We start from the raw sequence: 144,179 nt of genomic DNA, 5'->3' as shown, positions 1-144,179 counted from the left end.
CACAAGCCCGTGAAGTCGGTCTTTAACATGCAGCATTTACGCTCCCTTGCCGCGAGCGCCGGTAGAGGCTTCCCTGGGTGTACTGAGCTCAGGGATGGGAGTTTCTAGCCATGGGGCGGCATTCTCCCTGTTTCCTATAGCCTAAGCACAGTAGTGGATTCATCTGAAGTTTTCTGGGCTAGCAGAGCATCAACTTGCACATGCTGCACTGGTGGCAAATCCTCCCCATAGGGATCCTGTGACGTCAGCCTGACCCCGGGGGAGTGGCTGCAGTGCGTCACGATGGAGCAGAGCGCGAGCTGGCTCTGAAGTCACCCCGTCAGCGCGGATACCGAGTCTGCGGCCGCACCTTGCGTTGCGTTGAGTCCCTCTGGGTGTCTGTCGCTTGGTGTTGGGCTTGCAGCGGCTGCGTGCCAGCTTTGGTGTGGTGTATTCTGTCATCCTCTGTGGGAAGGAGCTGGTAAAACCCAGACCTGGGGTTACTGGTGGTCACTTGGACCACGGCTGTCTGCCAGGGACAGATGCTCTTCTTTCCTAAAGGATCTACCGTGACGTTATGGTACCCAGAAGCAAAGCCAGAGTGGTGCTGGGGTTTGTACGTGCAGCAGTATTACCCAGAGCAAAACTCCTGTCGCCTTTCACGGGTGTCACATTGCCCATCACGCTGTTGAACAGGGTTTTTCTTTCCCCCTTTAAGAAGACAGCAGATGAAGAGTTTCGTTGGCTTTTTAATAAGCCTTCTCCTTGGTGAGGATTCATTGTGTTAGTGCACGTTCCCTTGTTAAAACCAGCTAGCCTGAGCATCTGCCAGATGTTATTGTGTCCACCTCCAGAGGGCTCTGCCCTGCCTTTGCTGCTTCCACCCCACTGCTACCGGGAAGCCAAGGCAGCTGGTGAGACACAGCTCTTCCCTCCAGCTCCTTCTTCCTGGCAGCTCTGGGCAAGCATCAGTAAGACCTCAGCTCTCCCTACCTCCCTCCTCCCGGAGCGATGAAACATCTATCATCACACAGCTTCAGCTTCCTATTTTTGAGGTACCAGCCTTGGTACGTGGCTTGTTGGGGGTTTTTTGGCTCTTGCACAGTGCGCTGTCAAGAGACGAGCGTTTACAGACGCTGCTCCTTCTGCCTGAACTGGACTAGTGATTCTGACAGCTGTCAGTGCCTTTTCCTCGAGTGGGCCATCGTTAAAGGTTTTCCATCACAGAGGCTGGTTTGTCCTGAGGTTAAATCCCACTCCGTGTCCTCCGGTGAATCGCACAGAGATTGTCAGTGCTGGGAGTTCTGTGTGTTCGGGTTCTGTTGAAAGGTTGAAGTGTTCTTAGGAGCTGGGCTTGTTCAGCCTGGAGAAGAGAAGGCTTTGAGGGGACCTCATTGCAGCCTTCCTGTCCCTGAAGGGAGCAGAGGAACAGGAGGGAATCAGCTGTTCCAAAGGGCAGACACTGGCAGGACAAGGGGGATGGAGTGAAACTGAATGAGGGAAGGGTTAGATGAGATATCGGGGGAAGTTCTTTCCAGAGAGAGTGGTGAGGGCCTGGAAGGAGCTGCCCAGAGAAGGGGTGGGTGCCCCATCCTTGGGAGTGTTCAAGGGAGTGTTGGATGGGGCCCTGGGCAACCTTGTGTAGCTCCAGGCATGGAGGTTGTTGGCCCTGCCTGTGGCAGGGTGTTGGAGCTCTCTGGTCCTTGAGGTCCCTTCCAAGCCAGACCGTTCTATGATTCGGAACTGGTGAAGTCCAACCAGAGCAGATGAAGTTCCCTGGTTTTTAGCGCTGTGAGAAGGTGGCTCAGCACAGGAACCCGTCTTCCTCCTCCTACCATGGCCTTTACAAGAAGAAAACTTGGAGGGTCTCAGGCTCTGGAGAGAAAAGCAATCCTGCTTGAGGGACAGAATGAATAATGAATCTCTTGTTCCTGTAGTACTGGGAGTGCCCAGAGGCAGCACCGAGAGGCAGCCAACGGACGTGATCTCTGCTGCCAAGAGCCTGCTTTGCTGGGGGCTCGCGCTGGTTTTCAGGGGGCAGCTTTGTGGGGGATGCGGAAGAAGTTACCGGCCAAGTGTGGCTGTCTGGAAGTCCTAGAGGACAGTTTGGGGCAAGATCCAGCGGGAAAAGGAGCGGGAGCAAGAAAAGGGGCAGGAGCAGGCATGGGGTAGAGGAAGGAGAGCTGAGCAAGGGGGAAAATACAAGTGTGGGGAGCTGGTTTTCTTTATCCCCCAGTAACAGGGGCCTGTGGCTTCCTGATGGGATCACTGTAGATCCCACACTTGCTCCAGGCCTTCTGCATCAGTGTTACAACACCTCAAACGACCGACAGCCGTAATCACCCTCCAGTCTAGGGGTGCCCTGAGAGCCATCTCTTCTTTAAACTTTCCCTTGCCTTTGTTTTTTTAATCTTCCCTACCTGGACAGGACATCAGCTTGAAGGCCGTTGGAGAGGGACCAGTTGTCCACGTGTATCCCAGCAAGATCGATTTTGGCGATATCCAAGTTCTGGCGGACGCTTCTCGCACTCTCTACCTCTCCAACCAGAGTGTTATCCCTGCGTCCTTCCGGGCAGAGGTGGTAAGTATCTGTGGGGATATTTCCCAACAGAAATGATGGCTCCATAGCAGCCTGGGACTTGATTTTTGCACGTGATGTTTCCATGTCGCTATCTGAGAGAGCAGCAAGGTATTCCACCGCAGCGCAGCAAGAGAAGCCCAGCACTGGGGGACCCCTCAGGGAGGCAGGGAGTTTTCCTGGATGGTTGAGCAGAAATTGATGCCAGGTCCTTTTCACAAGTTCTGGCTTTACATTGTGGGAGGTGTTTTGCTCTGAGCTGTGTATTTGGAGCTCTGAGATGAAGAGAAGCCCGTAGCCTTTTTCTCCTGAAAGGAGCACGGTTTTCCTGATCATCTCCCTGCTCTCTCTGCGTCTGTTTCAAGCTCCTCCTGGTGATGGAGACCATTGCTCTGCTGCCAGCTTGCTCCCTGTGAATGTGACTTTAGAAGGACTGGGGGGTCCAGTGCCCTGATCGCCCCATCTGTAAAGGGCAATCTGGAAAAAACAAGAGGAAGAGAGAGGAAGCTGGGGCCGTGCCCACAGGGCACAGCTGGCAGGTTTCTTCCTGCTTGTTTCTTCACTGCCCCTCTGTAAACATTCAGAGCTGGATTTCCCGAAGCAGAGAGTGCCAGGGCACCTCACTGCGGCTGATGATCAGTGGGAACGGAGTGCTTCAGTCCTGGGGGGGCTGTTGGGAAGCACTGCCCAACTCTTGGGGAAAGAAGACTTTGGGCATCAGGATTTTGCTCAACCCGTTTGGCAGAGTTTATCCTTCAGGCTCTCGGCCATATCCCCCGGCTGCATGGCTGCTGCAGTGGGGTTTGAGCAGTCCTGGCCTTGAGCCTTTGTGCAAACCCATCTGTGGGGAAGCCAGGAGAGATGCAGCTTGCCTTGGTGTGCTCTCCCTAGGGGAGGAGGGGAATAAAGCTTCTCCCAAGGATGAGCATCCCTTGGGCTGGGCAAAACAGGGTTAAAGAAGTGGGTCTGTTAAAGGAGGGTGCAATACAAGCTCCAGCATAGTTGCTGTTTCCAGACGCTTGGATTTAGGGAAACGAAGCCTTTATGGATTTACCCTCATGTCTTTAGTCCTTTCTCCTGCACCCCAGAAGAGAGCAGGGTCCGTGGTGTCCGTGCTCACTTAGCGTCTGCCGTGTCTTACAGGCTGGCAAACGCTCGCGCTGCAGGATTGAGCCCAGTAAAGGAGTGATCCCCCCCGAGACCAAGGTGGCTGTGACTGTCATAGCAAACTTGGATGACATTGAACAATTCAAGGACAAGGTGATCGTGTCCATAGAGAACAGCCACAGCTACAACGTCCTGATCCGGGCTTTCGGCATTGGCACCACCATCGTCACGGACAAACCACTTGCTCCGGAGCTCAACTTGGGCCCCCACTTCAGGTAAGTTATCTGTCTGCTCCGGGCTCTACTGTGGGCCCAGCAAGGAGGAGTTCTGCTGAAATCCTTGGGGCCGGTTCTCCTCCAGCACTCCAAGTTCTGGCTCGGTGCCACTGAAGCCCCAGGAACTCCTTTAGAAATGTTTTCTGGGCGGTTTTCAAGTTGTTAGATTCCCTCAGAAAGCCACTGAGCCAGACACCAGTTGGGAAATGTTTCCCGACTTGCCCTGGGTCAGAATCCATGTATTTTCTGGCTTGATGGAGTTAAGATTTGGAAGAAAACAGCAGGTTCCAGAAGCCTCCAGCAGGGAAACGTGACATTACAAGTAGAAACACAGTACACAGTACTTTTTGCAGTAGCCTTGCTGGCTTCTTCACTGGCTGTGGAGTATCGTCTGGCAGCGGCAGAGAACCTTGGCAGTAGCTTGTTAGCAACTCCTTGGCTAAGTTACCAGCGCTGTTCGGTTTCCCTTCTGCCCCAGGGAGTCCGGGAGGAGCAGCAGAATTTGTCTTTGCCCTGTATCATCTCTGAGCTTGCTGTCTCTCTCCTGTCCCCTGCCAGGCTGCTCTCTATCAGATGTAGATACTCTTGCCTCCCTTCTCCTGCCTGTTTTCCTTGCTGTCTCTTCTGCCAGCTGCCACAGCACGGAGCAGCCATGGTGGCTGCAGGACCGGCCCTGAATGGAGGAGAAGTCTCCTGAGGTTGGGTGGGTTGGTCTGCGCAAACAGACCGGCTGCTGGATGCTGATAAACTTAGGGGCAACCAGGGTCTGGCTCTTGGTGTAACTTTGAGCTGGGTCAGTGGTTTTGGAGGTGGATTTGTTGCTGGGTGAGTGGTCAGATAAGGCCAGCGGGGCACTGAAGCCAGGTGGGTGCTGGGAAGAGGCAGTTCCTGAGCCATTTTCCATCTCTGCTTCTCTTCTAGCCTACGTCCCTGTTGTTACCGCTTCAAGATAACGAACGCAGGACGACGCATCCATCAGCTCTATTGGAGAATGGAAGGTTCCCCCCCATCTCCCCGTCGTGATTGTCTCCCTGCCACCCAAACCAAGGGCAAAGGTTCCTCCAAGACCTCCAGACCTGCCAGTCCCGTGTTTAAGCTTCAACCCCTGACAGTGGAGCTGATGCCAGGCCAGACTATGGAGATGACTCTGGAAGGCTCCTCCAGCACTCCTCAGGTGAGGTTCCCCCCCGGGTGCTGAGCTTTCCCCATCGCATCACCTCCACTGGGGCTTCTCCTGCAGCCCCTTGACTTCTCCCTGGGAATATGAACAAGTGCTTTCAAGAAAATATCTCAACGCCCCGAGTGACCATGTCAGCACCAGTTGCACTCCTTGCTGGCCACCATCAGTTCCCAAGGGGTTTTTTTGGGGTGTTTCTATAGCTACCATCAAGGCAACTTGCCCATACCAAAATAGGGGCTGAAGGAACAGGGGCAAACAGTGGGTTACAGGGAAGGAAGGGCAGAGAAAATAAGTTAGGCTTAGCCTAGGAGCAGAGGCAGGGAGTGGATTGAGAAACCGCGAGGTAATTTCTCTGGGGGAAGCAGGGAGTAAAACAAAGGCCCTGGGAAGGGAGGGGAGCGTCTGGGAGCAGCGTTATTTTCCCTCTGCAGACAAACATGGGCAGAGGGCTTGCTTAGAGCCCAGTCCTGGAGGAGAAAAACGAGCCCAGCGCAGCAGCCAGAATGGTGGGAGTGATGTTCTCCATGGGGGAAGCTGCTCCCAGGGATCATTAGAAGTGACAGTTCCACTTGTATCAGTATTCCCAGAACAGCTCACCCCAGGCTCTCGGCCGGCCCCGTGTCCCAAGGGCGGTCAGGTCCGGCAGCGCCCTTGGATGGCAGCTCAGAGCGGGGGTAGCTCAGCGGGATCGCTGTGTCGTCTTCTTCCTGGCCCCTTCTTTCCAGGGGAAGCTCTGCAGAGGAGCTGCCAGCTAAGCCTGGGGCGCATTCCCTTGCTCCAGGCTCACTGGGCACAGATGTTTAGGCGAAGGTGGAATAAATCTGCATGAAGCTCCTGCTGTGTTTTGAAAGGTGTTTTGAAAGGGTTGCCTCGGCGGAGGCTCCAAGATGTGATTCCCGGCTCAGTTGGTTGCGGTGGGACTGTCCCCGTGCAGTTGTGAGTCCCGAGGTTTTGCTGAGGTGGAGAAAAAGGTCCAAGAAAGAAACTAAAATGCTTAGGGCATTGGAGAGGGTGTCTTGCTTGGAAATCTTGAGAAGGGCACTGGGAAGCCCTGTGAAGGGCACCTGTGAGGCAAGAGCATGGGGAGCAGATGTAGCTTTGGGTCTTGAGAAGTTGGTACTCTTGAGGTTGGTCAGAAGCCCAACTCCCTGCGGTGCACGTACAACCCAAGAGTTGTGAAGGCTGTAGGCTCCTGGGAGGAGCTGGCTTGTGGAGCTGTACCAGAGGGGGAAGAGTGCAGAGAAGGGCAACCAGGCTGGTGAAGGGGCTGGAGGGCAAATCCTACGAGGAACGGCTGAGGGAGCTGGGGATGTTTAGCCTGGAGAAGAGGAGGCTGAGGGGAGACCTTATCACCACCTACAACTACCTGAAGGGAGGTTGTAGAGAGGTGTGCAATGGTCTCTTCAGCCAGGTGACAGAAGATAGAACAAGGGGAAATGACATGAAGCTGTGCCAGGGCAGGTTTAGATTGGATATTAGAAAAAAATTTTTTACTGAAAGAGTTGTCAGGGCCTGCAACAGGCTGCCCAGGGAGGTGGTTGAGTCACCATCCCTGGATGTGTTCAAAAAAAGGGTAGATGAGGTACTTAGGGATATGGTTTAGCATAGGATGGGAATGGTTGGACTCGATGATCTTCAAAGGTCTCTTCCAACCTTGAGATTCTTGTGATTCTTGTGAAGAGTGGAGGGGGAGGAACCTGGGGAAGTAGAACCATGAGAAATCAAGGGAATGGGTTACCCAGCAAGGCTGTGTAAGCCCCTGGATCCCTGGCAGGGTTCAAGGCCAGGTTGGATGGGGCTTTGGCCTGCCTGGTCTAGGGAGGGTGTCCCTGCCCATGGCAGCGGCTTGGACCTAGATGATGTTTTTCAGCATGATGATCATGCTGAGCAGCAGGGCACATCGTGGCGATAACAGTTTGCGGGAGGGGGGGGATTATTCCAGTTCCACCTGACTTTGTGGGTGCCTTTTGTGGACGTTGGGGTGTAGCACTAAGGATTTTGGGAGAGCAGAATAAGTAGGATGGAGCATGAAGAGAGGACTAGCAAGGAGACCAGTGACTGTAGCTTTATGGCAGTGTAATAGTTGTGGAGGGTTGATGGCCAAGATCCCATGGCATGGGTTTATCCAGGCTATCAAATTCCTTCTGTGTCCACGGCTTGCAAATTCCATGGTGTTTTCTGGGCTCGCTGCTGGCACTTGGTGGGTGACGTGTGACTCTTGCCCACAGGTAGTGAAGGAGCGGCTGGTGTGTCATGCCATCGTGGGGAACCAGTTTGGGAAGAGACGGATAATGCAAGTGGCTGTCACGTGCGAGTTCATTGCTCCCACCCTGCAAGTGTCGCCCAGAGCAATGTCCTTCCGGGTGGAGAAGGTAGGTCTCTGGGTTGGGTCCTGGTGTTTAGTAGCATGGCTGAGGACTGAAAGCCCACGGAGGGGTGTGATGGCCTTCAGGGAAGGAAGTTAAACATCTTCTCCAAGTCCTCAGGGCTTTGCCATTGGTTTGAGCAGGACCAAGCTATTGCCATCAACACTGAGATCATCATTTCTCCCCTGTGGGGTTGGGTCCATCTCTCCAGCTCTATTTTGCCTGTGTTGAGCTGGAGGCAGAATCGAGCTGCTGAGCCCATGGCCAGGTGTGTGGGACCCACAAGAACAGCATGGGCCTCTCACAGCCATCCTCCTGTGTTGGGACTGGGGCGGGAGAGCAGGTCGCTGTGGCCGATGGATGCCAAGCGCCCTCCTCACCCCCCAACCCCCCCGTGAGGTGGTCTGTGAGCAAAGCAACCATGTTTTTAGAGGTGGGACTGCTTAACTTCACCGAAGGGCGGTGAGTCACCCCCCTCCCTGTTTTTTCCCCTTGTCTTTAGCAACCAAGCGATGTCCTGAGCCTTCAGTACAAGCCTCTCTCTTTAAAAAACACCTCCTCCCTGCCGCTCAGCATCGTCCTGATGGTAGAGCAACCCTTCTGGGTCTGCAGTGCGTCCCAGCAGCCCCTGCCAGACCAGGTGAGCAGCCCCAGACCTTCCAGCTGGTGGGGTTTGAAGAAGGAGGGGGATGGGGATGCGTTTCCGTTGGGAAGCCCTCCAGGAGAGGTGGTTATTCCTTTGAATTGGCAGTCAGTTGGCATGAACAGCATCAGGTTTGAAAAGGAGAGAAAAGACCACCTCAGTTGGGGAAATACCTCCTGGCTCTAAGACAACTCGGAGCAGGAACCTAGGTGTGGGCCAACCGTGAGGTGAAGGTGTCTCTTGGAAGCCCTCCTTGGGTGACCTGAAGAGCTGCTTGCTCTCTTTGGGGGCAGCTCTGCCCTTGGGAAGGCCGAGGCGCTTGTCACCTGCGCTGCTGGCGGTGGGAGGTGTGAGACATGGGCTCTGCTAGAGACATGTTGGAAGCACGGCCACCGTTGCCATGCAGGTGATGAGCCCTCTCCAGGCTGAGGGCACAGTGCCCTAGGGCTCATGTTGAGTGTGAAGACAAAGGGGTTCCTCTAGAGTCAGGGCACGCCAGGATTTATTTCCCTCTTGCATTATGGGTGCAGAGCACAAGGGGGTGAGCCTGAGAGTCTCAGAGAAGAAAGTTGTGCTGCATGGTCAGGGGCACGTTATAAAGAAAATGAAGGCTGAAGCAAGAAGCCCACGTTGGGGTTGCACTTTGAACACTGAGGCGTTTTGTGCCACCAGACCTCGGAACTTCATCACACCAGTGGTTAATACTCGTCATCTTCTTGCAGCCCATAAAGCTGGGGACCGGGAAGGAACTTAATCTCTCCATCGGGTTTAACCCTGCTTTTGAAGAGGGTTGGAATAGTTGGGAAGCAGAGAAAACTCTGAAGATACAGTTTCCTGAGCACCCTCATGAGGAGCAAGTCACCATTCGGGGAGAAGTCTTCTTCCCAAATCTCCATATCCAGACCACAACCTTGGACTTTGGCTGCGTCTTGAGTGACCCTGAACACCAGCGCCACATCCAGATGACCAACTGCAGCCCGCTGCCCGTCCAGTACCACTGGCTGTTCCTGATGGACGACTCCACAAGGCACCTGAGGTACGTGTACCTCTCCTTGAAGCTCTTCGTCCGCTGTCCCGTTTGTCCTTTGCAAAGCCTGAGATGGTTTGTGTAGCATCCGACAAATCCCTTTCACTTTCCCTTGTGGAAAAAGCACCTCCCAGCTTCAGGCAGGGAAGGTGCCCAGGGAGTGGGGCTTTTCCACAGCTTGAGGTGGGGATTTCCACGGCTCGAGGCAAGCGCCACCTTGAACTGAGTTCTCATGTGTTCAGCTGCCCATGGCATTCACACAGCGGCTGTTGTGTGTGTTCCGGCGCTCGTTGTGTGTTGTGTGTTCTGGCGGGTTCTGCTGCGGCTTTGGGTGCAGCAGTAGGTGTCAGTAGGAGGACTTGTCCCCACGTCCCTTGGCACCAGGGCCACCCAGTACTGGCCTGTGCTTTCCAAGCCCAAGAGCAATCTCTCAGTTGTGCTGTAGCGCATCTCTAAAGGCGTTTTCGAGCGGTTCTTCCCGCTGTGGCCTCTCTTGCATAGGTCAGAAGTTGACTCTGGGCAGTTTAATTGCAGCAGCCAATGGTTTTTCCATACAGCCCCGGGAAACGGAGCGAAGTTACCCATTGAGGGGCAGCTCTTCCGAGTCCTAGAACAATTGGCTCTGCTGGACGCAAGCCCGCAGGTGCTGGTTCTTCCAGCAGATGCCGAGTCACCCAGCTCTGTTGCCTTGAGGGTCGTGAGTGTCCTTCTGGCAGGATCCTCTGCTCCAAAGGGTTTGGCATTGCCCCTTTGCTGGCTCGTTAGCGCTGCGGCCATTTAGGACAGCTCCCTCTTCTGCTCCGCATGTTAATTAAGCGGTAATGTGCTCTCTCAGGGTCCCTCAGGAGACACCATGTGATCCTTGTGGCAGAGCTGGAAATGAAGACGGTCTCCAAGCTATTAACACCTCACATTGCTCACTAAGAGCCCGGCAGAAGGGCAGCATGTCAGATCTATTTTTCTGGTCCACGTTAAGCACTGTTGGTATTGTAAATTATCAGATGAAACTAACTGGGTGTGACATGGAGGGAATCAACCGTCAGGGCTGGTGACGGTGAGATGGACAGAATGGTGGTCAGACCGGTGTGTGGCTGGAGAGTTTCCAGGCACTCCCGGTGCGTGTGTCCCATTGGCACAGGCACCTCCCTTCTCACCCAGAAGAAGTCAGGCTGCCCGAAGGCAGCTGAGGTACCTGGGTGTCCCGTGCAGTGCTGGGCTCTGTCCAGTTGAGGCACAGCAGGCTGGAGGCTCCAACCCACCCCAGCCCCGGCTCCATTCCAGCTCTGGCTCCATCCTGCCTTGTTACACGTACAAAAAGCCACCAGCGTCGCTGCTTGCTCGTACCGACCCGCGGCTGTGGGTCACTCTTGGGGAGATGTTCTTCATCTATGTCTGGCTGAGCCACAGAACTTCTTGCCGTGGCTCTGCAGGTGGGGAAGGCATGGTCTGGGGTGGCAGGTGCTTTTGGGAGGGTGCTGCTGGGTCTGTACCAGCCCATGGCTGCCTGGCTCTGTCCCTTTGCCCTCCAGTCTGGGCTTGTTGCAGGGTTCGTGTGTGTCTCCCTTTGCTGCCACGCTCCCCACCCTGGTGAGGTGTTCACCCCTGTCCCCATCTGCTGCTCCTTGCACCCGGCTGCCGGCACTGCCGCTATACCGGCATCGTTCCCAAGCACTGACCTGCTCTGACCCACTTATGGAGCTGCTGAGCTCCCACCTTGGTGCCGGATCCTGCCAAGGAGCTGCTCCTGCTGCCCTCCCTCCTTCCCACTGCAGCTCCACCATCAAAGCTTTGTTATTTTCCAGGTTAACTCCTCCAACACCAAATTCTTTCACAAAAGCCAAACCACCAAAGGAGGAGGGAGCTCAGCTGGAGTGCCCAGCACCTTCAGAGAGCATCCTCGGGAATGGGAGTGTGGAGGAACCACTTGAAGCCCTGGCAGGGGTGGGGGATTCTGTCCCACAGCCACCAGATGCAGATGACACCCTGGAAACAGAGGTAGGTGATTTTCTACACCTCCCACCAGCGTTGCCTCCCCCAGCTTACGCATTCATTACTGAGTATGGGAGAAGATTTTCCCCATGGTCTTTCCACTTTTAGGCAGGGTGGCTGCAGGATGAGACTGGGTTTGAGGAAGAGGCCCTCCAGCCACGTCTGTCCTTTGCTGCAAGCAGTGGCTCCCTCCTCTCCTGCACCCATTTCCACACCTGATGTCTCAGTGTCTCTTCCCCTTCCTCCAGGTTTTCCACATCCTGCCGCTGTACGGCGTGCTGCAGCCGGGCGAGAGCGAGCGGGTCAGGGTCACCTTCTCTGGCCATGCAGACATCATTGCCCGCGTCACGGCGCTGTGCCGCGTGGAGGGAGGCCCGACCTATGAGGTTGCGCTGCGTGGGGAGGCCTCGCTCATCCACTACCTCCTGGACAGCACGGAGATGGACTGCGGGCTGCAGGTACCAGGCACTTCTCTTGGCAGGAATCCTTGAGACCATCCCTGGCAGGTGGCTGCCCACCGAGGTCCAGGACTCTCACTGGCTTCTTTGGTTGTTTGGCTTGGAGGTGCAGCTTTGGGGCGACAGGTCCTGTGTCCAAGCTGGTTTTAATGGTCATCTCCATTGCCCTTCCTGAAGCTGGGAATCCCTCCTCTTCAATGAACTCTGGCTCCCAGGGCAGGCGGTGATCTCCAGGGAGTTGTGCCCTGAGACATCCATCTGCAGATCCGCTCCCGGATCCTGGGGTCCAAGGAGATGGTCTCTTTCAGTGCTCTCCATAGACCAACAAAAGGAACCAGGAACAATGTTACTGTGGGCTTCAGTCACCGTGTGAGAGAATGTCCCAGAACAATCCCCATTTTACCTCTTTTCAGTCAGCCCCCCCAACATTGCCAGCTGTTGGCCCTGTACGTCTTGCCCCGTGTCCTTGGTTTGCTGTCCCTGGAAGCTCTGCAAATCCCTTTCCTTCTGAAATGCCTCCTTAGTGCCTCTCTGTCAGTGCCAGCAGAATCCAGGCATCCCAGCAAGTACGTGGCTGCCTCGTAAAGACAAGTGATGCCCTACAAGTGGGTCAAGGGATGGTGACTGAGAGCACGGTGGGCTGGCCATGCTGGATGGGGCAGTTGCCTTGATCTGTCCTGAATTTCCTTGGAGCCTTTGCAGAGGCTCTGCTCCATCCAGGGCTCCATCCAGGGCTCCATCAATCCGAGAAGCGGGGGAAGTCCGAGGGAACTAAGCTCACTGGAGATGGATTAGAGACTGAATAGGGGCTCGGCCAAGAAGGTCCTTGGCACTAGTTAAGGGTTGCTGTCCAGACCACTGAGCACCCCCAGCTCAAGGGGGCTGGTAACAGAAGAAGCTTCCTGGTGGGAGCCATGGTCCTCCTTTGTGTTTCAGCTGGCTGTCAGATGACGCCTTAAAGTGCTGAGGACTTGTATCTTAAAATCCTAGAACAGTTTGGGTTGGAAGGGACCTTAGAGGTCATCTTGTCCACCTTCACTGAGCAGGGACATCTTCCACTAGGTCAGGCTGCTCAGAGCCTCATCCAGCCTGACCAGATGTTTCCAGCAGTGGGGCATCCCCCAGTTTATTACTGAGCTTTTTGTGGTGGTTGCTGCACCTCTGCGCGCTGCCATAAATACCTGCGTGGGTTCCTCAGGTTGGCCTGGGAGAGTCAGGTGCCCGTCCCTCTTCCTCTGCCTCTCTCTTGTGTTGTGTCCATCGGCTCTCATCCCAGTGTCAGCAGGAGGAGATTGCCAACATCCAGATGTGTGTCCTCAGTTTCCCGCCCCTCTGTCTTCTCTCCAGCTGTTTACCGAAGTCACCAAATCAGAGGTCACCCTGCGGAACAGCGGGAAGATGGGATTCACCTACGTGGTGCTGAGCCCCAGCACGGCCACCACGGACAGTCCTCAGCCTGGCGTGCCCCTGGTCCTGCCCAGCACCGTGAGTAGCACGAGGGGTTGACGCTGGCTCCACATCAGGCTGCCCAGGAGGGGGTTATAGGGGAGGAACAAAAGGTTGGGCAAGCAGAGTCCTAGTTGTACCAGGTGAAGTTGTGCTGGTAGCGGCACTGGAGCAGGATGGTGCAAGGTCTCCTGAGCGTCTCCTTCCCCTCAGGGTTGGGTGGTGGGACAGGACTTCCTCCAGGTCCCTGCCTGCCTCCTGTCAGCACTAAGGATGTAAATAGTCCCTCTCTTGGGCACGCAGCTCCTGTGTCGGAACTCGCGCCGGCCCCTCGCTCCTCCAGCTCGTAGCATCCCCTGTCCCAGTGCCTGGGTTCTGCCTGGATCCCTCAGCTGAAGCAGCATTCCTATCCGTGTCCCTCCTGGCAATGGGAAGAGGAGGCCAAATGGCTTTCATATGTCCTCGTGCCAGTCTCCAGGGGTTTCACTGCTCCAGAGGACACGGCTCTGCTTGGCCCTGGGCAGTTGCTGCTGTGCAAGCAGCTTGGCAGGACTTGCTTTTGCAGATGCCGTGTTGGGAGCTGGAGTCCGGGGCTCCGGGGACCAAGAGGCAGGATGTGTCCTGCTCAGCAGCTTCTCCCTGCAGCGTGGGGGGGCGAGCAGGGAGCTGAAGGTCCAGCCCAGTGAGCTGAGAAGAGCTGTGTCTGTGCCCTGTCCCCTGAGCAGTGTTGCCACCTGTTTGTATTGGCTCTCAACCTGCTTGGCATGAGCCCAACTCCAGGCTCAGACAGCTCTTCTCTAGGAGCCCAGTGAGGAGGGGATTTGTGGGGAACCCCTTCATCCCTGGAGCTCGTCCGAGCCTCTGCCTCTGCTTTTCCAGGGGTGTAAGTTTGCAGGTCACTGTGAGTCTAGATCGTGCCATGTACCCTCGGTGTAACCACCCAGGCAGGAGCTGTTGGTTGGGCTCATGAGTAAGAAGTCAGGCTCTTGGACACCAGCCTGGGAGCCACTGCAGTGCCGTGACAGGAGCTGCTGGCCCTGCTGAGAGTTTGGGCACGCCGCTCCTCCTCCACAGCAGCTGGCAGAAGGGCTTTTCTTTGCTGCTTGGGTCTGGCAGAGGGTGGGCAGTGTTGGCAGGAGGACAAACCACAGCCCTGTGTAGGAGACTTGAGCTTTTGGATGCAGGGAAGCTGGAAGGCGATGTGTTGTGTGAGAACCTGCAAGGTGCCTTCTCATCTCAGCTTACCGGTGGTCTGAGCCACCCCTCCGCCAAGCCCTCTGGTTGAATTCCCCTCCTCTTCTTCCACACCTCCAGGGTTACATTGGACCTGGCAGAGAGCAAGTGCTCACTGTCTATCACCTGCCGGGAGTGCCTGGAGTCTTCTGCCGGACCTTCCAGATCCAAGTGGGTCACCTGGAGCCAGAAGAGATCAGGCTGAAAGGAGAGGGGAATTTTCCCAGGATTTATTTGGACCTTCCGAGGAGAATCAAAGGTGAGCACTGTCTGACTGCTCCTCGGGGAGGTCCCCTGGGGGTCTTTTTCTGTCCCCCTGTGTCGTCATGCTCATAGGGCAGCTCACACCCACCTCCACCAAGCCTGGAGGTTTCAGGGCTGTTGTTCTTCTGGTTGCTTTCTAGAAGCACATGGGCTTTGCTCCAGAGAGCCATCCTGGCCAGTGTCATCTGTTGGTGGCCTGGATAAAGAGGACAGCTAGAAAGCAGTGTTGGGGAAAGCTGTAATGTGGGCTGGCAGGGATTTGGGCAGGGGTGGGGGGGATGAGATGCTCCCTTGTGTGGAGGAAGATGGGTGGGAGAGAACATAGAAGAAAAGCAGCATCCTCTTTCCATGCGTTGCTGGAGGAATGTGTTTGTGGGAAGGGCCAACACTGGGGGTGTGGAGCTTCCCAGCTTTAACGGGGACGCCGCTGCGCCCACACTTCTATTTGTGGCTGTTTTCTTCCTTCAGGAAATGAGAACTATGAGCACATCCTCAAAGAGGCAAAAGAAAAGCTTGGAGGAGGCAGCCAGAGAGACGACGCGGTGGTTGTCGGGGAGGCCACGGCCAGCGAGCCACCCATGGACGACTCTGGCACTGTGGTGAGACCAGCTGCTGCCCTGTTTGGCAGGGGCCACCCTCTCCCTGTGTCACTTGTCCCCCTTGCAGCTGGCTCCCCTGGGCTGGCCACAAACATGGGGCTCCTCTGGTAGTAGTCCTTCCCGTGGGTGCCTGAGCTTCCTGAGTGCCCGAGTGGGAGGTCCTGAAGACTGTGCTCAAGCAACTGAGATGTGTCTCCAAGAGCTGTCAGCGCTGATGTGGTTCCCTCATGGAGAGAGCTTTTGTCTGAGCTGCCCTGGCAGCAGCTGGGGACAGGCAGCTAGTTGGAGCTCTGGCAGGTCCTTGACTTGTTTGGTCAGATCAGCTTGCATAAGGGTGGCTGAGCAGGCGAAGGTGCTGGAGTTCATCTCCCTTCAGATATGGTCCTGGCAGATTCTGAGCAGCTGGACAGAAGGACCCCATCATAGACTGTATTGGCAGGGACATGCAGAGGCCATCTACCCCCTGCAGCGAGTAGGGACACCTTTAAGTAAATCAGGTTGCTCAAAGCTTCATCCTTGAATGTCTTCAGGCATGAAGCCTCCACCACCTCCTTGGGCAAGCTGTGCCAGGGTCTCACCACCCTCAGAGTGAAGGACTTGTTCCTGCTTCTTACCAAGAGCAGGGTGGGATTAACTTCCCTTTGCTAACCAGCCACTGTCTTTGTTTTCCTCAGCTGGACGTTGGGCTGCAGATGGAGATGGAGAACATGCTGATAGAGCAGCACGCCCTGGAGCAGCAGAAAGCTCTCTCCTCCGGTTCCCCAGAGGACGCTGCCTTTGACCAGTGTGCTCGTCGGAGGCTTCTCAAGTTAGTAGGGCCCCTGTGCTCTGATGGTAGCGCACAGTGGTGCGCCCCTGCTCCTGGGAGCTCCTTGTCTCTGGGAATAGCTGGGGACTTGAGAAGGGGGTTGGTCCTGACAGTTTGGACGTGCTACCATTGAGCAGCCTGAGGACTTTTTTCCAGTGGCTTTTCACAGCAGAGGAGTTGTGCCCAGTGTCTGTTTAAACTCATTTTATTCTAAGAACCTGTTAGTAGCTGATAAAAGCTTGGACCTGGGTGCCCCGTGACGTACCAAAGTCTTCTTAGCAGAAGATCAGACCTTGGGCTTCATGGGCTGGAGTTTCTCCAGCAGTGACTACAGAAGCACCTGCTTTGTTTGCATCCTCCTCCACCTTAAGGACTCTCCTTGCTTCTCCTTCCAGAGTGGAGCTGCCCGAGTACATCCTGGACTTTGGCCACGTCGTTCTTGGTGACATCCACACGCACGTCGTGAAGATCACCAACCCCGGGCAGCTCCCCACGTCCTTCTGCGCCGACGGACGGGCTCTGTGTGGCACCGGTAACCCATGCTGGAGAGACTTCCCGCGGGCTTGAAGGACCTGTCTCTGACAGATGAGCTGGGGCCACGGGGAAGGGTTTTGAGTGCTCTTTTGCATCGTTTTCTCTTCCTTCCTCCCCCTGCTCGGTGCTCTGCAGCCAGAACTCTCCTGGCCCGCAGTGTGCAGCCACCTGGGCTGCCCTGACGCTTCATTGCGGGGGCTCCGTGGGCTGATCACCTTGGTCACCTCTCAGCATCTTCTGCTCTTGGCTACCAGGAGCATCTCCTGAGTGTCTTTGTGCGCTCCATGAGCTTGTGTTGGGAGCAGATGGGACCCTTGGTGCTTTGGAAGTGCTTTGTTTAGAGTTCGTAATGGCACAGTGCTGCTTTAGCCTCTCTTGAGACAACAGCCTGTGAGGTCAAAACAGGCTTTCAAAACAGGTCCTTGAGGACCATCAGATGGTGACTTGCTGCGTCTGAAGGGTGGTCAGGTGTCTCCTCTAAATTGTCTTCCAAGCAGCACCACAGCACAGGGGAATCTTCCCTGGAAGTTCTTTGGAGAGATCTGCGCATCCTTCCTGGGGGCCTGGTGAAGGAATTGCTGGTGCTCCTCAGCTGATGGGTTTCCGTTTTACCCTGCGGGTCTTGAATTCAGGCTGTGAAATTCCTTTCTCTTTGAGCGGTGACAAGAGAGAAGGAGTGGCTGTCTTCTCTGGAGACACAAAGGGTCCTTCTGCCTGACAGTCCTGTGGACACCCATACGGTCTGAACATACTTGTGACCAATTTCACGATGCTGGTGTATCTCAGCTGCTTTATTTTCACCCATTCAAGGTTTTAGTGTGGATCTGGGCTGCGTGAAGAACCTGCCCTTCTGTGAGACAGAGACCTTTCAAGTGAGCTTTGACCCGCAGAGTGCCAACCTGCCGGTGGGAGAAGTGAATGTTGTCCTGCCCATCAAGGTACTGCATCCTTCCTCACCTCCCTGTGCCAGCACGGCCTTTTGAGGCAGCTGTCAGGTTGGGGGCAGCAGCAGATGTTGCCTGGACCTTCAGCTGGATGCTCTGCCCCTCACTAGGCAGAAGAAGGCCCCACATTTCCCATCCGTCTGCGTGCCAGTGTGGCTGAGCCATCCGTCTGCGTGTCCAGGGACAGACTGGAGTTTGCTGCTGTCCAGTGTGGACAGAGTCAGGAAGCAACCATCCAGCTCCACAACCAACTCCAGGTCCCCTGTTCCATCACCGTGAATGAGCCCATTGTGAAAAGGAGGAAGAGACGACGCGGGACACGTAACTTCTCGGTTGGGTTTTCTGTGCCTCTCGTGCCTTTTCTGCCGCTGTGGGTGCCTCACCGTGTGGGGACGGCTCGTGGGAGGGAGATTGGAGGGTATGGAGCAAGGCTGGTTCACCTGGACTTGTGGAGCAGCTGATGCTTCACTTCTCTGCCACCTTCACCCATTCGTCCTCCTCCAAGTATGGTGCCTGCCCGTGTGCCTGCCCTGCCCACAGGTTTTCCCTCCAGTTCTAGGCTGTAGTGGCCACATCTGGTCTGGATGTGGGTGCTCTTGGCACTGTGACGGTGTCTCAGAGCCCTGTGGGAACTTGAGAGTCTGTCCTCACAGCCCAAAGAGACCTCACAAGGTTCCTTCCTGTGCCCAGGTGGACAAGTATTTGCCACTTTACATTAAACAAAAGCTGCTGAGGCAGTGGAAGAACAAGCGCTGTGTCTTCCAGGTGCTGCCCTCGGCCGGGACCCTGACTCCGGGACAGCGCTACAACGTGCGAGTCAGGTTTACACCCCGGAAAGAGGTGAGATTGACGTGCGGAAAATAGACTCTATAACTTGCTGAGAAGTATAAGCTGCATCCGAGTCCTCATCCTGTTCCTGCAGCCAAGGGGGAGGCTTAAAAATATCGTTCAGATCCTGTTCTGGTACCTGGTAAATTTTATCGGGTCTGGTACACCTCTGCCCTATACTGCACGTCGAGCAACACCCCCTCAGTTTACCTTTGTGTTTTTTATTCTCCCTCTCGAGTGCTAGTACCATAGGATCTTGTGGTGGGACTAATCCACACTCCCTTTGCCACTCTGGATGGTTTTGGAGGGTGTAAAACATATCCAGATATGTAACTTCATCCCATTTTCCTTCTCTTCTTAGAAATAACATCAATTGTAATAAGGTGTTATAATCTAATGTTCCATTGAGCCCCATCTTCTAATTTATCCCAAGGCCACTACTGATTACAGTATTTCATAAGTGTTTTCTTCTTTTCAGTGCCTCCTGATCCCACCAATTCCTTCCAATGGGCTAGCACACACCCTAGGGGATTCTTCTTAGAGGCTCCACTTTGATTGTTACCCATCATTTTAGGCTTAGACTGCGACGGTTACAGTTTGAACCTTCCCTTTCTAGTACTTTCTGTGGGGACGTAGGGGGAAAACTGCGCCTGCGCGTGTCCAAAAACACAGTTAGGTGAACACGCAGTCAAGCAGCAGAGCAGTACAAAGTGGCCGGCGCTGGTGAGGGTGAGACCCCAATTCCCTTGCCTGAATCACAGGATGCGCCTACAACTCCACGAGTGGTAAATGTTCCTTTCTACAGCACTATAGCCAGGCAGTAGGGACAACGTCCTTGCTATGGCTGTGGTGGTATATTGTTCCCTTGCCCTTAGACTTTCAGGTTGTCATCGCCTTCCGAACGAGTGCGGCTTTACCCACCGGAACAACCAGACAGGTGGGTGTTACTGAGACTAAAAGGTCTCTTCAAGCTCAGATAATTTAGAAAAAATCTAAATTTTCCTTTTCTGTTGTTTTAATTCTAGGCAGAGGACCCAGGCTTCTGCTCCAGCTGATGCGGATATGTGGGAGCGACGCTTTAAAATGGAATGTTTTGTATTGTCAGCACTTATTATTATTTTTATTATTTTTCTTATTGTGTCTTTTTTATTGTTGTTATAGTTGTGCATAGTAATAAAGTTTTGGTTTTGTTCAGTTATACAGTTCTGTGCACTGAAAAAGATTAGTTTCGTTTAGTTAATCAAGAGTTTCTATCTGTATCTCTATTGGACATCAGGGGGAGAAAGTTGCTACACCACGTGACTCATAACTTTATAGGAGACAAAGAAGGGATATGGTTCACAGGAACTGTTTGCATGCGATTCACCACGTCTTGGATCAATTAGATTAGACACGGTGGAAATATTTAATTTCCCACATATTCCTTTCTCTTAGTTTTATTGCTCTTGGAGATCTGTATGAAGTTTTTGATCTGAACCTTCATCTAATATCTACCACAAGTTCCAACCAATCTCTTCACAGGGATTCGGGACTACAAATTGGGGCCCTTTCCTTAGTTTACAGTAACTTGATTTCACAGTCACTCACTCATGCACACCACAGCAAACACCAAGATTTACGCCAGACAGCAAGTTTTACGACAAACAGTTGACATTCTATTAATTAATTGTCTGTTAAACTCTATCTATATCCATCCCCTCAGCATTACTGCATGTCACTGAATCACTGGTACCAGCAAGCAGTCCCAGCCCAGGCCCCTTCCCGGGCTCAGCGGGGCTGTCGCCCATCGTGGTTCACCGCCCGTGGTCCCTGCGGTGCCGGCACGTTCCGGGCAAACTGGGAATCCGCTTCAATGGTGGAGCATTCCCAAAGGTGGTTTGAACGTGGCCACTGGGACTTGGAAACTGGTGGCTTGTGGACACAAGAGCTCTGGCTCCCAGTCCCGGGGTGTTGCTGTTGCTGGCCAAAGGCGGAGTGGAGATGACACCCCTGATTGCGAGCGGTCGGGAGCTCCTCGCCCCTCTGATGGAGCGATACAGAGCGGATGTTTGCCCGAGGTGGCAGTGCCAGGACTGTCTGGGCAGTGTAACCCTGAAGGAGGAGGAGAAGCAGCCCCTGAGCCCACCCATGGGGACCTGCACTCCCCCAGGGCGAGCTGAAACCCCTGTCAGTCCATTTAAATCCATGGGATACCCAGTTCCACCTGATGCCAGGAACCATCCCAGCCCCTGCTGCACATCAATAGCCGTGGGTGGGACCCCACAGTGCAGCAGTGGGAGGGTGTGGAATAAATGCCGTGGGGTCCCACCCACAGCAGACAGTCCTCCACAAAGTTCTCCAATGTGAGTCCTTTCCCACAGGGCTTTACCTGTTCAGCAGCTGCCCCGCCGTGGATCACAGCTATGGCAGGCAGTAATAAATCCCAATGTCTCTCCAGTCCTCCATGGGGTCACCAGCCTCCCCCCAGCAAATCTCTCTCTCGCTCATCTCTGTGGGCTGCAAGTACTGGCAGAGGCTTGCTCCAACGTAGGGTCACAGCATCTTCTTCTATGCGTCTCCACCTGTTCCATCCAGCGTGGAGCCTCTCCACTGGCCACAGGTGGGGTCTTGGCCTTTTCCATGGACTCTGTGGGGAGGGGGGGAGGGGAAACACCCTCTCCACAGTGGGTTTCTCCACAGGGTGCAGGGGCATCTTTCTCCAACACCCGGGGTGCCTCCTCCCCAACCCTCCCCAGCCTGCGTGTCTACGCAGCTCGTTACATCTCCTCACTCCCTTCTCTGGTGGCAAAATGCAGCTGCCAGCAGGGTTTTTTTTCTCCTATATGTGATTCACAGAGGCGCTTTGGCCCAATATTTACACTTTGGGGCCACAGAGAATTCCAGCAGCTCCTCACAACAACCATTTTCTACAGCCCCTAGCACCCAGCTACACAAAACTGTGACACCGGGGGAGCGGCGCGCTAATGACCCGGGGTTCATTAAAGTTGTTTTCATTAGGCGCTGGGGTGTGGTGGTGACAGCAGCGACCTCCGCGCCACTGACGCCTGGCGTGGTGCGGGCGCAGCATGACAAGGGGCCATTGTCAGGGCACCGGCACGGCCCTGGTGCAGGCATTGCCCAGGGTGACCTTGTCAGGCCGGGGAGGGGCACAGTGCCCGGGCATGAGGGGCCCCCGGGTGCCACCCACGTCCCTGTCCCACCGGTGACCGGAGCGCCTCTCCGAAGCCGGGGCTGCCCTGGGCCAGCAATGGTGCCAGGAGCCCCTTGCAGAGCCCAGCCTGCCCGCGGGCACACGCTGGGTGCAATAAATCCCTGGCAGGCGTTAATTGGAGAGCACCTAATTGGGAGTGGCATCCTCTCTTGCAATGCTCTTGGGGCCAGACTGCTCCATGCCAGGCCCTGACCATGGTAATGGACATGAGGGCAGCACCCATGCCCATCGTTGGAGAGAAGCTGCAAAAGCAAGAGAAAAAGTAGAAAAGAGGGTCGTGTAGAGATGTGATTTGTGCGTCACGGTAAGGAAGGTGCAGACAGGAGGACGCCCCTGGGACAACCTTTTGTATAGGAATGTTGTGGTTCTTGTAGTAATGAAAAGTCCAGAAACCTGACTGGAGGCTGCTGCCTCAGCCAGGAGAGGGGATAAAAGCTTGCTCAGTTGTTATTAAAGGTGTCTTCGATCCACCGTGATCGCAGTCCGGGCCTTTCAATACGCCACCAATGGCGCCCAGTGCGGGGCACTGACACGACTCGCTGCGATCCGGTGCCGCGGCTCAGCTGAACTCAGGGCAGAACGCTGACAGGAAGCGCTACCGGCGCCCCAGTGCCTCTCGCAGGAGGAAGGTGAGCGGCTGAGAACTGTGGGGATGAATGTGATCAACAAGATTGTGAAGGAATATGGGAAGAAAAGGGATAGTGGAGAGTTACAGCAAATTTTTCTTTGGCCTTTTAAAAGTGATCCTTCCACAAACAGTCACAATATTTCTCCTGCAGAAATCTGGGATGAAGTTGGGGTCAGATTTGGGACGGTGCCACTAAAATGGCTTTGCCAAAAACGTTATCATTTCCTCCAAGTGGAATTGAGCCATGAAGGTGAATTCATGTTTTAAGGAAATGTGGGTGGAACAGGAGGCTGAAGAACAAGCAAAAAATGTGTGTAGAAGAGTAAAACCTATTACCAGGTTTATTTTTTTTTTCTTCTCCATCCAAAATACTCTGAGGTAGGATGGTCCAGGTGAAAATGAAGCTCTTTTGATTTCAGCAATGCCTCTCTGGAACCATCACAGCTGTGTACATCTAACTTTCCCTGAGGGGTTGATACCCATTTCAAGGAAATCCCTTTGTGCTAGGATGCAGCTAGGCTGGCTTGGGTTATCAGTTTCCAGCAGGTGTGCTGCTATGTTCTGAGGGACATGATCTGCTTCAGCTGGGTAATACTACTTAAGCTTATCCAAGTGTGGCTGGTGAGGAAATAAGCGCACCTTTGTTCCCTTCTAGCTGCAACAGCAGCATGTACTAACTGTACCTGTTTCTAAACCAGAGTACCTCTTCCTATATTCAAGTGAGAATCAATTGTCTTGTCTGCCAAAGCCAATCACCCCTGCAATATTTCCAGGGCACAGGGGAGCTGCCTCAGTCCCCCTGTCTCCTGTGGTGTTTGATTGATGTGCAAGAGCCAGGTGCCCCAAGCAGCCCATCCTCCCTGAAAGGGCAGCTGTGGAGCCCCTGCAGCCCCCTCACTCGCCCAGCCCTCACCGCTTTGGTGACAGAGATGAGCTGGTTGAAGCTGATAAGAACGATGTTGAAGACAGAGGCAGTGCACACCAAGTAGTCCACCACCAGCCACAGCTTGCACAAGCCCCAGCCAAGTCTCCTCCACTCACTGGGCACCACGAGGTCCACTACTTGAACCAGCATTACATTCTCCACTTGGATCTGAAGGTCAGTAGCTCATACTCTCTGCTGGTTAGCGATGGTGGTTTGGACCACCACAGAGTCTCTAATTACAAGAGTTACTTCTCATTAACATGGCCTCAGGTCATAAGGAAATAGACTTATTTAGTTGGGCAGCCGCAATGAGTGGGGAACTCCAGAGGAGAGATCTCTATCCCTCTGGGTCAGTTCTCTCTCTTGACAGTGGATTGAAAAGAAAACAGCACAGATTCTGTAGGAAGACAAAGAGTACTATCAGGATTGTGTATAGGCTGATAAATAAAGCATATGCTTAGGTCATGGATGAATTATGTTATGCCTCTGAGTTAGCTAGACCACAGTAGGACTTTATACACAACAAAATTGAAACTACCCATGGCGTATCACAATGTCATGGTCTCTTACTCCTGATTATAGTATGCCACAGTTCTTATCCTGCCATGGACACTGAGGATGAATAATACTTCTTTACTTTGCCCCTCAAGTATTCTGAACACATTACAGTGCAAACATGAACGTGAGAGTTTGGAAGTGATACATGGCCCATTAATTAAAAAAATAACATTATTTTTTGAGCAAGATTTTATATCCTTTCTCCTTCTTCTTCCCTTCTCTGCTGTTCTTTTTCTCTCCTTCTTGCTAGAATTCTCTACTTATGTTCAGCTTTTCCTCAAACAGCCTTTTACCCCTGAGGCACTAGTAGATTTCAAACCAGGAAGCCAGAGTCATTTATTTCTGTTCACTGTCTCCTGGACATTGCAGTGATTACTAATCAGGTGTGGTGTCAATCTATTTTCTAAATAGGTGCCTTCCTTCATAAAGAACCATCATAATCAACACTATTGGCCACAATACAGATAAGAAAGTTCTGAGTACTAGAATTATCTTTCTCAACTGCAGCTTGAACTGTGTCAGCAGTACCAGCCCTATTCTTGATTAGGATAATTAGAATCCATGAAACCACTAAAAAAAGCAAGGTGGCTTATTAAAATTGGCGTTTCAAATTTGAGATCTGTGTCTTATGATCGCTCCAACGTAGAGAGAACTTCATCTTCTTATAGTTGAGCATGTATGGAGAATGACTGTAAATCATCAAGTGTTGAAACCTGGGGCATACCCTTGATTAATGAAGTGGATGGCATGATGCCTCTTAAGCCATGGAAAAGCGTGCTATAGTTTATGTGCTTATACATTTTTATGTTCTATAGTTGACTCACTCTTTAACTTTTCACATGCCAATTAATTGTGTGGTTTAAACATCTTAAATAGATGTCTTCATCTGCAACCCATTAATTTATCTTCTACTGATGAACAGAGATTTTTAGCAAGAATGCTAGAAAAATCAAAGTTTCAGAATTCACAAAGTAACTTGCATTTGCTTATGGAGCTACTTAATTGGGTAAAATTAATCTTTTGCCCTACCTGCAATGAAATATGTTGGACCTTCAGAGAATACTATTCTTCTGTAGAATGTCCAAAGCAAAACCCAACCACCTGTTCAGAAAAGCTTTAACGTTACAAAGCTCTATTTTTTTCTATTGGTCAGTTACCTTAAGGTGACCTAAACTCTTATTCCAATGAAAAAGGAAACTAGCTGAAAATACTTTGTGTAAGAATACCCAGCTTTCTGGCTTCTGGGTCTTGTGCTAAAACATGCCTGAGCATCCTAGTAGAACTGATTTTACTAAGGGCAAAGAAATTTGATAAATAGGTGCATCTTGTAGATGGGCATCTCATTGGCAAACCTCCAGTTGTCTGGGATTTCACCTGTTAACCAGGACTGTTGATAAATGATAGAGCTTGGCAAGTTCCTCCGCCAGCTCCCTCAGTACTCGGGTGTATCCCATCCATCCCCATGGATTTGTGAGTATCCCGGTGGCATAGTAGGCTGTAGACTGCTTCCTCCTGGATTATGGTAGTTTCATTCTGCTCTCCATCCCTGTCTTTCAGCTTAGGGGGCTGAATGCCCTGTGGACAACTGGTCTGGCTAATAAAGACTGAGGCAAAGAAGGTATTAAGTACCTTAGCCTTTTCCTCATTCTTGGTGGCCATGGTCCCCTTCACATCCTGTAAGGGACGGAGATTCTCTTTAGCTCACTTTTTGTTGCTAATGTATTTATAAAAACACTTTGTGTTATCTCTTACAACAGTGGACAGACTGATTTCTAGCTGGGCTTTGCTTTTCTAATTTTCTATCTGCATGACCTAACAAGATCCCTGTATTCTTCTTGTTTTGCCAGCTCTTTCCTTTTCTTTTCCTGAGTTCCATCAAAAGCTCCCTCTTTATCCAGGTCAGTCATCTTCCCCAAAGGTTCGTCTCATGGGGACAGCATAACATTATTTATGATTTATGCTATACTGTAGATCTCTTTTATGAACTGTATTTAGTCAACAGGGGTACAATTTGGTAACTTTCTGACTTATTCTTTCCAGCTAAAGGAAATACGAATTGTTAGAGGGTTTTTTATCAATAATATATGAAAATATACTTTTATCACCTAGTTAGTAGCAATAACTTTTTTACCAACTTTTGTGGGGTGTCTTAAATTCCTCAAAGGATCTCCATTTCTTCTGCTCTTCTTAAATGAGAATCGCTTTGAAATGGATGGAAGTAGAATATATTATCCATTAAATTTATGTTTTCACTGTCAAGTATTGCTTCATACTTCTGTCTTTAACATGTTAGGGGTTTTTTTAACTTTATATGTAATAACTGACATAGCAGATTAGCAGTTCATCTGGTGTAAAAGCCTTTCTCCATCAGTGACTGATAGAAGATGTTTTAAAAGAAACTTCAAAAAAACATATAAGACACAATTGTAGAATTGCATACAACTGAAAGTTGGAGCTTCTTTCTGGTTTATGCCTTGAGGCACACCTTTCTATTTGTTTCTTTCTGCAGATGCTCTTCTAACATTGAAAGAAGGCTGTACAGAACTTACTTTCAAAGAGTCAAAATTTAACAGCAGAAATATCCTTTGTCCTCTGAATTTATCTAAGAATTTTCTGAAGAAGGTTGTTTTTCAAATCTCCTGTGTATCAGAGACTAAAAAATACCTGCTGTGTAATGGAAGCTGGTAGAAGGCTCATCTATCTCTTCATACAAAATTCAATGGTCAGGAGATGTCATTACAGTGCAACACAGTGTGTAGTGTGTTGTTTCTTCAAACAGTTAGTTGTATAAAACTGTCTCCTTAGCCATCTTATCTTTTCTGTCTCTTTACCCTTGTGTTGTTGCTTTCATTTATCATCACTTTCTTCATTCCCTGAGACTTCAGGATTTTTCTTTTCACTCACAAATGTCTTCATCATTTCTGTGTTAGTCTTTAACATCTAGCAATTGTTTTCTTACCCTCAGTCATTCTAATGAACAGAAACATACTTTAGCTGCACAAAGATCAAATATATTAGAGGCTTGTTTTGAAAGCATTTTGAAAGCCACTACAGAAAGGCTACTAAATGTTGAGAATAAAAATTTCTTAACCTTCACAGAGCCTACCACGTGTACAACTTTCACACCCTGCTCTCTTCACTGCCTAACAAAATTGTACCCTTGTTACATGTTTTCCTTTATTGTCTTTAAGGGGAAAGAATCCATCAACATAAATCTTAAATATCTCCAAAAGTACAAGTAAAAATACATAAATATATGTAACAGATGCAGAATTGCCTCCTGGGATGCATGTATTATGCATACAGAACTGTCATAACATCCTTCAGACAATCACATTTTTTCCTTTGCTCATGGTCTTTACACCTGTCTCGTTTTGACAACGCACCCGGATGTAATGCGGATACTAAAATGTAACTAACACTATAAAAACATATTTTCCACTTTTTGGAACGTACTTATTCATACAAATATAGGATCAAATTAATCCACCTAGACTAGAAAAAGCAGTAACCACGCAAAAGCAATTTCCTTTACATTTTAACCAATATTCTGAAAATAGAACTATGATTCTTGAGAAACAATTGTCTTCTGGGCAAATCAATGGTCTAAGTCTAATCCAAAATTTTACAATATTGTTAATATCATAGCTTTCACATTGAAGGACAGAAAAAAGAAAGCAGCTTTTATTTTCATCACAATAAATCTAATTGAAATATTATGAATATTGAATGAACAATGAACAATCCTATTTAGATGTTGATTAATTTCAAAATCTTTTTAGCAGAAAACATGTAGATTTTCTTTCAATTTAAGACCTGTTCTTTTCATTGCATTTTTTTTCTAATTCAAGATTAAATTATTTTTGATATTTCCTCTACATTCGTCTTCCAACATCTGTTTGTCTTTGGTTCTGCGATGTATAGAAGCAGTGGGGAAATGGAGTTTCTCTGTTAAGGAAGAAGGGTGAAGCTGTTCTAGAGCACCTCTAGAACCACTTAAAAATGCTGCCTGTCTGACCTTCGATGTAAATATCATCTTTAAGTTACAAATCTGCTTTTCAGTTGCCTGTTGGCAGTTGATTTATGTGATAAAACCAAATAATCATCTACCTTTCCCTTGACATTATACGTTCATATGTAAATAAGTGGAGTGGAAGTTTCCATTGGATAGTCAAGGGGTCAAAACCGTATTTGAATGTAGAACTAAGATGTTTGGAGTATGAATGCTGACAAATAAGAATTGGTAAAATGCAATCTCTGCAAACATGCAAGGAGTTACATATTCCATGACAATACAGAACCAAAGCAAGAGCAACACACTTGTACACAGGGGTGGAGTTGGAAAATTTAAGAGATCTTAGATTATTAAAGATTTGTCAGGTCTCTTATGAAGCATGCTCTTGGATAAAGTTTCTGGAATTCTGCTATACTTTTAAGGTTATGTGTTTGGTTATGATACCAAGATCCTTCAGATGGCAGTGATTTCCCACTGATGCTCCAAGTGCAGTATCTACTCTATAACCTAGAAGGTAATTCTTTTAGTTTCTTCTGAGAAACCTTTATATAAGGCTAACCAAGAAATATTGTTGTTAATATTATTGTTGTTATTTAATCTTGAACGTACTCAATACAGCCTGAGCATTGCAAAAGTATACAGCAGTTACAGGTTGTTCTTCATTCCCTGCACTAGGTATGGATCTTTGAAAGTGATCTTTTGAAACCCTACAAACATTTGGAGCTCAATTTAGATCAAACAAACTTTACAAAAGTTGTGCTGAAGTCCTCGCTGCTGGTCTTGGATGTGCCCAGTCAAAGGTCAGAGACAATACATAGAACCAGACAACAGTGTCAAAGCAAGTAAGCAGATAACATCTGATACTATTGCTTTATTGAAATTTAATACACTGGGAGTGTCTTTGAGAATGGTTCTGGTTTTATTTAACAGAAATGACCACAAAGTTAATGACTTACCTTTAAAACAAAAATAAAATGCATTGATTTGGTGATCTTGCATAGAACCTGATGAATAAAAGAGGTTGTTTTGGGCTTTGGCAGACTCTGAGCTGGTCAAAGATTTTTAATGTCTTATCAGTTAAATGCTTCAGTTACATTAGGTAGGATATTGCACATTGCTGAGTAGTAGATGAGCAATAACTAAAATTATTCCATAATTTCAGGAGGTAAATGCATCACTTTTTCATGATTTTATTTCATTTCACTGTGGCAGAAAAAATGACTAAACATCACTGCCTCTGTCTTGGCAGATTCGTAATGTGTATCAGGAAAGGCACAGATACTGTCCTCAATATGTTTATTTTTAATTGTAATTGATTTCTAAAGATATACATGAGTAAAAACATTGTGAGGACAGTTCTGTTAATAAGTATACATATACACTGCAACCCTTCATATCAACAGCATTAATAAAATGTTAACAAAAATTTATGGAGAAATTACAACAATTTTAACAAACCATTTCTAACTAATGTTTCAAATTTTTATTATATTGCATATATAATAATGTGTAGTGCATTCAGATTAACTATGCTTAATATTGCAACTCTTCTCCTGCCATACCTTTCTTCCTAAGTATGTGATATGAACCATGACATTACAATCTTAAAGCTGTAACAAGAATCAGTTATGTTTGTACTATTTCCCATTCTCATTATATTCTTTGTCACACAATGAATGAATGTTGTGCCATTCTCTGTTCTCCTTACAATCTTTTCCTTATGAATGGGGTATCAGAATTTTAATGTCTTTTGTAATCTCTGAGTTATAGGAGTGTCTTACACTACCATGACCTTGTTAATATTCTGCATTGTGATTGGCTGGTTGCACACTGCTGTGTACGAGGGTACACTGAGCAGCCAGTCAAGTGGTTTTGACAGTGGCTAATTCAAAGTGTTCCACTAAGCTGAAGTAAAGCCCACAGACCTCAGTGTGTTATTACTGCTAAACCCAGCTAAACACAAGAAAGTGTTCATTCCCTTCCCAGGCATGAATCAAACATCAGTATTTCAGCCACTGCAAGTTATGAAGCACTCAAGAGAATGATAGTATGCAAGTGCATACACTTTCTGCAAGTCCTTTTGTTCTTCCTTTGCTTTTATGGTTTCCTCAGTTTTAAAACCTGTTGTGTATTTCTCCACATTAAAGAAAAAATAAAATTTAAAAAGAGACCTCTAAATTTCTATTCTTAAATCAAAAGAAATTGGCAGTTAGGTTTTGGCTGTAACTGCTTGCTGGGTCTGGTGTACTGAGTGTGTGATTTTGACAGGTTAGAAAGGTTGATATATGAGTGCACGTACAATCCTTTTTTCCACTGCTGAAACTCAGAAATAGAGTATATCTGCTTTGGATTCTCTGTGCTTACAGCTACGATTCTGCACATTTTCCAGTTATATATTTAATTGTCCTCTTGTCTTTTTAGGATCTTTTAGATCTCCCTTTGTGTAGTATTTATGATTAATTTTTAAAAAAATCTTTATATTTAAATCATAATGTACCCTGATATAAGTCAGAACATATTGCAGAAACCTGGAAAAACAGAATATAAATTATAAAAAAGATTCATGTTTATCAAATATGCTTTTCATGTTAGTTGATTCTTGAAAGCATTTTCCAGTTTACCCAACATAAATTATATATACGATAATGAATAAATGTGGATTTTCTTTTATTTTTTCAACCTATCACATAGTAAATACATGTTCATAACCCTAAGGAGGTGCTATTAAAATTTGGTATGTGAGAAAAACTCTAAATCAGTTAGGAAAATGTTAATACTGGCATGCTGAATATGGTGACAAGTAAATTGGCATTTGTCAGTCAGTACCATGTTGGAATAATGCCAATAACTTAGTCTTTTTTTGGAGAGTGTAATTTTCCATTTAACAGAAAAGCAACTATAAACAACAAACAGTGTTTTACTTAGGTGCTGCTGAAACCCATAACTACTAAATCACAACCCACCCATCATTCTGGGATAGACAAGCAGGTTGCATTGGTTAGGAAACTGTTATTAAGAATTGTGCAAAACCATTTTGACCGTATGGAGACTGTGGGAATGAGAACACTTGCTTAAGAGTTTTAATGTAAAGCGCAGCAAAGGGTATATAGCACATGTAATTCTTTGCCTGTTGTCCAGTTGTATTTTCTGTCCGGGGGCAGTAGTGGAGTGGTGTAAGAAACACTGGTCAGCGGTGGTTTACACACTCAGCTGCTTTATTTAATTGTTTTCTCTTTGGAACTCATTGCTGTGCATTCTCAGCATCTCCAGATTTTAAATTAATTTATCCTTATAATATTCCCAGTAAGGTAAAGAAATATGTTACAGCTGGCGAGCTGAATGTAGATAAAATTATTCGCCTGACTTGGCCTAGTAGCAATATCGTTAACTTTGTCTCTTTACACACAGTCAGGTGTGTGAAGGAAAAGTCAGAGTCTGGAACCTAACCAATGACCAGATAGGAATATTGGGACTAGCAGGGAGGGTTATTTTTGTTATTTTTAAAGGATTTGAGGAACAAAACTCCGCTGTAGAAATTTACACTTTGGTCAGAAAATGTACAAAAGACCTTTAGTACTGGAAAAACAAATAGGTCAATTCAGATTGTGAACAATCTCAGTAGGCATGTATTTTGGAAAGACATTTTGCTTTCTCTCTTCTGTATTAGCCTTTAAGAATAAACTACATATAGACAAGAAGTTCCTTTCCATGGTTGCATTGCCATGTCATCTGTGGAGATAGGACCAGGGGCAATGGCTGCAAATTGGAGCACAGGAAGTTCCGCACCAACATGCGGAAAAACTTTTTCACAGTGAGGGTGACAGAGCCCTGGGACAGGCTGCCCAGGGAGGTGGTGGAGTCTCCTGCTCTGGAGGTATTCAAGTCTCGTCTGGATGCCTATCTGAGTGATATGAGATAGGGAACCTGCTTTGGCAGGGGGGTTGGACCCGGTGATCTCTCAAGGTCCCTTCCAACCCCTACAATTCTACGATTCTATGATCTCAGGGAGAAGTGTCCTGGAAACTAAACCTACCACTCGCAGTTGGCTTTTTTCGGTAGAAACAAGGGGGCTTGTGATATGAGATCACAAAACATCATTAAAGGTTTATTAATTTATGCAAGAGTCAAAGGGCTATGGCCTTCATAGATTAGCTCATTTGTTACTACATTGATGTATAAAAATTTATCCAAATAGTATTTTCCCCCCTTTGTTTTCCTCTTTTTGCATATTCAGTAGTTACTTACACTCTGGTCCTTTGCATTTCAATTGGATGTTCCTGTCAGCATTTAATTACTAACAAACTCAACTGTGTAACAAAGTCAAGTGAGGAATATGTGTAAAATTTTAAATTTGTCTTTGGGGACTTGACTTAATTTGATTTGGGTAATGTACTTAAGCTAAATGAAGTTCACATAACATAAATTCTGTCCCAGAACAGTGGTGTCCACAACTTATGTGAGGATGAAAGTTCATGTGTTTTGAACTCTGAAGCAGTCCTTTTACAGGTTAAGCTCATAGTTCTGGGAGTTGTTCCTATTGTGTTAAAATGACTAAAGTTATCTGTTTTATAATTAGTACCTTCTAGCAGATAGAACATGACTTTAATTTCCGGAATTTTTGGTGCCTAGATCTGGACTACTTGCCTTAAATGAAAGCCTAGGTGGTGGTTTTATGCTTTTTTCCCCCCTTTTTCATTTACATGAGTTGTTGAGCTGAAAACTGTACTCTCTAGAACATTCTTGGTGCTATGTCCCACCTGTTCTTATGCTTTAAATGTTGTGCTTGATACTAAAATCAGTTCAATAGCTGGTTGTATTAAAATGGTTAAGAGCTAGGACTCTAGACAGCAATAGTTCAAAAATATGTGAAAGCAGTGGCTAAAACCAAAGTAGAGCACTGAAATGCCAAGGCAAAGGCTACTTCTGCATCCTTAAGCCCACCCTTTTCCATAAGGATTTTCATTTACATGATTGATGGCCTTTTTTACCCTACATCTTTTTCATCTGTTAACCTCTGGTCTTTCTGAACTGGAACAGGAAAACTAACTGTGAATTTGTAAGATAGGGGATAAAGCACAGAAGTATGTATAAATGGGAATTTATTGCCAGATATCAGAAGACCAGGCCGACTGAAAAAGACGTAACACGGGGTACATGATGTGACTAGAAAAAATAAGGTTGCTTACTATCTGATTTTGTTTCTCATTTTTCCTTTTTTTTTTCCTAATGAGAGTAAAATAATTGCATTCAGAAATCAACTTTCTCATTTGCCTGAAGGATTTATGCTTACATTTACTGAAGTGGTGACCACAAATGGAGCTTCTGTGAAGTATATTTTCTCTTTAAAAAATAAAGGTGAAGGAAAACAAACGTGTCTCAGTAGCCTTGGCATTCAAGTTAATAAACATAAATGTCTGCTGAGTTTAGGAAGTTCTAGATTAAGCCCAACAGTATATAAGCTTTAATTGACATGACTGCTGATGAAGCATAGGTCTTGCCTGTTTTGTCTGTTCAGCTCTGATTTAGCCAATTGTATAGCAGCAGAAGGCTCTGAAGGCTTTGCAAATTATTCAAACATAAACTGTAAATATGGAGAGAGGGAGAAATCATGGACATTTCTTTCATACTTTTTACTCTGCTTCAGAAAAGAAGATTTTTTAATAAGATCAATTCTGAGTGTGTATGGAATATATGCTGATATATATTACATTAATTATGACTTAGATGTGTGTGTGCATGTAATTCTTTTTTCTTGAGTGACATCAAACCTTTTAGGCTTTCTACCTAATAGTGGCTTCCTTTAGCTACAAGTCTTCCCATTTCTGATGTTAGAAAAAAATTCTAGGACAAGTTTCTATGCAATGACAATTTGCCCAACATTCTGAAAGTGAAAATTCTTACAAAAGTAATGACCAAAATGCAGCCCTCTCTGGTTAGAAGTACAGTAATGCTGCACTTCAGCATTTTAGGGTGTGAACTAAAACAATAGATCTTATTCAGTTGAAATTGTGAGGGGAATTTAGATAAGCACAAGGTAATTATCCAGGTTAGAATTTGGCCGTAACACAGGAGCTGACACCTCCTATCAAGAGGTATGTAATCACATTGTGTGATTTTCTGCAAGAAATACTATACAGAGCAGCACTGATTTTCAATGCCCTTGTGAACAGTGTTTCACAATATATGTTATTTTCAAGACTCTGAGAAAATTCTCCACAACTGCTTTTAAGATATTTCCCCTAGTGCAGAGATTTTATTTTTTTTTAAGCACATGTTCTGAAAAGCACTGACAGCCTCTTCAGCAAAGGAGCCAGGATTGTCAGCCATTGATGAAAAAAAAAAAAGAATCTGCTTTGACACCCCAGAATGAGCTTCTGGCAAAGTTATGTCTTTCTTTTAGATGTTTGGATAAATCACACGGCTCAGAAACTGCATCATACATTATGCCTGAGTTATAAACAAATGCTGCTGAGGTAAGGATATTTCTCAGTCCAATGTACTGAATCTCTAGATGTCACTTGCCTGCATCAGGGTAATGTTTGCTCAAGGCTTGGCTGTGCGTTCCAAGCAGCTTATATGGATCTTCATGAGACCCAACCAAACAGATGTCTGCATTACCGTGCAGTCCTTTCTTAAACACCTGCATTGCTCCACCAGTGGCACCATGTTTAGTGCTCTAGAGGAGATCCACTGTAAAAGAGAAAGAGCGAAGAATTTGTGTCCATATCTGGTGCTGTTCATTCTGTAACCTCTGTAAGGCCTGTGATCATGACAAGTGAGGACTTTCTTTCCAATGTCTGTGACGCTTGATCACTGTGAGTTTTTTCCTTTATGTGGTTCATGGTTGCTGGTAGGGTCTAACTCCCAGACGGTTATACACATTGAAAAGCACCTATGGACAACTGAATTGCAATTTTCATTTAAAAACTGTTACCCACATATAAGCAGACTGTTAAAACAGTTGTTCAGAATGTAGAGTGCTTTAAGACCTCTCTGTTCCAAGATGCTGAAACTCATTTCTCCCACTCAGGTAAATTACACCATTGCTGTCCATATCTAATCCATCACAGCTAGCATCTAAGAGCAATCAAACCCCAAACTGCCAGGAACTGTGGCTCCACATGCTGTCTAAAGCCGTTGTTTTTTCAAGTCTACATAATATTACCATAACCACAAATGATGCAAAACTCAGTAACTGTGATTTATCCCTAACAAAAGAAAGCAGAATGTGTATTATGTACCTTTCTGTTCCATACTTTGGTTCACCCACTATGTTATTTCATGACTTCTTCAAGATTTCATGTTTGCACTCTGTTGCCAGATACCCTGTTTTCAAGAGACAGGCGAGGGAGGTTGGAAGTGAGCAAAAGAATGAGAACTCCAAAGGTGAATTAATGAATGGTGATGTTCAGCTGGCAGACGGCATCACAAACATCTACCTTTTTTAAAAACCTTTGTCAAACAACAGGCAGTAGATTTCAAATGCATGAAAGAACGTATTTGTGTCTTGTTATATAGGGTGAGTTTTGTTGAGTGTCAGATTTTAGGGAAAATGGGAAGCATAAGTGTTGCCTCTTCTAAATTCAGATATCTGTATGGGAGGCATCTAGTTAAAGTCAGTATCCATTCTCTCACAAGAATAAAGGAAAGAGCTGAAGATCTCCAGAGAAAATCTCCTCAGAATCTGATTTATTCTACCTAGGTTAGAAACTTGTGTAGATTATATTACAGGCTGGAAGTGTCATTCTCTTTGTGTTAATGACAGAGGTAGGTAAGACAGTTTAGTTAGGCTAAATATCTAACTTTTTCCTGAGATGAAGTTAAATGGCATGGATATTAACCTCACCTCTATCTGTTGTTCAGTTTCCTTTGAGAGTAGAGTGATTCAGACCTGTAAGACAGTTGAAGTATGAAGGAAAGACAAAGGAAGCCAAACCAGGCAAATGTCATGATGATGACCAAGAGGCACAGGTAGTGAGTCAAGAACTAAAGAGATGTAAAAAAGGGAAAATTAAGGTATCACATATAGAACATTTTAAAATTGGTAACTCCAATAAGCATTTTGTCACTGAAAATGTAATTATACTGACATAATCTTGTGAGACAATAGAAGTCCAAAGAATAATTTAAGGCCAAATGCAGAAAGAGAACAGAGACATCTAATCCTTTTGTTGGCCCTTTAGAAAATAAATTGATTTGGAGTTCATACAGGAAAGGGTAGCACAATCTACCTCTACATACCCAACTAAAGATGGTATAATAAAAATATGAGGTTTCCTAAATAATATCAGGGGCTTTCCAGAACAACTCAGACACACATGTGGAGTATAACCTGAATAAGTTCAAGACCTTAAGGAGAGCTCTGAGAATAGACCAATAGTAATGATTGCAAGCTTGCCTTCCAGTATTAGGAGCTGGTAAGAAAAGGGGGAGAGGAGCGCTGAACAAAGTAGGCAACAAATCTATGGATGAGTAAGAAACCGTTTGCTTTATTTAGGCTTCAACTTCAGCAAATGATAAGAAAAGAAACTGGTGCTAGTTTGAGGTTTCTAATAATGTTCTTTGGTTTGGTTTCATTTGGTTTGTTTTTGTGTGGTTAAAAATATATAGGAATAAAGTGGGGCGGTAGTCCTAAAATCAGATCTGACATTTGCAGGGAATCATATTGCATCCAGTTGAAGATTCTCACAAAAGAAAGTATGGAGGAAGATGAAATTACACAGAAACATGTAAAATGTTTATAAATTCTGTAAGAAACAGATGAGACAAATGAAGTGCGTTTATTAATTCTGAAATGGTTGGCACAGATGAAACAGACTGGAGTGAATCTTGTAAGTGAAATAAAAATCCAAGGTGTCCTTTCAAGTGTAGAGGTGAAAAAAGAAGATGCCATCCAGATGGATCTTGACAGGCTTGAAAGTTGGGCCCAGGTGAACCTAATGAGGTTCAACACTGCAAAGTGTAAGGTGTTGCACTTGGGCCAGAGGAAGCCCAGACATAGATACAGACTGGGAGAAGAGGTCCTTGAGACTAGCCCTGCTGAGAAGGACCTGGATGTTCTGGTGGGTGAGAAACTTAACATGAGCCAGCAGTGTGCTCTTGCAGCTCAGAAGGCCAATGGTATCCTGGGCTCCAGCAGAAGAGGGGTGGCCAGCAGGGACGGGGAAGTCATTGTCCCTCTCTGCCCTCGTGAGGCCCCATCTGGAGTACTGTGTCCAGATCTGGGACCCGCAATACAAGAAAGTTGTGGAACTGTTGGAGAGGGTTCAGAGGAGGCCACAAAGATGATTAGAGGTCTGGAGCATCTCCCCTACAAAGAGAAGCTGAGGGAGATGGGCTTGTTCAGCCTGGAGAACAAGGAAAGGCTGCGGGGGGACCTCATTGCAGCCTTTCAGTACCTGAAGGGAGCATACAGACAGGAGGGGAATCAAATTTTTAAAAGGGTAGACAATGGCAGGACAAGGGGGAATGGTTTAAAGCTAAGGGAGGGAAGCTTTATCTTAGATATTAGGGAGAAGTTCTTGACAGAGAGAGTGGTAAGGTGCTGGAACAGGCTGCCCAGAGAGGTGGTGGATGCCCCATCCCTGGAGGTATTCAAGGCCAGGTTGGATGGGGCCCTGGGCAGCCTTGTGTAGATCCAGGCCTGGAGACTGTGGAAGGGGGGTTGGAACTCCATGATCCTTGGGGTCCCTTCCAACCCAGACCATTCCATGACTATGATTCTATGATATTGCAGAGTAACATTATATGTCAAAACAAAGTGCCAGTGCCACAGTTTTAGACGGGAAGACTGCTGTGACAGTAAGGGTTTTTTTCATAAAGTTATTTGCAAATAATGGATAAATACAATAATGATAATTATTCACTGCAGACTACCACACAGGAGGAGACAAAGAACTTAAAACTGCTAGCTTAGCTCTTCGAGACAGTCCATGACACTTAGAAGAACATAAAAAGGAGAGGTGAAAACAAATAAACACAATATGTTCATACAAGTCAGGGAATTTCAAAGGCAATAAAAAGGGTTTATAAAGTACATTACAAAGAGAGACACTATAGATATCGTAGGGGGATACCTGAGGGGAAGATACTTATATCCAAACAGCATCCTGACCGATTCGTGAGCATAAAATACTGTAACCAAATGACATTAAATATTTGTACAGACAGCTGTTCCTGTTAGCACTGACACTAGGAGTAGAGGCAACTTGCTGAAGTTTATAGATTCTGAAGATTGTTAGGCCACTGGTACTGCATAAGTCTGTATTTGTGTATATGAGCAACAAGGACAGTCCTAAATCCTGGGAATAATCTTCCTTTCCTAGGATCCTGAGTGCTCTTGGGTCCCCACATTCAAAAGATCTCTATCATGTGAAAATGAGCTGAATTGTATATTGGTATTTATTTAGTATGAATAGGATTATAAAACATGCTGCTGTTATTTCCACTTCCCCCAGATGAGATCACTGCTGGCTGCTCAAACATCTCTGCTTCAACATAAAATCAGGCAGGTGAGCAGACGTGGAGCCCTCACATAACTGCACAGCAGGCTCGGCTAGCATGTGGCCACCAAAAGCACAGCCATGCAACTGAGACTGTGCCTCCCTGCCCAAAAATCTTCTCTGGAACAAAACAAAAACATCTTGGCTGGAGCCATTCTCACCTGGGAGGTAGGAGCTACCAGCTGAGAGGCAGATCCAGAGCCTGCTGCCTTACTCTGAGACATGTGCCTACGTGTATCCTAATCTGGAAACAACAGTAGTAGGTTGCTTGAGGTTACACATGCGGAGTGATCACAGAGATATATTGTGGTGCTATGGAAATAGTCCAAAGGAAAGAAAAGAGAACAGTAGATGAAACATACGCAAATTTTGGTTTCATATACAAAAAACAGCATAGAAAAGTTTTTCAGCCAGGGCCATTATCATGTGAATTACAAGCTGCATGAAAATTATGCATGTGACAATTAATTTATGTCATTTTTTCCAGATATGGAGAAATATCGTAGAATATTGGTGTGTTTTAGGTTCAGCCTTCTATCTAACCTCTACATTAATAATTTGGAAGAGACGGTAAATTCATTGAGAGGATTAATGACAAGGACAGAAGAGTAATAAAAGGCATCCCAGAGAGATTAGGGTAGAAAACAGCAAAATCAGTTACATGCTGAGCTGGTGTGAATTAACAAAAGCAGAATAATCTGAAATACCAACACCATACAGAGGACAGAAACCAAAAGGATGTTATGTGGGTCGAAGACGGGCATTAAATGTGATATCAAACCATGATATGATGCGATAGCCAAAAAATGCCATTCATTTTGGAAAGAACCACCTCACTACAGAGTATGAAGAGTGTACTCCTTTTGGCTAGGAGTCTGGTGTGATCCCAACCACAGTACTGCATTCCTTCCTGGGTATCTCATTACCAGAATTACAGTTTGGGAAAAGCCAAAGTAATTAGGAAACAAGAAATTGTTGACACAGGGTGGCGGGGGTGGCAATTAGTAAGCTAAATTTGGAGACTTAGGTAGCAATGTTTAAAGGAAGAACATAACACATTAAAAATGTCCTGGAACTGCCAGAGATGGAAAAGAATTGGCTGATACAAATCCTGGCGCAACTGAGCTAAGGCTGAGAGAGGGGGAGAAAAAACAAGAGATAAATGCAGACGAAACAACCGGTTATATTTCCTGCCAATTGTCTCTATTAGGCTATCTTCCAAGGGAAGCTTTTTTCTCTTGGGATGTTAAAATGTGGATTGGACAGAATTCTGTGAGATGTATTGTTTTATATAGCTTAATAAGTGGTTTCTGTCACTAATATGGGCCAAATATATCAAGACAGCATACAGTTCCTGCTGTTATTAGGAGCAGGTATTCAAGCACAGAATGTGTCTCTCTCATTCTTCTATGATGTTCTACAGTGAGGTGCCCTTGCATTTACCATTTCCTAGAGATCTTTGATCTTTTGAATGGCATGTAACTGGCTGTAGGGATCAGCGAACGCAACATTTCCAACTGACTTGTATTTAACGTGAGATTTCTAGCTGAGAGAGTGGGACCATGTTTGAGTATGTGCTGTTTCCAATTCACTGAACTTATTAGCAGTTTATACCCTGTGTTTGGTTAAGAATGTTCTCAGATACGATTCTAAAATGTTATTAATCCTTTTCATTATTGTTTTTAATCATTGTGGGTACATACTATGTGCCAAGAATAGGCTGTGAGGTTTAGTTTTCTTGCCTGATAGTTTAATAATTCTCTCTTGAATAGAAGAACTTGCTTTCAGAAAGATTTATCAGGTTAAAAAAAGGTTTTGATTTAATATTTGAAGATGGAGTTAGTCTCCTGCTGTGCTTTAAGCATTTGAAAACCTGCTGCAAAGTGGCATTTCAAAGACAGCTTAATATTAAATTCAGTTTGCATTATTCATATCTAATTGTTGTAAGACCCATTGTTCTGTTAATAAGTGGCAGAATAACAATGTTACTATGTTTGGCTTTCACGTGCATTTTTAGACCTTTGTTAAAGGACATTGTTCTTGCAAAGGCTTTCCTCAAAGCAAAGAAAAACATTTACATATACAGTAGATAAACTCCTACAGCTTCAGAGCAGTCTGTGTGTTTATCATCTTCTGCAGGACTGATTTGAGTGTTATTCTGCTCAGCTATTCTCAGAGTACACATTGTATTCTCATTTAAGCATTGGCTAGTTGTGTTATCCAAATCACTGCATTATGAAAATAAAATATCCAAGAATATGAAATGATATGAATAGGAAAATATGCCATTTTTTACGAACAGCATGCAATCTAGTCCTCTGTGTTTTCTTCTACAGCAGAGGCAATATAATAAAGAGTTTTATATGACTTCAGCACTGATGTTATTGAGTGATTTAAAGCCATTTTCCCATTGTAACTCAGCTGTTCTGCGTTTTTAGAGATTGTTTTTACCAATATTACTGAAAATATCAAGAGAGCAGTTGCAGAAGTGACACTGGCTACTCGCTTCTGTTGGACGGCTTTTATCTGGCATAAAACTATTAAGCATACAGTCATTATGAATCATTAATAGCCTGACAGCAAAGTTGACTGCAGTGGGAAAATCAAGTCAGTTTTATTATTCATTAAGACATTCCTGAAGGAGCTAACTCTTCACAGAAAGAATAGACAATAGAATTATAATATTTCATACTTAGGAATGTGGTCATGTGTTAAACTACTTTGCTTTCTTATAATCAGATTTTTTCAGTTACTTATGCTAATCATTTTGGTAACATTTTTATTGCATGCATTCCACTTAATTCAAAACCTGTCTTCTAGGATATCGAAGTAATGTCTGAATTTCTTTGTAATAGTTACCTTGTACACACCTTCCTGTATTAAATTTTAGTTTCTCAAAGGATTTTTATAAGCTAAAATTAGGCCAACTATGAATTTAAACCTCGTCTGAAGACAGCGCCTCACATTCCTCTTCACACAGGTTTTGCTGTTTTCCAAACAGAAAAAAAACCCCACAGGTTTTGAAAAGATGTGTAGAGTTGTGATGCAGAATGAGGTCAGGGAAAGGAACATACACTGGTGGCTTGATGCACACATTCCAGTAATAACAAGAGCACTGAGACATTTGACCTCTTGGGTTATTTCTTTCATTTTGTCCTCTTTTGATGTGGGATAACAGCTCTCAAGTTAGAGCCAGAGAATTAACCTTGGGGTAGGGTGCTGTAGAGAGATACTAGATTCCAGCTGTTCTTAGAATAAAATTTGCAAACGTTTCCCTGAGATTTGTGAACTCAGCCTAACTTTTAGAGATACATTGGGTATGGGTCCATGAACACTGTCTGTGGGGTTGGCTCAAAATGTATTTGCCTATATGAGAGAGTGAACCCCTCCCAGACTTGTGTCTACTTAAGACATGCACTTATTCGGCATGCCAATCTCTTAATTTTTCTGTCTTCAGAATGAGAATCCCAATACCTCACAAGAAATACTAGAAGTCTAATGTATAAAGTGTTTCGATATTTCTGGTCATAGATATAAAAGTGGATGTTCCATGCTCACAACATTGTAGATTCCCCGTATCCATGCACATGGAACAGTGTTTTACTCCCAGCTTTTCATTTGGTCCAGTATCTGAACTTGGCTGGGAAGATGATCTTATATGACTGTGTAGAAAAATTTATTTTAAAAGAATAAGCAAATTCAGAGGTGCTCTGTTTTAGGTACTGGGCAGCTCGGGGACATTCAGCGTTATCATCAAACTCCTTAGCTTGTTCAAGACTGGCATTTTAGGATGAGACTTCTATGAAAACAGCATGATTCAAAACATCATCTGGTATCAGATGCATTCAGATCCATCAGGACTAATGTATCTAGAGTCATAAGTGCAGAATATCTGCTTGCAAACCGCTGCAAAACTATTAATGAATCTAGGTAATCTGGTCCACATCATGCTTCCTTCAGAGGCATAAAGATAGTGCTATTTATAGGCCAAAAAGAAAGCACCAAAATTAGAGAAGTGTTACTAAAAGAGCACTATAGAAAAGCTAGCACATTCTGAGAACAATCTGTCTTCAAGTAGGTTCTGGCTTCTACCATATATTCTGCTACCTCAGCTCTTAAAATCTGATGTAGAAAACGAAATCTTGCAGATGACACCCTTTATTGCTAAAGGGTGTTTGGTATGTGGGGAACCTCTAAAGGCAACATCTTCTATTTATCCACCTTAAGCCAGGATGCCCACATACACAATTCGATTCCTTCCCTCATCTCAGATTTCTTTTAATCTCCATCTCCAGAGTGCCTCTGACCACTGACAGCTCCTCCTGCAGATTTTCCCCTTCCTGCTTTCGTTTTCCTGCTTTGGTGTTACGCCGGTGAGCTCAATGTTGTTATACCGTGGTACTGTATGATACTCTGTTTTACCGTATGGATATTATAATTATAGTAACATGCTGATTAAGAACTTCAGACACAGATGGGCACTGCCAAGTACTAAACACTATGTATAAAAATGGAAGAAAAATCCTAGACCCATCAAATAATGTTTACAAGATACAGATGGATCAGACAGATACTAACGGATCGGGGAATGCAAAGAAACAGCAAACCTACCATATTTGTAAGTATGATAAGCTATTCTCTTGAAAACATAACACAATGCAAGCTAACACCTTTGGTCAATCTCTAAGAATTAAATGAAACAGAAGATTGCGCAGGTTTTTGGAGATTAAAAGAAATTAAAAGAAACTTTCATTGGAGACGGATGAGGGAACACTGAGGAAATCCAAGAGCCAGACAAAATGATAAACTGGGTAAATGCCGCACTTTTTGAAGGGGTACAAACAGGCCAAGGAAGCATTTGTCAAGATCAAAGTAAAGGACTTTGTGAGATTTAAGACAATGAGCACCACCAAAAAATATCTGGCTACGTGAGAGAATGGAAAAGGTGTATGTTAAAGGTATTACCCAACAGGAAACTGCTAGACTTGTTGAAGACATTGCTAGAAGGTTAATCATACCTTAGTCATCAGTAGCATTGGGATTATGGGCCTGAATAAGAGGTAGGATGCTCGTAATCACAGTGATTAGAAAGCAGATAAAAAGGGAGAGATTGCACTGGAAGAGTATCAGTGCTACTTTAAGCACGGTCTGTCATTGGTCCCTACATTTAAGTGAAGGCGTCTCTCACTGTTCACAGTGTACCTCTGACAGCTCATCCAGGTCTTTCCATTTAATCGTTGGCTTTATTCTTTTCATCTGCATTTTTAAGCAGTGGCCTGTTCCTATCACTCTTTCCCCACATCCCCCTCAGAAAGCTGTTTGGGTTCCTGACCTCTCAGTTTCTCCATCGGCACTTCAGGTCCATTTGCTCTTCTCTCACTGTCTCCTCTCATAAGATCGTAAAAACCATTTTTTCTCAGTTTGGACTCATGGTTGCACAGCTCCGGGCATGAGCAGAGCCCTTGGGAGACCCATTGTTCCTGTCCTCTTCCAGCTTGCAGGCTCCCTGTTTGACTCCCCATCGAGGTTTGAATGTCTGTGGTGGTTTAGGCCTGGCTGGAGGCCAGACGCCCACCAAAGTTGGTCTATGACCCCCCTTTGTAGTTGGACAGGGGAGAAAATGTCTATTGAGAGGTTTAGGAATCAGTGTAAGGACAGAGAGATCATCCTGTCAACAACAACATGGGCAAATCACACTCAGCACAGAGTGAAGGACAGAAAACTCTCTAATTTATTACGCTACAGAAACAGCGAAACTGGAGTGGGGAGCGACCAGATCTTAAAGCAACGTGAGCAGATCTTAAAACACTTTCCCCCCCACCACTCCCTTCTTAGCAGACTTTAGTCAGGATTATGCTCCCTTCTTCCCTCCCATTGTGGCACGGGGAGGGCAGGGACTGGGGAAGATGGGGTTCTCGGTAGCACCTTCCCCCTCCCCGCCATTCTAAGCAGACTTCCCTTTAGCCATGATTTTGCTCCCTTCTTCGCCCCAGTGGGGGTACAGGGGTGCAGGGACTGGGAAAATGGGGTTCTCGGTCACTTCTTCATGAGCTGTTTTCCTTTTCCAGATCTTATAACACCTCTACCTCCCCTCCCACCCTTCCCTTCTTAGCAGACTTCACCCTAATCATGATTTCACTCCCTTCTTCCCCCCCACATCGTAGCGTGGGGAGGGGCAGGGACTGGGAGGTGGGGGCTTTGGTCAGTTCCTTGCAAGTTGGTTTCCTTCTCGGCCGGGGGGCGGGGACGACATTCATTCCACACCCTCCCCCTGCTGCACTGTAGGGTCTCACCCACAGCAGACAGTCCTCCAGGAACTACTCCAATGTGAGTCCTTCCCCACAGGGCTTTATCTGTTCATCAGCTGCCCCACCGTGGATCACTGCTGTGGCGGGCAGTCATAAATCCCAATGTCTCTCCAGTCCTTTGTGGGGTCACCAGCCTCCCCCCACCAAATCTCTCTCTCGCTCATCTCTGTGTTTCTGCTTCTCTTCATGGGCTGCAAGTGCTGGCAGGGGCTTGATCCAACACTGGTCATAGGATCTTCTCTATGTCTCCACCTGCTCCATCCAGCATGGAGCCTCTCCACTGGCCACGGTCATGGGCTTCCTTCTTCTCTCACAGGACCTGAAGACAATGATGAGATGCCACATAAATGGCTAAAGACTGAAACAGAGCAAGACTATGAAGAGTGGAAAAAGAAGATCCTGGAAAATGCTGCTAAGGCACAAGAGACAAGTAGGAGTCTCTGCGGTGCCACCTAGGAGTACAACAGCTGCTTGCTCATCATTTTAACTCTCCCTCTGCTCTAAGAAGAGTTCCTGTAGCATAGGAGGGACAGCTACCTGGTAGCCAGCTGGTTTTATTTATTAGCTGTTTAAGGATTTCAGAAGTTACTTGAAGTAAATTACACCGTAATTGAGGTGATTTTACAAAAGCTTGTCTGACCGTTCCCCAGGCTGGTACCTGAGCAGCTGGGGCATGACACAGAATAGCTTCATTCTCTTGCTGCAAGAAGAATAATGTGTTAAGAGTAAAGAAACTGTAATCTTTATGCTCTTGGGCCCCTGGCTAGGAGTAGTCTGTGAAAAAAAAGAGGGGGAGGACTAACGGTCCCTCATTGAACTGCAAAACCAGCAGAGGAATTAAGACTGATTTTTGTAATTTTTTTTTTTTTTTTTTTTTTTTTTAGCAGTACAACACTGCTGTACAGTTACACTGTAGTGTAACCACATGTCTCTTATGTCTTCTGCTCTGGATGTGCAAAAGAAGTTAACTTTTATGACCCCTCATTTCAAAACAAGCCAGAAAGCCCCAAGTGTCCCTATGAACCAAAAGTAAGGTATCTGACATCTGAGCATTTCGATTGGAAACGCTGTCCCTGGCTGAGCTTCTCAGCAGTACATTAAGGGCTTGCCAAATGCCTCACTGCTGTGCATGCTCCCTGCTTACCACGGTGACACCAACGGCACCAGGATCACAGTAGTCGACACCATTACCGGCTTTAGATGCCAGCGTGTGGCGCTGGGTCTTTCTGTCACACTTACTGACTTGCAGGTCGCCCAAGGTTTGGCCTTTCAGCACTTTGCAGAGCTGAAAACAAACTTCACAGGACACAGTGAAACACCCTGTAAGGCTGCAGAGGTCAGCTTCACTGGACCCCAGAGCTGCGTGATGGCTGCCAAAGGGGAAGGGACTCTATTAGGAGCAAAATAGCAATCCTGCTGGCCAGATGCACCTTCTCCTTGGAGAAGATGGAGAGGAAACATGTCCAAGACACCAGTGAGCATCCATGTGTCAGCCTCTTACAAAACCAGAAGAGGGAATAGCACCCGTTAGCTGGAAAATTAAACCTTCTGGCCATTTTCCTGTCACTTCTCCTCCCAAAACATAAAAAAGGAAATCATTTGAAGCCAACTTAATTAGCAGGAGCTAATCTCATTGCAGATGCAAGTTCTGAAACGGAGCTGTAACTGTGGAGTGGACTTGAACACTAACGCTTGATGCGCAGAGAAAGTGCTGGATAATGAACCCATGCAGAGTAAGAGCTGCAACAAGTGCCTGCCCTTTAAAGCCCAGTCCAATACATAGCAGAGGGCTCTCAGGGTGGGAGAGGATCCAGCCTCCTACATTAGCATTATGTTGTTAAGACCTACTCAGAGATGCTTTGAGGTGGGTTGGTGCAGGGATTTAAACCAGAGCTGAGAAATAGGCTTATTCCATTTTAATGGAATCTATTAGTATTCATTCAGAAATAGGCAGACCCATTAATAAAATACCATTTAGCAGGCAGAACCACTGTGCAAGGAAAACATGAACAAAAGTGGGCCTTCACAAGAGGTGAGAAGTTGTCAAGATTATTACACTTGATTTTAATTCTTCTTCTCCCTGTCGATTCTGGAAATGCTGTGGAAGTCCAGAATTCAGGACTATGGAAAGGGAGAAGCATAACTGGAAAAGATGACTAGACTAGTGTAAGCCAGGCTTACAATCTCTTTATTAGCAGCCAACACTGTTGCTAAATCAAGGGAAGTGAAAGTCCATAAAGTCAAAGACAGCTTTGCCGTGGTTTGATGCCTTTGCTGCCAAGCTAGTGAGAGTAGTGCTGGATTCTGTGTTTCCTGAGAGTCTATCCAGCTCATGCTGAGTTTTGCAGAATCTAGAAGAGGAAGACAGGAAACCACAGCTTTAATAAATAATGTTCTGCTTTTAGCTGAGAGATTGTAAGTGGCTCCAAACTCTTTCTACGTCAGGGAAAAGTTTTAACTACAAAATAAGCCAGTATCATGAAGAAAATGTAGAATGTTAAAGAGCAAAGTGAGGGGAAAAAAGGGCTTCCACCTCCTAACTGGGTTAAAGGCAGTCTGGCAACACACCGCCTCCCTGCTACTGAACAGCATCAACACCTATTTTGCATGTCACACCATATCAACTTCTCAGCCTTCAGGAAAGTTGTCAGGAGGAATAAAAAAGCCCTCAACCTATAACTTACAAAATTAAGGGCTGCAGTCACAGACCATGAGAAGAACTTACAAGTTTTAAATAAAGTAGGGAAACTTAGTGTTTCCTTTAGGAAAACACTGTCATTTTACTGCAGTTCAGCTCCAGGTAGGAAGTAACAAGTACAAAGAATAGAAAGGTGACTGAATAGGGATTGGAACACAGCTGCCAGGGGCAGGGGGAAGTGGAGGGAAGACTGCAGGCATTTCTCGCCAAAGAGGGGTTTGGGGATGGGTTTCCCACTGCCACCCAAAGGACACTGCTTAGTACCACAGAGGCTGAGAAGTTTCTGGTTTGAGAAGCAAAAGCCCAGAATCCTGTTCGCTGTTCTGAGCAAACGACCAAATAGACACTGAAAAAAGTGTAACGAATCTCTGGAGTTCCCCACTCATTGCGGCTGCCCAACTAAATAAGTCTATTTCCTTATGACCTAAGGCCATGTTAATGAGAAGTAACTCTTGTAATTAGAGACTCTGTGGTGGTCCAAACCACCATCGCTAACCAGCAGAGAGTATGAGCTACTGACCTTCAGATCCAAGGGGAGAATGTAATGCTGGTTCGAGTAGTGGACCTCCTGGTGCCCAGTGAGTGGAGACTTGGCCGGGGCTTGTGCAAGCTGTGGCTGGTGGTGGACTACTTGGTGTGCACTGCCTCTGTCTTCAACATCGTTCTTATCAGCTTCAACCAGCTCATCTCTGACACCAAAGCGGTAAGGGCTGGGCGAGTGAGGGTGCTGCAGGGGCTCCACAGCTGCCCTTTCAGGGAGGATGGGCTGCTTGGGGCACCTGGCTCTTGCACATCAATCAAACACCACAGGAGACAGGGGACTAAGGCAGCTCCCCTGTGCCCTGGAAATATTGCTGGGGTGATTGGCTTTGGCATACAAGACAACTGATTCTCACTTGAATATGGGAAGAGGTACTCTGGTTTAGAAACAGGTACAGTTTGTCCATGCTGCTGTTGCAGCTAGAAGGGAACAAGGTGAGCTTATTTCCTCACCAGCCACACTTGGATAAGCTTAAGTAGTATTACCCAGCTGAAGCAGATCATGTCCCTCAGAACATAGCAGCACACCTGCTGAAAACTGATAACCCAAGCCAGCCTAGCTGCATCCTAGCACAAAGGGATTTCCTTGCAATGGGTATCAACCCCTCAGGGAAAGGTAGATGTATACAGCTGTGATGGTTCCAGAGAGGCATTGCTGAAATCAAATGAGCTTCATTTTCACCTGGACCATCCTACCTCAGAGTATTTTGGATGGAGAAGAAAAAAAAATAAACCTGGTAACAGGTTTTACTCTTCTACACACATTTTTTGCTTGTTCTTCAGCCTCCTGTTCCACCCACATTTCCTTAAAACATGAATTCACCTTCATGGCTCAATTCCACTTGGAGGAAATGATAACGTTTTTGGCAAAGCCATTTTAGTGGCACCGTCCCAAATCTGACCCCAACTTCATCCCAGATTTCTGCAGGAGAAATATTGTGACTGTTTGTGGAAGGATCACTTTTAAAAGGCCAAAGAAAAATTTGCTGTAACTCTCCACTATCCCTTTTCTTCCCATGTTCCTTCACAATCTTGTTGATCACATTCATCCCCACAGTTCTCAGCCGCTCACCTTCCTCCTGCGAGAGGCACTGGGGCGCCGGTAGCGCTTCCTGTCAGCGTTCTGCCCTGAGTTCAGCTGAGCCGCGGCACCGGATCGCAGCGAGTCGTGTCAGTGCCCCGCACTGGGCGCCACTGGTGGCGCATTGAAAGGCCCGGACTGCGATCGCGGTGGATCGAAGACACCTTTAGTAACAACTGAGCAAGCTTTTATCCCCTCTCCTGGCTGAGGCAGCAGCCTCCAGTCAGGTTTCTGGACTTTTCATTACTACAAGAACCACAACATTCCTATACAAAAGGTTGTCCCAGGGGCGTCCTTCTGTCTGCACCTTCCTTACCGTGACGCACAAATCACATCTCTACACGACCCTCTTTTCTACTTTTTCTCTTGCTTTTGCAGCTTCTCTCCAACGATGGGCATGGGTGCTGCCCTGACTGTGGTCCAGCAGGACCCTCATGTCCATTACCATGGTCAGGGCCAGGCATGGAGCAGTCTGGCCCCAAGAGCATTGCAAGAGAGGATGCCACTCCCAATTAGGTGCTCTCCAGTTAACGCCTGCCAGGGATTTATTGCACCCAGCGTGTGCCCGCGGGCAGGCTGGGCTCTGCAAGGGGCTCCCGGCACCATTGCTGGCCCAGGGCAGCCCCTGCTTCGGAGAGGCGAAGGGTGGGACAGGGACGTGGGTGGCACCCGGGGGCCCCTCATGCCCGGGCACCGTCCCCCTCCCCGGCCTGACAAGGTCAGCCTGGGCAATGCCTGCGCCAGGGCCGTGCCGGTGCCCTGACAATGGCCCCTTCCCCCGGTGCCCTGGGAATGCCCCGTTCCCCTGGACCCTCCGCTGAAGAAGCAGCAGATGTCGCTGGGGAGCCAGGTTGGACCCACAGTCTCTGGACCTCCCCCCCAGTCTCCAGAACCAGCTCCCGCCGCCCCAGCCCCGCCCGGGACCCACCCCCCACCCCGGCCCCGGTGCGTCTCCGATTCCCAGGCAGCCTCCCGCCGCCCCCCTCCCACCGCTCACTTCATCTCGAGCGCTGCCGCCTTCCTCTTCTCATAGAGCTTGTCATTCTGCGCCCGCACACCAGGCGTCAGTGGCGCGGAGGTCGCTGCTGTCACCACCACACCCCAGCGTCTAATGAAAACAACTTTAATGAACCCGGGTCATTAGCGCGCCGCTCCCCCGGTGTCACAGTTTTGTGTAGCTGGGTGCTGGGAGAGACATGGGGCTGTAGAAAATGGTTGTTGTGAGGAGCTGCTGGAATTCTTTGTGGCCCCAAAGTGTAAATATTGGGCCAAAGCGCCTCTGTGAATCACATATAGGAGAAAAAAAACCCTGCTGGCAGCTGCATTTTGCCACCAGAGAAGGGAGTGAGGAGGTGTAACGAGCTGTGCAGACACGCAGGCTGGGGAGGGTTGGGGAGGAGGCGCCCCAGGTGTTGGAGAGAGAAAGATGCCCCTGCAGCCTGTGGAGAAACCCACGGTGGAGAGGGTGTTCTCCGCACCCCCCACCCCCGCCCCCCCTGCCCCCCGAGTCCATGGAAAAGGCCAAAACCCCACCTTTGGCCAGTGGAGAGGCTCCACGCTGGATGGAGCAGGTGGAGACACAGAGAAGATGCTGTGACCCTACGTTGGAGCAAGCCTCTGCCAGCACTTGCAGCCCACAGAGATGAGCGAGAGAGAGATTTGCTGGGGGGAGGCTGGTGACCCCATGGAGGACTGGAGAGACATTGGGATTTATTACTGCCTGCCATAGCAGTGATCCACGGCGGGGCAGCTGATGAACAGATAAAGCCCCGTGGGAAAGGACTCACATTGGAGAACTTTGTGGAGGACTGTCTGCTGTGGGTGGGACCCCACGGCATTTATTCCACACCCTCCCACTGCTGCACTGTGGGGGTCCCACCCACAGATATTGATGTGCAGCAGGGGCTGGGGCCCTGGCACGCTGGCTCCCAGGAACCGGGATGGTTCCTGGCATCAGGTGGAAGTGGGTATCCCATGGATTTAAATGGACTGACAGGGGTTTCAGCTCGCCCTGGGGGAGTGCAGGTCCGCAATGGGTGGGCTCAGGGGCTGCTTCTCCTCCTCCTTCAGGGTTACACTGCCCGGGCAGTCCTGGCACTGCCACCGCGGGCAAACATCCGCTCTGTATCGCTCCATCAGAGGGGCGAGGAGCTCCCGACCGCTCGCACTAAGGGGTGTCATCTCCACTCGGCCTTTGGCCAGCAACAGCAACACCCCGGGACTGGGAGCCAGAGCTCTTGTGTCCACAAGCCACCAGTTTCCAAGTCCCAGTGGCCACGTTCAAACCACCTTTGGGAATGCTCCACCATTGAAGCGGATTCCCAGTTTGCCCGGAACGTGCCGGCACCACAGGGACCATGGGCAGTGAACCACGACGGGCGACAGCCCCGCTGAGCCCGGGAAGGGGCCTGGGCTGGGGCTGCTTGCTGGTACCAGTGATTCAGTGACATGCAATAATGCTGAGGGGATGGATATAGATAGAGTTTAACAGACAATTAATTAATAGAATGTCAACTGTTTGTCGTAAAACTTGCTGTCTGGCGTAAATCTTGGTGTTTGCTGTGGTGTGCATGAGTGAGTGATTGTGAAATCAAGTTACTGTAAACTAAGTAAAGGGCCCCAATTTGTAGTCCTGAATCCCTGTGAAGAGATTGGTTGGAACTTGTGGTAGATATTAGATGAAGGTTCAGATCAAAAACTTCATACAGATCTCGAAGAGCAATAAAACTAAGAGAAAGGAATATGTGGGAAATTAAATATTTCCACCGTGTCTAATCTAATTGATCCAAGACGTGGTGAATCGCATGCAAACAGTTCCTGTGAACCATATCCCTTCTTTGTCTCCTATAAAGTTATGAGTCACGTGGTGTAGCAACTTTCTCCCCCTGATGTCCAATAGAGATATAGATAGAAACTCTTGATTAACTGAACAAAACTAAACTGTATTAGTGCACATAACTGTATAACTGAACAAAAACTAAACTTTATTACTATACACAACTACAACAACAAAAAAAAACCAGTAACAATAAAAAAAATAATCAAAATAATAATAAGTGCTGACAAGACAAAACATTCCATTTTAAAGCGTCGCTCCCACATATGCGCATCAGCTGGAGCAGAAGCCTGGGTCCTCTGCCTAGAATTAAAACAACAGAAAAGGAAAATTTTGATTCTTTCTAAATTATCTGAGCTTGAAGAGACCTTTTAGTCTCAGTAACACCCACCTGTCTGGTTGTTCCGGTGGGTAAAGCCGCACTCGTTCGGAAGGCGATGACAACCTGAAAGTCTAATGGCAAGGGAACAATATACCACTACAGCCATAGCAAGGACGTTGTCCCTACTGCCTGGCTATAGTGCTGTAGAAGGGAAAATTTACCACTCGTGGAGTTGTAGGCGCATCCTGTGATTCAGGCAAGGGAACTGGGGTCTCACCCTCACCAGTGCCGGCCACTTTGTACTGCTCTGCTGCTTGACTGCGTGTTCACCTAACTGTGTTTTTGGAAACGCGCAGGCGCAGTTTTCCCCCTACGTCCCCACAGAAAGTACTAGAAAGGGAAGGTTCAAACTGTAACCGTCGCAGTCTAAGCCTAAAATGATGGGTAACAATCAAAGTGGAGCCTCTAAGAAGAATCCCCTAGGGTGTGTGCTAGCCCATTGGAAGGAATTGGTGGGATCAGGAGGCACTGAAAAGAAGAAAACACTTATGAAACATTGTAATCAGTGGTGGCCTTGGGATAAATTAGAAGATGGGGCTAAATGGCCACTAAACGCAACATTAGATTACAACACCTTATTACAATTGATGTTATTTCTAAGAAGAGAAGGAAAATGGGATGAAGTTACACCCTCCAAAACCATCCAGAGTGGCAAAGGGAGTGTGGATTAGTCCCACCACAAGATCCTATGGTACTAGCACTCGAGAGGGAGAATAAAAAACACAAAGGTAAACTGAGGGGGTGTTGCTCGACGTGCAGTATAGGGCAGAGGTGTACCAGACCCGATAAAATTTACCAGGTACCAGAACAGGATCTGAACGATATTTTTAAGCCTCCCCCTCGGCTGCAGGAACAGGATGAGGACTCGGATGCAGCTTATACTTCTCAGCAAGTTATAGAGTCTATTTTCCACACGTCAATCTCACCTCTTTCCTGGGTGTAAACCTGACTCGCACCTTGTAGCGCTGTCCTGGAGTCAGGGTCCCGGCCGAGGGCAGCACCTGGAAGACACAGTGCTTGTTCTTCCACTGCCTCAGTAGCTTTTGTTTAAGGTACAGTGGGAAATACTTGTCCACCTGGGCACAGGAAGGAACCTTGTGAGGTCTCTTTGGTCTGTGAGGACAGACCCTCAAGTTCCCACAGTGCTCTGAGACACCGTCACGGCGCCAAGAGCACCCACATCCAGACCAGATGTGGCCACTACAGCCTAGAACTGGAGGGAAAACCTGTGGGCAGGGCAGGCAGACGGGCAGGCACCGTCCCTGGAGGAGGACGAATGGGTGAAGGTGGCAGAGAAGCAAAGCATCAGCTGCTCAACAAGTCCAGGTGAACCAGGTTGAGGGCCAATACAAACAGGTGGCAACACTGCTCAGGGGACAGGGCACAGCCACAGCTCTTCTCAGCTCACTGGGCTGGACCTTCAGCTCCCTGCTCCCCCCCACGCTGCAGGGAGAAGCTGCTGAGCAGGACACATCCTGCCTCTTGGTCCCCAGAGCCCTGGACTCCAGCTCCCAACACGGCGTCTGCAAAAGCAAGTCCTGCCAAGCTGCTTGCACAGCAGCAACTGCCCAGGGCCAAGCAGAGCCGTGTCCTCTGGAGCAGTGTCACCCCTTGCAGCAGACTGGCACATTTGAGGGCATGTGAAAGCCATTTGGCCTCCTCTGCCCATCGCCAGGAGGGACACAGATAGGAATGCTGCTTCAGCTGAGGGATCCAGGCAGAACCCAGGCACTGGGACAGGGGATGCTACGAGTTGCAGGAGCGAGGGGCCGGTGCGAGTTCCGACACAGGAGCTGCGTGCCCAAGAGAGGGACTATTTACGTCCTTAGTGCTGACAGGAGGCAGGCAGGGACCTGGAGGAAGTCCTGTCCCACAACCCAACCCTGAGAGGAAGGAGACGCTCAGGAGACCTTGCACCATCCCGCTCCAGTGCCGCTACCAGCACAACTTCACCTGGTACAACTAGGACTCTGCTTGCCCAACCTTTTGTTCCTCCCCTATAACCCCCTCCTGGGCAGCCTGATGTGGAGCCAGCGTCAACCCCTCGTGCTACTCACGGTGCTGGGCAGGACCAGGGGCACGCCAGGCTGAGGACTGTCCGCGGTGGCTGTGCTGGGGCTCAGCACCACGTAGGTGAATCCCATCTTCCCGCTGTTCCGCAGGGTGACCTCTGATTTGGTGACTTCGGTAAACAGCTGGAGAGAAGACAGAGGGGCGGGAAACTGAGGACACACATCTGGATGTTGGCAATCTCCTCCTGCTGACACTGGGATGAGAGCCGATGGACACAACGCAGGAGAGAGGCAGAGGAAGAGGAGGGACGGGCACCTGACTCTCCCAGGCCAACCTGAGGAACCCACGCAGGGATTTATGGCAGCGCGCAGAGGTGCAGCAACCACCACAAAAAGCTCAGTAATAAACTGGGGGATGCCCCACTGCTGGAAACGTCTGGTCAGGCTGGATGAGGCTCTGAGCAACCTGACCTTGTGGAAGATGTCCCTGCTCAGTGAAGGTGGACAAGATGACCTCTAAGGTCCCTTCCAAACCAAACTGTTCTAGGATTTTAAGATACAAGTCCTCAGCACTTTAAGGCGTCATCTGACAGCCAGCTGAAACACAAAGGAGGACCATGGCTCCCACCAGGAAGCTTCTTCTGTAACCAGCCCCCTTGAGGTGGGGATGCTTAGTGGTCTGGACAGCAACCCTTAACTAGTGCCAAGGACCTTCTTGGCCGAGCCCCTATTCAGTCTCTGATCCATCTCCAGTGAGCTTAGTTCCCTCGCACTTCCCCCGCTTCTCGGATTGATGGAGCCCTGGATGGAGCCCTGGATGGAGCAGAGCCTCTGCAAAGGCTCCAAGGAAATTCAGGACAGATCAAGGCAACCGCCCCATCCAGCATGGCCAGCCCACCGTGCTCTCAGTCACCATCCCTTGACCCACTGGTAGGGCATCACTTGTCTTTACGAGGCAGCCACGTACGTGCTGGGATGCCTGGATTCTGCTGGCACTGACAGAGAGGCACTAAGGAGGCATTTCAGAAGGAAAGGGATTTGCAGAGCTTCCAGGGACAGCAAACCAAGGACACGGGGCAAGACGTACAGGGCCAACAGCTGGCAATGTTGGGGGGGGCTGACTGCAAAGAGGTAAAATGGGCATTGTTCTGGGACATTCTCTCACACGGTGACTGAAGCCCACGGTAACGTTGTTCCTGGTTCCTTTTGTTGGTCTATGGAGAGCACTGAAAGAGACCATCTCCTTGGACCCCAGGATCCGGGAGCGGATCTGCAGATGGATGTCTCAGGGCACATCTCCCTGGAGATCACCGTCTGCCCTGGGAGCCAGAGTTCATTGAAGAGAAGGGATTCCCAGCTTCAGGAGGGGAATAGAGATGACCGTTAAAACCAGCTTGGACACAGGACCTGTCACCCCAAAACTGCACCTCCAAGCCAAACAACCAAAGAAGCCAGTGAGAGTCCTGGACCTCGGTGGGCAGCCACCTGCCAGGGATGGTCTCAAGGATTCCTGCCAAGAGAAGCGCCTGGTACCTGCAGCCCGCAGTCCATCTCCGTGCTGTCCAGGAGGTAGTGGATGATCGAGGCCTCCCCACGCAGCGCAACCTCATAGGTCGGGCCTCCCTCCACGCGGCACAGCGCCGTGACGCGGGCAATGATGTCTGCATGGCCAGAGAAGGTGACCCTGACCCGCTCGCTCTCGCCCGGCTGCAGCACGCCGTACAGCGGCAGGATGTGGAAAACCTGGAGGAAGGGGAAGAGACACTGAGACATCAGCTGTGGAAATGGGTGCAGGAGAGGAGGGAGCCACTGCCTGGAGCAAAGGACAGACATGGCTGGAGGGCCTCTTCCTCAAACCCAGTCTCATCCTGCAGCCACCCTGCTTAAAAGTGGAAAGACCATGGGGAAAATCTTTTCCCATACTCAGTAATGAATGTGTTAATTAATACTCCACGTTAAGAGTAATTTGGGAGGTCTCTTGGCAGCCAGAAGCTCTCTCTGCTGCAGAACGGGCCTCTCACTGCCTCCAGAGGAACACCAGCACACGTCCTTAGGGCCACCAGTGTGACCACGGAAGAGAGACAGGTTCCCACTCACCTGGAAAACAAGTGCCATGGGCTGCAGTAAGCAGCTGGTGGGGCTGAGCCAGACCACTCCGCTCGTGGCTCGACCACCTCATCAAGCCAGGAAGCAGCTGAGATGGGACCTGGGCGCAAGCCAAGTACAGGTATGTCCCTGCCAATGCTTGAGCATGGGTCCAAGCCCACCCACAGATGAGACACGGGCTCCAACTGTACATCCTACATGCCAGCTTGCAGGAGGAAGCGGGGTACACCAGGCGCTCAGGGCTGGCAGAGACCCCAAGGGTTCCATTGTGCAGCCTGGTGCCAGCCTGGGCCTGTTCGCTGCTGCCCGAGGAACGTGCCAGAAGCCTGATGCCTGGGACAGGGCAGCTTCTCTGTGACAAACCAGGAGTACAGCTGCAAGCAAAACTCCACCAACAGGAAAATAAGGACTTGGGAAGCACTCGGGGCAACTCTCCTGTTCTGGGTGGTGCTTTGTTTCCTCTCCTGCACTCATCAGCTGAGGAGCTCAGCTGGGGGACTCTTCTCCACAGGCACCTTCCTGAAGAAGGCAGCCGAGATGGGTTCCTGTCTTCCAGCAGTGAGGAGCTGGTGTTTAAGCTCAGAGGTGCCACCGTCCAAAAGGAACCTTGGCCCTGGGCTTCTGACCCCCTGCTTATAGATGAGGGCTTTGTGGTTGCTCTGGAAGTTTAAGAGGTGAAGACATGCTTTGTGCTACGGCCTTGGCCTCAGCAGAATCTACTACAAAGATTTATGGGGCATCTCCCCAGGAGATAAGGTACTGGGGAGGGCAGAGTCTTCTCATCTTTCCATGCTTTTTGTGGTTTCTATGTTTCTAAACCCAGAAAAGCTTCACCAAGCACGTGTTCCCAAAGATGCTGACAGCACTTTCCTAGGACTGTGGTGTCCCACAGAGGTTACATGTGCGTGCATTATTCTGAGGGTGGGGAGGCCCTGGCACAGGGTGCCCAAGGGGCTGTGGAAGCCCCATCCCTGGCAGGGTTCAAGGCCAGGTTGGATGGGGCTTTGGGCAGCCTGGGCCAGCAAGGGTGTCCCTGCCCATGACAGGAGGTGGGATTTGATCTTTACAGACGCTTCCAACCCAAAGGCTTCTGGGATTCCAACTTCTCCCTCCCCACAGGCCTGCATCCAGCCCCTGGCCCTGCTGCCAAGCCCACTCTCCGGGCAGCAGAAGGAAGGCTGGCACAGGCACGGGCCCTCTGCAGTAAGCTGGGGGAGGCAACGCTGGTGGGAGGTGTAGGAAAACACCTACCTCTGTTTCCAGGGAGTCTTCTGCATCTGGTGGCTGTGGGACAGAATCCCCCACCCCTGCCAGGGCTTCAAATAGTTCCTCCACACTCCCATTCCCGAGGATGCTCTCTGAAGGCGCTGGGCACTCCAGCTGAGCTCCCTCCTCCTTTGGTGGTTTGGCTTCTGTGAAACATTTCGGCAAACCCTACCAGCGGGAAGGTCTGGGGCTGCTCACCTGGTCTGGCAGGGGCTGCTGGGACGCACTGCAGACCCAGAAGGGTTGCTCTACCATCAGGACGATGCTGAGCGGCAGGGAGGAGGTGTTTTTTAAAGAGAGAGGCTTGTACTGAAGGCTCAGGACATCGCTGGGTTGCTAAAGAGAAGGGGAAAAAACAGAGAGGGGGGTGAGTTACCACCCTTCGGTGAAGTTAAGCAGTCCCACCTCTAAAAACACGGTCGCTTTGCTCACAGACCACCTCACGGGGGGTTTGGGGGGTGAGGAGGGCGTTTGGCATCCATCGGCCACAGCGACCTGCTCTCCTGCCCCAGTCCCAACACAGGAGCATGGCTGTGAGAGGCCCATGCTGTTCTTGTGGGTCCCACACACCTGGCCATGGGCTCAGCAGCTCGATTCAGCCTCCAGCTCAAGAAAGGCAAAATAGAGCTGGAGAGATGGTCCCCAACCCCACAGGGGAGAAATAATCATCTCAGTGTTGATGGCAATAGCTTGGTCCTGCTCAAACCAATGGCAAAGCCCTGAGGACTTGGAGAAGATGTTTAACTTCCTTCCCTGAAGGCCATCACACCCCTCCGTGGGCTTTCAGTCCTCAGCCATGCTACTAAACACCAGGACCCAACCCAGAGACCTACCTTCTCCACCCGGGAGGACATTGCTCTGGGCGACACTTGCAGGGTGGGAGCAATGAACTCACACATGACATCCACTTGCATTATCTGTCTCTTCCTAAACTGGTTCCCCACGATGGCATGACACAGCAGCCGCTCCTTCACTACCTGTGGGCAAGAGTCACACGTCACCCACCAAGTGCCAGCAGCGAGCCCAGAAAACACAATGGAATTTGCAAGCTGCGGACACAGAAGGAATTTGATAGCCTGGATAAACCCGTGCCATGGGATCTTGGCCATCAACCCTCCACAACTATTACACTGCCATAAAGCTACAGTCAGTGGTCTCCTTGGTAGTCCTCTCTTCATGCTCCATCCTACTTATTCAGAAAAACCTCGGGACTCACAACTGCACGGGGACAGTCCCACCGCAACCAACTGAGCCGGGAATCACATCTTGGAGCCTCCGCCGAGGCAACCCTTTCAAAACACCTTTCAAAACACAGCAGGAGCTTAATGTAGATTTATTCCACCTTCACCTAAACATCTGTGCCCAGTGGCCCTGGAGTGAGGGAATGTGCCCCAGGCTTAGCTGGCAGCTCCTCTGCAGAGCTTCCCCTGGAAAGAAGGGGCCAGGAAGAAGATGACACAGTGATCCCGCTGAGCTACCCCCGCTCTGAGCTGCCATCCAAGGGCGCTGCCGGAACTGACCGCCCTTGGGACACGGGGCCGGCCGAGAGCCTGGGGTGAGCTGTTATGGGAATACTGATACAAGTGGAACTGTCAATTCTAATGATCCCTGGGAGCAGCTTCCCCCATGGAGAACATCACTCCCACCATTCTGGCTGCTGTGCCGGGCTCGTTTTTCTCCTCCAGGACTGGGCTCTAAGCAAGCCCTCTGCCCATGTTTGTCTGCAGAGGGAAAAAAAACGCTGCTCCCCTCCCTTCCCAGGGCCTTTGTTTTACTCCCTGCTTTCCCCAGAGAAATTACCTCGCCGTTTCTCAATCCACTCCCTGCCTCTGCTCCTAGGCTAAGCCTAACTTATTTTCTCTGCCCTTCCTTCCCTGTAACCCATCGTTTGCCCCTGTTCCTTCAGCCCCTATTTTGGTATGGGCAAGTTGCCTTGATGGTAGCTATAGAAACACCCCAAAAAAACCCCTTTGGGAAGTGATGGTGGCCAGCAAGGAGCGCAACTGGTGCTGACATGGTCACTCGGGGTGTTGAGATATTTTCTCGAAAGCACTTGTTCATCTTCTCAAGGAGAAGTCAAGGGGCTGCTGGAGAAGCCCCAGTGAAGGTGATGTGATGGGGAAAGCTCAGCACCCGTGGGGGACCTCACCTGAGGAGTGCTGGAGGAGCCTTCCAGAGTCATCTCCATAGTCTGGCCTGGCATCAGCTCCATTGTCAGGGGTTGAATCTTAAACACAGAACTGGCAGGTCTGGGGTTCTTGGAGGAACCTTCGCCCTTGGTTTGGGTGGCAGGATGGGGAAACGGGGGGGAACCTTCCGTTCTCCAATAGAGCCGATGGATGCGTCGTCCTGCGTTCGTTATCTTGAAGTGGTAACAACAGGGATCCAGGCTAGAAGAGAAGCAGAGATGGAAAATGGCTCAGGAACTGCCTCTTCCCAGCACCCACCTGGCTTCAGTGCCTCGCTGGCCTTATCTGACCACTCACCCAGCAACAAATCCACCTCCAAAACCACTGACCCAGCTCAAAGTTACACCAAGAGCCAGACCCTGGTTGCCCCGAAGTTTATCAGCATCCAGCAGCCAGCCTGTTTGCGCAGAGCAAGGAAAAGCTTCACCAAGGACATCAGCATCTCAGTTATTCCCCCTCGTCTCTCCCATCCCTTCAGGAGCACCCGACTCCTCATCCCCAACGTGTCATCCTTGGGCTGAACACTGAAGCTGGTTTTGTATTGTGGGAAGCCAGATGTGCTGGGAGAACGTGGGATCAAGCGATGTTTCCCCGACACGAGCACAGTACCAAGACCAGATGGAGCGGCTGAAGGACCAGAGCAACAACAAGAGATGAAGAACTCGAGCTCGATAGAAAGCCAGATTAATATTCCATGGAGACTGATTCCTTCACATCAAGGAACGCTGACTGCAGGCCAGGCTGGAGGAATTATTTTACCCCCTTTAAATCTGAGCACGGCCAGGAAACAAGAAGCTCCTGCAACAGTTGGTGTCTGTCCAAGGGATGGAGGATGAGCTTGCAAACCTCGTGTCTGCTGCACGTAGCGAAAGGCAAACGCAGCAGCGACAGCAGAGAACAAACCAGCCCTGGCCACAGGCTGCTCAACAACAACGGGCCCGAGCTGGGCAGGAAACGGTTTATGCTGCCGACAGCAGCGGGGGAAAGCTTGGAGCAGAACCTGCAGCTCTGGGAAAGCCCAACTCATCTGCCATGCTCCCTGCTCCCACCTCAGCTCACCCGGTTGCAGCCCGGCAGCTCCACAACCCGCAGGCCAGGAGGTGAAGGGGGGCAGAGGACACGAAACTCGGTAGCCTTGTCCTCTGTGTTGTGTAGCTGAGTTGTGGCCGCATGGAGCACAGGACATGCTGGACAAGTGTCCCTGCTGACGTGGATGGCTTGTGGGTGCATATTTGCACCCCTAAAATCTATTCTAAATGCTTAAGGTAGGATTAACCTGCTGGCTCTAACCAAAGGTTAGGGTATGGGAGAACTGTGGACCCTCTTTGGGCAGGGAAAGGAACAGGCACCTGGAGAAGCTGATTCCTTTTCCCAGGAATGATCCAAGAGGTCTCAAACACCTTGAAAAACCTTATTTCCCTCCCCTGTTCCAAGAACCTGCCAGGTTCAGACACACACGGTAGGATCAAACCAATGCCCTTCTCTGAGCTAAGCTCTTGCCATTAACCCTCTCCCTTTATCCCACCCAACCTCAGGAGACTTCTCCTCCGCTCCCTTTCAGGGCCGGTCCTGCAGCCACCATGGCTGCTCCGTGCTGTGGTAGCTGGCGGAAGAGACAGCAAGGAAAACAGGCAGGAGAAGGGAGGAAAGAGTATCTACATCTGATAGAGAGCAGCCTGGCAGGGGACAGGAGAGAGACAGCAAGCTCAGAGATGATACAGGGCAAAGACAAATTCTGCTGCTCCTCCCGGACTCCCTGGGGCAGAAGGGAAACCAAACAGCGCTGGTAATTTAGTCAAGGAGTTGCTAACAAGCTACTGCCAAGGTTCTCTGCCACTGCCAGACCATACTCCACAGCCAGTGAAGAAGCCACCAAGGCTACTGCAAAAAGTACTGTGTACTGTGTTTCTACTTGGAACGTCACGTTTCCCAGCTGGAGGCTTCTGGAACCTGCTGTTTTCTTCCAAATCTTTATTCCATCAAGCCAGAAAATACATGGATTCTAACCCAGGGCAAGTCGGGAAACATTTCCCAACTGGTGTCTGGCTCAGTGGCTTTCTGAGGGAATCTAACAACTTGAAAACCGCCCAGAAAACATTTCTAAAGGAGTTCCTGGGGCTTCAGTGGCACCGAGCCAGGACTTGGAGTGCTGGAGGAGAACCAGCCCCAAGGATTTCAGCAGAACTCCTCCTTGCTGGGCCCACGGCAGAGCCCGGAGCAGAGAGATAACTTACCTGAAGTGGGGGCCCAAGTTGAGCTCCGGAGCAAGTGGTTTGTCCGTGACGATGGTGGTGCCAATGCCGAAAGCCCGGATGAGGACGCTGTAGCTGTGGCTGTTCTCTATGGACACGATCACCTTGTCCTTGAATTGTTCGATGTCATCCAAGTTTGCTATGACAGTCACAGCCACCTTGGTCTCGGGGGGGATCACTCCTTTACTGGGCTCAATCCTGCAGCGCGAGCGTTTGCCAGCCTGTAAGACACGGCAGACGCTAAGTGAGCACGGACACCACGGACCCTGCTCTCTGCTGGGGTGCAGGAGAAAGGACTAAAGACATGAGGGTAAATACATAAAGGCTTCGTTTCCCTAAATCCAAGCGTCTGGAAACAGCAACTATGCTGGAGCTTGTATTGCACCCTCCTTTAACAGACCCACTTCTTTAACCCTGTTTTGCCCAGCCCAAGGGATGCTCATCCTCGGGAGAAGCTTTATTCCCCTCCAGCCTCCCCTTGGGAGAGCACACCAAGGCAAGCTGCATCTCTCCTGGCTTCCCCACAGACGGGTTTGCACAAAGGCTCGAGGCCAGGACTGCTCAAACCCCACTGCAGCAGCCACGCAGCCAGGGGATACGGCCGAGAGCCTGAAGGATAGACTCTGCCAAACGGGTTGAGCAAAATCCTGATGCCCAAAGTCTTCTTTCCCCAAGAGTTGGGCAGTGCTTCCCAACAGCCCCCCCAGGACTGAAGCACTCCGTTCCCACTGATCATCAGCCGCAGTGAGGTGCCCTGGCACTCTCTGCTTCGGGAAATCCAGCTCTGAATGTTTACAGAGGGGCAGTGAAGAAACAAGCAGGAAGAAACCTGCCAGCTGTGCCCTGTGGCCATGGCCCCAGCTTCCTCTCTTCCTCTCCTTTTTCCCACATTGCCCTTCACAGATGGGGCGATCAGGGCGCTGGACCCCCCAGTCCTTCTAAAGCCACATTCACAGGGAGCAAGCTGGCAGCAGAGCAATGGTCTCCATCACCAGGAGGAGCTTGAAACAGATGCAGAGAGAGCAGGGAGATGGTCAGGAAACCCGTACTCCTTTCAGGAGAAAAAGGCTACGGGCTTCTCTTCATCTCAGAGCTCCAAATACACAGCTCAGAGCAAAACACCTCCCACAATGTAAAGCCAGAACTTGTGAAAAGGACCTGGGACCAATTTCTGCTCAACCATCCAGGAAAACTCCCTGCCTTAGTGAGGAGTCCTCCAGTGCTGGGCTCCTCTTGCTGCGCTGCGGTGGAATACCTTGCTGCTCTCTCAGATATCACCATGGAAACATCACGTACAAAAGTCAAGTCCCAGGCTGCTATGGAGCCATCATTTCTGTTGGGAAATATCCCCACAGATACTTACCACCTCTGCCCGGAAGGATGCAGGGATAACACTCTGGTTGCAGAGGTAGAGAGTGCGGGAAGCGTCTGCCAGAACTTGGATATTGCCAAAATTGATCTTGCTGGGATACACGTGGACAACTGGTCCCTCTCCAACGGCCTTCAAGCTGATGGCCTGCTCCAGGTAGGGAAGATTAAAAAAACAAAGGCAAGGGAAAGTTTAAAGAAGAGATGGCTCTCAGGGCACCCCTAGACTGAGGGATGATTATGGCTGTCGGACGTTTGCGGTGTTGTAACACCGATGCAGAAGGCCTGGAGCAAGTGTGGGATCTACAGTGATCCCATCAGGAAGCCACAGGCCCCTGTTACTGGGGGTTAAAGAAAACCAGCTCCCCACACTTGATTTCCCCCCTTGCTCAGCTCTCCTTCCTCTACCCCATGCCTGCTCCTGCCCCTTTTCTTGCTCCCGCTCCTTTTCCCGATGGATCCTGCCCCAAACTGTCCTCTAGGACTTCCAGACAGCCACACTTGGCCGGTAACTTCTTCCGCATCCCCCACAAAGCTGCCCCCTGAAAACCAGCGCGAGCCCCCAGCAAAGCAGGCTCTTGGCAGCAGAGATCACGTCCGTTGGCTGCCTCTCGGTGCTGCCTCTGGGCACTCCCAGTACTACAGGAACAAGAGATTCATTATTCATTCTGTCCCTCAAGCAGGATTGCTTTTCTCTCCAGAGCCTGAGACCCTCCAAGTTTTCTTCTTGTAAAGGCCATGGTAGGAGGAGGAACACGGCTTCCTGTGCTGAGCCACCTTCTCACAGCGCTAAAAACCAGGGAACTTCATCTGCTCTGGTTGGACTTCATCAGTTCCGAATCATAGAACCGTCTGGCTTGGAAGGGACCTCAAGGACCAGAGAGCTCCAGCACCCTGCCACAGGCAGGGCCAACAACCTCCACGCCTGGAGCTACACAAGGTTGCCCAGAGCCCCATCCAACCTGGCCTTGAACACTCCCAAGGATGGAGCACCCACCCCTTCTCTGGGCAGCTCCTTCCAGCCACCCACCACTCTCTCTGGAAAGAACTTCCCCCGATATCTCATCTAACCCTTCCCTCCTTCAGTTTCACTGCATCCCCCTTGTCCTGCCAGTGTCTGCCCTTTGGAACAGCTCATTCCCTCCTGTTCCTCTGCTCCCTTCAGGGACAGGAAGGCTGCAATGAGGTCCCCTCAAAGTCTTCTCTTCTCCAGGCTGAATAAGCCCAGCTCCTAAGAACACTTCAACCCTTCAACAGAACCCGAACACACAGAACTCCCAGCACTGACAATCGCTGTGCGATTCACCGGAGGACACGGAGTGGGATTTAACCTCAGCACAAACCAGCCTCCGTGATGGAAAACCTTTAACAATGGCCCACTCGAGGAAAAGGCACTGACAGCTGTCAGAATCACTAGTCCAGTTCAGGCAGGAGCAGCGTCTGTAAACGCTCGTCTCTTGACAGGGCACTGTGCAAGAGCCAAAAAAACCCCAACAAGCCACGTACCAAGGCTGGTACCTCAAAAATAGGAAGCTGAAGCTCCGGGAGGAGGGAGGTAGGGAGAGCTGAGATCTTGCTGATGCTTGCCCAGAGCTGCCAGGAAGAAGGAGCTGGAGGGAAGAGCTGGAGGGAAGAGCAGTGTCTCACCAGCTACCTTGGCTTCCCAGTGGCAGTGGGGTGGAAGCAGCAAAGGCAGGGCAGAGCCCTCTGGAGGTGGACACAATAACATCTGGCAGATGCTCAGGCTAGCTGCTTTTAACGAGGGAACGTGCACTAACACAATGAATCCTCACCAAGGAGAAGGCTTATTAAAAAGCCAACGAAACTCTTCATCTGCTGTCTTCTTCAAGGGGGAAAGAAAAACCCTGTTCAACAGCGTGACGGGCAATGTGACACCCGTGAAAGGCGATGGGACCTTTGCTCTGGGTAATACTGCTGCACGTACACCCCCCAGCACCACTCTGGCTTTGCTTCTGGGTACCATAACGTCACGGTAGATCCTTTAGGAAAGAAGAGCATCTGTCCCTGGCAGACAGCCGCGGTCCCAGTGACCACCAGTAACCCCAGGTCTGGGTTTTACCAGCTCCTTCCCACAGAGGATGACAGAATACGCCACACCAAAGCTGGCACGCAGCCGCTGCAAGCCCAACACCAAGCGACAGACACCCAGAGGGACTCAACGCAATGCAAGGTGCGGCCGCAGACTCGGTATCCGCGCTGACGGGGTGACTTCAGAGCCAGCTCGCGCTCTGCTCCATCATGACGCACTGCAGCCATTCTCCCGGGGTCAGGCTGACGTCACAGGATCCCTATGGGGAGGATTTGCCACCAGTGCAGCATGTGCAAGTTGATGCTCTGCTAGCCCAGAAAACTTCAGATGAATCCACTACTCTGCTTAGGCTATAGGAAACAGGGAGAATGCCGCCCCACGGCTAGAAACTCCCATCCCTGCGCTCAGTACACCCAGGGAAGCCTCTACCGGCGCTCACGGCGAGGGAGCAGAAATGCTGCAGGTTAAAGACCGACTTCACGGGCTTGCGGAGCCACTCAACCCCCTGCCAGGGAGAGCTGGGCTCCTCCAGCTGAAGCACAAGGAAAATGAAGATGACGTTCACTTCCAAAGGCAAATACTTTAGGCAAGGTGAAGCTTTGAACCCAGAAGCCGTTAGCTCAAGGAGAAAAGCTTTGCAAGGAACCTGCAGTTAAACAGCAGGCTGGTTCTAGAGGGCAGAAATCCCCCTTTTCCAGGGAAACACCCCGTCTACACCCAAGCAACTGGTTTGTCCCACTTCACGCTTGCCTGTCTCTCCTACCAGCACAGCCACAAAGGCCAGGCTTGAGATGTTCCCTGGCATCCAGGGATTGAGCAGCATTGTTTCCATCTGTTTTAATGACAGTTTCAATCCCCAGCCTGCTTTCAAAAGGCCAGCCTCCCTTTCGGGTACAGAAAGCTTAAGGTTCCTGTAGCATCCTACTTCATACTCAGAGACATGGCAAGACATCCTGAAACAGCCGCTTCCAAAGTTAATATCATTCTAAACTAAAATTTAATTAACTACATTTGTTCTAGATTTCAGCTAGATGAAGCCAGGACACTACACAAGGCATTCTCCTGCCTACATCTTGCTGTCACTGCTGCTGCTGTGCATGCCTGAACGCTAACAGCATCTTTCAGGAGGCTCCAGAAACACCGTCAGGAACGCTTCACCATTTCCAAGCCTGTGCTGGGAAAAGGAAGAGTCCCTGCCTTGCAGATGCCAGGGGTGTGGAGATGCACAGGGCTTTATGCAGAGATATGACGGATACTTCTCAACGTGATGGGCCAAGCTCTCAGCGTGGTTTCTCACACAGGCTGTCCCAGTGCCCTCCTGAACAAGTTCCTGCTCTGAAGCAGCAGCTCCTGTTCACCTAATCACGCAGCAGAGTCTCAGCTTCAGGGACCATGCTGGGTTGCAGACTGCGCTCGTTATCCCGTCTCTCCTATCTGTAATTATGTGCCACATCGGACTCTCAGACTGTCACCTGCCCAAGAAGTCCCACCAGCCTTCCTCTCCTCTAGACCTTGGCTGTTGCTTGTACCACGAACCCCTTTCCTTGTCCACCCTGGCTGCGTACTGCAGCCCCGGGAAGGATCCCTGGAATTAGGAACCTCGAGGACTCACCAATGGGGATTTCTTGTTCCCAAGCACAGCGAGCACAGCAGAAGCAGACTGATGTCCCAACTTCTGGGCTTCCAGCACCAAGGGGATACTGACAGAGCTGTAAGGCTTGATGATCCCAGAGAACACGGGGCTGCAGTACAGCACAGCATCGCCCTGCTCGTGCTTCTGTAAGAGACAGAATCAAACCCAACTTCAGAGCGACCTCCAACGAAACCTGCACTCCTTAACATCTACCATCGGAACCCAGCTAGGAGACCGGGATGGGCTTTGCATCCCAAGGGGGTCCAAAAGCTGCTGCACCCACAGACATACACACCCATGCCAGCAGCCTCCTCACAGCAGCTTTTCACCACCCTGCATAAAATCAACCTAAAGACTAGAATACAAACCTCTTCCCAAAGTCTATATTAGGGGTGTGTGTGTGTGTGTGTGTGTGTGTGTGTGTGTGTGTGTGTGTTCTTCTACACCCAAATGTTTGCTGAAAACAAGAACCCCATCTGAATATAAACTAGCAAGGTCTTACCCCACTCCTTTGTTATTATTTTCCTTTCCCTTAATAAACCCTTGGAGAACTGTTGAGGGCAGATGCGATGTCAAACCTGAGGAAGGAGCCTGTAGCAGGCTGGAACGCGGCTCTTGTTCTCCAGGGTCAGCGGCCGCTCGTATTGGAAGTTTAGGAAGCACCGGCCAAATGTCACAGTGGGGTCCCGCACTTCCAGCTGAGGAGCGATGCATCTAGGCAAAGAGATGTCCCAAAGGGAATGAGAGATACTGAGAGAACGTAGAATGTGTTTCCTTCTTGAATAGGGCACAGTGGAGCGGAACACATTTGTCACTGTCAGACAGACATGTATTACCCTGACAGCAATACATCGCCTTCAGCTTCCTCTATTCCCTTTGATTCGTCCACCTCTTGTGAAGGAGGAGCAAACTCGGGGTCTCTGCACCGCAGCACCTTGCCAGCACGGCCAAGTGCTCTGGCAGAGAGCCGTGCCCTGTCCAAGAGCTGTCTGAGAGGAACCCTGGCCCCAGGAGGTCTGCAAAGGCCCTCCTGACGGTCCCACAGCAAGCCCTGAGCTCTGGAGGAACCTTCCCACCGAGGACTGGTGCAGTACGGCCCAGTATCTCAGCAGAAACTACTCCCTCCTCTCCAGAAAAGGGGCCTGAAGAGCCTCAACTGCTTGCCGTGGCGATGGAAGGTCCGAGCCAGCCCCTGCCTTACGCAGTGGGTGGTTGTTATAAATAAATTCACAGTCCAGGCACTGACCGGACGGCGGAAAAGCACCAGTGAGCTGCATCCTACTGGTAATGACACCGACACCCACAGCACAGTGGGATCCAGCCTGGCTGCAGCAGGAATGACTTCCGGCTTAAGTGTGAGAACATTCATGCTCAAAAGGACCAGAGGGAAGCAGCAAAACCTGAGCTCTCCTCAGCATCAAGGACTCTGTTTCTCCTTCGGAACATCTTGCTGTTATTTTTCCTGCACCAGTCCTGCCCTAAGCCCCTTCCCCATTAGCACGTGCCTTCGTTAAGCCAGACAGACACCAGGCTGCTCCCCACATCCCAAAGGAACACTGTGCTTTGGTGGCAACCCAGATCCAGTTCCCCCACTGACTGCTTGCAGGAAGGAGGAGAGAGACAGCCCTTTGGAAGTCTGTTACACCTCACCCACCAAAGAAATAGGTCTATAATTAATCTAATTAATATAATTAAGAAAAGGCTGGGGGCCGTGCCTGTCCGGTGAGCACAGATGCTCCTCAACACTGGCTGCTTTCAAAGCCCTGCTTAATGAGCTCGTTAAGTAATACTTCTCGTTTGGAGCTGGCCTTTGTGTGAGGGAAGGAGAGAGGATGCACCAGGAGAGAGGACACGTCGCGAAGGAAAGCGCCGATACCTGGCTGTGAGGAGCAGCCCCAGCACCTCCTTGCCGACACCGTCCACATCCACCACCAGCGCCAGCTTGTACTTCTTCACGGTGTTGGAGCACAGGGTGACCTGGTGACAGAGAAGAGCGTCAAAGACCTTCACCACCCCCAAAAACTATCGTTCCGTGTGTGGCGTCCCCTGATTCTCCTTCCATGGTAAGGAGAAGGATTTTCCCCTCATCCTTCTGCTGCTCCACGTGTAGAGCAGAGTGTGAGAGCAATAAAGGTCTCCTGACAGCATCTGCTTGGTTCAACACCCCGTGGGGTTAACAGGGTGTGTGTAAGCTGAATTAAAGCCTAATCAGACAACTGCTCTGCTCACCACTGTATTAAAATTCATCTCGGTTCTAATCTCAGCTACAACAGCGTAAATCCCGGGGCAATGCGCTGCCTCAAACCCAGCGAGTTCAGCTTTGCAGCCAGGGCCAAACGCAAAGCGCCCCACAAGTTGGGTGCAGGTCACACCTGGCAGAGCTGCTTCAGCCCCCCCTAGGGATGGCTGCAGTGAATGCAGCTCCTCTGCTCACTGGGAGAGGGAAAACAAGTCCGGGAAGAAAAGCAAACTGCTTTACACAAAGGCATCTCTCTAACGGCCACCCGCTGTCCTCATCCTTCCTCTGCCCACGGTTAAGCCAAAGCCACAGCTCCACGCAGCGCTCAAGCACACACGTGGCTTCCGCGCCTGACCGTAGGGCACAGGATGCTCAGCGGATGGTTCTGGAAACAAACCGATGCCCCTTCACAAACATCCCGGAGCAACCCAGACAACAGAAATGCATCTATCTCCCTCCCATCACTAAAGCCCCCTCGGACCCTCCCCACCAGTGAAGCTTCAGCTCCATCTGCTGAAGCACAGCCGGCCGGATTCTCCCCACACCTTGATATTCCTGGATCCCAGGGCGCGGATGGTCCCGCTGCGAGGCTCGATGGTAAATTCAGCCGGCCTGATGGAACCTTCAACTCCCCATCTCCAGGGCTCAGGATCGTCGTTCGACAGCCAAGCAGCACTGGTAACGCTGGGCCTTCCCGAGCCGTCCCCGGGGATGCGAAGGTGGAAAGTCATGGGCACCAAGGAGGTGTTTTTGAGGCGACAGGACAAGGTGTGAGGGAAGCCTGGGGAAGAGACACACAGAGGGATTTATGCCCCCGTCATCCCACCATTCCTGGGCTGAACAGCCCCTCACAGTAAAACTGCACCTGGAGTTTGGCTCTCTTCAATCTGAACTGCAGCTAATTGAGAAGCCCAGCAAGGAATTAATTGCCATGGAAGCTCTGTGCCAGGCTGGTGATGGAGATCCCTCCTCGGCAGCTCTGATGCCCAAAGCCATCAGTTTTTCTCTCTCAGCTGCCCCGACACCGGCACCGGTTACGTCTCACGTAAGAGTGAGCAGCCAGACAGAGCATTTACTCCAAGAATCGGATCCATAAAACTCCCCATGAACACCCCCCGTGGTTTGCAATAGGGAAGAGCAGGTTGGCACCAAGGAGAAGCTGCAGTAAAAGCAGGGATGGATGAAATGGGGAGCTACAGCCCGATGCAAAGCCCTCTGATGCAGTTTTGTTAGCTGGAGCCTTACGGCATCTCCTGTTTCAGGGCGACCAGATGGAGCACGGGAAGGTTTGCAGCCCACTTGGCAGGAGCTGAGCCTGACACTGGCTGAGAAATCAGCAGAAGCCGTGTCTCACCTTCCCTAACGAGCGGTGACGTCTGATTACTGCTCAAAAAGCTCTGACACCAGCTTTCCCTGCCGCACCAGTGGCATAACCCTCCTCATTGGGGATGTTCTGCAGAGGCAGGAGACCAGCCCAGGAGAAGACATCTGGTTTGGCTGGCCCATCTCGATAATGGCCCTTCCATCAATCCACAACTGATTTCCCATTAAAAACTTCAGCTCATCTCAGGAAAAAGCCTTTTGTGAGGCAGAGATGGAGAACCAGAACCTGCATTTCAATGGAGCTCTGGATGCTCAGCCACCAGAGCTGCTGGCACCGCAAAACTGGGCTTTCGGGGTGGGGGCACACAGGGAAGGAGCTCTGCGCAGAGCTATGGCTTGGGCATATTATAGGGCAAGTGATAACAAGGTGCCCTCCCAGCACTGGGATGATGATACCCTCACAGCCTTTCTGCTGCCAAGGGTATCAGTCCTGCTTTTAACACCCTGAAGGCTGCTGCTGCAGAGGAACACACATTCTGGGTGCTCTGAGGTTCCAAGCGCCCCGTTTCGGTAACGCATGGACCTCTCGGCCCGCGGTCCAAGCCCAGGGCGCACTCACCGAAGGAGACGTCACCGAAGCAGAGGGCAGGCACATCGAAGTGGAACGTTGGTCCAATGACGCAGCCACTGTGAGGACAGACAGACAAGGCACTGGCTGAGTTAGAGAACTGCAGAGCTTTCAGCTCTCCCTGCTGCTCGGGCGGGTAAGAGCCGGTGTCAGAACCACAGCGGGTTTCAAACCAGCCCCTCACACCCTTGCCCTCATCCATGGGGACAGGAGGTGGCCAGCAGCTATCAGATGGGGCTTAGGGCACAGTGTCAGGCAGGATAGGGCAAAGCTATGCCCCCAAGTTGGTTCAATGAGGGGCCCCAAACAAGCGATGGCTCCGTGACTCAGTTTCCCCATCTCTAACGCATGGGTAGAGATGCCCACACAAAAGCGGACTCAATGGAGTAACCCTCCTCAGGTTCCCTTCTTCTCAGCTGCAGCCAGCGTTTCCATTGAGTGTATGAGCGTCTTCTCAGGAGATCTGGATCCACACAATTATCAGAATCCTGGGGAGCGCACAGACACCCACCGACCACAACAAGATCAGCAACAATTCTACACAGGAATGTATCAGCTTCTCACTGCTGACACAGCCAAGAACAACACATCTTAAACCAAACACGGGGCCCTGAACCCACCACACCTCCTCTCCTGGCCCTAAAATCAGCTCCAAACTCTGAAACTCGCCATCCCTGCCTGAAATCGGCCCTTGGAGCCACACACCATTCATGAATTCACCTCATGGCTGATGCCACCCGGGCCCAGCTCCGCCTCTCAGTTAAATCGGGGAGCACAGCGAATGGTGCCTTCCAGCTTTAGTCCCGTCCTGCACACGAACAGAGCCCAGCATCCCGCAGGAGGCACCCGCCTTCATCCGTGGTGTCCCACTTCCAGCATCCCTTTCTGAGCACCAAAGAAACAAGCGCTCAAGGCCCTGGCTTTGGATTCCACTTAAAGAACAGTCACCTACGATTTGGGCACCTGGCAGGAGTTTCCTCAACTCTCAGAGCTCCATCAGCAGGAGATCCCTGCTGCTGCTGAAGCAGCCCATCACACGCCTGCCGCAACCCAAGGGGGAAGGAGCTACCAGCTCCTGGTACCCACCCTGGGCAGCAGGCATCTCCACACCTTTCCTGTACAAGCTCCACTTAAACTTGTCCCAGCATGGGTAGTCACTTACAGCCCCAGGATCATCACACTGGGGTGTCAAAGGGTCAGGAACCTGTCGCTGCCAAACTCCGTGCCAAGAGTGTCCTGGAAAGCTCCACCAAGAAGGCCAAGGTGCTTCCCACAGCCACCCAAGTCTTTCAGAGTTAAACAGGGTATATTGAGGGGGACGGACGGACGGACGGACGGAAGGAAGGAAGGAAGGAAGGAAGGAAGGAAGGAAGGAAGGAAGGAAGGAAGGAAGGAAGGAAGGAAGGAAGGAAGGAAGGAAGGAAGGAAGGAAGGAAGGAAGGAAGGAAGGTCATCACCCCTGGGTTGCAAGGTTCAAACTGGAGCCAAGGTTAAAGGGTCTCAGCTCTTAACCTAGCATTCCCACGCCAAGACCTCCCACAACACCTTTTTCTCTCTGCTTCGCCAGAAAATGAGGCAGGTGGGAGATCACTACCCAGAGATAACTCCAGAGGTGCCCACCAAGCTCCTGTAACCTCCCCACTCACCTGATAGTCAAGGTCACGGGCTCAGGGGATCCATTCACATTGAACTTGAATTCTTCTCTGAACTGCCCCAGGATGGTGGAACTGAAGGAGATCTGGATGACCTGGAGATCGCCTGGCAAAATCTCCCCCTCGCTGGGGAGAAAGGTGAAGCAGGAGCCCAGAGCTGTAGCTGGAGGAACCAAGCTGAAGACAGCTCGGATGAGTCCTTTGTTAAACAGCACCACCTGCAGCACGAAGGCAAAATGGAAACACAGAAGGACATTTCCTTTAGAGAAGACCCATTTGCTTTCTAATTCAACACTGAACACCTGCAAGGCAGAAGTCAAAGGAAATACAACGGGACAAGTTCTGCCTTTGGGTTTTTTTCCAGGCAAAGCAGTGATAACTCCATAGAACCTCTGCCTTTGTCCAGCTGGCACAGAGCTGCCCTGCTCACAACTCCTGAGCTGCCAGAAATCCCACAAGGAGCCACCAGGCTCCAGCCCAAGCCCTGCTAGCTCTCACAGCTCACCTCGTACTTGTGCGCTGCTCCCAAGAAGACATCCCCGATCACCCGATGGTCAAAGCTGGAGCGCAGCCGAGGGCCTATGCCTTCCCCTTGGATGCACAGGGGCAGCCTGGTCTCACGGCCTGGGGAGAGAATTCAATGTCAGAACAGCAATTCCCTCTGATCCCGCATTTTCCAGGCTCTAGCCTCCGACTTGGGGCTGGCAGGGATCAGCCCAGGAAGATCCAGGGAAAGGTACAGGACCCTTCCCTTGGCAGATATGCCTTTGGGCTGCTTTCTCCTTTCTGACCAAACCCTTGGGCTGCTTTCTAATTGAGCCATCACTTTGCACCCTGAAACAATCACACAATCATTAAGGCTGGAAAAGACCTCCAAGATCATCCAGCCCACCCATCCCCCCACCACCTCTATTACTCACTAAACCATGTCCCTAAGTACCTCATCCAACCTTTCCTGAGGGACGGTGACTCCACCACCCCCCTGGGCAGCCCCTTCCAATGCCCAACCGCTCTTTCTGAGAAGAAATTTCTCCTCCTTTCTAACCCGAACCTCCCCTGGCACAACTTGCAGCCATTCCCTCTCGTCCTCTCGCTACTTAGCTGTGAGAAGAGGCTGAGCCCCAGCTCCCCGCAGCCTCCTTTCAGGGAGACAGAGAGAGCAGTAACGTCTCCCCTCGGCCTCCTCTTCTCCAGGCTGAACACCCCCAGCTCCCTCAGCCGCTCCTCAGAGGATTTGCCCTCCAGCCCCTTCCCCAGCCCCACTGCCCTTCTCTGCACACGCTCCAGGACCTCCATGTCCTTCTTGGAGTCAGGTGCCCAAACTGAACACAGGATTTGGGGTGATGCTGAGTTTCCAACGCCACCTCTGAATCTCTTCCCATGTGCTAAGATGAGCTTTGAAATCCACTCAAGGAAGGTGTAAAGCTCAGGAAAACACAACCCAAGACAAAAATCTGCTGTTTATACTCATGCAGCTCAGCACCACCTGCACCCAACATACAGCTCCACACCTGGGTGCTCCAGGGCTCGCCACCTGCAGCAGCATCTAACCACCACAGGGCTTTAGGATGTCTAGGGAGAAGCAACTCCCCAAATTCCCACCATGATACCTCAGCCAGGCTCCTCCCCACCACAGGCAAGAGCAGGAGGGGACAGGAGCCATACCTGAGATGTCGCAGTAGAACTTTTGTTGATACACTCTGGCTTCTTCAGGCTTAAAGGTCACACTAATTTCAGCTGAACAATTTGGCAAAATCTCTCCCTCCTAAAACAGAAGCAGACAGCAAACCATTTATCTTCAAACGTCACATCCCTTCGTTCCAACCGTGGCCCCATGAGCCGATATTTAGAGCACCAGGGAAGAGGAAAGAGCCAGTGACACTGATCAACAATATTTATAAGGGAGTTTGGAAGCAGCTACGAAAAACTTTCCCAGTCCCTGACCTTTACTGGCACCTGGGAGAGGCATTTTGTTAAATTAAGGCTATAACGGAGCAACCAGCCCGGCTCAAACTCCAGCGAGTCCAGCAGGATCGCTTCAGAGGTGCCGGCCAGTCACGGACTCACAGACCGTTAGGAGCTGGAAGGGACCTCCAAAGCTCATCCAGTCCCACCCCCTGCCAGAGCAGGCTCACCCAGAGTCAATCCCACAGGAACGCATCCAGGGGGGCTTCAATGTCTCCAGAGAAGGAGACTCCCCAGCCTCTCTGGGCAGCCTGTTCCAGGGCTCCATCACCCTCACAGTGACACAGTTCCTCCTGACATTCCCATGGAACTTCCTCTGCTCCAGCTGCACCCGCTGCCCCTTGTCCTGTCGCTGCCATCCCTGAGCAGAGCCTGGCTCCAGCCTCCTGACTCTCGCTCTTTACATATTTATAGACACTAATGAGGTCACCCCTCAGTCTCCTCTTCTCCAGGCTACAGAGGCCCAGCTTCCTCAGCCTCTCCTCATAAGGAAGCGGGTTCTACTCCATCATCTCTGTAGCCCTCTGCTGGGCTCTTCCAAGGAGTTCTATCTCCTTCTTGAGCTGAGGGGCCCAGAACTGGACACAACATTCCAGGCCTGGTATCACCAGGGCAGAGTAGAGGGAGAGAAGGACCTCTCTTGGCCTCCTAACCACCCCCCTTCTAATACACCCCAGGATGCCATTGGCCTTCTTAGCCACGAGGGCACATTGCTGGTCATGCTCATATTGCTGTCCCCCAGGACCCCCAGGTCCCTCTCACCTACGCGGCTCCCCAACAGGCCAGTCCCAAACCTATACTGGTACCTGGGGTTGTTCTTCCCTAGATGCCTGCCCAAACCCCACAAAGCCTTTCCCAGACTACCAGCCCTCCATCAGCTTCCTAACTCCTGCAAGCAAGGATTTCCTCTAGCCACTTGTCACAAGGGGTTGATTATTTCTGCAGGGTGCTCTCAAGCACCACGGGCGACAGGTGGGAAGAGAGAAGCCACTTTTGGCCTGAAAGGTCTATCCCAGCTTTTAGGGAGCCTCTCCAGCACATTCAGGTAGCAAGAAGTGTCTCTGCCTGAGCTAAAGGCTCATCACCGGAGAGAAGGCTAATGGAAGTCAGTGGAATTTTAGATTCTCCAGTTGATAAAGGAGAAAATCTTTACTATGGTTTGACATCCAGACAGCCCCACGTCGGGGGAGCAGACAGACACGAGCAAAACTCTGGAGCAAAATTGATTGTTCCATAAAGAACAGAATTCATGGAAATCAAAAGGTTGCTGATGCTGGCAGAGACACAAGGGGGGAGAATCAGGTAGTAGCCCACTTGTAGTCAGCCCTGGAGCAAACTCCGTAACATCAGTGCAGATGTCTAGGAGAGGTGTCCACTCCAAAGGACCTGGCTACTCTTCACATCCACTCATCACTACGGGAAGTACCAGGACTCGGTTCTGTGGGCAAATGGATTTCTGGGCCTCACCTTAATGCCCCTCAGGAGCGGGTTAAGCCCGTGGTGGAGGCCTAGGCAGGATGCTCCCAATGCCCGGCTGATCAGGTCCCACTCTCTACAAGCTCCCTACTGCTCTGACATGATCTCTCTGTCACATCATGCTGCCCCCAGCTGCACTGGTGTGAAACTGCAGCCCTGCATTGGTGACTCCCAACCTTACATGGGTGATAAGAAAACACCATCCCCCTCCCTAAAACAAAGCAGGTTCACCTTTTCTCATGCCAGACCAGGCACACCCTCGGAGTTGGGGCTCGGGGGGATTAAACCACAAGCTTTGGGTCACGTAAATGGAAGAGCAAGATAACTAAGCAAGCTGCTGTACCTAGGTGTGACAGAGGTCAAAAAGCCTGCCTGAACCTGCTGGTCTCACATGCAAGCTCCTGATGGCACCAGAACAGAGGTTCAGGGCTGGCACAAGCCCAGGGTAGGTGAGGACTGGTATTTCTGTGATTAAACGGGGGCTGAATTTGCCCTCCTTCCCACAGAGGAGCGCATCGCTCTTTGGGTCAGCATCCCAACTGACACGGTCCCACACCCTGCGTTAACCCTGTGCAAGGTGTGCCTTTACATATAAGGCTCCATCCCTCTGAATGTGCTCAGGACACTTAGGCAGCTCTTCATTTATAGCCCTGGGAGCAAAGCCCAGCTTTAGGCTCTCGGTGCCCATCACGAGTTGGGAAACGCTTTTTGCCACCAGCTCTCCCGGCCCCACCAGAAACCCAACGTTTCCTCCCAGCACATCAAGCAGGGATCTGCTGAGTGACCTCATTCAGGGAGGAAGAGGAGGAGGAAGAAGAGAAAGGGAGCTTTCAAAGCTCTCACTTACCGCTGGCTCAATGCTGAAGATCCCGTCGGAGGAAAGCAGGGATTCTCCTTGCACCTTGGCACTCTGGTCGGGGATGCTGCAGGAGAGGAGGCGGGAAAGGTGATCTTGCGTCCTGGGGTCTCACACAAGTGAGCAGCCCTCAGGAGAGCGACCTAGCTCAAAGCTGCTGCCACAACCAATGGGGAATCCACCTCCATCCTCAACTGGCTTCTCCTACCCCCAGGATGCTCAGGGAAGGCAGAGGAGGATGAGGAGCACCAGGGCAGCACGTCACCAGGCAGGGCAGCAGCACCCTGCTCTGGGCTGCAGGTTCCCAGCATCACTGTCTTCTCTTCCCTTTCAGACCCGCAGGTGTAAGGAACAACCACATCCCCTCTGCTCCCCACCCCGCCTCCACCAGAGGATCCCACGGCTCTGGGATTCAGGCACCACAACATCCCAGTGAAATTGGTGGGTAGGTGCAGAAATACAGAGGCTGTGAGAAAGGAAGCCTAACATCACCTGATGAAGACGTCAGGACTGGCACCTCTGAGCCCAAACCCTTCAGCCTGGCCCTGAACCACCTGCTTTTTTCCTTTTCCCCTTCTCCTCAGAGCTCTGACACAGTTAATTTCTCCCTCACTTGGTAGTAGTTGCCAAAATTATCCTGGAGTTGAAGGATGACAAGCCAGAGATGGGAAGGGAGCAGAACTTCCGAGTGGGTGCACTGCTGTCCTCACAAAGCCTCCACTTTGTGGCAGTTTCCTCATCAGCTCCACGGTCACGCTAACTCCTACATCCACCCCACTCTGAGAAGTCACACAAGGATTCCCAAATCACCCAAGCTTTCAAGTGCAATCTCCCACCCCTCATTCCACCTCCCGGGCTCGGAGTGTGTCTCTGCCACCTGAGAGAGGCCTTTCAAAGCTTCCCCAAAGACATCCTTTGAAGATCCACCCCCATCTCTCACCACCGTGAAGACAGGGCGTTCTGAAGCACTTCCAAATGCACTTCCAAGGCCCATGCTGCCCTACCTTCCTTCCCTGCAGACCCTTCCACCTCCAAACTCTCCCCAAGCTCAAAGGAAGGGCAGAAACACCCCGTGCTGGAAACCTGGACAGCCCAAACCTATTCAGGAGATGGCCTCATCCTCCTGGGCCAATGAAGCTTCACAGACTCTCTGCAGCCCGGGAGCCACTGGCTCTCAGCAGTCTGCAGCTCCCACAAACACCAGAGCTCGCTCTCAGAGGAAATCCACTCACTGCAATCAAGCTTTCCTCCCCAAAACATCACCCTCAGCCACAGGGTGGATGGAACTGGGATGGGAAGCACCCAGCTCCATTACCCTAAAGCCCAGGGACACCCACCCTGATGCTGTGGATGGCTGACTTGTCCTAAAAGCACCAACCCCCCTCGAGGCCATACGGTAGCGTTCCCCTTGGGCAGGGTACCTAACCAAAGGCATCTTTGAAACGGACCTTCTCTCCCGCTGATCCTCCTCCTCCTGCGTGCCACAAGCCTTCCACTGGAAGCGGGCGATGATGTCACTGCGGTTGTGGATGGCCACGCATCTGCGCTTCGACAGCGTGAGGTAGGTCTTCTCAATGCTCACAGGCTCCTCATCCAGCCGGATGTTGACATCTACAGCCACTCCATAAAGGTTTGTTTTCGTGTTTTCACCTGGAAGAAAGCAAAGGGGACTCTTTACTCCTCTCACTTGCCGATGGAAGTACGAGGAACGCAGCGAGCCTCAGGTCACAGAAGAAAGGGCTACAGCTTTTATTACCCCTCATTCCCAGGGGAGTCCCACCTCAGCCACAGCTCACACGGCATCTCCTCCAGGCCCACCACAAGTGTCAAGTCTCTCCCAGTCTCTCACTGATCCCCCACAAAGGTGCCGGCAGGGTGTGCGCCAGAAAAGAAGGTGGCAGAGGAAGGAGCAAAGCGACAGCCCATGGCAGGATGGGATGCAGACAAGAGCTTCCCTGTGTTGTAGAAGCAGTGCCCGTACTCCTGATCAGGACAGTCTGAAGAGCTGCCACTTCAATCCACCCAATAACGGGCAGAGGGAGAACTGTGACTTCCTCTACATTTGCTCAAGCAGGGACAGGGACAGGCTTGTCCCAGCTGCAGCAAACATGAAGCATCACTGCAGAAACCCAACCCCATGTAAGCTGTGGAGGAACCAGGTGCTTCAGTGAGAACAAGACTCAGGTTTTCCAAGCAAGCCACCAAGATCCTGACAGAAGCTGTTTAACATCTCACCTTCTCCTTGAGTTTTCCCCCCCTCAACTTGTTCTTAAAGTGACTTAGGAAGCTGATGGCGCTTCGCTGGCACCTGGGACCCTCGTAAAGATTTCCTACCTGTCTCTTCCTGACAAATACCAGGAGCCCCCACGTCCTGGCTGCTTTAGTTGTCAAGAGTGGGATTTAGAGGGCGGCGTAGAAAAAGGGGCTGCAGCAAGACCACGGGGAAGCGGCATATGGGACAGAGGTGTGTAAAGGACAGTGGGCATGGGACAGCGTCCCATAGAGACACCCCCACCACCACCCCCACGTTACGCTTACAGGACCAAATCCAGCACTGGTTCGGAATGGAACATCACACGCGCGTACGCACGCGGTCACCCAGATTCGAGGTTCATCCTTCCTCCACCCAGCAGCTCCCAGGAAAACAGATTCCCAAAGCATTCTCCTTCCTGTTGAGGGGGATGCACTCTAACAACCCCGAAACACCAGCTGGTTTTCACTTTTCTTGGAGGGAAAGCTGGGGGATAGCACCCAGCAAGGGAATTTGGGTGCTTGGGACAATAGGCAATGATGGCAGATGACTGTCACAAGGGTGTGGGGTGGTGGCCACCGTGCTGACAGCAGGGAACACCCAGGGATGGGCCAGGACACCAGACAGACAGAATAAGGACAGACTCAGCCTTTGCCCTTCTAAGCACCAGAATACACAGAGGTTTTGAAACAAAAGGGTTTACAAGTAGATTGCAAAGGAAGTTCAGCCTTGTTCTGCTTTGAAGGACGCAGACCGGCAGATAGGACACTCACCTGTGTCGTAGTGAACTATCAGGGAACCGCAATAATACCCAGTCTTCAGCGGGTGGAAGTCCACTGTTACTTGCATGGCCTCACCGATGCCGAGCGTACGGATGGAGCGATCGACAGAGAAAGGGCTGCAACAGAGACACACACACTCATCAGGACTGTGGTGGGAGCTCTGGGGGCTCTTTTGCAGTCTAGTTCCCGGCAGCTCGCTTGTGTGAGGAGCAAACAAGCAGCTGGCAGCAGCAACCCAGAACACAGCGGGTCAGAAACACGGCTGGCGACCCTCGCTCTCCGAAGTCCAGAGGGTATGAAATGACTTCATCCCCCCCAGATTCTGCAGCCAGGCTCCAGTCCGGACCATACCATCAGAGAATGGGTTTTGAAGAGCCCAGAGCAGGTAAGAGCTGTTTGCATGCACAGCTTGACCCTGATGTCCCTGGGACATCAGGTTTTTTTCTGCCACCTATAAACCTGCTACTCCTGAAAGACAGGAGAGAAGGTTTGGAGGGGGGGTTAAGAGCTCCTTTGCTCCTGGCATGCTTTTACTACATCCAGCTGTACGCTTGCTTTGTTGCACAATGTCTGAAGTTTCACAGGTCCTGATCTCCCAGCGGCACCTTGCACTCCCCAGATCCTATAACCTCATCTAGGCACACCAACCCAGGAGACCCCTTCACACCAGGACCTGCTGAGATCTTGCCCATTACGGCCCTTCAGCAAGAGAGCAACACTAGACCTGTAAGCACTCTGATAATTATCTACCTTGGTATTTAGGGCTTGCTTACTCTCACCAGGGGTCAAGCTTCCCCATCTTGACAGAGGTGGGCTCAAGTTATGTCCCACGAGGATACCAAGGGCCATCATACTCCTGACATAATGCAGAAAGGCAGCTGACAAGTGAAAGAAGCTGGCAAGTCAGTGACACAGGCCCTCAAAGCACCACCGCGGCTTCTCTCCTGCAGCCACATGCTCAGTAAACGCAGCGTGCAAGGAGGCTGCACTATACTGTGAGTCCCGGGCTACCTTCATCTTCTAACAGCCAAGCTTTCTTTGGTCTACTGCTGCCTTAATTGGCATCCTAAAACCAGTTGAGTTTGGGAGAACCTAGTTCATTAAAAGCTACCTCCAGCCCCAAGGCAGACAGCAAAGTTACTGGGGCCTGAAATGCCCCACCCTGTCCACCCAGACCTACAGCAGGGAAAACCCCACCAAACCCAAAGGCTCAACCTTTGCACATGCTACTTTTTGGCAGCAGTAGAACAGCCAAAGTCAAGCAGCATAACCATCCCAGCAAACCCAGTCTCTCAGGACAAAGCATCCCAGACTGCACTGAAAAATCCCAGGTACACTCAGCACCTCCCAAGCCCAACCTTCCCTTCCCCCCTTTTCCTGCACCTCAGCCCTAATTTCACAACCTCGGGTGGTCTTTGTGCATCCCCACACCTCCCTGTAGTGTATGGGTACCACAGGGGATCGCTGAGCTCTCTGCCTTGGAAGATCATCTCCCGAGCTTTCCAAGCTGGGTGGGGACACTCCTAGAGGGATCTAATCCCAGACCGACCCTCTCTGTCCCTGGAGCACGGCAGAGCACAACGTCCATCGCCGCAGGAAAAGGCAGCGCTGCGCCTTGTCTGCTCCCAGACACCATTTTCATCTTAAACCTATTGGAATGACATTTCTCTCTGCCAATGTCACAGAGAAGAAACTCATTCTCCTGCCTGAACCACAAGAGCAATGGGAAGAGACTTACTGGATTTAGCCTCCTGGGATTTTTATTCCCAAGCGCTGCGGTTAGGGGCTGGGCACGGCCCTGCGCAGGGAGGGCAGGCACAGAGCACACTGAAGAATGAGCAGTGCTGGGGTGGCTGGCTGGGGTGTTTTCATGAAAAAGCAGTCAAATCATGGCCAAAATGCCACCACGTTTTCTGGAAGCTATCGAAGATGCTGAATTGGCCCCACAGATTCACTTACAAGCTCCTCTCTGGAGCAAAAAGCAGAACAGAAAACAGCCAAGTCCTTGCACAAATGATGACCGGGCAGGGAACATCACCAGGATGTGACCAGATGCACGAGCTGAGCTCTCAGTACTGTGAGGAACAGTTAAGGATGGGAGATGGGCTGCAAAAGCACCCTAATGGGGAGAGCAGAAAGTTCTACGCTTGGTGCCAGAGAGGGGAGGCAAAGACAAGTGGCACAAGCAGGACAGCAGACTGGGGAACGGTGGCACCTGAGCTGGTTTGTGAATGGGCAAGAGCCTGAGTTTGCTCAGGCCAGAAAAGAGAAGTTGCATCAACTAAACCAGAAGTTCAACCTGCACAGATAAAACATAGAGGATACAGGCCCATCAGCTGGCCTCTACATGCTCAGACGGATCTCTCATTCCCTTCTACCCCACTGCTGTCCTCCTCCTCTCTCACATGTGCCTGTACCTGTGTTGTGGCTTTGCATGGCTGGGTTCTGCTGGAGAAGGGGGAGATCTGCAGGGGTGGCTTCTGCAAGAAGCAACCAGAAGCTCTCTGAAGCCCCACAGAGCAAACACCAGCCAGCTCAAGGCTGGAGTCGCTGCTGACCAAGGCCAAGCCCATCAGGGATGGTCACAGTGCCTCAGAATCACAGTTAGAGGGAAAAAAACCACCAAGAAACTGCTTTTTGCCCCCAGAGCCAGAAGTGAGAAGATGTGAGGAACTGTGCAGACACCAAGGCCAGGGAAGAAGGAGCAGGGAGGGATGAGGAGGTGTTTCAGGCACCAGAGAGAAAGATTCCCCTGCAGCCTGTGGAGAAGACCATGGTGAAGCAGGCTGTCCCCCTGCAGCTCATGGATGGCAGGGAGCAGAGATCCCATCTATAGCTGTGGAGGATCCCACGCTGGAGTGCCTGGGGACACCTGAAGGACACTGTGACTCTGGGGGAAGCCCGTGTCGGAGCAAGCTCCTGGCAGTGAAACTTGCTGCTCTAGAGCTCGAGAAGAAAAACACCCCCACACACCTTTTGTTGGGCAAATGAAGTGAGGTCCCTTACCTCTGAGTGCTGATGGAGTAGTGGGCCTCCCGGTTACCAAGATTGCGAACCAGCAGAGTCTTCTGGCTGCTGTACTTGACTGGACAGGTGGAGAAGTTCAGGTGGAGGGGGAAGTCCAGGAATGCCCGGGCACAACTAGCTCGGATCCGCTCAATGAACTGTCCCTTGTCTGTGACACAGGTGATCTGGTGAGAGTAATCCTGAGGGGAAGGAACAAATCACGGTACGTTCAGTCCCGGCGGAAGGAAAACTGCTGCTTCCCACCACTAACAGGAGCCTTTGGGAATGGAACAGCACTTCTTTCTGTAACGACCTTTCCCTCCAGCAGCACCACTAGGACAGGGCTGGTACCCTGCAGAGAGGAAACCGCCCTGCTGATCCAGCTGCCTCCTCAGTGAGCTGGCAGAACCAGACCAAGTCACCTGATAGCTTGATGCCGAAGCACCACAACAGAGTAATCCCACGGAAGGGATTGCAGCAGATCAAGGACCTGCTTCCAGCACCGCTCCACACCCGGTTATGCCGCGGCACCAACTCCATCCCAGTGACCCCACTTGAAGCTTGGTGGGGGATGCTCAGGTACACTGTTGGATGGACTTTGCCACCAGCCGTTGGTGAAATCACAGAATCACAAGGTTGGAGAAGACCTTTAAGATCATCGAGTCCAACTGATCCTGTCCTGTGCTAAACCATATCCCATAGTACCTGATCTGCCCTTTTTTCAAACACACCCCGGGACGGCGACTCAACCCCCTCCCTGGCAGCCTGTCCCAGGCCCTCACAACTCCTTACCGAGATGACTGTTTTAACATCAAGGGGGGCAGAGATTTCCCACCCCTTTCCACAGCATCTCAAGGACAAGATTGGGGACACCAACCCTCCAAAAGCTGATCCACCTCCCCAGCCCCGAGCCGCCTCTGCTCCATACCCAAGCTATTCCTGACAGATCCCTGACAGGTACTGAAGGGCACCAACAATTCCAGCCCTGCCCTCGGCGCAGCCTCTTCCAGCTCCTCCCAGGCCCTGAGAGCTCTCGCTGCACATCTAACCTCTGACTTCCCTTTCACCTCAGCCCAGCACCTGGGGGAGGCAGGGGACAGCTCTGCTCTCTCTGCTGCACACTGTGGCACAGCCGATGCCTTGATAACGTCTCTGAAGTTTCCAGAAGTGACTGGGTGCCTTCCTGAAGCTGGTGCTCTCAGGCCCACAGGCGGGAGGCACGGGGACAGCCCTACCAGAGCCAAGCATGCTATTCCCAGCCCTGGGCTGATTCAGCAAGGAGCCAGACAGCCATTGCCCTGTCCCCCAGGCAGAGGCATTCCTCAGAGATAAGTCCTCCCAGCCTTGTCTCCCCTCTTCCAGCTGCACTGTGCCCACCCGAAAGACAGAGGCAGGTCTCCCACTTGTCCTCAGACACCATGGTGACACTGCAGCCAGTAGCTGCAGCTCGCTGCCAGTTCTGCCTGCACTCATCTGACACGTTCCCAACCTCCCGTGCTGTCCCAGGCAATCCCTCACCCGTTCCTTACGGGTCTCTCACTGTCCTCGCCAGTAACCCCCTGTCTGGGCAGTGTCATACCCACTGGTCCTGTGGAAGCAGCAGCTTTAAGCACCCATCCAAGCAAGTGTTACTCCAGATAAAACACATCCCATCCCCCACTCTGCCCATGGGGACTTCCCTGGCAAGACCCTGAAGCCTGCAACCCTCACACCCTTCTGAAGGCTCACGCTCCTCCTTCCGGCTTCATTAAGCCCTGAGCAGGTACCGCAGGGTCTACGGCCTTCCAAGGTCGACTCTGCCACTGCTGAGGGTGTCACGGCCCTGAGGGTTTGCTGTGACTACACCAAAGCAAGGAAGGAGGAGGTTAGTTCAGAGGGAGGATAGAAAATGGCAAGAGCCTGCCCTTGTGTCCCACCCCAGCCTTCCCCCAGTACCATCCCTCTGGTGATAGCAACTCAACTCCAGCAGAACTTGGTCGGGGGTTATTGATCCTGGCTTAGCACCAGATGTCGCTTCAACATCGTCCCGGGGGGAAATATGTTTTCCCTTTTCCCCAACAGAAGGAACTGGACCAGCAGCAGCGGTTTCAAAGGACAGCAGGACCTTGTCACCGAGGTATTTAGAGAAGCTGGGGGCAAGCCTGCCACCAGCACACACCTCCTTCAAACATCACATCAAACGGCAAGGAAAAGGGCAGGAAAAGGTCTACCTCATCACAGGAGCTTTCACTCGTATCTAGAGGCGGGAGAATCCGGGACCGCCTCAGCTCCCGGGTGCTGGCCAGCCTCTGCGCCTTGGTGACAGACTTCTCCAGGAAGGCAGAGGGTGTCCACTGAAACACAAAACACCAACAAGAGCTGCAGAAACACCTCTCTTCAGAAAGGCTTTTCTTGTTCAAGCACCACTGATAAACCATTTGTCACCACAGCCACTAGGATAGTCCTGGAAGTCCCCAAAGTTCCCCGCTGAAATATTTAACATCAGTCACTGAATGATGGAGAGCGGAACACGCGCTCTAACCAAGCGGCTCTGTCCCCTGCGCTTCTCCTTCGTCCTCTGATGTGACACGTTTGAGGATTTCTGCTCTTCGGGCATTTGTTTCCCCTTTAGCATTGCAGGATTCAGGCAGTGACCTTTGAAAGGAGTGGGGAGGAGTCATCAGAAACCCCCTAACTCCATCCTTGCACAATGCTCACAACCAGCCGGCGTGTGGAGATGTCACTGCCGGCTGAATCACAGGAGAGCAGAAAAGCAGCGCTGTGCCAAGACCGAGGTGGAGCTGGCTGGGTCCAAGCTTTAGTTACCTTTTTAATTAGCCCTTGTTTTCTCTCTGTTCTGGCCTCACAGCCCCCTCCACAGAAGCATACAGAGATACCTCCTCCATGAGGTTATCTCCAGGAAAGGGAGCCTTGGCCAGCAAAAGGCACATTCATGGATGGGGAGGAGGAACTGCCCCACGTTCATGGATGGGAAGGAGGAACTGCCCCAACTCCACAGCTGTTTCAAGGGCTGGATCTGCGCTCAACCCAGGATGACACTCATGACAGAACTGGTTTGGACCCCATTCTAGCTGGGACTGGACACGTCTCTCAAGTCTTCAGGCAGAGTCTGAGCAGCCCCACCACATCCCCAGCTGCTGGGAGGGCAGGGATGGTCAGAGCAGCGCCTGCAAGGATGCTTCCATGACAGAAGATACTGCTGCCCTCACCAAGAGGATGGGTAGAAGCACCCCAATGCTTCAGCTACTCCAGTGCACTGCCCAGGACATCCCATTAACTGGGTTCCAGCAGCACATTCAGACAAGACTCTGGACTTTCAGCCCACATTCCATCTCCCACTGCACCTTGATGGCCACCTCCAACACAAGTATGGCAGCAAAGAGATGGGGTGGTGGTGTGTACCTTCACAGTGTGGCTAAACAGGAGGGGCAGGCAGAGGAGGGACACAGGGCAGGTTTCCAGCCTTACCACAGCTCCTATCTGGCCACAGCAGGTACTTACATTTACATACTTCTTCTTTGGAGCTGTTACTACTCTCCGTTGTAATACTGTAGAAAGCTCACTAGATCGACGAACGTTTTTGGTAGCCATGTCTCAGCTAATCTGGAAGGAGCAACAATGGCACTTTGAAAATCCAGGAAGAGCAGCTGACCCCAGGCGACTTTGTGCCCGACCTTATCACCTGCTCAGGGTTATTACACCAACCTCCAGCCCAGGGACCGCGGCTGCCCCGAGCGTGAACAAGATCAGACCAGACCCCTTCCCACTTCGCCAGCCCAACGCCCACCCCCCGTGCCAGGAGCTTTGCCCTGTTTCTAACTAACGCAGCACGGAGTTCAATGCTCTGATGAAGAACTAGAGTCTCCAGGCTCAGTCAGTTGGTTTGAGCTACAGAAATTATCCAGCAAATATGACTCCTTCCAGGCATGAAATTCCCACAGCCCCCAAGAGCATTTCTCCCAGGAGAACAAGGGCCCTAATTTTCACTTATTAACACTCACACTCGAGGCTCTCTACAGGCATTCGAGGCTGTAACAGCAGAAAGAAAACCATGAAGCCATTAAAGGAACAACAGCAATCAGCTCAAACACAAACACCACGTCTGTGCAAGCAGGGCTGCTAAAGACTTGATCCTAACGGCAGTTCTTCTCCAGCACCCCCCCACCCCCCACAAGGAATGCGGGTTGACCGCTCCATGGCCGGCTTTTAGGTCCATGGCCCAGTCAACAGCCTGACAACCACCTCTCCATCTCCATCACACACAGCCAAGCACTGCCATTCTGTAGTGGCTCCTGTCAAGATCTGAGCCAAAGCTCATGGAACTCATAGGCAGACACAGGCTATCAGGCTGTTTCCATGGGCAGTATCATACCCTACCCAAAGCAAACGCTTGGGCCCACAGCAGCATCAATTCACGGTGCACAGCTGTGCTGTGTCCACATCCTGACCACTGCTGTCACCCACAGAGCTCTGCTATCACCCAGCTCACCCAAAATGCTCCCGCAAACCCCAATCCAAGTCAAACTCTTCTAATCTCAACCTGCAAACACCTTCTCAACAAGAGTTCCGCGCATCCCTGCCCAGTTCTCCCAAGGGAGTTTGAATCTCTGGCAAAACAAACGGCAGTTGAATTGAAAAGATACCAAACTGGAGACAGGCAAACAGCCAAAAGCAGCAGCAGGAGCATCACCCCCAGCCTCACCTGGGCAGGCTCCAGCCTCTTACCCACTTACCCAGCACACACACACACATTCCTGGCTGCCAGAACAGACAACAGGCCCTATTTCCTGGCTTACTGCTGTCCTACTCAGCACTGCAGTAACCCTGAGGTGTCACAGACACTTCACCCACTTCCTCCCACCCTTCAGGCACTGACACCCTCATTTACACGTTGCAACACTGAGGTTTAAGGTCCAAACACCCAAAAGCCCGTGAACAAGAAGAGGAGGGCAGCACCAGCAGCCTCCATCCCCTCCACTCCTGCCCCAGGGCCTGGATGCGGCCACAGCTGCATCCCATGGGGGGGCAGACCTTGGCCTGGGAAGTCTGCTCTGATGGGGAGCACAGCGGGGCAGCTGGAGGGGGGGGTGCAGCAGGAGGGGACAGGCCCCGACACAAAATGCTGCCGCCTCCTCTAGCCCGGCACGAGAGCCCCCCCTTGGCTCCTTAGGCAGCCCCGCTCCTGAAATCCCGCCCTCCCTCCCTCCCAAACACAGCGCCTCCTTGCAGGGAAGCCTACCCGGCAGCAGGGTGAGCACCAGGGCCTGACACAGTTCGGGCGGGACCCAGCTCACACCCCACACCCCCACCCCGGGCACGCTGTGCCACTCACCCCAACCGCTCCAGCCCCCAGCCCCGGCGCTCCGCCCGCCCCCGCCCCTCCCGAGGCCGCACCTCCGGAACGCGGCCACCGCCCCAAAAACACGGCCTTGGGCACCGGAATCTCCCCCCTCCCGCTCCCGAGGGGGCGTGGGGACACTCACACGCCGGAGCGCGGCCACCAGCCGGGCTGCTGCCGCTGGCAAGGAAGCACCGGACACACACGTTCCCGTGGCAACGGCGGGACGCGAGCGAGGCCCGTGCGGCAGCGCCCGGCCAGCCCCGGGCAGAGCTGACCCAGCACCGCACCTCGCCGGGGAGTTACTACCCGCTCGCTCCTGCCCCGGGACCGGGGAAACCGGCGGCACGGGCGCGGGGGAGATGCCGCTTGGTGACAGCTCAGAGCCCAGTTCAACCAGCTCGTTGCCTGGCCGGCATCTCCTGACCCCCAGCCCGGCTCTCCGCACAGCCTGGCACCCACATGCAAACCGCAAGCAACGGGCTCTGACACTCAGCAGTCCCCACGTTCTGCTTCCCAGCAGCTCCAGCACCCTCCAAGCGATGTCAGAGCCTCAAGTGCCTCCTGCCTGCCCCACCCTACACTGCAAGCAGCTCCTCTTGCAGGAGCGCAGACGGGTGGCTGAATCGTGCTTCACTGAACACACTAAATGCTCCCCCTTCAGCAGCAATAAGGCACCTCTCTCCAGAGTAACCGGTTCATTTGCCTTTCTATTACACTTTGCTGGGAGAGCCAGAGAGGAGATCTGCTAAAAGGGAGAATCAGGATGCTCCTGAACACTTTTCTTCACCTAAATCATCTTGCCCTGTTCAGGCTTAAGTAGCAGGATCACGTTTCTTCCTTAGAAATCACCTGCTTAGCTGCAATTACCATATAAACAGCATCTCATGGGAGCCAGGAAAGGAGAAGCAGAATTTCCAGGACTAATCTCTTGCCCCTGCAGCCCACCACTAAGTGGCTGAGAGCTTTCTAAATCAAGCCTTGCTCCCCAGGAAGCCTCACCTGGCACCTTTATACTCCAGCCCCTCTTGTCTTTTTATCGCTTCGGTACTGCCATCCCACAATTTATTGTAAAAGCTCCACCACGGCAGAGATAATTAACAGGAGCCTCGTGTTACACCTTCCCCTTCCTGCTTTTCATAAACTCAAGCTCTCAGCTGGCGGCGAGGTGGGCAAGGCGGACCAGGCTCCCTTCCAAGGGCCTGCCAGAGCTTCACAGTGCTGTGAATTTACAGCCACAGCTCCCGCCGACAGCGCCCCCAGCCCCGGCGCTCCGCCCGCCCCTGCCCCTCCCGAGGCCGCACCTCCGGAACGCGGCCACCGCCCCAAAAACACGGCCTTGGCACCGGAATCTCCCCCCTCCCGCTCCCGGGGGGCGTGGGGATACTCACACACCGGAGCGCGGCCACCAGCCGGGCTGCTGCCGCTGGCAATGAAGCAACGGACACACACGTTCCCGTGGCAACGGCGGGACGCGAGCGAGGCCCGTGCGGCAGCGCCCGGCCAGCCCGGCCTGCGGGCCCGGCCAGCCCCGGGCAGAGCTGACCAAGCGCCGCACCTCGCCGGGGAGTTACTACCTGCTCACTCCTGACCCGGCACCGGGGAAACGGGCGGCACGGGCGTGGGGGAGATGCCGCTTGGTGACAGCTCAGAGCCCAGTTCAACCAGCTCACTGCCTTGCCGGCGTCTCCTGACCCCCGGCCCGGCTCTCCGCACAGCCTGGCACCCACATGCAAACCACAAGCCACAGGCTCTGACACTCAGCACTTCCCACTTTCTGCTTCCCACCAGTTCCAGCACCCTCCGAGCGATGTTAGAGCCTCAAGTGCCTCCTGCCTGCCCCACCGTGCACTGCAAGCAGCTCCTTTAGCAGGAGCGCGGACAGGTGGCTGAATCCTGCTTCACTATACACAGGAAATCCTCCTCCTTCAGCAGCTATAAGGCACCTCTCTCCAGAGTAACCGGTTCATTTGCCTTTCTATTACACTTTGCTGGGAGAACCAGGATGCTCCTGAACACTTTTCTTCACCTAAATCATCTTGCCCTGTTCAGGCTTAAGTAGCAGGACCACGTTTCTTCCTTAGAAATCACCTGCTTAGCTGTAATTACCATATAAACAGCATCTCACGGGAGCCAGGAAAGGAGAAGCAGAATTTCCAGGACTAATCTCTTGCCCCTGCAGCCCACCACTAAGTGGCTGAGAGCTTTCTAAATCAAGCCTTGCTCCTCAGGAAGCCTCACCTGGCACCTTTATACTCCAGCCCCTCTTGTCTTTTTATCGCTTCGGTACTGCCATCCCACAATTTATTGTAAAAGCTCCACCACGGCAGAGATAATTAACAGGAGCCTCGTGTTACACCTTCCCCTTCCTGCTTTTCATAAACTCAAGCTCTCAGCTGACGGCGAGGTGGGCAAGGCGGACCAGGCTCCCTTCCAAGGGCCTGCCAGAGCTTCACAGTGCTGTGAATTTACAGCCACAGCTCCCGCCATCAGCGCCCCCAGCCCCGGCGCTCCGCCCGCCCCCGCCCCTCCCGAGGCCGCACCTCCGGAACGCGGCCACCGCCCCAAAAACACGGCCTTGGCACCGGAATCTCCCCCCTCCCGCTCCCGGGGGGCGTGGGGATACTCACACGCCGGAGCGTGGCTGCCAGCCGGGCTGCTGCCGTTGGCAATGAAGCACCGGACACACACGTTCCCGTGGCAACGGCGGGACGCGAGCGAGGCCCCTGCGGCAGCGCCCGGCCAGCCCGGCCTGCGGGCCCGGCCAGCCCCGGGCAGAGCTGACCAAGCGCCGCACCTCGCCGGGGAGTTACTACCCGCTCACTCCTGACCCGGCACCGGGGAAACGGGCGGCACGGGCGTGGGGGAGATGCCGCTTGGTGACAGCTCAGAGCCCAGTTCAACCAGCTCACTGCCTTGCCGGCGTCTCCTGACCCCCGGCCCGGCTCTCCGCACAGCCTGGCACCCACATGCAAACCACAAGCCACAGGCTCTGACACTCGGCGCTCCCCACTTTCTGCTTCCCACCAGTTCCAGCACCCTCCGAGCGATGTCAGAGCCTCAAGTGCCTCCTGCCTGCCCCACCGTGCACTGCAAGCAGCTCCTTTAGCAGGAGTACCATTAGGCCATTTTCTCTTTTCCTCTCACTTCCTCTAGCCCAAGCCAGCAGAAAAAGGAACATCCTGAAACTGCATTGAAATCTAAATAGGAGAAAGAGGTGATGTTCAAACCTCACACTGCAGTAAAGCACAAACACTGCACACACTTCCATGAGAAGTGAGTTTAAGGAATTCTGCTCAAAGCCAATCTGGAGAGGACTCACAGGCTTCTTTTGTACCCAGCACGTTCTGCTCTCACAGCACCCAACTCACCTTTTTATCAGAGCTGCTCAGTTTGTGTTTCACCTCCTTGGCTTTCTGAATGGCTTTCAGCACTTCCACTGTGTCTGGTTCCTTTTCTGTGGTGATAGTGTTATCCAGACAGACCTAAAAATGTTAGAAACATCCAGAAATACAGAAAACAAGGCAGCTCTGTAACTTATTGTTACTTATGTCATAAATAAATAGTTTGATGCAGATGCTGTGCATGTCTGTAACCCTGTAAACAAGGTAATGACCACGTCAGACCTCATGACTTGAATGCAAACTCAGAAGGGCTTGGGAAGCTCCACACCCCACTGGCACAAGCACCTTCCAACAGGAACACCCTGTTACCCAGTGAAAGCAGGGCAAGCTCTCCCTTAGATCTGAGGAGCACACCCAGCAGCGTATACATGGTTCCATTCCCTACAGATGTACTCCAACCCCCACTAAAAACTCCTCAGGCTTGTAGAGCATTCACACAACTTTCCTTACCAGGCTTTAGAAAGAAAAAGCTGTTCTTACATACCTCTGAAGCCCTGTCCCAAACTGAGCCAGTACTTTGGTCCCATAGTCAGGGATGATGCTCAGTGGGTTGCTGGATAACACCACCTTCTCTAAGCACGGGAGGTTTCCTGTATTTTTTACTTCATCAGTCTGAAAGTTTTTCAGTAAAAGGATGAATACACAGATTGGCTAAATGAGAACACCACCACAGTCTAAGCATTTCTTGACTAAATTACATACAAACAGTAACCAGGAAAAAAAATTCTCTCCAGCCACTTTATTTGCACTTTCACCCTCTAACAGAAATCACTTGTGTTCTAAAGCAATCTGACACTAAAATCAGTAGTTACCTGTTTGACTTTGTTGTTGCTCAGATCCAAGTTGACTAAAGAAAAAGTACAGTTTGTTAAGACCACACAGCCTTTCCAGCTGATTTCCTGCTAGATTCAGAGTTTTGATGTTTCCCAGTCTTGTGTGAACACCTTCCAGCGATGTCAGCTTGTTGTAGGATAAGTCCAGGTGAACAAGGTTGTAAAGATGCTACGAGAGCACAGAAAATCCAGGTCACACACCAATTTGCTAAAATTGAACCATATCAAAGGCTTGTCCATTTGCTCATGCTGGATGCTGCCCAGCTGACAAACACAACATGAACTTGCTCATTACACAGGATTAAGCCTGCAGGAAAGGGAACTTCCTCGACTCTATTTTTCCCAAGCCATTGACACAGCCAGCAACGACTGAATTTAGTCAAGAACTACGTGTTGCATGTCGGTGTTGGCAAGTAAGAAATGCACCCTTACGAGGGCTTGATGCTAGGAAGCTATCTGGGCTTAAACTCTTCTCTGCAAGATGAGTGGCAAAATCCTTTAGCAAAAGGATTCTGTCTTGGAAGATCCTGGGCAGGCTGGCAAACATCACCTTCAAAAGCATCCCTTACCTGTAAGTTTTCTACCAGAGACACCCCATTGTGACTCAGGTCCAGGAACTCGATCTTGGGAATTAATTTCTAGAAGGGAGAAGGTGCACATGTTAAATGCGTTTTAGCTTAGAAACCTGGCTGTACTTCCTTCACCAACCAACTAACAACTAACAGGCAAAGGGCAGGAACTTTCCAAGGCACAGACCCTCTTCTCAGCTTTCAGCAGTAAAAAGCGTTCTGCACCCATTCTAGTGCAGCCAGAGTGCAGACACCTGCTCGTGAGAGAACCAGAATACTCTGATGAGCACGGTCACGTTTGCATTTGAAACCTGGGTTCTCACTGATGACAAGCAAGTTGCCCCCAGTTTAGCCCCACTAACTACAGATCAAACTCATTAAGAGGCCTTTCCAGCTCAAACAGGCCTGTCTGTATTACACAGAACCCTGGATAAAGATTACAGAACTAAAAATCAGAGTAAGTTGAGCAGTGCATTGATCTCCACATCATTACCTTGTGGAGCTCAAGCACGGACAGTGCAAGGGGAAATCTTTCAGAAGAGAGATACATGAAGAAATTGCAAAATCCCTGCTGAGTCATGTGCCACAGAAGACCAGCCACCCTTTTTCCCCCCACAAATGAAGAAAGATTTCTTACCACTGAATCATCAATTTGAGAGATGCTGTTGTGACTCATATCCAAGGTTGTTAATGTTCTCCAAGTTGGGATAACTGCTGTCACTGGACAGCTTGAAGTTGCATCCTCTGGCTCCCACTGATCAAACTCAGAGGCCTCTGGCACCAGGATTTCCTGTTAAAGACAAGCACCCTAAAAATATGGTACCTGCATCTTCGGTGAAAGCCCATTGTTTCACAAGCAATCCAAATGACCTTATGAAAGAAAGATCCCTAAGCCTTATCATCACCCAGATTAAAGGTCTTAAAGCAGGAGCTGAGTGTGTCAGAATGATTTTAGATCCACAGGGAGGGAGTCCCAAACACTGGCAGCCAACCCAGGCTGGAGAATGGGAAGGAAGAGAGGGACTGTGAAAGGTACGCTCCTCACACCCTTGCCAAATCACAGCCCAGAGAAGAAGCCACACGCATTCAGCTCTCGAGGAGTAACAGAAGCACATTCCAATCAAAGCATCAGAAACATCCCTGTGAAGGGACACATCTCATCACTTCAAGTCTGTTCTGAGAGGCCAGCAAACCCTTTCTGCTTCCCAGCTTTAAGAGCAGAACCTGCAACAGGCAGGACAGAAAAGGACCAGGGCTCCACATGGGGATTCCCCCACCACAGGCGTGATTCTCGCACACGCTTCGAACGCCCATCAGAAACTCCCTCTCACCTTCATCCATGTTGCTGAAAACCGAACACTCATTGTGGCCAGAGCATGTTTGGATGAGGTCAGCCCTTTGAGAAGCTTCCCCCCACAATGACTGAGCTATTGGAAAAACATGACAGTCAGAAATGGCAGAACAAACACGGGACACAGCAGAGGCAACTGAAAGCTTCAAGGACGGATTCCCTCCCGGTCCGGAAAGTAGTTACAGCACTGCCTTCAAATCTGGGAGTATCAGGTCAGACAGCCCAACATTTGGTAAAGCTACAGCAAGAAATTAGGGGCACAACTACAGAAAAACTAATTCCCAAATATTTCTTTGCACAAAACATCTTCTCTAGGCACTTTCTACCTTCCCTGGGCATTCCCCCAGGTTCAACCGCCCAGGCAGTTGAACAGGGCGCAGTGTTTGACTGTCACCAACCGCAGAGGTGGGTACCTCAAGCTGTGCAGCTCAACCTGCAAACACAGTTACTGCTGTATCCCACCTTCTTTACTGCAAAGAATAAACAACAACTGTCCGGGGAAGGGAAGATGCCCAGCTCAGCAGTTCATACACCAATGAGCTCATTACACAGACTAAGTTTGACATTATAAAAGTCTTTTCGGCAGTTTAATGTGACTCAACCTCTGTCTAGCAAATGGGTCCTTCTCTGGGCACATTGTGCAACAACAACCAGTTCCCAGAGAACTCCTGCTGCCCCTGGAAGCACCTCTCCAGATCACCACTGTTTGGTTTTGGGCAGCAGTTACGATGAGATGAAAATGCAGGTCTGCTGCCAGCCCATCCAGCACTTTTCAGGAACCCACAGGCACAAAAGTCTTCAAAACAAAAACCTTTTTTATTCTCCCCACACTAAGCAAAGCTACTCCTGAAATTATCCATGCTAGACACACTCCCAACACCAGCCCACTGAAGTTTCCTTCCCACGCTAAGATGTCAGCAAGTCCCTGACTTGGGGACTGCACTGCAGCTCTGAACCAGCACAGCCTCTCCTATCAGTGAGACAGCAGGCATGTCCAACAAAAGGTCCTGAACCCAACAGAAGGGAACACAGGGTAAGGGCTGTGTGACACAACCAGGCATTCCCACTCTGGAAAGATCTGAAAGGGATGAAAGAGGTTTTGAACACTCCCAGTGGAAGCCCTGTGATCCACACTGAGAGCAGAGCAACGAAAAAATGCCGCAAATTCTCAAGCCAGAAGCGCTGCACTCAAGTGAACCTTCTCAAGCAAATTCACATCACTTCAGAAATCCCTGCTGCTTCCCAAACAAGAAGTACTTTGTAATAAGAGATCCCATTAGAACCCATCTGTTGGAGCTTCACAGGGACAGAAAGCCACCCTGGGGTAGCTTCTGCATACACTGGAAATGACACACATCCTTTGGGAAGACATGCACAAGCTCTTCTGAATATTTACATCTGGCATCCGTATTGCCAAGTCCTGAGAAAAACCCCACACTGTTTCCCAAATAAAACACTCCTCCTGAACACTGCATGCCCCAACCCCAGCACCAAAGCAAAGCAATTACCAAGCCTGAGAGACATGCACCAGACCTGGCATTTACAGAGCCCCTCAAATTACAGGCAGTAGCTTAGTTGTACCTCTGTTTGATGAAGAGATTTGAAAATTGACAGGTCAAACGGCAACAGATGCTCCTGAATGGTACTGGTTCCAAAAGGTCCCCCTGTTCCAGTGACCTGGTCATCAACAAGGAAGAACAGTCAGTGTACACAACCCAACCTGTGCTCACTTCAGACAGCTGTGCACGGGCAAGAGCACAAGTACAGCAGCTGGGACAGCCACAGCTCCAACCCCTTTGTCAAACACGGGATGATACAGGAAACTTGCAGATTAACTCTTCAGCAGAGAAAACCCAAACCATCAGTTACACTCCAGCTAAGTGCTCTGAACTTGAGGCACTGAACTTAAGCTGCCACCTGGTGCTTGTATTTTGTAGCACATGGGGCACTCAAATCCCACAGACAAGACTGAGCAAGGCTTCATCCACAGCTGATCAAGCCAGAGTGGCACTCACTAAACCAGCTTCCCTGAAACACCTGGATCCTCCAGGACAGAACTGTCTTCAATTCCAGCCCAGGGGATGAAGTCCAAGGCACTGACAAGATGGGCTTGAAGAAAGCATTAGACCATCTCATAAAAAGGCATCTAGTTTTCCCATGTGCCCATAGCATTCTGGCCAGACCACATGGCACCAGTGCAAAAGGCAGGCGGTTGCAGTTCTGGTTGCTGTGAATAAAATTTTGGGAGAAATCTCTTAAGGTTTGGGGGTTTTTTTTGTCTTACATATATCTTATAAACTCTGAAGGCTCCCACTCACAAGCTTTTAGAAGGGCCAGAAATTCTCAAGTATTTTTCTAAATAATATGCTGTATATAATATTTTTCTAAATCATATGTTCTTCTCCACCCAGAGAATCCTCTGAACAACAGGTTCTACACACAGAGGATGGTAAAGGCAACTGAAGATCCACAGGAATAACAGTAGAGCTGCGGTTTTGCTTTCTAAACTTTCCAAGCCCTCCAGTGCACCTTCCCCAAACCACTACTTCGTTTCATCTTTGAACATACCACACAGTTACAAGGAAATTCTTCATGTAATAAAAGGGCTGAAAAGACACTGACCTGTAGCAAGCAGTGTTAAAAAAGCTCCTCAGCACAAGTCTTTGTAATTCACTGATTTGGTAGAAAAACAAGACATCAAACTGGTTCCAGACAAAAATTATCTGAGGCCATTTTACATTTGTTCTGTAATGGCATTTTTCCTAGAAATTCTGGGCCACTCATCTCTAAAACTGATGGTTTTGTTAGTTTGGTTTGGGGTTTTTTTAAACTTTCCAATACAGTTAAAGGTGAGAAAGGGGACAGGACTTACACACACATGCATGTATGCATCTGTATGCACTGGCCTAGCCATAGTGTTGTCAAAGAATGCAAGGCTGAAATGAATATTTCCTGCCTCCTTCCTGCCTATCAGCACCCAGTAAGGCTCTGTCCCAGAAACCCTAGAGGGCACCGCTGAAGAGATGTCATCACATGGCAGAATCAACGTCTTCCTTAGAGAACTATGTTGAAGGTTGGTAGAATAAGCACCTGTTTAACACCCAGCTCTAAATGCTTACAGGTGTTTACTGCCAGTAAAGATCTTGTGCATTCAAACCAGGCTCCAGAAGCATGCCAAGAATCCCATCACTCTGGCAGAAACACCAACAGTACTTGTGCAAACATGGCTCACCTTGAAATACTGGAGTCGACAGGTAAAATCTAGAATATGACCTAGATCAGTTTTGGCATCTCCATTAGCACACGTAGGCTTCCCCTGCAGCAACTGTTGAGTGACAGCATATGGCTGCAAGGGTCTGATGTTGAAGACTTCTCCAGCCATTCAGAGCTGCTCTCCTGAAAAACACAGGATGATGGTATCAAACACAACGCTGCCCCAGTTACCAAAGAGCAAATGGTACCTGCAAAACCTAATGTCAGCGATTTCATCTCTGTCATTTATATTCTAAGCTCATGATTAAGGCACCAAAACAATGTCCTTTTTGCTTCTAAAGTAGAAGCACTGAATTCAGATAAATTTTCTTTAACACCAGAATAATCCAAGTGTTCAAACAGGCACTCTCTGCATTCAAGCCTTAAGCTCCCAACGCAACTAATGGCAAATTTCCCTCTTAACAGGGCTGGAAGTTCATTTATACAACATAGAAATTGCTAAACTTTGAGATATCCCTAAGTTCAATAGCAGCTCAGACTTATTCTAACCAGAAAAAGCAGCACCTACCATCTAACAGACAAACCTGACATCCTTTGCTAAGCTGCTGATGTGCAAAGCTGCAGCATTTTCTTGGACAGTCTGAGGACTTTCACCACACTACCACCAGAGCAAGCTCCCAGGGCAGGAAATGCATTATCTGGCAACATTTTTACAATCCCATTTCTTTCCAGGAACACTAGGAAACAGCATCCAAAAGCCTCCTCTGACAGCATCCCAAGAGCAAATGTGGATTACAGCAGGCAGAATACATGCACACGTGGAATTAACATCTTCCTCCTCTTCCTTTTAAGGACACCAGTTTGACCTGACAGACAGGAGAGCATCGGCTTTCCTGATAAGCAGAGTTCTCCAAAGAGTAAAACTCCCTTTGGCTTCAGTGGGAGCAAGTCCCAGAGTCCAGCTGCACATCACCACAAGGTTCCACTCACATACAGCGGTCAGACATCAATGATTTTGGCACTAGTGAGGCTACAGGCACTACAGAGTCAGGGAACAGTTCTTCAGGACCTTCCTTAAAGTGTTCCACAATTTGCTGAGTGCCCCCTCTGAAGTGGCTTCACCTAAAGTTAATTTTGTGCCAGAACAATCTGAACCACGCTTCACCTATCACCTCAGCCAGCCAGAATCACAGCACAGCATTCAGCCTCCTGTCCCTCAAAACAAAGCCAGCATGGGTTAATCATTTCACACGCCTCCTGCTCCTGGGGAGCCACTTAGAGATGTTGCAGTAGTGCATTTCATTGTCAGCTGTCAGCCTCAGAAAAGCACATCCTTTCATTAACTGACCAGAAGGTCTCATGTTTCCTGAATTCTGGAAGAACAACATTAAGACAGGTGAAGTGATGCATTCAACACACTCTATCAAGGCTCACTGAAATGACACAAACTTCCTGACTGGTTGCACTAAAACATACCAAGGAATTCATCAATTTCTGATTTATTTCCAAAAGCAGCTGTGCTTCTGTGACAGTTCCTCCTCAAATACAGCTTGGATCAAAGCACAAACAGCAGAAAAAGGTGAAGAGGAAGAACAAGTCTTGGTCTGATGTGAAAGGCTCAGATCTCATGGTCTGGAGATTAAATCTCACAGGTATACACACGCATGCACATGGAGGGAACCATCCCCAGTTAAATTCTTGCAGGTTCTTTACCTTTGTGGAAGAGCTCTTCAGCCAGTGCAGCAGTGATCCCATTGATCTCCTGCAAAGATTAAACCATTGCAATGAAGTGTTACACACTTACAGTTCAAAGTGCATCCTTGGCCAAAATAAGTCTCCCTTTTTTGCTGTGGTACAGGACTTTTAAAAATAGAAATCAACTCTCATCACATCTTATAGATTCTCTTTGTAACTTGAAAATACTTCATCAAATTATTTCATTTCATAGGTTTTTCGTTTCCAAGATGGAAGATACTGAACTACATTTAAATAATCACACGCTGCATGTTTTCAAAAAGGGCAACAGCAACTAGAGCAATTCTTACTGACCATCATCAGCCCAATGCCAAACAAAGCCTGGTTTTAAAGAAACTATTACCAGTACAGTTTTCTTCAAATTTTAACATTAGACTAACCTAATGCAATAATGTCCTGGCCAAAACCAGGACAATTAAGCACTCAACATTTCCTTGGAGCATCACTAATACACTGATAACTTTAGATTAACAAGTCTACAGGGAAGAAGAGATCTGTAAAAATTAGTCTTCTGGACTTAACCTCCTTGCTGAAGAATAATTCAAAGTCCCTGTTCACCATCCTCTATCTTCTCTGCCCTTCTGGACCTACACAGTGCTCAACCCCCTTTCTACACACTGACAGCTCCAGGAGGAAAAGAAAAAGTCTGGAAAATTCTCCCTGTGGGAATTTGTTATTTTTCAATCTAAAGGAGCACAAAGGTCGGTACAGGTATTTCCCATACTTCACAAAAGGCAAATGCTCTGTAGAAGTCCAGAAATAGTTCTGAGCTCTTCCAAGAGCTCTCTCTAAGGCTCACAAGAAGAACAAAAAACTATCTGTGATAGTTTAGGCACACACATCTCATTTTAAGGTAGCTGCAAAGGACAAACAGGCATTACAGATCATCATGAAATGAGTATTTGATGAGTTTACTTCACTGACAAACCCCTCATGATTCATGACAAGGAAATAAATCCATGGGCCATCTGCAGCACAGTTCAGCTCATCTGATGAGGCAAACATTTCAGACAAGCACGTTCTTAGTATAACTGAAACCCCACTCACTGAGGATGAACAGTTTGGAGAAGCAGCTTGAAGCTGCATTCCGAACAAAATTCAACAGTTCTGTTATTGGATAAAGCCAGTTACACTCACCTGGCATGCAGAGATCTGACTGAAACCCAGGCTCTGTGTTCCCTTCATCATCTGGGGGACACAGCAGAATTTTCCTACCTTTATAATCGAAACAAGGTCATGACGTGGAGTATTGTAGCCCACAGAAAAGGAGCTCTAGTCCTCTGTCAGACCTACAAGAGGCCTCTGTCTTCGCTCTCTTATATGCACCAATCCCACAGAAATCCATTGTTTGCAGGTGTCTCTGAACAGCAGCTTCTGGGTACTCAATTATTTTCTTTTAAAAGCTTCTATCTGGAAGTTAAGAAACCAAATCTAAGATGACAAAGTATAAGACACTGCAAGGAAGTAAGCACCCCCATATCACTGCATACCCCTGTTCAACACCAAAGCAACAATAAGGTTGTACACTGCTGTCACATCCAACTGCTGCTCTTTGCCAAGCCAGACACAGCTTTCTCCTGGAACACAAAGGCTGCAAAGCACTTGTAGTGTATTTACTGTGGTTATTTCTACACCAGTTTAGTTCCATTAACCTAGGGAATAAGATTAAATAATCCCTACTGGAAATGCTACAAATAAGAATAGACAAGAAAAAAAATAATCACAGAATCCCAGGCAGCTTTGGGCTGGAAAGGACCTTAAAGCCCATCTGGTTCTAACCCCTTGCCATGGGCAGGGAAACCCCCCACCAGCCCAGGGTGCCCAAAGCCCCATCCAACCCGGCCTTGAACCCTGCCAGGGATCCAGGGGCAGCCCCAGCTTCTCTGGGCACCCTGTGCCAGGGCCTCATCACTGTCCCTGGGAAGATGATTTTTTTTCCCATAATACCCAATTTAACTCTCCCCTCCTCCAGCTTAAGAACATTCTCCCTTGTCCTGTCCCTCCCTGCCCTTGTCACCAGTCCCTCTCCAGCTTCCCTGTAGCCCCTTCAGGGACTGGAAGGCCGCTATAAGGTCTCCCCAGAGCCTTCTCTTCTGCAGGCTGAACCAGCCCAACTCTCTCAGCCTGCCTCCATAGCAGAGGTGCTCCAGCCTTCTCTGGCCTTGCTCCAAGGGCTCCACGCCTGTCTTGTGCTGGGGACCACTGAGCTGGATGCAGCATTGCAGGGGGCGTCACTCCAGATCTGAGGGGCAGAATCCCCTCCCTTGACCTGCTGGTCACACTTCTTGTGAAGCAGCCCAGGGGACAGTTGGCTTTCTGGGCTCTAAGTGCACACTGCCATGGGTGAAAGTTGAGGTTCCTTCCTGTCAGTGCTGCGCTGATCCAGAGCTTAGATATCATACTTTAGCTTGATGGACCTTTCTTTCTCAGGAAAGTACTTAACAGGTGACTGAAAATAGGATGCAGGCTCTCTCTTCACAAGCAGTCACATGGGGGTGGAAGTTACACCAAGAGATGTTTTAGTTCAATGCAAGAAATACATTTCTTTACAGTGATTTACTTGACCAACCTTCCCAGGGACGTGTCAGAGTCCTCATAACTGGAGGCTTTAAAGATGCAAAAGGAACATCCATCTCCATGCCAATCTGGTTATGATGATGAGATACTTGGTAGATAGAGGTGAGAGGCTCCCTGAATCAGCCACAAATCAGTAGGCTCAAGCTGGTAAGTACTACTGGGGTGCTGTCACACAGCTTGTGTTTGAGACAGATCAATCATGCCAGTCTGCAAAAGAGCACACAGACACGTCCTCTGAGCCCTTACAATATGCTTGAGTGGAAGAGAACTGTATGCTTCAAGGTTGTAGAAGACACAGGCAAGGCATGTTACATGGGATCGTTAAGGATGGGCCTAGGAGAGCTTCATGGAATTAAAGAGATAAAACTAGGGAGAAATAGGAAGACCTGTCAGAATTTAATCTATTATTTAGTATTATTTCTACCTTTATTCTAAATGAAGTAAAAGAACAGCACAAAGCACAAGGAATAAAGTAAAAGCAACAAGGTTTCCACAGCTAGTTTAAGACAGAGTGCGTTATGAGTTCTGCCCCCTGCCAAGAAACCAAAATTATATATTGATGTACACATCCTTGCTTTTGCAGGAGTAGGATTCTGATGAGCATAAAACATCAGTAGCAGTGAACTGTGTAGGCAGGATGACAGTGTGTCATTTTTGAATTCTTGGTAAACAACTACAGATGCTGCCCTCTTGTATACATGAAAATAAATCCCCGTGTCTAAGGTATAGAGGAATCCTTCCTGTGGAAGCAGAACTGGTCTCATCACGTAATAACATCAATATTTTGAAAAAGTTAAATTACTTTTTGATTTACAAGATGAGAGGCCAAAAAGGAATCTCACAAACCGTTACTTTTTCAGAAGCTATAGCTCAGAAATAGTCAAGTGGAATGTTTTTTTAATTTGTATTAATTCCACATTGAATCCTGTACATCCAATTTTAGCCTAGCGCATTTTTACAGCTGAATGTACAGCTGGGACCTCTGGAAATAAGAGCTTTTATTATGGAAATGCTGGCATAGTTTTAGCTAGGGTCGGCACACGTAGCCTACTGTAATGTGCTTTAAAACTTGAGATGGAGACCAGAAGTCTGAGGCTTAACAGTAGCAAACCCTGTATGCCTGAAACACAAGCCTCCCCAGAAATGTCATGCAAGACTGCTGCTCCTGGCATAACTCTCATTGAGTTAAAAGGTCAAAATGAACCTCATTGTGCTTGTTTAAAAAGTAGACGGTAACAGGAAATGTCTTGATTTGCAGATACAAATAAAAATTTTCAGAATGAGAAGATGTTGAAGAGCATAACAAGTCACACCTGGGTACATATGAAACTATGTGATTGGTTAAAGAAAATTTAGTTGTGTTAAAATGGGTAAATGCTAATATTTTGAAATTGCTGATTTGGTTACTGACCAAAGATTCCTCAGCCAAAAAAAAAAAAAAAAAAAAAAAAAAAAAAAGAGTAGTGGAATGTCAAAGCACTTTAATTTATTTGTCTGCATAATTTTATACTAACAGGTGAGACAGTCTGGCCAGGATGAGACGATGGACTGATACTGCAGCAAATGATCTGAGAAAATGAGTTCTCTTTGGCAAGGTTCATAAGGCAGTTGTAGAAATGCCTGATCATCTCATTAATGTGGGTTTAAAACGAGAGTTCAGGATTACGAGTATAAAAAGTGTTGATTATCAGATAAATGGAGTCAGATGGACAATGACGTCCCTTCTCATTTTTACTGTGTTTAATGGCAAGTGACTTTGCACACATTTTCTACATATGAATACAGTCCTTTCATTTTCTATCCTTTCTTATTTCTCACTTTATTCCTTATCTTCCTATTTTTCATTCACCTTCTCCTACGCTTCTCAGCTCAATGCAGCTGTTCATTATGTCTCCCTCCCCCGGTCATTTCACACAGGATAAATTGACACTCTGAGCTCTGCGTTAGTCTGCCATCTCCAGATGCACAAACGCTTGCCTAGCTGGGGCTGTGTAACTAGTAACACACTAGTGCTGGTGTGGACGTGGTCTAAATCTAGGAGGATAATCCTTGATCTCTCCCACAGCTGTTACTGGAGGAGAAATGCATTTTCTTGCAATTCTGACGATGGTGGTTTCAAGTGATTACTGCACAGAGCTGTGGAGTGTCTGTTTCCAACTCAGGCATTTGAATAAAGGAATAATGAGAATAAATGCAGAATAGATTTTGGGGAATGCTTTCATGTATACTAAGCGAGGTGTTTGGTCTGAGAAACCTGTCACCCATCCTAAATGTCCACATGGACATCACCTAAACTTCATTAATTTATCTTTACCTTTTTTCTATCCAAGTTTTATCCAATTCTTTAAGACATTTATGATTTCCATGCAGGGAAATTCAGGTCCTTTGGATTGTCCCAATGCTTCCCTTCTTTTATCTCTCTCTTTGCTCTTTCTTGTTTTAGTTGCTTGTTTATTCATTCCTTCCTTTCTTAGCTATGTAGAAAAAAGTAGTTCAGCTTTTATCCACAAAATAAAATTTCAGATGTAAGGGTACAAACGATTGTTACCAATTTCTTGCTAATAATAGAATCAGAATTCCATGGTTCATTAGAACCATGGAAAAAGAAGTTGTCCAGAATATCAAAATGATTGAGCAGTTCTTTTTATGGCATAGAAGATTTTCTGTATTTATTGTGGTCTGATATGTGTCTTCCTAAAAAACACATTTTGAATGAACTCATGACCTGCACTATTCAATGTTTTTGGCCTAACAGTGTGAATCTCTTCTGGTTTATTCTCCTCTCCTTAAATCTGAAACAAACCACGGCTGAATAATTGAACAAGGCTCTAATCAACCTGATTGACTTGAGATGTCCCTGCTCATTGCAGAGGGATTAGACCAGATGATATTCAGAGGTCACTTCCAACCCGAACTATTCTATGATTCATCAGTTGTGATCCTACTTTGGATTTCTTTCTATCAGCTTTTGTAGTGTTTTCTTCTCCTAATTCCTAATTATTGAAGAAACTTTAAATTTCTACCTAATTTTCTGAAATTATTTAGGAATATGATTTCTCAAAACATTCTTAGAGAAAAATAATCTGTAATTACTCAGCATTGTTTCTGTCTCTGTAAACTAAAGGTGCTGATGACTTTTTATCTTTTCCTCATCAAACTTATCTTCAGAGAGCAAATCACTAGAAGGCAGATGAAGTCAAAAACTCAAAAGTCATCAGTAGGCCTGACAACAGCCACAGCTCTGTCAACATTAGCTGTACTGCATGTAGAAGATTAATGCTGTACCACAGAGAACTTTTGGGTCCTCTGCACATGTTCATCCCATAGGGAGTACAGTATTAATTGGAACAGCAGTTGATAACCTTCATTTTCCTGGTACAATCTGTGATATAAAAATTCTACAGTTCTGTAGTTAAATTTCCCATTTTTCAAATCCCTGTCCTGGTTTCAGTCAGGATGGAGTTCACTTCATTTGTAGCAGCGGATGGAATGCTGTGTTTGAGAGTTAAAATGAAAACAGTGCTGATAACACCCTGATGTTTTTAGTTGTGGTCAAGCAGTCAAGGACTTTCTCAGCTCTTCATATTTCTCTATTAATGAGGAAGGAGGGGGCAAAGCCAGGACAGGTGCCCCAAATTGGCCAAAGAGAGTATTCCATGACAATTACGTCCTGCTCAGTATAAAGGGGGGCTGATGGGAGGAGGAGCGGGGCGGCTCCAGGATGCGCGGTTTTGGGGGGATGATCAGGTTCCGGGACGGCTCTGGGTGGCACGGCCTGAGCTGTGGGTTCAGTGAGACACTGCATTGGGTATCAACAGCTTCATATAATTTTGCTCTAAAGTCCTGTTAGCTTTCTAATATTGTACCTTTCTGCTATTCTAGTAAACTCTCCTTATCCCAACCCACGGGCTTTTGGTTTCTTGGTTTTGGGTTGTTATTTGCCCCTTCCTTCTCCCTTCCCTTTCCTCACCCCCGCCACACACCTCTCCCCCTCCTCTTTTCCTTTAAAGAGCAGGCAGCTGCGTGGATCTCAGCTCTCAGCCGGGGTGAAACCACGACAATCCCTTCATCAGAACCACAGTTTCTGCTCTGAATTGATCAGTTTTGATTGGTTATCGTCAACAATGTAGAGATTTCTGCTTGCTCAAAATAGTTTACACCAACACATATAAGTATATATATGTTCTTCAGGCCTTGTTAACATGTCATTTAGAACTCACAAATATGCGTAATGTATTGCAGACATCATTTATGTTCAAATCTTAATCTTAAAGAAGTATAGATTTGCTTAATATTTTAAAATATCATGTATTATACACTGAATTTTACCTATGTTTTCCCAGTTTCAAAGTGCAGCACCTGTTGTAGGTACACTGTGGACTTGGAGGAGATACTGTTTTGAAAGGCTGTAGCAGATGAGCCTTTCTATGGGAGCATTTACACTCCCTTTTTGATCACTGCTTCCCAGAATCTTCTAGAAACTACAAAATGTATTTTAAAAATTAATCATTAGAAAATACTGATGTAAAACTGAAGGTCATAGTTGTGTACAAATTAGTGATAATGAAATCATCAAGTGTGCAGATTAGATGTTCAACAGTGGTAGTTGAACCCCAGTGAGCTCCAGAAGTAAAATAATGCACATTAAAGTGTTTGAATCAGCATGAACAAAAAATGGATGGTCACTCTGGTACCCCTTAGCATAGATTCTCACTAGGCAATAGGTCAGCAGTAAAACAATTCCCAAGAAACCTCAACTTTCTCAATCAGAACTTTTTAGCTAAGTGTATAAGATTAGTACAAGTTATACAGGTTTGCAAATAATGGATATGGGAAATTTATCATGTTTATATTATATCTGAGGAGAGGTGGACAAGCATAAATGTCATGAAGAATATATTCTGAAGTGAGAAATATTTTTAAATAGTGGATTTTTATACACACAGCATGAAAAGAAGTAAAATGGTATGAAACCAGATTTTATATATCTTGTTGTACAATGAGCCAGTAAAATCAATGGTATTTGGCAAATATGTGTGTATGTGTGCATGTGATTGGCTTAAATATATGTTCAGGTATTTGGGTAAGAAGCCTCGTTTGTGCTTGCCAAAAGCTACATAAATCCCAGCTCAGGTACAAGATGAAGATGGTGGAGCCAGTTTTTCCAAGCCAGAGAAGTTGGGTGCTTATTTTAGCCTGGAATGATTTAAAAAGTGACACTACATCAGTACTAAAAGAATGCTAAAGCAATATAGCTAGAGTCAGCATCTCGTCGTGGTTATTCCCAGTTGAAAAGTGCACTGATAACAAAGAAAGGGAAAGTTACTTACCAATAACCAATTTCTTTTGAGCTATCTTGTACGCATATCTTGCTTTGCAAGTGATCATTTACTAAGGCTCTTGAAGTCAAGGACTTTTTTTCCCCCCCTTCTTTTGCACTATCTAGAGAGATTACATATTTTCCAGTCTCTGTACTCATTTCATTCTCAGACATGAAAGACATGCCTGCAGTAAGACCTTCCCTTAGCTATCAACTACATGTTTCTCCAACATAAAGAGACTTCCAGAGAAAACACAGGGAGATCTGGAAGTGAATGCATGAATCTCAGAAGAATCTCAAGCACTGTTAAATATCCCTTTCTTATTTGAGTGTTTGCTTCATGAACATTCATGCACTCTTGTGTGTTTGTAGGAAGATGTTTAGACTCTCCGGTGAAGACTGGCTTAACTTCTGGACATTCATTCATAGAATTAGTCTGAGGTTTAGAAACTACTCTCCTGAGTGCTGATATTCATTCATTTCCTTTTGAAGGTAGTGAGCAAGATACTTCACTGGATATATGCAGGTCTATAGATTTTGAATGATTGCACTTCCTTGTTGAATCAATAATGCACAATTAATGTTTCATTTTCCTCAAGAATTCAGGAAATCAGATAGAAGTTTAAACCCAGTTCTTATTTATTTAGAATCTAATTTATCATATATGAACTCTGTTCCAATATTTTCTTTCATAGCCATTAAGAAAAACAAATACCCACATAGGTAAGAACTGAGACGGAATCAAATCTTTTAACCATTTTAATGTATCCAGTTTGGTATCTTTAAATGTAAATATATTTACATATATATTTGTTGCACAAATGATAAGGACTTGTTCTTTTAGTTAATTGAGAAGTATTTATCACTCATTTTGTCTTATATGAATTGTGTTCAGTAATTCCATAGAAATGTTTCCTACAATTTCAAGCTTCTGAGCAGTTTTTAAATAATTATAATTTGATTAAGCCATCACCTTGGCATATTCCTTCCCTAACTGGAATCCTCTGCTCTCAATGACATTGGGCAGGGATACAAGAGAGAACATTTACTCATAGGTTAATAAAAAACCTCAAGATCTGACATTTTGTGAACTATCAACTTCAAAAATTGTTTTATGACATTGGGAATGCAGTAGTTACACTTGGCTTCAGACTAGTTCAAATATTAGACCTTAATATGACAGTATTGCTAACTTTTTTTAGGTTTCTCAAGATGTTCCTAAAATTCATACTTACACGTATGGTCTTCACACAATACACATAACATTTTATTTTGTTTAAATTCAGACTACCTGTAGCCTGGTTCCAAAGACCCAATGCCTGTCTGCAGCTGGAGTGCATTACGTGATTCCATCTTCTACTTCAGTTTAATATAAAAAACCCCTGTTACAAAAATCCAGTTTAAACTTTCTAGGAAGTCTTCACAATGCCAAACAAAACACAGTAAATGGGAAACTTCCTTAAATTACATTGATACTTCTGTCTCAAAGACTGTTTAGGTACACACAATGTAACTCTGCAGAGTGAATTCACATGAATTTTAGTCCATTATGCATATATTAGTCTGATTCATGCATTTCTGTAGCTTCTAGGGTAAGAAGCTATTTAAAGCTTAGTTTTCTGGAAAAGGGTTTGTCTTTTCTCAGCTAGCCACATTTCTCTGTATCTATGTGTTTCACTACGCTGTGGTACAGTATAGGGTGAAGGTTAAGCCCTAAAAGTTACTGAAATGCATTGTGTCAGTGAGAGAATACTCTCGTTACTAGAAACTAGGCACTTTATTTTGTTGCCTTTATTTCAGGCAGTGTGAAACTTGGGGTTTTGAGTTGCTGTTAAAAGCTACACAAATTCTTTTAATTAAATAATTATTTTGCTGATAGTATCCAATCTGATGTATGGCTGAAAGTTTAGCTGCTATTCAGGGTTGAAGCCATTTTGTCCTTAGTGTTAACCTAGTTTTCATAACTTTTTCACTGTGGTAGAGTTAGCTCAATGAGAGGAGAATATCTGTGACAAGTAGACAGTATTCCAGATTACAGATCAAATCTGATTAGCTCAGAGTAATTACTTTGAAATATTTTTTGGGTTTTATCCATTTGGAACAGGTTTTCCTTTGATTTAGACTTATTATTCATAAATAGAAAAAAGATGGGTTTACTTGAAACAGGCTTTGCTTAAGACTAAAATCTAAACTGGAAGATCTAATAATTTATTGGAAGTGCTCACTGCACTTCCTTTGTCAGTGATTGGCAGCATCGCTTTTTTTCCACCCTACCCCCATTATTTGAAAATTAATTTCATTAAATATTGTGTGCATTCCTTTCATTTACAATGACATAAAAAATTGACTTATGTTTTCAGAATTTATCTTAAATTTTAAATGTTTCTGAGACTTCAGTACTTGATTCAGTTGGCCACCGACACCCTTCTCTTGCCATTTGAGATGCCCCAGAACATCTCACATCCTATACAGTGATTGATTCAGAACTTAGGAGTAGAAGCCAGGTAGAAGCATCACCTAACAATTTTCTTTTTAAATATATGTTAAGCATTTAATGCAATATTAAACAAAAAGAAAACCTGCTAATTTCTCAGAATAACTTGGCTTTCACAAAAGGAAAGGAATAGCGGTGATAGATCGATTCGACAAGGAATGAGGGCTCTACTTCCACTAAAAATTAACAAGAACTAAGGAACATTTTTCTGTGCTTGCAGAGTTGAAATTTTTCAGTTTTGGGAAAAAATCTCTGGGTTTACTGTCATTTATGTGAAACTTAACAAACAAAAGTGTTCAAATCACTATTGAAATTTCTTGGGTTTAGCCAATTGAAATTCTAAGTTTAAATCAAATTTATATAAAAGTTAACCAAAAATATATAAATGACCCCAAGAAAGGCTAAAAAGAGCTTCACAACTATGAAAACTTTCTTTAGTAAGTTTATCTTCCAGAACTACTTTAATAAATTTCTGTCCTCCTGACATATCATCTTTGGAAGAAATAAAAAAGAAATAAAAAAGAAGAAATTCAAACAAGCTTTCCCATAATGCAAAGTCCTCTAGGAAACGATATTGATGAAATTTACAGGTTTATTACTTTTTTGTTTTCTTTACCTGAAAATACTGATAATGGAAATAAGATTTGCCTTGTGAAACTATGTGAGATTTTCCTGTAATTCTACTTTTTGAGACAGTGTTGTGTTATTCATACACAATTAGTAAAGAATAGTTGATGTTTCACTATTTCCTGCTGGTGTAAATTTTCATATGCCTGATGGTGTCATTAAGATGTCAGTTTTCATCTGTTGAGTGTTTGCACAGTATCCACCTACCATTTGGTAACATATGAGCAGACTTCAGGGTTTTTACAGAGCTTTAGTGAGATTAAATAGAGTTCAGTTACAAGAGATTCCCTCGTTTGGAACAGTAAAACAGGTCATAGTACAACTACACTGTCTAGACACTGTGCATAAACTTTGCATAAATGTAAGTTAAGCTGCCAGCAGTGATTGTCATAATGTAGCTGTAAATACCATCAGATGCATTCTCAGTCTATTTATATATTTATTTATTTATTTTAAATAAGCAACGTGCACTGTTTTCAAAGCAGAGCCCTTAACATTTAGGTGTAAAGAATTCAAATAACTGGGTGAGCTAAGTATATTCTGAAAATATGTTTGACAATAATGGCTTGTAACAGCTTGGTTTTCTCACTTCTTACTTATAAGGGAATTATAGAAGTTATTTGTTATCAAGGTGTTATTTTAACACTACTGTTATTGAAGCTGAATAGAAGTTCTATAAACTGCTTGCAATTGGCTAGTTTTGCAGCCGTAATAAATATAAGATCGAAAAAGGTTCTTTTTAAAGACAGGATCTTTACTAAATTGGTAAGTAGGAATTCTAAGTCTTAGCGTGCTGTTTGGGATGTTGATAAATTGTAACTTAAAATCACAGTAACAAAGCCTCAGGTACATTTGGAAAGCTTTATGTACCAAAACAAACAATCAGAAAAGACCTAAAGTCAAACTCATCAATCAGAGCGGTGATGGTCTAGCGGAGGTGGTTTACGTAAAAGTCATGGTCAGAGAGGGGATGTCGAATCGCCTCAAAGCAAAGTCCTTACAAAGTCAAGTCATGTTTGAGCAGTTCTGGAACCCATTCTGATAAACATCTGAGGGCCCAGTGAAGGGGAACACAGGCACAGAGATACAATGCATATTCTATATACAGACACGTATACATATACATGTACAGACTGATTTGCACTGGAAGGTCCACGGGTATATTGCAGAATTTGGACCAGCAGTGGCATAAAATCCTGAGATAAACTCTGACAGCATTTTAAGTCCTTGCAAACGTTCTCTTCACTAACAAACACAAACCAAGCACCAGAAACAAAAAATTCAGATGCAGTTCTGAATTTGACCTTTCCTGTCCATGTAACAGTTTTTGAAAACTATCTTTGTATCATTCTTATCAAGGAGCTGATAAGAATTTCATCTTCAATTCCAGTTAAAAGCAATTTTGCTCTCCATTTAAGTCATTTGGATGAACAAAGGCTGCAGCTTTGGACTCCTAAAACGTGAACTTTTGGACTGCTAAGCTCAGTGGGAAAGATATAATATTCCTTTGAACACAATATTAACTGTTTTCCTTTTTCCTCAATAATTTAATGAAGTTCTTGTATCTGGCATAATGTAGCCAGTATTTTAAGCAGTCTTTGTGCACAAAGGGCAGTGGCACTATCACAGCACAGAGCAGGAATGCTTTGCAGGATGTTTCCAGATAGTGGAAAACGGTTCCAATGCTCCTAAGGAGAATGCTATGTTAAAGAGTGAATCAAAAAGATGTAAACATGCTTCTCTTCTTCACATGATTCTCACTAGCATTTCCATGCAGGAGCAAACATCCCTGTGGTGAATATTTACTTATCTTCCTTTTCCATATGAAATATTTGTCTGCCCTTGGCCTTGCCTTCATCTTGGGGCAGGATTTTGTTCAGCAAAACAAAAAAGATAAGATAATATTCATCTCTTCTTGGCAACAGCAGCAAAGCTAGCCAAAAAATGCATTCATCTTTGTCCACATGGCAGTAGCAAGAACAAAGCATATTTATGGTTTTTTCCTATGTATGATAATAAGCCTCAGATAAAAAATGTATTTCTTTGTCCCTGAATCTAGCAATGGCAAGGACAAAAATTACACAAACCCCAGTGTTGCTTGCAGTAGGCAGCAATGAAGGAAATGTTTTCACTAATTTGAAAATAAAATAATGAGCAAGACCTTATTTGATGTTTTGGTTAGAAGACCACATAGTATTTAGGGGTTTATTAACCATATAATTCCGCTAATATCCAATATTCAACTCAGGCCTCAATATTATATAAATGACTTTGAACTTCATGCCTCCAATTTATAAGATAAAATATACAACCAACCGTGAGACCTCCAAAAAGTTAACTCAAATTATATTGGAGTCAAGATTTCTTTACTGTTTCATAATCTGTCTTTGCCATGTTGCTTCTGATTGTGGCCACCGACTTGACCTGCTGTCACTCAGACAGTCTTCAGACTGTCTGGGGGTGTTTTTTATCATTTTAATCACAGGGCATTATCGAAAATATTTGAGTGTAGATGAAAATGAAATGTTTTGTGGATTGTATCAGCTGACCATATTGTAATTGTAAGAGGTTCTAGGAAATTTTAGTTTTTCCTAAAATATCATAGTTTTTCAGATAGTAATGTTTATTTTAATTGTACTTGTAATTCTTTCTTCATCAGTGGAAAGACTTCAAGACAAAATCACCATGCACCCACAGTTACGGATTTTTTTGTTTTTACAGGATTGTAAAACAGCCTCGGGTCAGCTTTCAGAACTTTGAACCACAACATTCCTATCCAAAAGGTTGTCCCACCTTAGGGGTGGCTTTCCTTACCATGACAAAGCACTAAACCAGGAACAAATTCACATCTCTAATGAACAAGAGGCCAGGCACAGAGAGCTGAAACAAAGCATCATCAAGCCCAGATTCATTTTCCCAACAAACTCCCTAGCAAACCTCTTTAAACCCAACACAAATGGCATCGTGGCCGGGAAGATTTTATCTCCAGCCCATTCATAACAAATCAAACCAGACTCCACAATGTCCTGGGAGCAACCCAGGAAAGAGGCCCACAGTGCACAGAAAAAACCCCACAGCCACGAAGTCAGAAGGACGTTATGCAATTAAAAGATTTATAAAGACACCAGGGTGTGCGAGATGTTTCAAGCAAGTTTCCCTGGGCTGCCACTCAGGACCCAGCGACCTGGATTATACAGACTCCCCGTGACCGGCTGTCACACCACTTCCCCTACAGCCAGCAGCATGTCCAGCGCCTGCAAAGCTGTGAAGATGTAGCCTGTTGCTGTTGCCTCCCTACGGATACGGTATTACTGGGCTCATCTGCACACACCTGGGTAAGAAAGACAGCCAGCTGTACACTGTAACCCCTTGAGTAACGTGGCATCTTAGATTGTAGAAAGATATTTTCATTGTCAGGCTCGGCCTGAGCTGTGGGTTGGGTGAGACACTGCATTGGGTAGCAACAGTTTCATAGAAGAGCCTCCCTACCCTCAGGCAGATCAACACTTCCTCCCAGTTTAGTGTCATCTGCAAACTGACTGAGGGAGCATCCAATCCCTTCATCCAGGTCATTGACTGGGCCTGAAGCCCTGGGCATCACACATGTGCTCCATGACAGCTCCTAAGATGACCCTCTCCAAGGTCTTCCCCGGGACTGAGGTCAGACTGAAGACAAACCCAGAGGCGGGGATCAGGTTGGTAACCCTAGTAAGGGATTAACCAGCTCTCTTACCTGACTGATGCTCATCAGCATGAACAAATGAATCATCCAACAGAAAGGGAATAGCTTTTGCTGAGAGAAGCACACAGGCCATCACTTCCATACTGGGAGTCTTGTACAGCAGAACTGAGGACCACATGAGCTGTCTCAACTCTTCATTTTCCACCTAAGACAGAAAGCAGATTCTGCAAGTTACTTGCACACTTTGATAATCCAGGCAGCTTTATCATCATAGGCTACTAGAGAAACAGTTAAATGCAGCACAGCTTTGAGGTGCACACAATGGAACTCCACTGTCTGTGTAAAACCATATTTTCCTGTCATGGTCAAGTTCTTCCTCATTTTCTGCCCAAAACTACAAGTAGGAGCTAGCACACAGTAAAGACTTGGCACAAAAGACACTGCAGACAAAATTGATCAGTGAGCAGTGCCAACAAGTCTGCTGAGCCTTCAGATGCTACTGAGGGGCTGGATTTAATGACCTTAAGAGACCTTAAGAAACAGCAACAGCACCTCTTGCTGTTACAGCTGCTGTCCAGGGAGGCATCTGCCCAGCTTGATGAGTTTACTGTGAATCCTCAAGTGAGTCACCTTTCTTTATCAGCATCCCTTGATGTCAAAAGAGAAGCACAGCTTACCATTTGTGCTCACTGAAGATTTGGAAGTGAGGGATGTGAACAGAGTGTCTCTCTCAAGTTGCTTTTCAATTGAGATTTGTACTCAGAGCACAATGATTTATCAAAGTGCCACACTCTGAGCTTAGGGTATTATTTGTATTTTTAAATTTGGTGTTCCCCACACAGACTGTACATCAAGTTAGGTTTACCTCCTCCTGTTTCTAGAGTTCCTACAGCCAAGTACATACTCGTACATCTGTACTGCACAAAGGCGCCACCTACTGATTTAGTGAGATCCCATCACAAAGTAATTCCACTCCAGTCATTTTCACAGCATCACAGGGGCTGGAAGGGATCCCCAGAGCCCATGGGGTCCAACCCCCTGCCAAAGCAGCTGCCCAGCTCATATTGCACAGGACGGCGTCCAGACAGGGCTGGAATCTCTCCAGAGATGGAGACTCCACACCCCTGGGCAGCCTGTCCCAGGGCTCCCTCACCCTCACTGGGGAAAAGTTCTTCCCCATGTTGCTGTGGAACTTCCTGTGCTCCAACTTGCAGCCATTGCCCCTTGTCCTGTTCCCACAGACACTGAAAAGGGGCTGCCCATTTCCCCCTGCATCCCATTCTTCAGCTATTGATAAACATTCATAAGGTCCCCCCTTAGTCTTCTCTTCTCCAGGCTGAACTGCCCCAGCTCACTCAGCCTTTCCTCACAGGGGAGATGCTCCAGGCCCTTCATCATCTCCATAGCCTCCTCTGGACTCTCTCCAGGAGATCCCTGGCTTATTTTATCCCAGGGAGCCCAGAACTGGACACAGTACTCCAGGTGGGGCCTGACCAGGGCAGAGCAGAGGTGGAGGATCCCCTCCTGTGACCTGCTGGCCACACTCCTCTTGATGCCCCCCAGGATCCCATTGTCTCTCTCAGCCCCCAGGGCACACTGCTGGCTCATGGCCACCCTGTCACCCACCAGGACCCCCAGGTCCTTCTCCGCAGAGCTCCTCTCCAGCAGGTCACCCCCAGCCTGTACTGATACAATTTTATTTCATTTTGACCCTTGAAAGGGGAAAAAAAAGGAAGTGGAGTTATCATTCCTGCCAGACACACACTAATGTCCTTCCTGTTCTGCCTCGAGGAGCCTGAGAGGTGCCCGGCGGGATCCCCGTCGCTGCAGCGAGGAACCCAGCACGCAGTCACACAAACCAGTTTGTGATAGAAACCCTTCCAGGTTTGGCAGAGCCTGACCCTTGGGTTTAAGCCCTTTGGGACAGCCCTTTGAAAAACACTGTCTAGCCCTGAGAGGCCACAAGGCATCTTTTTATACACCTGGGCTGGGGGTAGTACCTCTGCTACGCTGCCATGGAAAAACTCCAGCAGGGCATTTCCTTTCAGCCCAGCCACGTGCTGCAGAGACACAGAAACAGGAAGGTGAACAGCAATCTGGTTATCTTCTGTCATCTTCTGCGTGAGAAATTCAGATGGATAGAAAGATGACAGCATCAGATGAGGCTTGCAAAAGCTGGAAGAGATCCAGAAAACACACAAAATTTAAGGAACTACACAGCCCTTCCCCTACAAAAATTAATACTTTCATTCAGAAATCAGGAATGGGCAGCTTCTACTCTGAATAGTTTGCTCTAAATGGTTTCTCTTGAGCATATCTATCAATCTGGCATGACCTCAGCCTGGGAGCATGGGAAAGGCAGGTCTCCTTCCATAAGAAAACACATGTTGCAACTATAAACCAAACCAGAAACAAAACAGGTAGACAGCTACGGCCCAGGATAACCCTCCACACACACCACAGGCCAACAGAATGATGAAGCACGTTGCCAACACTGCAGGCCCAAACCCATTCCCAGTGACAGCTGAAAACTCACCAGCAAGGCCACACTGGCTTCAGCAGAGCTTCTGTGGGAACTGTTCCCTTGCTGACTGACCATGCCTGTCTGCCTCCACCATGGGGTTCCGTACAGCGTCTGCTTTGCCTGAAGCTTTGACAACAATAATAGTCTTAACATCCTGCAGGAGCCTCTGCAAAAGACTGTAGATTCTGAGGAAGTGGAATTTCTCATGAGGTAGAACAAACACTGCTTTAACACATCTGTATCCAACAAGCAACTCCAGCACGTGGCCATCCAGAAAGGAACCCTTCTGCTGGATGGAGCCATGAGTCGGATGCAGCACCAGTGATGCTAACGGCATCCTAGTCAGCTTAAATACACTTCTCCACTCTTCTGTGCCTCCCCATTTACCTGGCAGCAAACTGAAATCCACCTTTACTAGGTACAAATGCTGGAGTGTTAGAAATATCCAACAGGGATGGACCACACAGGGACCCTGGGCAGAAGCCTTAGACACTGAAGAATAAAGTGCAGGACACAAAACGGGTTTTGACCAGTCCTTGTTACTACCAGCTGACTCTGCTTGGTGCAGGAGTTCCTGGACACAGGTTTTCTTCCCATAAACAAGGTATGTTGGGAAACAACCTTTTATTTCCACATCATCTGTTGAAATGCAATTCAATTCCCTAAGCTGGCAGAGAAACTCTGGGAGCTTTGCTGGTCCACAGTACAACAGGGAGCTTGCTAACACTGACGGGTACTGTTGAGAGCAACGCATGTGTAAACAGGAATAAAAGTCTTGCAGGTTCTGGGGGTCTGAAACAACAAACAAGCAGTTGTCACCATTTGTCAGCTTCAGGGTTAAACAGATTTGTGGCAGGAGAAAGCCAAGTTCCAGAAGATCAGTATATGGAAAAGACAGCACCAGCTTCAAGGCAGAAGGGATGTGCTGGCAATTTCCTCTCAATTCCTGACAAGGCATCTCAAACACAGCTGGCAGATCTTCAGTCAAAACCAAACAGGAAGCAAACTGCTTGAGGCCTTTATGAGTGTGAATAGAAACACTCCAGAGAATTTTGACTATTGCAACACTCTCCACTGCTCCCTGGTCAGAGGGCCGAGGATCTGAAGTAGTGCTGAACTCAGAAGTCTCATCTCCTTCGTGAAGCCCCATTTCAAAAGAGCCATCTTCTTTGTCTGTGGTCTTGGTGTCACCCAGAGGGCTCCCTTTCTCCTCTGTAAAGCAGGGAGGGGGGGGGGAATCTCTGCACAGTCTGCACTATCAAGGCAGAAAGGTGCTGGGTAAAATCTTGGTTTGTGGCAGTGTGTGACACACAATTAAAAGGCAAGATGACAGTGTTACAGGGGTCAGGCACTGCACGCTGTTCTTCCTCTGAAGGATCCAAACTGCAAAAGAGATAACAAGGCAAAGTACGAGCCTGAGTTTCAAAACAGTCACAGCTACCTACAGCTCATGGTGCTGCTGCTCTGAACTTTGAGGTATAATCTTGTTACTGCAGTTACATCAGCCTAATTTCATAAAACGTCTTAAACAGTCAAGAATGCATAGGTTGCAGTTGTATTCATTTCTGTATTTCTTTTATCCATTTACAGCATTTAGTTGATAGAAATATTCCTAATTCAAATTATTCCTTTGTCCTGCCACTGATTTTTCAAGATGCTTTCAGATCATCTCGTGTCCATACATTGTTTTGTCTTTACATATTAACTACTTAATTTGTTAGATCAAAAATAGCATGGCCAGTAGGTCTGGGGAGGTGATTGTGCCCCTGTACTGGGCGCTGGTGAGGCTGCACCTCGAGTGCTGGGTCCAGTTCTGGGCTCCTCACCATGAGAAGGACATTGAGGTCCTGGAGTGAGTGCAGAGAAGGGTAACCAGGCTGGGGAAGGGGCTAGAGGGCAAATCCTCTGAGGAGCAGCTGAGGGAGCAGGGGGTGTTCAGCCTGGAGAAGAGGAGGCTGAGGGGAGACCTTCTCCCCACCTCCACTGCCCAGCCAGGAGGGTGAAGAGAGGTGGGCGATGGTCTCTTCAGCCAGGGGACAGGAGATGGGACAAGGGGCAATGAGCTCAAGCTGCCCCAGGGCAGGGTCACTGCAGATGGGAGGGAAAAGTTCTTCCTTGAAAGAGTTATGGTGCTGTGGCACAGGCTGTCCAGGGAGGGGCTGAGTCACCTTCCCTGGATGGGTTTAAAAAAAAGGGTAGATGAGGTGCTCAGGGATCTGGTTTAGCTTGGGACAGGAACAGTTGGACTTAATGATCTTAAAGGTCTTTTCCAACCTTGTGATTCTGTGATCTTCATACTCTGCACAGCCACTGGTTGAGAGGCTGCGAGTGTGCAATTTATCAGAAGTAAAAATAAAGTGTTCAGCTCATCTTCCATTTCCCAAACCCAACAGGCACTTTGCAAATCACTGGCTTGAAGCCACTGACTTTATTCCAGGGTTCAAAGGTTACAAAGACTTTATACTCTTACCACTGATTTCGGTTGAAAACAACTAGAGGCAGCGTGCAACCAGACACACTGGTTTGCCTTAAAGCCGGGTCTGAAATGCACCATCCACTATTGGGACTCAAAAAGCTGATGGGGGTTAAGCCAGAGCTCAGGAGTCTCACTTACCACATCTGAGGATCACTTCCATGTGCTTTACAGGAATCCAACAGAGAGGCAGGTGCCTACGGAACAAAGAACCATCAGGCAGTGGCAGCTGCCGCCAGATTTCAGCAGAAGTGAAAAGCAAAGTCAACGTTGGCTCCTGCTTTTTAAGGCCAGCAGCTCCCTGCTGAGTCCTGACTGCTGTACCCGTGGGCAGCTGAACAGCTGACCTGTGAGGATGCTGACACACCAGGTTTTTAGTTCAGGCTGGGCACTCTGAGGCAGCCAGGAACGCAGTGAGAACAGATGTGGCCTGTAGGCCTTTCAGCACACTACAGACTTCAGCAGCAGCGCACAGCCAGGCGAAAAGGCAAAGGCCCTGGAGAAAGCCCAGCCACGCTGGCAGCAGAGGCAGAGTCCCTCAGGGCTGGCTGTCTCATGCCCTGAAGCCAGGCATATGAAGGGCATTTCCTATATCAAAAATGACATCACAACGCAGAAGTTAAACAGCTGGAGTTTGAAGGAGACCAATTAGGCCAACACCTATTGCCAGAGAGAAGGTTCTTCCACTCTCTGAGGAAGAGACCTGTCTTCCAAAAAGTGCTGAACTGCTCAGTTCAGAGAGCAGTTCAGCATCTCAGAGCACACTGAATGAGACGCTAATGCCAGGTAAACATCTCAGTCCTGACAGCGACAATTCTCTGGTGAATTCAGATCATGCACTCACTGTACAAGGTGGACCAAACCCACCACTCAAATTTGGGGCTACCTCCTTCCTCAATTATAACAGCTCAGAGAATGAAAATACCTTTGCTGTGGATTACTATAACAACATAAGTTTAATATCAGAAATTAGCTTGCAAAAAAACCAAACACTACCACATTAAAACTGCCATAAAATAAACACAAGTGTAGCAATTATCTGATTTTTACATCCAGAGTCTGGTATTTCAAAATATCTCTGGGGAACTGTATAGTCTGTAGGAGTCAAACTACTGGATTGCAAAAGACTGCTGGCTAGGACTGTTTCTTCACAAATTATTTCTAGAAGAAATACAAAGACCTTTTAAAATTGCTGAAGTAAAACCAAAATGAATGTCTAATAGTGTCTGTCAAACAACTAGAATTAAGATTGTATCATCAAAATGTGACCATCAGTCATTAAAGCTGCGGGGTCTCTTCACAGAACAGCCAGGACAGAACAAAACCAGGCACAATTTTAATATCCTTAAGTGCACTGAAAGGTGCACTGAAGACTGCTAAAGCTCATTTTTTAAGCTAACCACCAATTTAAATCTCAACATCTTGTGTGAGAATCCTCCATGTAATTTAGTTTTAACACAACTGGTCCATTTCCTTGAAACTTGCCCTGAGTGTTACCAAAGCATTGCCAGGCTGGCAAAGCCATAGCAGAGCAGTCTGTGAGCTTCACAGCATTCACTCCCATTTTTGCAGGCACCAAGCAAACAAGCAGAAGATCTGTAAAACCTTTACCCTGGCGCAGGAGGTCCTGTCCCTCAAATGCCACTCAAGGAAATGATCTTCCCTCGATCAGAACCTTTCTGAAGGATCCCAGCCTGACTCGTCATTACAAACTGATCAGGAATGCAGTATACTGAAATATTCTCAGGGACATTGGGCTTTTTGCCTGTTTGATATTCACAGCCTGGCAGGAATGCAACCCAGCACTCCAGTTCTCAGCATCAGCACAGAGCCAGCCCGCTCACGCGTGTACAACGTACGTGCAAATAAACAACAGAATCCCAATCACAGAATCCCAGCCTGGGCTGGGCTGGAAGGGACCCCAAGGATCACAGAGCTCCAACCCCCCTGCCACAGGCAGGGACACCAACCTCCAGGCCTGGAGCTACACAAGGTTGCCCAGGGCCCCAGCCAACCTGGCCTTGAACACCCCCAGGGATGGGGCACCCACCCCCTCTCTGGGCAGCCCCTTCCAGCCCCTCACCACTCTCTCTGGAAAGAACTTCCCCCCAATATCTGTCCTAAACCTTCCTTCCTTTAGCTTCAATCCATCCCCCTTGTCCTGCCATTGCCTGCCCTTTCAAAAAGCTGATTCCCTCCTGTTCCTCTGCTCCCTTCAGGGACTGGGAGGCTGCAATGAGGTCCCCCCACAGCCTTCTCTTCTCCAGGCTGAACCAGCCCAGCTCCCTCAGCCTCTCTCCGTAGGGGAGCTGCTCCAGCCCTCTGATCATCTCCGTGGCTCCTCTGACCCCTCTCCACCAGTCCCACATCTTTCTTGTCCTGGGGCCCCAGCTCTGGGCACAGGACTCCAGCTGGGGCCTCCCCAGGGCAGAGCAGAGAGGGACAATCCCCTCCCTGTCCCTGCTGCCAACCCTTTTCTGATGGGAGACCAGGATACCATTGGCCTTCCAAGCTGCAGGAGCCACTGCTGGCTCATGCTGACAATGCATGTGAGCTGCTTCCTCGGGCATAAGAACTCCTGCCTGTATCGTTCTGGATTGATGGCAAAGTTTAGTAGATGACACCAAACCATCTCTCAGGCAGAGGAAGCACAAGAGAGATTTACTGCTTGAACAAAGCAACCGTGTTAGCCAGAAGGAAACTCAAATTGACAAGAAAACCAGAACAGGGCAGCATTATTTCTGGATTTCTCTTCTCTATATATGTTTAATCTTTGCCATAAGCCATTTGGAAGCGATGTTTAAGTTGAATAAAATGCTAGTGAAACAGATGGTGTCTAGAGAAACTGCAGAGAAAACAATTCACAGAAATAGTGCATCAGAAAATGAATTCCATTATTCCTGATTTCAGGTCTAACAATGAAATAAATTGCCCAGCATAGTTCCATTTTTTAAAAAATAGACTTCTCAAAATCAGTATTTTGAAAACAACCCTTGATAGCTAGGTATGTAGCAAAGAATTCATTTCTGTTGTTAAAGCTGAGGAATGTCCTAATCCTGTCCTACTCCTTGCTATCCCACTATATATTAATATATTTATAAATATCCCACTATATATTTATATCCCAGTTTTATATTTATTTTTATAAATATAAAAGCCCTTCCTCAAGACTCTACTACAGGAATCTTATGGAAAAGGACCACAGTCAGTAACCCCAGTCTTACACCAGTTTTCCTATAAAATTCCCAAGTAGTTCAGAAAGATCTTGGTATTTTTTCCAAGATTCATGTGCTCCTTAAACATTTGCAATAAGGGAAAAAGATGCTTGACCAATAAGTAACACCTAAACAGTCACAGCCACTGCTAGCATGCATCTTTACAGCTAGCCCTGCATAAAACCCCAGGCTGCCCTATAGCCAAGCTGTCTCACTCCTGCAACTTCAATGCTTGATGCTTTAAAGCCAGCGTTGGCTTAATTTGGGAGAACCTGGCATTTCACCTGCAGGTGAAAAGTTATCCAGAAGGGCTCCAAAGGCAAATCAAGCACATAAATAGCAACTAAACCTGCATCTAAATTGCTTCTCCTTTAATTTAAACGCCGTCACTTCATTTTTACTGAGTGATCTAAGACCTCTACTGATTCTGCAGAAATGCCAGGAACAGACTCTTTCCAAAGACCTCTTCCCCCACCCACCAATTCACTGGTAAGAGTAAGCTGTTTCACCCCAAATTATGGAGACTGTCATCACTTTTCTAAATGGTTACAAAGTCGTCCCCAACCAGATACACCCTACTGCATTTTAAGCTTTCATTCAGGCAAAAGCAAAAGCATCTTTATCTCTTCTCAGACACACATGAATTTCCCAGTCAGTCAGTCCCACGGGCCCCTGCAGAAGATGCAGGACACGCCACTGTTCTACGTTCTAATGCAGTGGGTACCCTTGGTTGAAGCATCCAGTGAAATGGGATTTTCAGGTAAGGTCAGCAGGTGCTGTGGAACACAACAGTGTGCTGAAATCACAGGCTCAGTCTGAACCCAAACTCCAGAACTGCCTCTTACTCATCTCCTTTTCCGACCTCCATTCTGGCCTGACAGAAACACAGCCCTTGCCAACAGCAGTAATGGAACAGATGCTCCAGCTCCCCTTGTGCAGACCAACAAGCAGAGAAGCAGCTTTAGAACGTGCCTACAGATGCCACAGTTCCCTTGAAGGCATGTATCTAGACTAGCAAGAGAGATACAGTCCTCTGCTGCTGCTTTCTGCAGTAAAAGCAGCCCCGTGCCCCAACTTCTGTTCGAGTTAATTAACACCACAGTGAACATCAGGTCAGCTTTGCCAGGTCACATGTCACTTGCACTACGCCAAAGCTGCCGGGTCTGTCTGCTCTGACTTGATAAGCCCCATATCCCTACACAGAACATCCAGGTACATCAGTGCAGCCCAGAGACGCAGAACCCAGAGGCTCAGCCCAGCAGCACGATACATACATGATTACCTTGGCTGGAGCTGACAGGACGAGGCAGAGAGGGAGAGGAAGGACGAACAGGAACAGAAGAACAGTTTGGTTTGGAGCTGGCAGCGGTGAGCCTGGAGTCCTCACTGATCTAATAAAGAAAGTAGGCAATAATTAAAGAAAAATCCTAAACACACGGGACACATCAGAACCTGAACTGCACTAAGTCTACAAAGATTTCCCAGTTGGAGTAAAAAGAACGTTAGTACCAAATGTGTTGGGTTTCTGAGGGGTGGCACACGGTGGTGCTCACATCCTCTCAAGTTCCCATTTCCCACTAAGCAGAACTCCACTAAGAATTCGGTTAGAGAAGTCATTCTGATCACTGATCCCTGCACTGACAAAACCAGCAGCAAGTTTCACAAACCACGACAACAGGATTCTTAGGCTGCAGGGGCATCACAGCTCCTGATAATACAACTTATTTCCACAACAAGATTAACCCACTGCACAGCAGACAGGAGAACAGGACAATTCAGACTTCTGATCCTTTCCCATTGCTCAATACTCGCAAGAAGAAAGTCTGGGAAAATCATTTCAGTCCTCTGCAACACAAGCAGTGATCTCACACCTCAGCACTCTTTGTATAAGATGGAAAATACGGCTGTGGAGGTCAGCTGCATATTTATTGTGTGTACCATTAGGCCATTTTCTCTTTTCCTCCCACTTCCTCTAGCCCAAGCCAGCAGAAAAAGGAACATCCTGAAATTGCATTGAAATCTAAATAGGAGAAAGAGGTGATGTTCAAACCTCACACTGCAGTAAAGCACAAACACTGCACTCACTTCCATGACAAGTGAGTTTAAGGAATTCTGCTCAAAGCCAATCTGGAGAGGACTCACAGGCTTCTTTTGTACCCAGCACGTTCTGCTCTCACAGCACCCAACTCACCTTTTTATCAGAGCTGCTCAGTTTGTGTTTCACCTCCTTGGCTTTCTGAATGGCTTTCAGCACTTCCACTGTGTCTGGTTCCTTTTCTGTGGTGATAGTGTTATCCAGACAGACCTAAAAATGTTAAAAACATCCAGAAATACAGAAAACAAGGCAGCTCTGTAACTTATTGTTACTTATGTCATAAATAAATAGTTTGATGCAGATGCTGTGCATGTCTGTAACCCTGTAAACAAGGTAATGACCACGTCAGACCTCATGACTTGAATGCAAACTCAGAAGGGCTTGGGAAGCTCCACACCCCACTGGCACAGGCACCTTCCAACAGGAACACCCTGTTACCCAGTGAAAGCAGGGCAAGCTCTCCCTTAGATCTGAGGAGCACGCCCAGCAGCGTATACATGGTTCCATTCCCTACAGATGTACTCCAACCCCCACTAAAAACTCCTCAGGCTTGTAGAGCATTCACACAACTTTCCTTACCAGGCTTTAGAAAGAAAAAGCTGTTCTTACATACCTCTGAAGCCCTGTCCCCAAACTGAGCCAGTACTTTGGTCCCATAGTCAGGGAAGATGCTCAGTGGGTTGCTGGATAACACCACCTTTGCTAAGCACGGGAGGTTTCCTATATTTTTTACTTCATCAATCTGAAAGTTTTTCAGTAAAAGGATGAATACACATATTGGCTAAATGAGAACACCACCACAGTCTAAGCATTTCTTGACTAAATTACATACAAACAGTAACCAGGAAAAAAAATTCTCTCCAGCCACTTTATTTGCACTTTCACCCTCTAACAGAAATCACTTGTGTTCTAAAGCAATCTGACACTAAAATCAGTAGTCACCTGTTCGATTTTGTTGTTGCTCAGATCCAAGTTGACTAAAGAGTACAGCTTGTTAAGACCACACAGCCTTTCCAGCTGATTTCCTGCTAGATTCAGAGTTTTGATGTTTCCCAGTCTTGTGTGAACACCTTCCAGCGATGTCAGCTTCTTGTAGGATAAGTCCAGGTGAACAAGGTTGTAAAGATGCTACGAGAGCACAGAAAATCCAGATCACACACCAATTTGCTAAAATTAAACAATATCAAAGGCTTGTCCATTTGCTCATGCTGGATGCTGCCCAGCTGACAAACACAACATGAACTTGCTCATTACACAGGATTAAGCCTGCAGGAAAGGGAACTTCCTCGACTCTATTTTTCCCAAGCCATTGACACAGCCAGCAACGACTGAATTTAGTCAAGAACTACATGTTGCATGTCAGTGTTGGCAAGTAAGAAATGCACCCTTACGAGGGCTTGATGCTAGGAAGCTATTTGGGCTTAAACTCTTCTCTGCAAGATGAGTGGCAAAATCCTTTAGCAAAAGGATTCTGTCTTGGAAGGTCCTGGGCAGCCTGGCAAACATCACCTTCAAAAGCATCCCTTACCTGTAAGTTTTCTACCAGAGACACCCCATTGTGACTCAGGTCCAGGAACTCAATCTTGGGAATTAATTTCTAGAAGGGAAAAGGTGCACATGTTAAATGCGTTTTAGCTTAGAAACCTGGCTGTACTTCCTTCACCAACCAACTAACAACTAACAGGCAAAGGGCAGGAACTCTCCAAGGCACAGACCCTCTTCTCAGCTTTCAGCAGTAAAAAGCGTTCTGCACCCATTCTAGTGCAGCCAGAGTGCAGACACCTGCTCGTGAGAGAACCAGATTACTCTGATGAGCACGGTCACGTTTGCATTTGAAACCTGGGTTCTCACTGATGACAAGCAAGTTGCCCCCAGTTTAGCCCCACTAACTACAGATCAAACTCATTAAGAGGCCTTTCCAGCTCATCAAACAGGCCTGTCTGTATTACACAGAACCCTGGATAAAGATTACAGAAGCAAAAACCAGAGTAAGTTGAGCAGTGCATTGATCTCCACAGCATTACCTTGTGGAGCTCAAGCACGGACAGTGCAAGGGGAAATCTTTCAGAAGAGAGATACATGAAGAAATTGCAAAATCCCTGCTGAGTCATGTGCCACAGAAGACCAGCCATCCTTTCCCCCCACACACAAATGAAGAAAGATTTCTTACCACTGAATCATCAATTTGAGAGATGCTGTTGTGACTCATATCCAAGGTTGTTAATGTTCTCCAAGTTGGGATAACTGCTGTCACTGGACAGCTTGAAGTTGCATCCTCTGGCTCCCACTGATCAAACTCAGAGGCCTCTGGCACCAGGATTTCCTGTTAAAGACAAGCACCCTAAAAATATGGTACCTGCATCTTCGGTGAAAGCCCATTGTTTCACAAGCAATCCAAATGACCTTATGAAAGAAAGATCCCTAAGCCTTATCATCACCCAGATTAAAGGTCTTAAAGCAGGAGCTGAGTGTGTCAGAATTATTTTAGATCCACAGGGAGGGAGTCCCAAACACTGGCAGCCAACCCAGGCTGGAGAATGGGAAGGAAGAGAGGGACTGTGAAAGGTACGCTCCTCACAGCCTTGCCAAATCACAGCCCAGAGAAGAAGCCACACGCATTCAGCTCTCGAGGAGTAACAGAAGCACATTCCAATCAAAGCATCAGAAACATCCCTGTGAAGGGACACATCTCATCACTTCAAGTCTGTTCTGAGAGGCCAGCAAACCCTTTCTGCTTCCCAGCTTTAAGAGCAGAACCTGCAACAGGCAGGACAGAAAAGGACCAGGGCTCCAAATGGGGATTCCCCCACCACAGGCGCAATTCTCGCACACGCTTCGAACACCCATCAGAAACTCCCTCTCACCTTCATCGATGTTGCTGAAAACCGAACACTCATTGTGGCCAGAGCATGTTTGGATGAGGTCAGCCCTTTGAGAAGCTTCCCCCCACAATGACTGATCTATTGGAAAAACATGACAGTCAGAAATGGCAGAACAAACACGGGACACAGCAGAGGCAACTGAAAGCTTCAAGGACGGATTCCCTCCCGGTCCGGAAAGTAGTTACAGCACTGCCTTCAAATCTGGGACTATCAGGTCAGACAGCCCAACATTTGGTAAAGCTACAGCAAGAAATTAGGGGCACAACTACAGAAAAACTAATTCCCAAATATTTCTTTGCACAAAACATCTTCTCTAGGCACTTTCTACCCTCCCTGGGCATTCCCCCAGGTTCAACCGCCCAGGCAGTTGAACAGGGCGCAGTGTTTGACTGTCACCAACCGCAGAGGTGGGTACCTCAAGCTGTGCAGATCGACCTGCAAACACAGTTACTGCTGTATCCCACCTTCTTTACTGCAAAGAATAAACAACAACTGTCCGGGGAAGGGAAGATGCCCAGCTCAGCAGTTCACACACACCAATGAGCTCATTACACAGACTAAGTTTGACATTATAAAAGTCTTTTCTGCAGTTCAATGTGACCCAACCTCTGTCTAGCAAATGGGTCCTTCTCTGGGCACACTGTGCAACAACAACCAGTTCCCAGAGAACTCCTTCTGCCCAAGGAAGCACCTCTCCAGATCACCACTGTTTGGTTTTGGGCAGCAGTTACGACGAGATGAAAATGCAGGTCTGCTGCCAGCCCATCCAGCACTTTTCAGGAACCCACAGGCACAAAAGTCTTCAAAACAAAACCCTTTTTTATTCTCCCCACACTAAACAAAGCTACTCCTGAAATTATCCATGCTAGACACACTCCCAACACCAGCCCACTGAAGTTTCCTTCCCACTCTAAGATGTCAGCAAGTCCCTGACTTGGGGACTGCACTGCAGCTCTGAACCAGCACAGCCTCTCCTATCAGTGAGACAGCAGGCATGTCCAACAAAAGGTCCTGAACCCAACAGAAGGGAGCACAGGGTAAGGGCTGTGTGACACAACCAGGCATTCCCACTCTGGAAAGATCTGAAAGGGATGAAAGAGGTTTTGAACACTCCCAGTGGAAGCCCTGTGATCCACACTGAGAGCAGAGCAACGAAAAAATGCCACAAATTCTCAAGCCAGAAGCGCTGCACTCAAGTGAACCTTCTCAAGCAAATTCACATCACTTCAGAAATCCCTGCTGCTTCCCAAACAAGAAGTACTTTGTAATAAGAGCTCCCATTAGCACCCATCTGTTGGAGCTTCACAGGGACAGAAAGCCACCCTGGGGTAGCTTCTGCATACACTGGAAATGACACACATCCTTTGGGAAGACATGCACAAGCTCTTCTGAATATTTACATCTGGCATCCGTATTGCCAAGTCCTGAGAAAAACCCCACACTGTTTCCCAAATAAAACACTCCTCCTGAACACTGCATGCCCCAACCCCAGCACCAAAGCAAAGCAATTACCAAGCCTGAGAGACATGCACCAGACCTGGCATTTACAGAGCCCCTCAAATTACAGGCAGTAGCTCAGTTGTACCTCTGTTTGATGAAGAGATTTGAAAATTGACAGGTCAAACGGCAACAGATGCTCCTGAATGGTACTGGTTCCAAAAGGTCCCCCTGTTCCAGTGACCTGGTCATCAACAAGGAAGAACAGTCAGTGTACACAACCCAACCTGTGCTCACTTCAGACAGCTGTGCACGGGCAAGAGCACAAGTACAGCAGCTGGGACAGCCACAGCTCCAACCCCTTTGTCAAACACGGGATGATACAGGAAACTCGCAGATTAACTCTTCAGCAGAAAAAACCCAAACCATCAGTTACACTCCAGCTAAGTGCTCTGAACTTGAGGCACTGAACTTAAGCTGCCACCTGGTGCTTGTATTTTGTAGCACATGGGGCACTCAAATCCCACAGACAAGACTGAGCAAGGCTTCATCCACAGCTGATCAAGCCAGAGTGGCACTCACTAAAACCAGCTTCCCTGAAACACCTGGATCCTCCAGGACAGAACTGTCTTCAATTCCAGCCCAGGGGATGAAGTCCGAGGCACTGACAAGATGGGTTTGAAGAAAGCATTAGACCATCTCATAAAAAGGCATCTAGTTTTCCCACGTGCCCATAGCATTCTGGCCAGAGCACATGGCACCAGTGCAAAAGGCAGGTGGTTGCAGTTCTGGTTGCTGTGAATAAAATTTTGGGAGAAATCTCTTAAGGTTTGGGGTTTTTTTTTGGTCTTACGTATATCTTATAAACTCTGAAGGCTCCCACTCACAAGCTTTCAGAAGGGCCAGAAACTCTCAAGTATTTTTCTAAATAATATGCTCTATATAATATTTTTCTAAATCATATGTTCTTCTCCAGCCAGAGAATCCTCTGAACAACAGGTTCTACACACAGAGGATGGCAAAGGCAACTGAAGATCCACAGGAATAACAGTAGAGCTGCGGTTTTGCTTTCTAAACTTCCCAAGCCCTCCAGTGCACCTTCCCCAAACCACTACTTCATTTCATCTTTGAACATACCACACAGTTACAAGGAAATTCTTCATGTAATAAAAGGGCTGAAAAGACACTGACCTGTAGCAAGCAGTGTTAAAAAAGCTACTCAGCAAAAGTCTTTGTAATTCACTGATTTGGTAGAAGAACAAAATATCAAACTGGTTCCAGACAAAAAATTATCTGAGGCCATTTTACATTTGTTCTGTAATGGCATTTGTCCTAGAAATTCTGGGCCATTCATCTCTAAAACTGATGGTTTTGTTAGTTTGGTTTGGGGGTTTTTTAAACTTTCCAATACAGTTAAAGGTGAGAAAGGGGACAGGACTTACACACACATGCATGTATGCATCTCTATACACTGGCCTAGCCATAGTGTTGTCAAAGAATGCAAGGTTGAAATGAATATTTCCTGCTTCCCCATGCCTATTAGCACCCAGTAAGGCTCTGTCACAGAAACCCTAGAGGGCACCGCTGAAGAGATGACATCACATGGCAGAATCAACATCTTTCTTAGAGAACTATGTTGAAGGTTGGTAGAATAAGCACCTGTTTAACACCCAGCTCTAAATGCTTACAGGTGTTTACTGCCAGTAAAGATCTTGTGCATTCAAACCTGGCTCCAGAAGCATGCCAAGAATCCCATCACTCTGGCAGAAACACCGCCAGTACTTGTGCAAACATGGCTCACCTTGAAATACTGGAGTCGACAAGTGAAATCTAGAATATGACCTAGATCAGTTTTGGCATCTCCATTAGCACACGTAGGCTCCCCCTGCAGCAACTGTAGAGTGACAGCATATGGCTGCAAGGGTCTGATGTTGAAGACTTCTCCAGCCATTCAGAGCTGCTCTCCTGAAAAACACAGGATGATGGTATCGAACACAACGCTGCCCCAGTTACCAAAGAGCAAATGGTACCTGCAAAACCTAATGTCAGGGATTTCATCTCTGTCATTTATATTCTAAGCTCATGATTAAGGCACCAAGACAATGTCTTTTCTGCTTCTAAACTAGAAGCACTGAATTCAGATAAATTTTCTTTAACACCAGAATAACCCAAGTGTTCAAACAGGCACTCTCTGCATTCAAGCCTTAAGCTCCCAACGCAACTAATGGCAAATTTCCCTCTTAACAGGGCTGGAACCAGACAAAGTTCATTTATATAACATACAAATTGCTAAACTTTGAGATATCCCTAAGTTCAATAGCAGCTCAGACTTATTCTAACCAGAAAAAGCAGCACCTACCATCTAACAGATAGACCTGACATCCTTTGCTAAGCTGCTGATGTGCAAAGCTGCAGCATCTTCTTGGACAGTCTGAGGACTTCCACCACACTACCACCAGAGCAAGCTCCCAGGGCAGGAAATGCATTATCTGGCAACATTTTTACAATCCCATTTCTTTCCAGGAACACTAGGAAACAGCATCCAAAAGCCTCCTCTGACAGCATCCCAAGAGCAAATGTGGATTACAGCAGTCAGAATACATGCACACGTGGAATTAACATCTTCCTCCTCTTCCTTTTAAGGACACCAGTTTGACCTGACAGACAGGAGAGCATCGGCTTTCCTGATAAGCAGAGTTCTCCAAAGAGTAAAACTCCCTTTGGCTTCAGTGGGAGCAAGTCCCAGAGTCCAGCTGCACATCACCACAAGGTTCCACTCACATACAGCGGTCAGACATCAATGATTTTGGCACTAGTGAGGCTACAGGCACTACAGAGTCAGGGAACAGTTCTTCAGGACCTTCCTTAAAGTGTTCCACAATTTGCTGAGTGCCCCCTCTGAAGTGGCTTCACCTAAAGTTAATTTTGTGCCAGAACAATCTGAACCACGCTTCACCTATCACCTCAGCCAGCCAGAATCACAGCACAGCATTCAGCCTCCTGTCCCTCAAAACAAAGCCAGCATGGGTTAATCATTTCACACGCCTCCTGCTCCTGGTGAGCCACTTAGAGATGTTGCAGTAGTGCATTTCATTGTCAGCTGTCAGCCTCAGAAAAGCACATCCTTTCATTAACTGACCAGAAGGTCTCATGTTTCCTGAATTCTGGAAGAACAACATTAAGACAGGTGAAGTGATGCATTCAACACACTCTATCAAGGCTCACTGAAATGACACAAACTTCCTGACTGGTTGCACTAAAACATACCAAGGAATTCATCAATTTCTGATTTATTTCCAAAAGCAGCTGTGCTTCTGTGACAGTTCCTCCTCAAATACAGCTTGGATCAAAGCACAAACAGCAGAAAAAGGTGAAGAGGAAGAACAAGTCTCGGTCTGATGTGAAAGGCTCAGATCTCATGGTCTGGAGATTAAATCTCATAGGTATACACATGCATGCACATGGAGGGAACCATCCCCAGTTAAATTCTTGCAGGTTCTTTACCTTTGTGGAGAGTCCCTGTTCACCATCCTCTATCTTCTCTGCCCTTCTGGACCTACACAGTGCTCAACCCCCTTTCTACACACTGACAGCTCCAGGAGGAAAAGAAAAAGTCTGGAAAATTCTCCCTGTGGGAATTTGTTATTTTTCAATCTAAAGGAGCACAAAGGTCGGTACAGGTATTTCCCATACTTCACAAAACGCAAATGCTCTGTAGAAGTCCAGAAATAGTTCTGAGCTCTTCCAAGAGCTCTCTCTAAGGCTCACAAGAAGAACAAAAAACTATCTGTGATAGTTTAGGCACACACATCTCATTTTAAGGTAGCTGCAAAGGACAAACAGGCATTACAGATCATCATGAAATGAGTATTTGAGGAGTTTACTTCACTGACAAACCCCTCATGATTCATGACAAGGAAATAAATCCATGGGCCATCTGCAGCACAGTTCAGCTCATCTGATGAGGCAAACATTTCAGACAAGCACATTCTTAGTATAACTGAAACCCCACTCACTGAGGAGGAACAGTTTGGAGAAGCAGCTTGAAGCTGCATTCCGAACAAAATTCAACAGTTCTGTTATTGGATAAAGCCAGTTACACTCACCTGGCATGCAGAGATCTGACTGAAACCCAGGCTCTGTGTTCCCTTCATCATCTGGGGGACACAGCAGAATTTTCCTACCTTTATAATCGAAACAAGGTCATGACGTGGAGTATTGTAGCCCACAGAAAAGGAGCTCTAGTCCTCTGTCAGACCTACAAGAGGCCTCTGTCTTTGCTCTCTTATATGCACCAATCCCACAGAAATCCAATGTTTGCAGGTGTCTCTGAACAGCAGCTTCTGGGTACTCAATTATTTTCTTTTAAAAGCTTCTATCTGGAAGTTAAGAAACCAAATCTAAGATGACAAAGTATAAGACACTGCAAGGAAGTAAGCACCCCCATATCACTGCATACCCCTGTTCAACACCAAAGCAACAATAAGGTTGTACACTGCTGTCACATCCAACTGCTGCTCTTTGCCAAGCCAGACACAGCTTTCCCCTGGAACACAAAGGCTGCAAAGCACTTGTAGTGTATTTACTGTGGTTATTTCTACACCAGTTTAGTTCCATTAACCTAGGGAATAAGATTAAATAATCCCTACTGGAAATGCTACAAATAAGAATAGACAAGAAAAAAAATAATCACAGAATCCCAGGCAGCTTTGGGCTGGAAAGGACCTTAAAGCCCATCTGGTTCTAACCCCTTGCTGTGGGCAGGGAAACCCCCCACCAGCCCAGGGTGCCCAAAGCCCCATCCAACCCGGCCTTGAACCCTGCCAGGGATCCAGGGGCAGCCCCAGCTTCTCTGGGCACCCTGTGCCAGGGCCTCATCACTGTCCCTGGGAAGATGATTTTTTTCCCATAATACCCAATTTAACTCTCCCCTCCTCCAGCTTAAGAACATTCTCCCTTGTCCTGTCCCTCCCTGCCCTTGTCACCAGTCCCTCTCCAGCTTCCCTGTAGCCCCTTCAGGGACTGGAAGGCCGCTATAAGGTCTCCCCAGAGCCTTCTCTTCTGCAGGCTGAACCAGCCCAACTCTCTCAGCCTGCCTCCATAGCAGAGGTGCTCCAGCCTTCTCTGGCCTTGCTCCAAGGGCTCCACGCCTGTCTTGTGCTGGGGACCACTGAGCTGGATGCAGCATTGCAGGGGGCGTCACTCCAGATCAGAGGGGCAGAATCCCCTCCCTTGACCTGCTGGTCACACTTCTTGTGAAGCAGCCCAGGGGACAGTTGGCTTTCTGGGCTCTAAGTGCACACTGCCATGGGTGAAAGTTGAGGTTCCTTCCTGTCAGTGTTGCGCTGATCCAGAGCTTAGATATCATACTTTAGCTTGATGGACCTTTCTTTCTCAGGAAAGTACTTAACAGGTGACTGAAAATAGGATGCAGGCTCTCTCTTCACAAGCAGTCACATGGGGGTGGAAGTTACACCAAGAGATGTTTTAGTTCAATGCAAGAAATACATTTCTTTACAGTGATTTACTTGACCAACCTTCCCAGGGACGTGTCAGAGTCCTCATAACTGGAGGCTTTCAAGATGCAAAAGGAACATCCATCTCCATGCCAATCTGGTTATGATGATGAGATACTTGGTAGATAGAGGTGAGAGGCTCCCTGAATCAGCCACAAATCAGTAGGCTCAAGCTGGTAAGTACTACTGGGGTGCTGTCACACAGCTTGTGTTTGAGACAGATCAATCATGCCAGTCTGCAAAAGAGCACACAGACACGTCCTCTGAGCCCTTACAATATGCTTGAGTGGAAGAGAACTGTATGCTTCAAGGTTGTAGAAGACACAGGCAAGGCATGTTACATGGGATCGTTAAGGATGGGCCTAGGAGAGCTTCATGGAATTAAAGAGATAAAACTAGGGAGAAATAGGAAGACCTGTCAGAATTTAATCTATTATTTAGTATTATTTCTACCTTTATTCTAAATGAAGTAAAAGAACAGCACAAAGCACAAGGAATAAAGTAAAAGCAACAAGGTTTCCACAGCTAGTTTAAGACAGAGTGCGTTATGAGTTCTGCCCCCTGCCAAGAAACCAAAATTATATATTGATGTACACATCCTTGCTTTTGCAGGAGTAGGATTCTGATGAGCATAAAACATCAGTAGCAGTGAACTGTGTAGGCAGGATGACAGTGTGTCATTTTTGAATTCTTGGTAAACAACTACAGATGCTGCCCTCTTGTATACATGAAAATAAATCCCCGTGTCTAAGGTATAGAGGAATCCTTCCTGTGGAAGCAGAACTGGTCTCATCACGTAATAACATCAATATTTTGAAAAAGTTAAATTACTTTTTGATTTACAAGATGAGAGGCCAAAAAGGAATCTCACAAACCGTTACTTTTTCAGAAGCTATAGCTCAGAAATAGTCAAGTGGAATGTTTTTTTAATTTGTATTAATTCCACATTGAATCCTGTACATCCAATTTTAGCCTAGCGCATTTTTACAGCTGAATGTACAGCTGGGACCTCTGGAAATAAGAGCTTTTATTATGGAAATGCTGGCATAGTTTTAGCTAGGGTCGGCACACGTAGCCTACTGTAATGTGCTTTAAAACTTGAGATGGAGACCAGAAGTCTGAGGCTTAACAGTAGCAAACCCTGTATGCCTGAAACACAAGCCTCCCCAGAAATGTCATGCAAGACTGCTGCTCCTGGCATAACTCTCATTGAGTTAAAAGGTCAAAATGAACCTCATTGTGCTTGTTTAAAAAGTAGACGGTAACAGGAAATGTCTTGATTTGCAGATACAAATAAAAATTTTCAGAATGAGAAGATGTTGAAGAGCATAACAAGTCACACCTGGGTACATATGAAACTATGTGATTGGTTAAAGAAAATTTAGTTGTGTTAAAATGGGTAAATGCTAATATTTTGAAATTGCTGATTTGGTTACTGACCAAAGATTCCTCAGCCAAAAAAAAAAAAAAAAAAAAAAAAAAAAAGAGTAGTGGAATGTCAAAGCACTTTAATTTATTTGTCTGCATAATTTTATACTAACAGGTGAGACAGTCTGGCCAGGATGAGACGATGGACTGATACTGCAGCAAATGATCTGAGAAAATGAGTTCTCTTTGGCAAGGTTCATAAGGCAGTTGTAGAAATGCCTGATCATCTCATTAATGTGGGTTTAAAACGAGAGTTCAGGATTACGAGTATAAAAAGTGTTGATTATCAGATAAATGGAGTCAGATGGACAATGACGTCCCTTCTCATTTTTACTGTGTTTAATGGCAAGTGACTTTGCACACATTTTCTACATATGAATACAGTCCTTTCATTTTCTATCCTTTCTTATTTCTCACTTTATTCCTTATCTTCCTATTTTTCATTCACCTTCTCCTACGCTTCTCAGCTCAATGCAGCTGTTCATTATGTCTCCCTCCCCCGGTCATTTCACACAGGATAAATTGACACTCTGAGCTCTGCGTTAGTCTGCCATCTCCAGATGCACAAACGCTTGCCTAGCTGGGGCTGTGTAACTAGTAACACACTAGTGCTGGTGTGGACGTGGTCTAAATCTAGGAGGATAATCCTTGATCTCTCCCACAGCTGTTACTGGAGGAGAAATGCATTTTCTTGCAATTCTGACGATGGTGGTTTCAAGTGATTACTGCACAGAGCTGTGGAGTGTCTGTTTCCAACTCAGGCATTTGAATAAAGGAATAATGAGAATAAATGCAGAATAGATTTTGGGGAATGCTTTCATGTATACTAAGCGAGGTGTTTGGTCTGAGAAACCTGTCACCCATCCTAAATGTCCACATGGACATCACCTAAACTTCATTAATTTATCTTTACCTTTTTTCTATCCAAGTTTTATCCAATTCTTTAAGACATTTATGATTTCCATGCAGGGAAATTCAGGTCCTTTGGATTGTCCCAATGCTTCCCTTCTTTTATCTCTCTCTTTGCTCTTTCTTGTTTTAGTTGCTTGTTTATTCATTCCTTCCTTTCTTAGCTATGTAGAAAAAAGTAGTTCAGCTTTTATCCACAAAATAAAATTTCAGATGTAAGGGTACAAACGATTGTTACCAATTTCTTGCTAATAATAGAATCAGAATTCCATGGTTCATTAGAACCATGGAAAAAGAAGTTGTCCAGAATATCAAAATGATTGAGCAGTTCTTTTTATGGCATAGAAGATTTTCTGTATTTATTGTGGTCTGATATGTGTCTTCCTAAAAAACACATTTTGAATGAACTCATGACCTGCACTATTCAATGTTTTTGGCCTAACAGTGTGAATCTCTTCTGGTTTATTCTCCTCTCCTTAAATCTGAAACAAACCACGGCTGAATAATTGAACAAGGCTCTAATCAACCTGATTGACTTGAGATGTCCCTGCTCATTGCAGAGGGATTAGACCAGATGATATTCAGAGGTCACTTCCAACCCGAACTATTCTATGATTCATCAGTTGTGATCCTACTTTGGATTTCTTTCTATCAGCTTTTGTAGTGTTTTCTTCTCCTAATTCCTAATTATTGAAGAAACTTTAAATTTCTACCTAATTTTCTGAAATTATTTAGGAATATGATTTCTCAAAACATTCTTAGAGAAAAATAATCTGTAATTACTCAGCATTGTTTCTGTCTCTGTAAACTAAAGGTGCTGATGACTTTTTATCTTTTCCTCATCAAACTTATCTTCAGAGAGCAAATCACTAGAAGGCAGATGAAGTCAAAAACTCAAAAGTCATCAGTAGGCCTGACAACAGCCACAGCTCTGTCAACATTAGCTGTACTGCATGTAGAAGATTAATGCTGTACCACAGAGAACTTTTGGGTCCTCTGCACATGTTCATCCCATAGGGAGTACAGTATTAATTGGAACAGCAGTTGATAACCTTCATTTTCCTGGTACAATCTGTGATATAAAAATTCTACAGTTCTGTAGTTAAATTTCCCATTTTTCAAATCCCTGTCCTGGTTTCAGTCAGGATGGAGTTCACTTCATTTGTAGCAGCGGATGGAATGCTGTGTTTGGGAGTTAAAATTAAAACAGTGCTGATAACACCCTGATGTTTTTAGTTGTGGTCAAGCAGTCAAGGACTTTCTCAGCTCTTCATATTTCTCTATTAATGAGGAAGGAGGGGACAAAGCCAGGACAGGTGCCCCAAATTGGCCAAAGAGAGTATTCCATGACAATTACGTCCTGCTCAGTATAAAGGGGGGCTGATGGGAGGAGGAGCGGGGCGGCTCCAGGATGCGCGGTTTTGGGGGGATGATCAGGTTCCGGGACGGCTCTGGGTGGCACGGCCTGAGCTGTGGGTTCAGTGAGACACTGCATTGGGTATCAACAGCTTCATATAATTTTGCTCTAAAGTCCTGTCAGCTTTGTTATATTGTACCTTTCTGCTATTCTAGTAAACTCTCCTTATCCCAACCCACGGGCTTTTGGTTTCTTGGTTTTGGGTTGTTATTTGCCCCTTCCTTCTCCCTTCCCTTTCCTCACCCCCGCCACACACCTCTCCCCCTCCTCTTTTCCTTTAAAGAGCAGGCAGCTGCGTGGATCTCAGCTCTCAGCCGGGGTGAAACCACGACAATCCCTTCATCAGAACCACAGTTTCTGCTCTGAATTGATCAGTTTTGATTGGTTATCGTCAACAATGTAGAGATTTCTGCTTGCTCAAAATAGTTTACACCAACACATATAAGTATATATATGTTCTTCAGGCCTTGTTAACATGTCATTTAGAACTCACAAATATGCGTAATGTATTGCAGACATCATTTATGTTCAAATCTTAATCTTAAAGAAGTATAGATTTGCTTAATATTTTAAAATATCATGTATTATACACTGAATTTTACCTATGTTTTCCCAGTTTCAAAGTGTAGCACCTGTTGTAGGTACACTGTGGACTTGGAGGAGATACTGTTTTGAAAGGCTGTAGCAGATGAGCCTTTCTATGGGAGCATTTACACTCCCTTTTTGATCACTGCTTCCCAGAATCTTCTAGAAACTACAAAATGTATTTTAAAAATTAATCATTAGAAAATACTGATGTAAAACTGAAGGTCATAGTTGTGTACAAATTAGTGATAATGAAATCATCAAGTGTGCAGATTAGATGTTCAACAGTGGTAGTTGAACCCCAGTGAGCTCCAGAAGTAAAATAATGCACATTAAAGTGTTTGAATCAGCATGAACAAAAAATGGATGGTCACTCTGGTACCCCTTAGCATAGATTCTCACTAGGCAATAGGTCAGCAGTAAAACAATTCCCAAGAAACCTCAACTTTCTCAATCAGAACTTTTTAGCTAAGTGTATAAGATTAGTACAAGTTATACAGGTTTGCAAATAATGGATATGGGAAATTTATCATGTTTATATTATATCTGAGGAGAGGTGGACAAGCATAAATGTCATGAAGAATATATTCTGAAGTGAGAAATATTTTTAAATAGTGGATTTTTATACACACAGCATGAAAAGAAGTAAAATGGTATGAAACCAGATTTTATATATCTTGTTGTACAATGAGCCAGTAAAATCAATGGTATTTGGCAAATATGTGTGTATGTGTGCATGTGATTGGCTTAAATATATGTTCAGGTATTTGGGTGAGAAGCCTCGTTTGTGCTTGCCAAAAGCTACATAAATCCCAGCTCAGGTACAAGATGAAGATGGTGGAGCCAGTTTTTCCAAGCCAGAGAAGTTGGGTGCTTATTTTAGCCTGGAATGATTTAAAAAGTGACACTACATCAGTACTAAAAGAATGCTAAAGCAATATAGCTAGAGTCAGCATCTCGTCGTGGTTATTCCCAGTTGAAAAGTGCACTGATAACAAAGAAAGGGAAAGTTACTTACCAATAACCAATTTCTTTTGAGCTATCTTGTACGCATATCTTGCTTTGCAAGTGATCATTTACTAAGGCTCTTGAAGTCAAGGACTTTTTTTCCCCCCCTTCTTTTGCACTATCTAGAGAGATTACATATTTTCCAGTCTCTGTACTCATTTCATTCTCAGACATGAAAGACATGCCTGCAGTAAGACCTTCCCTTAGCTATCAACTACATGTTTCTCCAACATAAAGAGACTTCCAGAGAAAACACAGGGAGATCTGGAAGTGAATGCATGAATCTCAGAAGAATCTCAAGCACTGTTAAATATCCCTTTCTTATTTGAGTGTTTGCTTCATGAACATTCATGCACTCTTGTGTGTTTGTAGGAAGATGTTTAGACTCTCCGGTAAAGACTGGCTTAACTTCTGGACATTCATTCATAGAATTAGTCTGAGGTTTAGAAACTACTCTCCTGGCTGCTGATATTCATTCATTTCCTTTTGAAGGTAGTGAGCAAGATACTTCACTGGATATATGCAGGTCTATAGATTTTGAATGATTGCACTTCCTTGTTGAATCAATAATGCACAATTAATGTTTCATGTTCCTCAAGAATTCAGGAAATCAGATAGAAGTTTAAACCCAGTTCTTATTTATTTAGAATCTAATTTATCATATATGAACTCTGTTCCAATATTTTCTTTCATAGCCATTAAGAAAAACAAATACCCACATAGGTAAGAACTGAGACGGAATCAAATCTTTTAACCATTTTAATGTATCCAGTTTGGTATCTTTAAATGTAAATATATTTACATATATATTTGTTGCACAAATGATAAGGACTTGTTCTTTTAGTTAATTGAGAAGTATTTATCACTCATTTTGTCTTATATGAATTATGTTCAGTAATTCCATAGAAATGTTTCCTACAATTTCAAGCTTCTGAGCAGTTTTTAAATAATTATAATTTGATTAAGCCATCACCTTGGCATATTCCTTCCCTAACTGGAATCCTCTGCTCTCAATGACATAGGGCAGGGATACAGGAGAGAACATTTACTCATAGGTTAATAAAAAACCTCAAGATCTGACATTTTGTGAACTATCAACTTCAAAAATTGTTTTATGACATTGGGAATGCAGTAGTTACACTTGGCTTCAGACTAGTTCAAATATTAGACCTTAATACGACAGTATCGCTAACTTTTTTTAGGTTTCTCAAGATGTTCCTAAAATTCATACTTACACGTATGGTCTTCACACAATACACATAACATTTTATTTTGTTTAAATTCAGACTCCCTGTAGCCTGGTTCCAAAGACCCAATGCCTGTTTGCAGCTGGAGTGCATTACGTGATTCCATCTTCTACTTCAGTTTAATATAAAAAACCCCTGTTACAAAAATCCAGTTTAAACTTTCTAGGAAGTCTTCACAATGCAAAACAAAACAGTAAATGGAAAACTTCCTTAAATTACATTGATACTTCTGTCTCAAAGACTGTTTAGGTACACACAATGTAACTCTGCAGAATGAATTCACATGAATTTTAGTCCATTATGCATATATTAGTCTGATTCATGCATTTCTGTAGCTTCTAGGGTAAGAAGCTATTTAAAGCTTAGTTTTCTGGAAAAGGGTTTGTTTTTTCTCAGCTAGCCACATTTCTCTGTATCTATGTGTTTCACTACGCTGTGGTACAGTATAGGGTGAAGGTTAAGCCCTAAAAGTTACTGAAATGCATTGTGTCAGTGAGAGAATACTCTCGTTACTAGAAACTAGGCACTTTATTTTGTTGCCTTTATTTCAGGCAGTGTGAAACTTGGGGTTTTGAGTTGCTGTTAAAAGCTACACAAATTCTTTTAATTAAATAATTATTTTGCTGATAGTATCCAACCTGATGTATGGCTGAAAGTTTAGCTGCTATTCAGGGTTGAAGCCATTTTGTCCTTAGTGTTAACCTAGTTTTCATAATTTTTTCACTGTGGTAGAGTTAGCTCAATGAGAGGAGAATATCTGTGACAAGTAGACAGTATTCCAGATTACAGATCAAATCTGATTAGCTCAGAGTAATTACTTTGAAATATTTTTTGGGTTTTATCCATTTTTTTATCCCCAGATAAAAAAATTTATTTCTTTGTCCCTGAATCTAGCAATGGCAAGGACAAAAATTACACAAACCCCAGTGATGCTTGCAGTAGGCAGCAATGAAGGAAATGTTTTCACTAATTTGAAAATAAAATAATGAGCAAGACCTTATTTGATGTTTTGGTTAGAAGACCACATAGTATTTAGGGGTTTATTAACCATATAATTCCGCTAATATCCAATATTCAACTCAGGCCTCAATATTATATAAATGACTTTGAACTTCATGCCTCAAATTTATAAGATAAAATATACAAACAACCATGAGACCTCCAAAAAGTTAACTTAAATTATATTGGAGTCAAGATTTCTTTACTGTTTCATAATCTGTCTTTGCCATGTTGCTTCTGATTGTGGCCACCGACTTGACCTGCTGTCACTCAGACAGTCTTCAGACTGTCTGGGGGTGTTTTTTATCATTTTAATCACAGGGCATTATCGAAAATATTTGAGTGTAGATGAAAATTAAATGTTTTGTGGATTGTATCAGCTAACCATATTGTAATTGTAAGAGGTTCTAGGAAATTTTAGTTTTTCCTAAAATATCATAGTTTTTCTGATAGTAATGTTTATTTTAATTGTACTTGTAATTCTTTCTTCATCAGTTGAAAGACTTCAAGATAAAATCACCATGCACCCACAGTTACAGATTTTTTGTTTTTGCAGGATTGTAAAGAAAAGATATATGGGGTTTTTTGGTAAAGGTCCTAAAATGTATTTTCTATAAGTCAAGAACACTGACTAGTACTTAGTGCTTTTTTAAGATATTAGAGATCTTAGTCCCTCCACACAGTTGTCATGCCTCAAAAGTCATGCATCTCCTCTAATTCCCCAGCACCTGTCTCTCCTGACTAATCATCACCCGTGAATGGGCAATTACTGTATTTTAAAAAACAAAAGCCTTCTTTATACAATTACTGGGTGCTCCTTAGTCATACCTGTGCAACTTGTTTTTCAGGGGGGGTATTTCTGAAGCTTCCCTCTCCCTGTAAAAATCTGAAAATATAGTAGGAGGATCTCTAACAGGAGGACTGTGACTGTTTCTGTGCTCAAAATCTATTTCATGGAAACAATTTCTTTTTTTTTCCATTTAAACTAATTGAGACCTTTGTGAGAATTTCACGACACAATCTCATGAAAAAATTGACTAAGGGAGGGAAAACAAAACCTGTGATAAATGGTAAATTTCTGTATATGTTAAAGGTCATAATATGGTTCTGGGGGATGGTTCTCATCTTGATAAACAATTCGGAAACATGAAGAACTTGTGTAAGAGCAGAGTAACTTCAGAAAGAGGGAATTGAAAGAGAACCATGATAAGATTCAACATCAGCAATTTCAAAGCCTAATGAAAATATTTTCCTATTTGTCAGATAAAGTGACGTTATCCTTTTACTCAAAGCACCTTGTTGTACCAAGGTACCATGATCTAACTCTACTGGAGTCTAGAATGCCTAGTCACAGACACCAAGCCTCTACTCAGCCAGATGTATGCAAGATCCCTTTTGGAAGCCACGTGCATATAGTAATGCCCTGTACTCAAGATGTCTTACTAAGAACTGCAGTGGCTGTTAGTTTCCAGGATAAAAGCTGACTTGTGTTGCTAAACTCAGGATGCTTTTACCAGAGACCAAAACCATTGAAAGGGGAAATGTCAATCATCTGGATGATCCAAATTTTATTCATGGCACCTGCAAGTCTCTTTCAAACCACATAACATCACTTCCCATTGACAAATATTAACAGCTGAATAAGAATTGAAATGGGAAAACATGGGAAAATTATGATCTTGGGAAGTCAGAAACATTTGGCAATTAACTAATTTAGGACTTTTGAGAACATACGTCCTCCCACCACCAAATGATCATGATGAAATTTTTTGTCTGTCAGACAGGAAAAATGTCTACTGTACCAATATCTTCCTCAATCCATTATTGAGATATTGGTACTGTTGGGTTTGGGTTTTTTTCCCACTATTTATTGTTTAAAATTGTGGACTTTGGGGTATTTTATTTCAATTTTTTTGCCATTTTGATCCTTGAATAACAGAACTGAAAACAGAAATGCTGACTCAATGTCTTTAACAGTGACTGAAAAAAAGAGATGTGTAAAAATATTAAAGTTGCATAATCTTCTAAATTAATGTCACATTGAACTAACAAACCAAATAAAATAAGGAGGGTAACACTTTGAGTATTAGTAGACTAAGCTACAGTTTTCTTTTATTATCCCTACTGCATTATAATTCCAAAAGACAGCATTTTTTTGTTTCTTATATGAAAACCAAAAGAAATCAGTAATATTCTCAGAAAAGATTTTTTCTTTTTTTTTTTTTTTCTTTTTAGAGTGTTTCCATTAGGTCAATTAGAAATTCTAAGTAAGTATCTGAAGTATG

At 47.6% G+C, this 144,179-nt stretch overlaps 2 protein-coding genes and 1 long non-coding RNA gene across 3 annotated transcripts; 2 read left to right on the top strand and 1 right to left on the bottom strand.

The window, feature by feature from the left end:
* Positions 1-9,090: 9,090 nt before the first annotated feature.
* LOC311204223 (hydrocephalus-inducing protein-like) lies at positions 9,091-16,519 on the top strand (the record flags this gene model as incomplete). Its single annotated transcript, XM_084280677.1, has 8 exons — positions 9,091-9,164; positions 10,958-11,150; positions 11,393-11,602; positions 12,950-13,087; positions 14,363-14,540; positions 15,014-15,144; positions 15,819-15,952; positions 16,348-16,519. The coding sequence occupies 8 exons, from the start codon at positions 9,091-9,093 to the stop codon at positions 16,517-16,519; spliced, it is 1,230 nt and encodes a 409-aa protein (XP_084136803.1).
* Positions 16,520-17,377: 858 nt separating this feature from the next.
* Positions 17,378-18,270, top strand: LOC311204225. The gene is made up of 3 exons (XR_014618009.1): positions 17,378-17,424; positions 17,541-17,762; positions 18,196-18,270. It is a non-coding gene; the product is annotated as an uncharacterized lncRNA (long non-coding RNA).
* A 39,496-nt stretch (positions 18,271-57,766) lies between these two features.
* LOC311204222 (nischarin-like) lies at positions 57,767-130,736 on the bottom strand (the record flags this gene model as incomplete). Its single annotated transcript, XM_084280676.1, is given in 27 exon segments — positions 57,767-57,829; positions 58,160-58,303; positions 59,476-59,716; positions 61,750-61,855; positions 61,955-61,988; positions 63,131-63,283; positions 70,914-71,067; positions 72,655-72,878; positions 73,166-73,251; positions 78,440-78,607; positions 79,982-80,106; positions 82,997-83,075; positions 114,211-114,364; positions 116,160-116,334; positions 116,737-117,920; positions 117,922-118,066; positions 119,298-119,353; positions 120,196-120,317; positions 123,654-123,762; positions 124,563-124,676; positions 125,080-125,208; positions 125,409-125,594; positions 125,995-126,063; positions 126,637-126,789; positions 127,331-127,426; positions 128,934-129,029; positions 130,587-130,736. Coding segments are annotated over 27 exon segments (4,515 nt in total).
* Positions 130,737-144,179: the final 13,443 nt, after the last annotated feature.

This window comes from Gallinula chloropus (assembly GCF_964237585.1).
Source record: "Gallinula chloropus genome assembly, contig: HAP1_SCAFFOLD_40, whole genome shotgun sequence".
NCBI classification, from domain to species: Eukaryota; Metazoa; Chordata; class Aves; order Gruiformes; family Rallidae; genus Gallinula; species Gallinula chloropus.
This window is presented reverse-complemented; position numbering and strand designations above follow the sequence as displayed.